At 39.7% G+C, this 144179-nt stretch overlaps 3 protein-coding genes and 2 long non-coding RNA genes across 7 annotated transcripts; all 5 read left to right on the top strand.

Moving 5' to 3' along the window:
- Nucleotides 1-8392: 8392 nt before the first annotated feature.
- Nucleotides 8393-31660, top strand: LOC110878056 (SAC3 family protein B). Of its 2 annotated transcripts, XM_035975663.1 has the most exons (20): nt 8393-10025; nt 11080-11166; nt 12115-16331; nt 17384-17470; nt 21850-22147; nt 22224-22322; nt 22422-22532; nt 22606-22659; nt 22739-22849; nt 23250-23438; nt 23624-23856; nt 27167-27267; nt 27371-27586; nt 28147-28374; nt 28445-28536; nt 28609-28702; nt 28884-28976; nt 29053-29750; nt 29833-29947; nt 30043-31660. In XM_035975663.1, exons 5-20 carry the CDS (start codon nt 22050-22052, stop codon nt 31537-31539), a joined length of 4029 nt encoding a protein of 1342 aa, XP_035831556.1. In that variant the 5' UTR covers nt 8393-10025; nt 11080-11166; nt 12115-16331; nt 17384-17470; nt 21850-22049; the 3' UTR covers nt 31540-31660. The 2 variants fall into 2 exon arrangements, with proteins under 2 accessions (XP_035831556.1, XP_021982008.1); XM_022126316.2 differs by lacking the exon at nt 12115-16331.
- A 1520-nt stretch (nt 31661-33180) lies between these two features.
- Nucleotides 33181-34124, top strand: LOC110874459. Its single transcript, XR_004863395.1, has 4 exons — nt 33181-33350; nt 33470-33645; nt 33729-33854; nt 34080-34124. It is a non-coding gene; the product is annotated as an uncharacterized LOC110874459 (long non-coding RNA).
- Nucleotides 34125-63513: 29389 nt separating this feature from the next.
- Nucleotides 63514-83704, top strand: LOC110878055. 2 transcript variants are annotated; one of them, XM_022126314.2, is made up of 18 exons: nt 63514-63884; nt 63977-64141; nt 64210-64413; nt 64477-64664; nt 64745-64805; nt 64881-64952; nt 65033-65110; nt 66777-66839; nt 67031-67114; nt 67222-67373; nt 73539-73578; nt 73713-73856; nt 73974-74309; nt 74407-74562; nt 74833-75490; nt 75657-75841; nt 83016-83184; nt 83312-83704. In XM_022126314.2, exons 1-18 carry the CDS (start codon nt 63588-63590, stop codon nt 83467-83469), a joined length of 3210 nt encoding a protein of 1069 aa, XP_021982006.1. In that variant the 5' UTR covers nt 63514-63587; the 3' UTR covers nt 83470-83704. The 2 variants fall into 2 exon arrangements, with proteins under 2 accessions (XP_021982006.1, XP_021982005.1); XM_022126313.2 differs by having other exon boundaries at nt 64878-64952.
- Nucleotides 83705-99393: 15689 nt separating this feature from the next.
- LOC110878054 (dihydrolipoyl dehydrogenase, mitochondrial) lies at nt 99394-101507 on the top strand. Its single transcript, XM_022126312.2, has 2 exons — nt 99394-99755; nt 100046-101507. Exons 1-2 carry the CDS (start codon nt 99513-99515, stop codon nt 101294-101296), a joined length of 1494 nt encoding a protein of 497 aa, XP_021982004.1. The 5' UTR covers nt 99394-99512; the 3' UTR covers nt 101297-101507.
- Nucleotides 101508-106595: 5088 nt separating this feature from the next.
- LOC110874458 lies at nt 106596-107890 on the top strand. Its single transcript, XR_002555968.2, has 2 exons — nt 106596-106897; nt 107446-107890. It is a non-coding gene; the product is annotated as an uncharacterized LOC110874458 (long non-coding RNA).
- Nucleotides 107891-144179: the final 36289 nt, after the last annotated feature.

The following is a 144179-nucleotide window of genomic DNA, read 5'->3' as shown; positions in this document are numbered from 1 at the left end:
TGCGATGTTGAACGATATTTGAATGATATTTGAACGCTATTTGAACGATATTTGAACGATGTTGAACGATGTTGAACGATGTTGAACGATATTGAACGATGTTGAACAATATTGAATGGCAAAGTAGTAACATGTATCATTTTATTCATGTTGGATATGAGCACATTTAAACATTTTATTCTACTATGCTATGTATCAAACTTGTATACTCGCCAACATTTTTGTTGATTGTACTTTAATACATGTTGCAGGTTGATAGATGAAGAACTCAAGAATCAAGTTAGGGTGGACTAGAAACTCACCTAGAACATAAACTATGGTTGAAAGATGATTTATGTTTTAATCATGTTGAGACAATGTATTGTTCTTTAGTTTTAATCAAATGATTTAATTTATATTGTCACAATTAGTGTTATGTTGTTTTGAGCAATTCGTCTCATCCCGATGTTTCCGCCATCGGTTGGGGTGTGACAGATTGGTATCAGAGCCATAACTATAGGGAATTAGGTAGGATTGCCTTACTTTTGCCTAGTCTATAGTAGGAGTACTCTGATACCAGATTGGTATCAGAGCCATAACTATAGGGAATTAGGAATGCCTTGCCTAGTCTATAGTTTAAGAGCTTATTCACTATGTGTTGCTTAAAACAACTTCATTTCTATCTTCTTTGCTTCCCTCTACTTTCTTGGACTCTTAATATACATGCCTTTCCTAAGGCTAACACAATACACTTGGAGGCTTTGAAGACACTCTTATAACACAATCTAAACGATTCATCATATAGGGGTGATTCCCACATTTGGTGATGACTTTCACTCAGCTATACTTTGTATTTTGCACGAAATCTACCCTCAAGTTAGGAGTGATATCCAAATCTTCAAGGGAGTTTTCCATTTCATACTCTAGTGGACCCTTATCTATTGATAAGTACCAACCATATTAGGGTACGATGTTGTCAAGTTAGAGGTGATACTCGCATCTTGTTAACTAGTCCCACTCTTCGATTTTCAATCTCGCCAAAGTTTCGATTTTCCCAATCGATTAAGGACGTGTAGTAACTGGAAGGACAAATATCGTTAGTCGCTTCTCGATGAGAGTATTTGTCTATTAGGCCAAAACACGTTTCCTTAATTCGAAAAGGACTTCGATTTACTTTGGAATAGTCTTATGTTACGTTCCGTGACAATCCAATTTTTATGTTAAATTTTTTTTATGCTATCTCAATTTTCATGTGTTTTACATTTGTACGATATATCATTTCAATCTAATACATGCATGCTAGTATGTTACACTGGATTCGTGATTACTGGGTTATTCTTATGTGATGAACTTGTCTTTTAACCCACACCTTAACATGTATAGCACTATGCGTAGTGCTATAGGAGTAGCGCCCGCCCGTATTCTAGTGGTCATGTTAAATTAACAACATTACACCCTCTTCGTTGCGACGATGTTGGGTAGTCAACTTTGCGGTACACGATGGGTTGACTTGTTTATTCACATGCCAGTGATACGTTAATCTTGTTAACTAAGTATGTCATGTCTTTTGTTCTAAATTTTTATGCTAATACTCATATTCCCAAAAATGGAAGCTTAACATCAAGATAGGAGTGATTTTCTTACCTTGACGATTAGCTCCGCTCACTTTTCAACTTCACCAATGAGCTAGGGGTGATTTCCTTACCTCAGAGGTTGTTACCAACTCTTCTTCTTTCTCAATGAAACTTTATATTTGAACGTTACTTTCATTTCAAGCTTGTAGACACGAATCGCACTATCTTCGCAATCTAAAACAATTAATAATATTCTCTCATGAACAAACTAAATCTATGATGCTTTCATTATCTATGTTACACTATGCGAAATTCATAATTATGATATGTGAAGCTAGTTGAACCTTTTACATGCAATGTGAAACTATCTGCTAAGTGAAACTATTTGAAACTATATGCTATGTGGCGCATTTATTAAACAAACTGATCAAGTCTCATCTATTCCCTCTTTTGAATCCTCACATGTCATCTTTTCAAAAGTCTTCCTTTTAGATTTCGAGGACGAAATCTCCTAAAGTAGGGGAGACTGTAACATCCGTCAAATTGGGTTTCTAAAATCTACGTGTTTTGAAATTCGAATCCTAACTTTGAAGCAAGAGAAATTTTTTTCGCGAAATGAATATCGTTGAAATATTTTTATCCTAATTTAATCGGTTAGTTATCTATTTATTCATCGAACTAATTAAACTAATATATTTCGAAACTAGTTAGTTAATAATTAAATTAATAGTTTGTAACATAAAGTTTGGTATAAGCTAGTTAACCAGGTTAAAGTTTCTAATTAATTTAAGTTGTAACCCCGTTAGCATCAGTTAGTATACACATGTAAGTTAAGGGGTTCAATTGTAATTATGGAAACTTTAATTTAAAAATAAAAGAATCAAAAAGGGAAACGCCAAGACTCGAACTCAGGTCCGTACTCCCACAAACGCGGACATTAACCACTCCACCACTCATCAACTTTGTTAATGAAACCTCTTTCCTTCGATAGATATTTCCTTTTTTTCGCGCTAATAACAGAATCAAGTTGCCGCCAAAACAATGTCAACTGTTTCCTTTTTTTGCTGTGATCGCTGATTTTCGGTGATTGATTCGATTAGCGCGTTTCCTTCTTTAACTCAATCACGAACCAAGATGAAATATTGGTTCACGTTCATCGATAATTACCATATTTCGTTTTCGGAAACTTCGAAATTTGCGACTTGAAATGTGTATATAAAGATGGCATCATCCATCTCGACACCCACACACACCTTTCATCACACACCCATTTACACCCTCTCCTTTCCTGCTAACTCACAACGTTCGTACTGCCGGAGAACCTGCAACTCACCGGAGAAGTTTAGTCGTCGCCGGTGATAGTCGGAGGTCTTGACGGCGGAAACTCGACTCGTCACGTCATCGCCACAGTCTCCTTCGAACTCCTTGCACGCCTGCTGAAGACCCTGCTGGAGTCGCACGGAGATCGACGGAAGCCGTATCGAGGTTGCCGGAGACATACGGAGTTCACGACAAGAACCACCTTTATCGCTCGGTATACGTTTCTTGCTCCATTCTTTTTTTTTCATTTAATCTCCGTTGTTCGCTCCTTTCACTCGACATAACATGATTCAATTAACAAAAGGTTATGATTTTATAACAAACATTCACATAATGTTTTTCTTTATAAAGAGGGAGATGATCTGGGTGTATATTTTTGAATAAAGAAGATGGCATAACAATTTGTTTTGGGTTTTATAAAAGTGTATGCATGATCTTTCTTTTTTTTTTAAATGAAAGAAAACAGGTTGCATATGATTTAATAATGATTTTTGGTTTGTTTTCAATAAACACTATTTTAGATAAATGGAAGGTACTTGTATATTTTCCTATTGTAATTAAACACTAATATATATTTACTTATAATTCCTTATAATTTTAAAGATAAAATCATTGTAAAGTATTTAATTAACTTGAAAACCTTAAACATTAGAAATCATATTTAACCTACAAATATTAACGGGATCGTTACGTGACATTTTAACATTCTAGGAATATCATTTAACTTATATTAATGAATCCGTTATTCTAAACATCTAGGATACTCGCTCTTGTTCATTATCTTGGATTGTTCCAATATTTACTCGTGCGTCATTACAAGAAATCGCAATGCAACCAATGTGAGTATACTCGATCCCATTTTCGTTTTAAACACATTTGGGTGCAACATGTATTCCATATTCAAATTACACAACACTTGAGTCTTGTTTTTAATCACACTCTATCCACATTTAAACATGAAACAATTTGATGCTTGTTAATGTCTTATGCTATGCAAGTTGAACGTGTTAATCTCAGTGCCCTTGAGTCTTGGGGTATTGCGATGTTGAACGATATTTGAACGATATTTGAACGCTATTTGAACGATATTTGAACGATGTTGAACGATGTTGAACGATGTTGAACGATATTGAACGATGTTGAACAATATTGAATGGCAAAGTAGTAACATGTATCATTTTATTCATGTTGGATATGAGCACATTTAAACATTTTATTCTACTATGCTATGTATCAAACTTGTATACTCGCCAACGTTTTTGTTGATTGTACTTTAATACATGTTGCAGGTTGATAGATGAAGAACTCAAGAATCAAGTTAGGGTGGACTAGAAACTCACCTAGAACATAAACTATGGTTGAAAGATGATTTATGTTTTAATCATGTTGAGACAATGTATTGTTCTTTAGTTTTAATAAAATGATTTAATCTATATTGTCACAATTAGTGTTATGTTGTTTTGAGCAATTCGTCTCATCCCGATGTTTCCGCCATCGGTTGGGGTGTGACACTTTATCATCAGATGATATGTAATCACTCCAGCTGAAATCTACCAAACATGCTCTCTTGGGATCTTCAATCTTCCTCCCATGAGCCGTCTGTGGTTCTTGAGATTGACCAACTTGTTGATATATAGCTTTGCGGTAGTAATCATCTTTCCCGAACGGATTCTGTGCACCACTAGCTTCTCTTCCTTTGCATTCCCGTTTGAAATGGCCTTTCTCCCTGCACCGAAAACAAGTAACTTTAGATTTATCAAAACCTAAAGTAGAAACATGAGCATCAAGAAAGTCATTTCTCCCGGTGATGGTTTTGAACTTCTCAGCACGTCGAAGAACACTTGCAAGACACCATTTGATATCCATGAGTTCCATTTCTTCGGCATCTATTTGATCGTAATCCTCTTTGGTGAGCATAGGATTTCCGATCCGACCAGCAACCAGACCTTCATAGGCTAACAGAACAGAACCCAGAAGTGCCGTGTGGTCTTTCGCAGTGTTTTCAGAGAAGCTTTGACCTTCTGGAAGGTTGAGAGCTATGTTGCATTGAATCACATATCCATTTCCTGTCTTTGTTCCCTGAGACTGAAAACTTGTCTTTGACTCTTTGGGATTGACACTCGGAAATGATGAGAACCCGCTGCTGCTGTTGTTCGAACCCTGATCAGCTTTTTCAGATGAATCTCCAGCACTGAACGCAGTTTGTATTTTCGGACTTTTCTCAGCTTCAGGAGCCGGAATACTACCTTTGTAGTACATTTTCACATCCTGTTGACCACTCGGACTGTTCATCCTAGCGATCTTCTGCTGTTCAAGATTCTGACTCTCGATCTTTTCGATAAACTGTCCAATTGTTAATCCTTCATAAACACCAGTATTCTTCAGAATCATCAAATACGTTCCCCATTCTTTCTGCGGTAACGCATCAGCCAGCTTGTCTACCCACTCATCTCTATCTTTCTTTATACTCAGCATCGACATGGATCGTACTAAGTGACAATATCGCTCAATAAGCTGCTTTGTGTCTTCTCCGGGTAAACTACTAAAAAGATTAAATTCTTTCTTTAGTAATGCTTTCTTGCTCTTGATCATGTTTTCACTGCCTTCAAACTTAATACGAAGAGCATCCCAAATAGACTTTGAAGTTTTATCATGCTGAAGCAGTATAAAGATGTCTTCTTTGATGGCTTGTTGAAGCAAACTAATCATCATCTTTTCAGCCCTGTACATAACACGTTCTTGATCCGTGAATTCTGATAATTCCTTTTCAACATGCATATCTGTACACGGTAACACATATTTCTTTAGTATACACTCCCACGATCTTAGATGGTTAGCTTGGACCCAGTTTTCAAAGCAATCTTTCCATCCATGATATTCTTCAATACTCATCAATTTTGGTGGTTTTTTAGTAGTTCCTGTCTCGTTATCTAAATTCATAGCTTGAACAACTGCAGCTGGACTCGATGGTGTTGCAAAAGCGTTGTAGAACTCGGTACTCATGTTTCACACAATGAACAATTTTCAAACGGAACACAATTTCAAACAATAGTTGGTTTCAAACGGTTGTGAACTTTTCAAACGACAGGAAGCTTTCAAACGACAGGAAGTATCTTCAAACGAACAGATATTGTTCAAACGATGGGATCACTTTTCAAACGAACTGTTGTGATTTCAAACGACAGATTCAAACGGAAGGTGCTTTCAAACGATTGGAACCAATTTCAAACGTTTGGTCAGCAATTTCAAACGATGGGAACAGTTTTCAAACGATCAGTTCAAACGATAGATCTTGTTTCAAACGACAGGAACTGATTTTCAAACGGAAGGTCTATGACGTCAGCAAATTGTCGAACATTTTCAAACGGACAGGCAATATTCTATCTACTTTACTTCGATTTTCAGTCTGAAACTTTCCAGGCTTTGTCAGGTATCAATTCCGAACACAATGTGAAGTTTTGAGCTGATTTTGACCGTAAAAAGTATCGGTTTTGAACAGAAGGTGTAGAAAATCAGATTTCCAAGCTGAAAATGGCAAGAACTCCTCGTCCTGAGCTCTGATACCAATTGTAGGATCGTTTTTGCGACCTGAATGAGTCGTTCTGAAGAGCTCTCGTACGTTTCAGAGGCGGAATACTAAGAAACGCACTTTAAAACAGCTTGAATACACTTTAATCTTCTTTTCTATTGATATAACAGTGATTACAGTCCAAAGAGATACCGGCAGCACCTCGGTATCAATTTTACCAAATGTTACAAATGAAACCGTTTGAATGGTATATATAGAAGTTCCTGACCGTTTGAAAGATGCTTCAAACAGCCACTAAACATTCAAACGAACACTCTCAAACGGTCACCACTCAAACGGATGGCTCCTCTTCAAACGGAAGGTATTCATTCAAACGGCCAGCCTTCAAATCTTGATTTCTTGTCCAATCTGGTCTGCAACGAACCCGAGACTCGACATAAGACGAAGACGACAGATGACTGCACCAACAGTTCTCACAGTTTTCATACTACTAGCGTTTTGGTGTTTGTAGTTTTTGGCGTTTTATATAATAATGTCTTTTATTTGTAGAGAATTAGATAACAAAACAACAGATAACTTCATAACAAAACAATATAAAATGAAAAAGAAAAAAAGATTAAAAATGGTAATCTAATTTCTCTTCCGAATCTTTACTGTCATCGGCTCTTTCTTCTTGAATTTGTGTTGGCGTTTTGAACCTTTTGAATACCTTAGCTAGGTGCCAACTTTCCTACATAAACCCCGTCTTTTTTAGACGAAGTTGCTTAGTGGCATCCTGTTTTTGGTGTGATATTCTTGTTTGGTGGCATGTCATTAAAGATCAACTCTTGCTTGATGCTATTTGTAATAATGGAGTCCAAAATAGCATTTTATCCCTGTGTTGATCCCTTTATTCCATGCCTATATTCATCAAGAACAAAGCTCACATGATGGCATATCACTGTTATCAGTCTCTTTTTCTTGAATATTTGTCCATCTCATTCAACAAAATATTATTGAGATAACCCTCTCAGAAGAAGAACCCATTCAGTGAAAGCTTTGCCATCTGTGATTTTTTTAACTAACATTTTTTGGCGTTTTAAAGTGAGTGGTTTCTAGAGGATATGGTGTTTTGTTTTCTGGGTGTTATCAATTTCATTGTGTATAGACCCCTCTTTTATAGGTGTTTTTTGGCGCGTAGTTTAGGCGGGACTTTTTTATTGTAATAAATGATAGTAATAAAGTAACTGTCTTTTCAGTTACTGTTTTTGTATTTACTGTGTTGATCAGCTTTTATCAGTTTTATAGGTGATAGATGTCCCATCTTCTAAGTTTGGCATTTTAATGGCGTTATGCAGACCAAGATGACAAAATACAATAACGGAGTAAATAAAATATTAAGCAGGAAAAATATTTTTTGTTATCTTTGGCGTTTTGTAAGGAATAACGATTTTTAGTATTTTTTGGCGTTTTGCTAATAAAGAGAGAGATATATCATTTACTTATCTTAAAAAAAAGAAGATTACACAGAAGAAAAAAAAAAGAGGAAAAAAATTAAAAGCCTTCGTCAGAAGGTACTTTATCCGAAAAGTATCCATCACTTGCGTCATCTTCTTCCTCCTCGGAGTCTTCATCTAGATCTTCATCCATGTCATTACCTTCACCTTCATCAGCTTCTTGTTCTGAAGATTCTGAAGCCTCCACTTGAACATGCCTTACATTAACTCCGATTTTGAGTCTATTTTCTGTTGGTACAAGTGGCGTTATGCAATTCTTCCATGAAACCAAGACGCTGCATTGTCATGATGTTTTCTAACCAGTAGACTTCCTGCTCTCCGCTGTATATGTAACGGTCACCATGTCTATTTCATCATCAAAACGCCATGATGTCATGACAGGGTCCGGCTTCACATCTGCTTTGATTGGTCCAAATTTCCTGGTTAATGCTTTCATAAGCATATGTGTTTCATGGCATTCGTTGTCTAGAGTGTGACAACCTGTAATTAACGGCCTTCTAATTTCGCGATTAACAAACGTTTAGGCTATAACCAATAATGTTTAAGACACGAATTAGCTTAATTAGGCTATTGGAATGCCTAGAAACGCTAGTCAGACGTCACAACGCGCATATGAGGATTTTCGGGGAAAACTGCATAACGTTAAACGATAACGAACTGATGCCGTACAAAATACTGACCACGCCGACAAATACAAATTTTATACGTATAATTTAAATCTATGGATTTCGTTTTGCTAAATTATCACGCTTTAAAATATCACAACACGCAAACGTGAACGAAAACGCGGAAACAGTAACGCACCGACAATCAACGACGAAACGGAAGCACCAGATTAGAATTTCGTCTCGATATTAAAATATATTGATATATTTAGCGTCGTTTTCAAATTTTATTAACCGTAGTCGAAACCGGATCCAAAAACGGATTAAAACAACCAACTCGGCACCTTACGCGCTTTTTACGCAACCAACGAGCGAACGTGTCCAACATTTATAATCGGCGCTATTTTACATACTTACGGACCTAATAGCATAACATACGATATTTTTAGAAGAACGGGTGCGAAAACAGGCTTCGGAGAATTATCGGGCCGTTCAAAAACACGCTAACGGGCCCTAGGCCCAATCCACTCCTTAACCCTAGGTATAAAAGTGTGACCACAACCTTATCTTCTCATTTGTGAAACCAGACAATTAAACACACGCACACCACTCCCTTTTCAGTTCCCTCTGCTCTGCATATCTTGGAGAAAACCCTAACACACCACACAAGCACACCCGTAACCCCTGCTCTTCCTCTCCCTCTCATCCACTCCGATGACCGGAGCGGTGCTAGTCGGCTTGCCGACGGCCGTCCGTGTCCCGACAAACCCACACCACACCTGTAATCTCGTTCTTCTTTCCGATGACACCCACACCCAATCGACTTCCATCTGGTACCCGCCACTCATACACACCTCAGATCTCGAGAGAGAGAAATCAAATAAGGAGAGTCGGCCGACCACAGGCGACCGCCCCCCCCCTCGGCGACGGCAGCGTCGCTAGCAGTGGCGGCGGCAGGAGTTGAAGCTCCGACAGCCATGTAATCGGGTAAGCGTTTTAGTACTCTTTTATCTCTTTCTAATTCTTTTAGATCCGAGTCACTCCGGCGAGATCGGTAGTGTTTCAGATGATGATGATGCTGATTAATGTTGAAGATGATGATGTTGCTGGTGATGACGGCGACAAGGGTGGCTCGGGAAAGTTTTGGGAGTTTCGGGTCGTGGATTCAAGATGTTCAATTCTGGTTACGGGTCAACAACGGGTCAAACTGGTCAAAGTCAGACAACTGGTCAGACGTGGTTCGGGTTCGGGTCAACTTTGGTGCAACACGGTTTAACACGGGTCGACTCAGTCTTGGTTCGGTCAACCCGGGTCAGACCCGGTCAACTCACTGAGTCAACTCGGGTCAACTCAGTCGGGTCTCGTTTCGGGTCAACGGTTCAAGTTTGGGTTCAGATTTTAGTTTTGAGATGTTCGGTTCAAACAGGTCACAGTCAACGGTTCGGGTCAGCAAATCAGTCAACACACGTAACTCGGTCAACTTTCAGTCAGTGCAGTCGACACCCGGTCAACTCTAGACCCGGTAAAGTTTTAAGCGTAGCGAGTAGTACATTAGATTTTATAGTTACGCGAACCGAGCTCGACCCGACTAACTAACGGTTTTACATTTAGCGATTTTGCTTCATATTTGACGTTTTGATTTATTTGACGTAAAATTTATATATAATGTTTGTTGAATTGTTGGATTTTGACAAAATATCGACACTTTAGTTGTCGGGTTATTCCAAAAACAGAGGAAACTCTGTCCGATTTTCGTAAAAACCCGAAACACAAAACATAATTATATTGTTAAACGTCACTTGTTGAAATCCGACTCTCTCTAATAGAATAAATAAAAAGACATTATATTTTTACGACGTTATGAGTTAACGAATATCCGATATTTCATTTAAGATAAATATGCTCATTTTTATCTATTTCAAAATGCCGGTAATTGGATATACTTTGAATAATTTCATATAAAATAAAAATGAAGTTCTATTCATTTCAAACGTCTCGAAACTCGGATATCTTTCATAAAATAATTATAAGTATTTATATGTTTATTTCGAACGCCTAAACGGCAAATGACTTCAACACATTATTATCTGCATCGCTTTGATAACAAATAAATGGAGCCGAGCCTAACAAGCAACAACTATATAATTATTTTGATAATTGTCCACGAGACATGACGATCATATACGTATACATTTGCGTTTACCTACATATATATATATATACATATACACATATGTCTACGTCTTATAAAACACTACGATGAGTCGTGGTATGATCCGTCAACGTATTTGACGACTAGTCGGGAAACGAATAAATACATTATACGAGTCTATAGCGTGTGTTATTTTTATTCGAATATTTGATTACATACACATACTACCTTTCGAGACGACTAGTATGATTCATAAATATATTTATATTTTCATATAAATATGTATCCCTAACCTCTCAAACACCAAGTATTCCTAAAGATAACACCACTTTCATGGAATCGTTTAGTTAACGATTCGGTAGAGCTCGGACACGTAGTTTAGCTACGTCGTTTTATTAGAAACTTATAATTATTCCTTGATTAGGAATGCTATAGTTGCACGCTAGAGAGTCACGTTCTTGGAATGACATCATGGAATCACTTTTAGCTAGCTTTGCACAAGGATGTCAAGGTGAGTTCATAACCCCCACTTTTTACTGTTTTACATTTTTATAAAATGTTTTTGGGGGTGGAAAGACATGCAAGTTTTGCAAAATCACACAAGGTTTCGATAAATGAATATTGCATATTTATAAACCATTTTGCGACATGATTTTAACAAACTCAAATGGTTTACGAAAAGATTATGCTAAACATACCGGTTTATAAAAACATTAGTGTTTTTCGAAACATGCATGAGTTTTAATAACACGAATGGCGTGGGCAAAGGCCCAAGGACATGGGTAGAGGCCCAAGGACATGAATAACTCTCACAATATACGTTAACTAGGGTATGGTTAAGCTAGGGAATGAACTGTTAGATCAGGTGAGCGAATAGTAATCTCTCTTAAGTGCCATTAATCTTGTATAAGACCGAGGGCAAAAGTGGTAGATCTATCGGGTGTAGCGAGCCCCACTCTTGGGTCCTTGTGTGGCCCATGTAGTGCTTTTGTTGTTCTAACCGGGTGGACCGGGGGAAATCCGCTAGGGTTGAGTGCTTCCTATGTCGCCACACATATTAAATATCCTTGCAAAACATTAATGATCTGTTCATAGACGCTTACATACCAGTTTTAATACTCAGATTTTCAAATGTTTTTAAGATTCATTTGAAGTAAACTCACAAATACATGGATTTACAAACTTTGGTAACGTTTTTCAAACTATACCTAAGTAAGAGGACACGCTGATCCTGCTTACAAAGGTACGTTTGGGCTCGGCCCATTCTCTCTCGTGCAATGCACAAAGACTCTCGTGGGCTAGACTCACAGTTTTAATATATCATGCCAAGAAAATGATTTTACTATATTTTCTCAGCAACTTTAAAACCGGTTATCAAAAAGATTTATTTTAAATCTTTTCAAAACAAACTATGAACTCGCTCAACTTTATGTTGACTTTTTCGCATGTTCTTTCTCAGGTTGCATTTTCAAAACTATGGAACGGTTGGAATAGGAGAACCCATGGGAATTCAAGTACTTAGCGGCGTTCATTTTCTAGAAGTCTTAGCTAATTGCTTCCGCTGTGCAATGAAGATACCGGTCCAGTCACGCCATGCTCTGATAATTTCGGGGTGTGACAGATTGGTATCAGAGCTATAGGTTTCAGCGAATTAGGTTTCTATAGAGATACCTAGGCTTTAACCTCACACTCCTCTGGGGACTTAGATATCAAGAATTGAACACGTACAGAACGCATAGGACTCGAATATGGGTTCCAACCGTTGCCGAAAACAATGAGTCAACAATTTTGGTGTTAAAATACAAGTGTTGTGTTTGATACATGTTATACGAAACAATTACACACAGAAAGCAAAACTTTGAGAGTTTTGGTAACACACATTTAGGACCTCTGGAAAACTTATGACGAAATTCATTAAAGGTCCTCACGTAGAAACTGTGATTATTAACTCGCACAAATGCCATTATATTATGTCGTCTATGCTACGTGGAATGCAACGCTATTGCGTAACTATACGTGAAACTTAAACTATACGTCAGCGGATGTCGAAGTACATCAGACACGTCTGTCGAGACAAGTCTTGGGGAAACCACAAATGGTCACGATAACAACGATGCTAATCCCGGCTACTGGAGAACTACCGACCGAAATGCGGCACTTTGCCACGTGATCCTGCAAACGACATGAATCTCGCTGAGGTACGTTAGAACAAGATTTCAAAACACTCGGTACTTAGTCTAAAGAGACTCACAGTTGTTGGCGCTGCAAAAGAAGTCACATGTCTTCGCATTCCCCCTACTTCATTCCTAGCGATTATGCTATGTACAACATTCCATGGTAATGTCACATAACAACCAATCATCACGTGAACTTCCAGGTAAAGTCCTTAAATTTCTTTTGTTGAAATTTCGACTTCTTGCATATAATGAGTAGATTTTTGCATTTCTACTCCCCCCCTAATGATCGTTGCACCACAAAGATTTTCTTTCATGATAACGAACACTTAATTGCTTCATTCTTGACAAATTCATATGTTACACATGCGTTGTTCGTTACGCATGTGGCTTCGCTCGAAATTGTTGCTTTATCAACGTTCAATATTGTTTCGCTATGTCGAATTTTACATTGTGATTTTGATGACCGTATTATTGCAAAACGTTGGCTCTTTGATATCGGGTCAACGAACTCGTTGAAACTCATTTCCTTTCAAGCTACATACATGGTTTTTTTTTCTTTCGTTGTAACCATGTCGAAATTTTCTTGTTGATACATGCATCCATTGTTGGATGGTGCTTAAACCAAGTTCAATTGATTAAACTTGCTCGTTATATATATTCGATTCAAGATTCCATATGATGAATTGAGGCCAACATATTCGAAATAATCCCAACGAGCACTTCATTTGCTTTGAACCATAACAGGATTGTTTGGTTTTCGACTTCATTGAATCGTTTCTTTGATCACGATCACCTTGTGGTGGCGTATTTCACAAGTTTGAAGCTTGCGCTAATCTCTTTGCTCACATCATACACGGATTTAATTATTTATTTGTTTATTGATATTAAATCCGCTTGTTCGACTTGTTGTATTAAATCAATCTTAATACAATCGTGTGTTAAGATAATGGTACACAAATTCATGTCATATTTCGGTGTACCTCTTAGCGGTTCTTTAATCATCGATCAAATATTTTGTGATATCTATTGCTCTTTCATTTTCGATCGGAAAACATTATTTATTTGTTTCATTATCAATTGAAAATCTCATGATGTTTGTTTGGAACAAACATTCAGATTTACTTCGTTGAACCTTTCATCTGATTTCAAACACAGGTGATACTTGTTCGATCACCGCTATTATTGAATTATTTTATTTACAACGACACCTTGTGGTGTCGGTGTAAACTTGTAGCTTGGGCTAATTATGATCGATCGTTTCATGCAAAACTACATATGTATTTCGTTTGACTAATCATTTAAATGGTCTTAATGCAATTATGTATTAAGACAATGATACACCAGGTTCGGTTCTATTTCATTTCGGTGTATCCTTGCAACACGTTGATTTTATTCATTTACTGGTTCAAGAGTTGATAAATCATTTTTATGATTCTACTTATTTGAGTTTGTTGAATTCGAGTTTCAATCATACAACAACCAACGCAAGATTCCGTTGGTAGTGAATTCTATTGTTTCAAAAATTTACTTGCACATTGCGAACGTTCATTTGGAATTCTATTGGTCGAAATTCCTCTTTTGTTGAATCCTCGTAAACTTAGTCACATTGGTGATAGTATCACTATGCTACTTTTGCTTGACATCGATTTCGGAAACAAACTCAGCTGAACCGTTGGGTTCTTATTGATGCAAAATGTCTTAACATTCGCATAACTTGAATGAGTCTTGATTCGATTACGGTCATTCACTTTGGTATTATTCGGACTTACCTAGGAACGACACAACTCTGAGGAGATAACATAAACTAAATTTCGAGGACGAAATTTCTGCAACAGGGGGAGAATGTGACAACCTGTAATTAACGGCCTTCTAATTTCGCGATTAACAAACGTTTAGGCTATAACCAATAATGTTTAAGACACGAATTAGCTTAATTAGGCTATTGGAATGCCTAGAAACGCTAGTCAGACGTCACAACGCGCATATGAGGATTTTCGGGGAAAACTGCATAACGTTAAACGATAACGAACTGATGCCGTACAAAATACTGACCACGCCGACAAATACAAATTTTATACGTATAATTTAAATCTATGGATTTCGTTTTGCTAAATTATCACGCTTTAAAATATCACAACACGCAAACGTGAACGAAAACGCGGAAACAGTAACGCACCGACAATCAACGACGAAACGGAAGCACCAGATTAGAATTTCGTCTCGATATTAAAATATATTGATATATTTAGCGTCGTTTTCAAATTTTATTAACCGTAGTCGAAACCGGATCCAAAAACGGATTAAAACAACCAACTCGGCACCTTACGCGCTTTTTACGCAACCAACGAGCGAACGTGTCCAACATTTATAATCGGCGCTATTTTACATACTTACGGACCTAATAGCATAACATACGATATTTTTAGAAGAACGGGTGCGAAAACAGGCTTCGGAGAATTATCGGGCCGTTCAAAAACACGCTAACGGGCCCTAGGCCCAATCCACTCCTTAACCCTAGGTATAAAAGTGTGACCACAACCTTATCTTCTCATTTGTGAAACCAGACAATTAAACACACGCACACCACTCCCTTTTCAGTTCCCTCTGCTCTGCATATCTTGGAGAAAACCCTAACACACCACACAAGCACACCCGTAACCCCTGCTCTTCCTCTCCCTCTCATCCACTCCGATGACCGGAGCGGTGCTAGTCGGCTTGCCGACGGCCGTCCGTGTCCCGACAAACCCACACCACACCTGTAATCTCGTTCTTCTTTCCGATGACACCCACACCCAATCGACTTCCATCTGGTACCCGCCACTCATACACACCTCAGATCTCGAGAGAGAGAAATCAAATAAGGAGAGTCGGCCGACCACAGGCGACCGCCCCCCCCCTCGGCGACGGCAGCGTCGCTAGCAGTGGCGGCGGCAGGAGTTGAAGCTCCGACAGCCATGTAATCGGGTAAGCGTTTTAGTACTCTTTTATCTCTTTCTAATTCTTTTAGATCCGAGTCACTCCGGCGAGATCGGTAGTGTTTCAGATGATGATGATGCTGATTAATGTTGAAGATGATGATGTTGCTGGTGATGACGGCGACAAGGGTGGCTCGGGAAAGTTTTGGGAGTTTCGGGTCGTGGATTCAAGATGTTCAATTCTGGTTACGGGTCAACAACGGGTCAAACTGGTCAAAGTCAGACAACTGGTCAGACGTGGTTCGGGTTCGGGTCAACTTTGGTGCAACACGGTTTAACACGGGTCGACTCAGTCTTGGTTCGGTCAACCCGGGTCAGACCCGGTCAACTCACTGAGTCAACTCGGGTCAACTCAGTCGGGTCTCGTTTCGGGTCAACGGTTCAAGTTTGGGTTCAGATTTTAGTTTTGAGATGTTCGGTTCAAACAGGTCACAGTCAACGGTTCGGGTCAGCAAATCAGTCAACACACGTAACTCGGTCAACTTTCAGTCAGTGCAGTCGACACCCGGTCAACTCTAGACCCGGTAAAGTTTTAAGCGTAGCGAGTAGTACATTAGATTTTATAGTTACGCGAACCGAGCTCGACCCGACTAACTAACGGTTTTACATTTAGCGATTTTGCTTCATATTTGACGTTTTGATTTATTTGACGTAAAATTTATATATAATGTTTGTTGAATTGTTGGATTTTGACAAAATATCGACACTTTAGTTGTCGGGTTATTCCAAAAACAGAGGAAACTCTGTCCGATTTTCGTAAAAACCCGAAACACAAAACATAATTATATTGTTAAACGTCACTTGTTGAAATCCGACTCTCTCTAATAGAATAAATAAAAAGACATTATATTTTTACGACGCTATGAGTTAACGAATATCCGATATTTCATTTAAGATAAATATGCTCATTTTTATCTATTTCAAAATGCCGGTAATTGGATATACTTTGAATAATTTCATATAAAATAAAAATGAAGTTCTATTCATTTCAAACGTCTCGAAACTCGGATATCTTTCATAAAATAATTATAAGTATTTATATGTTTATTTCGAACGCCTAAACGGCAAATGACTTCAACACATTATTATCTGCATCGCTTTGATAACAAATAAATGGAGCCGAGCCTAACAAGCAACAACTATATAATTATTTTGATAATTGTCCACGAGACATGACGATCATATACGTATACATTTGCGTTTACCTACATATATATATATACATATACACATATGTCTACGTCTTATAAAACACTACGATGAGTCGTGGTATGATCCGTCAACGTATTTGACGACTAGTCGGGAAACGAATAAATACATTATACGAGTCTATAGCGTGTGTTATTTTTATTCGAATATTTGATTACATACACATACTACCTTTCGAGACGACTAGTATGATTCATAAATATATTTATATTTTCATATAAATATGTATCCCTAACCTCTCAAACACCAAGTATTCCTAAAGATAACACCACTTTCATGGAATCGTTTAGTTAACGATTCGGTAGAGCTCGGACACGTAGTTTAGCTACGTCGTTTTATTAGAAACTTATAATTATTCCTTGATTAGGAATGCTATAGTTGCACGCTAGAGAGTCACGTTCTTGGAATGACATCATGGAATCACTTTTAGCTAGCTTTGCACAAGGATGTCAAGGTGAGTTCATAACCCCCACTTTTTACTGTTTTACATTTTTATAAAATGTTTTCGGGGGTGGAAAGACATGCAAGTTTTGCAAAATCACACAAGGTTTCGATAAATGAATATTGCATATTTATAAACCATTTTGCGACATGATTTTAACAAACTCAAATGGTTTACGAAAAGATTATGCTAAACATACCGGTTTATAAAAACATTAGTGTTTTTCGAAACATGCATGAGTTTTAATAACACGAATGGCGTGGGCAAAGGCCCAAGGACATGGGTAGAGGCCCAAGGACATGAATAACTCTCACAATATACGTTAACTAGGGTATGGTTAAGCTAGGGAATGAACTGTTAGATCAGGTGAGCGAATAGTAATCTCTCTTAAGTGCCATTAATCTTGTATAAGACCGAGGGCAAAAGTGGTAGATCTATCGGGTGTAGCGAGCCCCACTCTTGGGTCCTTGTGTGGCCCATGTAGTGCTTTTGTTGTTCTAACCGGGTGGACCGGGGGAAATCCGCTAGGGTTGAGTGCTTCCTATGTCGCCACACATATTAATGTCCTTGCAAAACATTAATGATCTGTTCATAGACGCTTACATACCAGTTTTAATACTCAGATTTTCAAATGTTTTTAAGATTCATTTGAAGTAAACTCACAAATACATGGATTTACAAACTTTGGTAACGTTTTTCAAACTATACCTAAGTAAGAGGACACGCTGATCCTGCTTACAAAGGTTCGTTTGGGCTCGGCCCATTCTCTCTCGTGCAATGCACAAAGACTCTCGTGGGCTAGACTCACAGTTTTCATATATCATGCCAAGAAAATGATTTTACTATATTTTCTCAGCAACTTTAAAACCGGTTATCAAAAAGATTTATTTTAAATCTTTTCAAAACAAACTATGAACTCGCTCAACTTTATGTTGACTTTTTCGCATGTTCTTTCTCAGGTTGCATTTTCAAAACTATGGAACAGTTGGAATAGGAGAACCCATGGGAATTCAAGTACTTAGCGGCGTTCATTTTCTAGAAGTCTTAGCTAATTGCTTCCGCTGTGCAATGAAGATACCGGTCCAGTCACGCCATGCTCTGATAATTTCGGGGTGTGACATAGAGCGATGCCAAGGGATAAGATTCCCCTCTGTATCTCTTCTTCCATCTTCAGAATTGCCCTGACCGTCTTAACATACACACTCTTTCTGTTGTCAAAACGGAGGACGAATCGCCTGATTGCCAGAGTGTATCTCCACGAAACGATTGTTGCCATTTTTGGTATTTTGGTTAAGTTGACGTTTTTGGTTAAAGATGTTTTTTGTAGAAATGGATAGATTGAAGTGATTATGGAAGCTATGTTTTACCTCGTTTATATAATGATGTTTTTGGCGCGTAATCTAGGAGGGAATTTCTTCTAATAAATGTTAATAACTAAAATTCAGTTACTGTGTTGTTTCATCTTCCTGTAATATCCAACGTGTTTTATGACTAATTTTTGGCGTTTTGTTTTTAATGGCGTTTTTTTAAAGGCGTTTTTTTTAATGGCGTGTTATCATTTGATGGCGTTTTGAATATGAGCGGTAAAAGACCCTTTTACCCTTAATGAAACGCGTCCCACATAATAAAATTGATGTTATTTATGAAAACGCCACCGCGCAATCTAGTCCATGGATTGTTTTGATCGGACGACCCATAAGCGTTCTCACCGTTCTCACATTTTTCACCGTTTTCTCTAAATCCTGACCCTATATATATATACATACATACAATTGTGAAATAGTTATATATATAACGATCGAACAAACAAACTACCAACACTAGAAAAACACAAAGTTGTTCCAACCATGACAAGTGAAAACATAATAAGAATTCAAGATGAACAACTTGTACGAGGTCCCACAAGACCTAAGTGTCTAATAAAGTTAGTACACATGTAGGTTACTCATGCGTACGGACGCTAAAATTTCAGTAGTACGATACATGGAATGCAAACCTGTGAGTTCATGTCCCTCCTTTCAATGATTTCAATGTTTTTTAAAACAATCGAGGGGAAATACATGTCATAACAAACGGTATGTTATGACATGTACTTATTTGGGATTGTTTTTAATAGATTCACCGGGGTAACCCTTTACCCAAAAAAAAACAAACGGTATGTTAGTTATGGGTTTAGATGATAACATGATCAATGTGCGTAAGTAGGATGATGACAGTAGTAACCATTAATCACTTAGTGACCCATGTGCAAAAGATGTAGATCTATAGAGCTTGAGACGCGCCCCACTCCTGGTTGGTACCTTAGGAGTGCTTTTGTGATCCCAATGATGTCAAAGTTGTCTCGGTTTGGTTACTTACTTATGGCACATACCATGATTACATTATCGGATTACAAACATGATTTCATTACTGGGATACAAATATGATTTCATTACTGGATTACAAACATGATTTCATTACAAGATTTCAAATATGAGATTTCATACGATAACAATAACTTCATGAACTTGCTTAAGTTTTGTTGACTTTTTAAAATTACATGTATTTCAGGACACAAGGACTTGAGCCGGTGATAGACCACGGGAAATGGGAATGACATGACAACGAATGCCTTTGGAGGATTTCTCTTACATATCCCAACCTCGTATGGGTATATTGGGGACAAAACCTCAACATTCTTTTATGATGAAAACAATCTTTTGTTCGAAGTGTAATGTAACTCAATATCTATATTTTGGATAACATTTGTTGTAACGCCCAGCGTCCCTAAACTCTAGGCGCTTGGCAGGATTAGTCCCTGAACTTTCATCTAATGACAATTTTAGTCCCTGTAATTATGTGATGTTGATACTTTGACACTTTTGGCTATGAATCTTATTGAGACTTGATACTTGATGCTTGAATCTTGATTTTTGATACTTAAACTATGAGACTTGACACTTAATCTAGATACTTGATTCTTAATGCTTAACTCTAGACACTTGATTCTTAATGCTATGAAAACTAGATTCCTTATGTTGATTCTTGACACTTGATAATTGGAAATCTAGACTCTTGATTCTTGATACTTGATACTTGAGAAACTGTGATTCTTGATTCTTGATACTTATTTGGTGCTTGACTCTTTAGACTCGTGAAACTTGATTCTTGGTTGAACGAGAGACTAGAGTCTTGTCACTGGCGGAATCTCTGAAACTTGGAAACTTTTGTGTTTATGATGTAATCTAGTAATGTGATACCTTTACCAAACTATACGCAAAGCAACGCTTAATCTAACTTGCGAAACGAATCAAAGACGGGAACGCGGAAAGGATGGGATTGACGAGTGGCAATCCGATCGGATGACCATCCGATCGGATAACCACCGATCAGATGACCACCCGATCGGATGGCCACTCGATCGACCTGCCATCCAACCCGAGTGCACCGCCTTAGCCTTTCCTCTCACACTATAAATGTCACACCCTGGTTTTGTGGAAGCGTGGGTTTATTTGGTGTGACTTCTTAATACCATAGCTTAATTACAACAAAGCTATATGTAAGTAAAACCATGATGATCATCCATTACTTCAAGTTTTAAAAATAAAATACGACAACATTGTTTTAAGAGTTGACACATGCAGTGGAATTACAACACAACATAATAAAAACATTGTTCACAAGACACAACCATAAAACACGAAATAAACACAATTTAAGACTTGTGACTCGTCCAGGCAAAAGTCACAATCCATAAACTTGGATGACATCACTTCTCCTACGCAGCATGAAGACATAGCATACCTTGCCAGATCCCTAATTCCCTGAAATACATGTAATTTGAAAAATCAACAAAAGTTGAGCGAGTTCATGTAAAAGTGAGTACGTAAAAACCTTTGTAACATGTTTGTATGTATGAAAATCCCTGGTATGTAGCAAATAAGGAAAAAAGAGATCACCATTGGGTTGCAAAGCCAATGATATGCGTGAAGTGCTGTAGGAAGACTCAAACCTAGCAAATTTTTGCGTCGGGCTCAAAGTCACCCCAAGGTCCGTACAGTGGGCCTGGAGTTGGGCTCGCTACACCCAGATAGATCTACCGCTAATGACTAAATCGAAGGAGTGGCAAGATGTGTTAGTGGGTGTTGAAATGAGAAAAAGAAAAGTAAAATGGGGAGTGGCTGAGGAGGTCGGAGAAGCGATGGATCTGGGAATGGGGAAACAGGCGAGGTGATATATATTATATTTAATAATTAATTGTGGGGCCCAATTGATATTTTAAATGATTAATTAGTTTTTCTACATTTTAATAAAAACTAGGGGTAATTTTGTCATTTTACATAGATTTGACGGAGAAAACTAACGAACATCCAGTATAGGGACTATTCGAATAACAAACTGTCAAATTACAGGAAACAGCGATGTAATTTTCAAAAGTTAAGTAATATAGGTGGTGCGGTAACATACCAACAGATTCCAACTATTAAGCATTATCGATGTAAATCAATATAACATGAAGAAAGAGTCGGGGGACATTGGCTCCGGCAGAAAGAAAGAACCCTAAAATAGAGAATTCGGTTGGATTTGAAGAAGAGATTGTGAATCTGATAAAATGTGGGCTGGCGGATTTGACAAGAGCTCAGGTCCTGGTTCGAGACAACAAACACCTCCTGCCTTTCCATCACCATCACCATCATCGTCCTCCTCCTGGTATACTAACCCTAACGTTACATCTTCTTTTTGTTTATCTTTTTTTCATCTCCTCTACTCTACTCTACTCTACTAGGTTTACTACTATTCCATCATCGCGTAATCCCAATACCCAAGCTCAAGTCTCTACTTACAAAGATGTTCTGCAAAACTCAACAAGCCTTGTCGGGGGGAGGCAAGTTACCCTTTATTATTATTGTTATTCCTTCAATCCAATGCCATACGACGAATATGATATGAAGAATCTCATCTCCTCTCCTCTCCTCTCCTGTAGGTTTAATGGTAATGACTTTCCTCCTGTCCAAGATTTGAAAAGAACAAGATCACCACCTGCTGCTGCTGCTGCTGCTGCTGCTGCTTCTTTCAAAAATACCTCTGTGGGGAGGTAGGTAACTTACTTACTTTTGTTATTGGGAGGGAGGGAGGTATATTGAGTTATGCTTTTCACATACTTGCAGCCACCCTATTCCTCCTCGGATAAACAAATCTCTTCATACAACGGAAACTCAAAGGTAAATTATTCAACCTCGAATCTCATCATATACATACATGCATACATATATATTTCAAACATTTTTCCATCTGTCCCAGATTAACCACCAGTCATGTTTGGACTCCACCATATACTGATCTTGATAAACCTGCTTCAACTGAATTACCTGTTCCAAAACGCACCAGGCCAACCATGAACAGCTCTCTAACGTATGATCCTTTTCCTTCTGTTTTCTTATGCATGCTGTCTTTCATAAACCTGCAACCAATCCAAGTGAATCAAAACGGGCAAGGATACCCTTTCTTGGTCTTGGTTTGCGGATGGTGATACCGAAAGAGGTCGTGGGCATATGGGTCAAAACAGCTCTTTTTTGGGTACTGGTCTGGCTGGGTTGACCGTAACATTTTTTTATATACCTATTAGCGTATCAAGTACATTGTTGTAGTCTTTTAGTATTTTATATATCAGCCTGACCCGTCTTGTTTTTCTATATTTTCGTTTGGTGAATGATAAAAGTGTGTTATTTTAACTCCATTTCTTTCCTAATTCCTATCATCATGCAATGCAGTGCATGTTTTTGAACTTCTTTTTTTCTATTTTGTTGTGTAGGCCCTCTGTATCTCCTCCCAAATTGAGCACAAGACCTGATAGTCATGTTTGGACTCCACCATATGCCGATCTTGATAAGCCTGCAACCAATCCAATCGAATTACCTGTTCCAAAACGTACTAGGTTGCCCTTTTCAACTGATCATGGGTTGCGGGGAAACAGCTCTCTACATGATGATGATGCTGAAAGGTATGATGCTATTGACGAGAGGTGGTGGGCTCCAAATAGCTAGTTTTTTGGTGCAAGTCGGGCTGGGGTGACTTTATAACTTTTTTCTCCATGTTTTATACAAACAGTTAGTGTGTGGTGTAAGGTTACAAATTAGTAAATATAATGTTTGAATGAACTGACTCATTACTAATAATCAACAACAGAGAATTGCAAGCTAAAGCAAAGCGATTGGCCCGTTTTAGAGATGAACTTAGCCAACCTGAGCCAAGCGACGGAAACCAAAAGCCACAGGCACAGCAAGCTGAATTTTTGGGTATTGACAAAAGAGCTTCAGATACGGAAACAGGACATTTACGTAATAGCAACTTACAAACCGATGGTGAAGATCAAGATTCATCAGCAGCTATCATTGGATTTTGTCCAGATATGTGTCCAGGTATTATTTCATGTCTTCTTGTTAAGGCTACAATTGTTTTAATTTTTCAAGCTCCAGCTAGTGGACTGGACACATCTTGCATGCCTAATATATTTTATGACGATAACATATAGCTATTTCATTTTTAAGTCGTAAAGGTTAGATAAAGGGGACACATATTTAACGCATGGTGTAAGTGCCACATTGGCTGTCTATATTATCTGCACGTTGATCCTTTGATTGTTTCTTTTTCCAATTAGTCAATTAATAGAGCACAAATGAACTACGCATTTAAACATACAATGATGATACAGGCATATGCACAAATGAAGATATATGAGCCTGTTGACCTGTTGTTAAGTTAACCATGAATGTAAATACATCACTTATATAACATTCGAAAGTCACATGCGATCATGACTATTCTGTTTTTTTCCGGTACTCTAGGGTAAATTTGAAGAGATAGATTTTTATTATTTGATTAATAAGATTGCCGTTTAAGAAATAAAGCAGCAAAAAGCATATCATGATCCCGAACTAGCATACATTAGTTGTTCAAGATATAATAATTAATTAATATATTACAAGTTAAAATAGAATCCGGAGGTATATTGGGCATACACATTACTTTAATTTGTCACTTGGTAACGGTGATTTTGGGTACATCTGCATAGTTATCATTTTTAGTTGCAACCCGTGGACGTAGGTCATATCGACCGAACCACGTAAATATATGTGTTCCATTTTCTTTCGTTTATTGTTCTTGAGTGTTTAGTGTGTGCATGTGAGCATCAGTTCCAGCCCAGCAACCAAGAACAACCGCTGGTTCTGTTCTGATCGGCCAGAACTGCTTTCTAGTTGCTAGTCAACAACAGCAGAAGCTGTGCTTGTAATCTGTTTCTGATCAAATTGTAGCCGTGATACCCTAACGCTAGATGTCTCAGAGCGTGTTCCTCTGTTCATGCTTACACTTAGTAAGGGCAGCGTGAGGGACGGGCGTACATGAGGCGGATGTCAAACTTGCTTGAGGCCCCCCTCTATTTTTGGTTATACCCATAGTTATCAAAAGCGGCCTAGGCGTGCGCCTAGGCGCCAACAAAACGCCTCTTGGCATTCCAGGCGCACTCTGGCCAAATACTGGTCGGATTCTGCAAATTCCGGCCGAATTTTGGTTTGAACAGCTTTGAACATCTAAAATTGGTCTGAAACATTCAAAAGGGGGGCTGAATTCTGAAACTGGCCTGAAATAGCCTAAATTGCAGTTGCCGGAGTTGCAGGTTCTGAGTGAGGGAGAAGGGAGAGGAGAAGAAAGAAAATGAAAAGGGTAATGATAAGGGTAAACTTTAAAATCTAAATTAGGTAAGTCCCGCATTTGTGTATCAGTATTACAGTCCCAGCTTTTGTGCAGTCAAAACATGACTAGTCACTGCATGGTGCAGTTCGCTTTTTAACTTTTATATTTTTTGGTTTAAAATTTTTATTTTTAAGTATCTTTTCTTTTGGTTTTTTATTGATTCTGTTAAATGAACTTTGTTTTTCATTCTGACCTTGGTTTTAAAAAGCGAGAGGCGCACAAAAGCGACGAGGTCTAAAACCGAGGCGCGAAGCGCAAAGCGCAAAAACGGTGAGCTTTTCGTACCCGAGGCGCAAAGTGATTATATAATTTTTTATATATATCCCATAGGTTTTTAGAATCACTTGTCCAAAATATAGCTATAAATAGGGAGTACATGCACTAATCAGCCTTTGTCTTAATTGCTTATTGTTATGTGCCTTATGTCCAAGGTTTGACGCAAAACTACTATCGAGCCGGGGGTCTCACCGGAAGCAGCCTCTCTACTCCTACAGGGTAGAGGTAAGGCCATAGTTATTAAAGGCGTTAGGCACACTCAAGGCGCATAGGTCTCGCCTGGGGCCTAGCCGCAGGGCGCAAAAAAAGTGTGGGCCTGAGAAAAAAAAAAAGCGCACAACAAAAAAACTTGAAACATTTTTATATAATAGAAAATTAATACGATTCTTCAAATAAAATAAAACTAAAGTTATCATATAACATTTTATATCGTCTATTTAGTACCAAAAGTTATAAATGCTAGTTTATTGGTGTAGAAAAATAGTTTTCGTTAGATAAAATAGAAATCTAGCTGGAATCTTCCAGAATTTAGAGAATTTGGCTGGAAACTCTCCAGAATCTAGGAATCTCGCTGGAATATGCGCATGAACCATCACCTGGAAAATTAAAGCGCAATTGCCTTGACTTAAGGCGCAATTGCCTCGCCTTGCTAGGAAATTGGGCCTAGGCGCAAGAGGCGATGGCTTTTAACAACTATGGGTAAGGCTGTCTACATCTTACCCTCCTCAGAGGCTCAGACCCTACCTTAGCTTTGTTATTAGTTGGATTTACTGAGTATGATGATGATATGATTTTACCTACAAGTACAAGCCAAAAACCCTATTGTACAACAGTTTGATGCTTAAAAGCAGCATAAAAACACCTTATGTACATGAGGCGCGCCTCAGACCCGAAAACCCCCCAAAATTAGCGTTTTTTTGGGGCTTTTTGTAAAAAGCGCACCTCAGGCTACCTAAGGCGCCAAGGCTGCGTCTTGATGCGCCTCGCGCCTAGGCGCGCCTCAGGCGCGCTTTTTAAAACCCAGATTCTGACTTGTTTTATATTCTCTTTTTTTTTTTTACAGTTGTTTACTACTGTCATGTTTTTAATTTTTAATTGGTTATACATTAATCTTGTTTTGTTGTAGATAAGAGTTCTTGGTTAGAATCTGTACTTTATACAACGTAAAACGTGTCTAAACCCCTAAAAATGTTATGTAATAGCTTTTATTTTATTTTATTTGAAGAATAGTATTATTTTTCTAAACCATAATATATTTTTTTAATTTTTTTTTCATTTAAGTGCACTTTTTTTCTCGGGCCCTCACTTTTTTGCGCTTTGCGCCTAGGCCCCAGGCGAGGCCTATGCGCCTTTGATAACTATGGTTATATTATACCTAATATTCAGCGGTCAATACCAGCCATATAAACAGTGACAGCTCATGCTGAATTATGAAATGATACTCTTTTCAGAAGCTTTTTTCACGTTAAAAAAAGCTTATATGCTTTACTGTCAAAGGTTTACGTTTATCCCTTTTCATTTCAGACACCGAATAATAATAACACAAAAGTATGAAGTAGGTTCTGTAGTTCACTTCAGGTTTATTTATTTGTTAGACAAATGCACTTAAAATATTAGGGTCCTGGTAACTAGTCTTAATGTATTGCAAGCAGCTTACTATGAATGATCTTTAACAACCTTACAATTTCTTTTTGGTTTCAGAGCAAGAAAGAGCAGAACGGGAGAGGAAAGGAGATCTGGATCAATATGAACGTTTGGGTGGGGATAGGAACCACACTACTAAATCTCTTGCAGTTAAAAAGGTAACAAATATTTTCTTGTGCTTCTAACTTTTCTTATAAACCATTAGTTATCAATATTATTACAATAGGCGCATTGAGTTCCTTCCATTTATGTTGTTTTCAGTACACTAGGACTGCTGAGAGGGAAGCTGCACTGATACGACCGATGGAAATCTTGCAAAAGACTATGGATTATCTTTTAGACTTGCTGGAACAAGCGTATGATGATAAATTGCTTGGTTTATACAACTTTTTGTGGGACAGGATGAGGGCCATCAGGATGGACCTCAGGATGCAGCATATCTTTAATCTAGGAGCTATAACTATGCTGGAGCAGATGGTATGCTCTTGTCTTCTAATCTTTCTTTTGTTATTCCGTTCATTTTTATACAATATTATTTAACATATCCTGGTCCGGCAATGAGAAGTGAAAGCAAACCGGCCAACTCAACCTCATTCTGTCATTCATCAAAACCAACCACCAACAGTAATCTGCCATAAGTTGATATATCCCAGCTCTTCCCGAGCAAGCTACAAATAACCCTTATAATATGGGTTACGGAGACAAAGAACACACATCCATATCATGATCTCTATGCATGCACCCTAGCTAAAGTCCGAACTATGATATCGACAAAAAACTCACTAACCAAAACTGCATGTCTTAAGGGATTTTGAAGCATTAGAAACCGTGGCCCTATATAAGCCCGGGACGAGGGGATCGAAATTTTAAAGAGAAGTTGTTTTGGGCAAACCCAATCTGTACAAAAGTTATACAGTCTGACTGAAGTGCACATTTTGCCGCCTTTGTGTTGCCCATTTCTATTACTTTTTTACGTTTTGCTTTTGGTGATGTAGATTGCTGTTTGTCAATAATTTACGCTATGTTCTGAATGTCAGATACGGCTTCATATTATCGCAATGCATGAATTATGTGAATATACGAAAGGAGAAGGTTTTTCAGAGGGATTTGATGCGCACCTTAACATAGAACAGATGAACAAAACATCTGTTGAGTTATTCCAGTTGTACGATGATCACAGGAAGAATGGAACAGAGGTGCCTACAGAAAGAGAATTTAGAGGCTATTATGCACTTCTCAAATTGGATAAACATCCAGGCTACAAAGTAAGCTATAGGTTGTACTACTTTGTCTTTTAGCATGTGGCTGGTCTTTTGATAGTGGAAATCATGGTAGGTTGAACCCTCAGAGCTCTCACTCGATCTTGCCAAGATGACACCTGGGATACGACAAGCTGGAGAAGTTCTGTTTGCTCGGAATGTAGCTAGGTCCGTTTGTCTAATATCTCGTAATGTTCTTTGAAGACATCTGTCTCATTCATTATCTTTTTCTTGTTTCAGAGCCTGCAGAAGTGGTAATTTTATAGCATTCTTTCGTTTGGCTAGAAAGGCTAGCTATCTTCAAGCATGCTTAATGCATGCTCACTTTGGCAAGGTCTAGTCTTTTTCTTTCTTCAGATGTTAAATCTTTTTTTGAGTAAAATATTTTAGCAGGCTGTTTGCATTAGTAATTAAGGGGTGGAAATGGTGTCAGGTTAGCGGGTTGAATCTGTACTCCATATATCTAGACGAGTCAAATAAGTTGACTCATCATCTGTGAACATTTATTTTACCAGTTACGGACTCAGGCGCTTGCTGCTCTACACAGTGGGCTGCAAAATAACCAAGGAATTCCAGTTACCCAGGTTGCCAAGTGGCTTGGAATGGAGGTAATATTTCTAAACTGATTTATTTATTATTCACTTGTAGACAGTTAATGGGCTTATGTTGTTTTTATTAATTTAGGAGGAAAACATGGAAGACCTTTTGGAATATCATGGATTCTCTATAAAGGAATTTGAGGAGCCATATATGGTAAAGGAAGGCCCATTTCTTAATGGGGACGGTGACTATCCTTTGAAGTGCTCAAAACTTGTTCATCTCAAGAGATCTACAACTATTGTTGACGACGTTTTATCTCCTTGTTTCATGGAATCTTCGCCTCCAAAAGGGCTCCCGACTGACAATATGCAACAAGAATCACCCGTTGCTCAAACTCACACTTTTACCAATGCCATTGTGGCAGATGATGGAGGTATTAAAAATGACATACGACTGCAGCCAATGTTCACTACTCCAGCTCAAGTAGTAGCTGCTGACAGTTTGAGTGAAGATCACCCTCACTTGGAACTTGCTAGTCCTTCACCTCGGGATATCTTCAAAACTAATAATTCCTTTCATTCTCCCAAACCTGTCTCTCCGAAACCAAGTTATGATAAACCTTTTAGGAACTCTCTTGAGAAGCATGGCCAATCAACCATTTTTGCAAAGAATGTATTTGTAGAAACAGTGCCTGTTGAACAAGACCCAGTTATTAACCACAGCTTTATTTCTGTTGAGGACCTCGAACCTGAAAATGTGATTCAACAAGTGGCAAATGAAATTGAAATTGATACCTCTGTAGATGAACAAGTTGCTGAGGCAAAACTTAAGCTGATATTGAGGTACTAGTGTACGTACGTACACACACTACTAATCTAAAAATATTTTCATATTATAATATCTACTTCTACTCTTTTGATTTAGGCTCTGGAGACGGCGTGCTCTTATAAAAAAGGATTTACGTAATAAAAAACAACTTGCAGCAAATGCTGCATTAAATTCCCTTTCATTGGGCCCTCCAGTGTGCCACTTCAAAGAGGTACGCTTGTTTTTTCACCATCTGTACTGAATTTTCATCCTACATATGTTTTCATGGGTTATGAACTTATGATAATGCTTCCTGTATGTGTGAAGAAATTACAAGTTGCTGGTGACTTTGACTTTGACCGTGTAATGTGTGAGAGATATGAGAAACAAGAACAACTGCAGTCAAGACTTAATGTTTCTAATGTAGTAGCTGCTATACTCGGTGCACGTAACCAATATCCTAATTGCATTTGCTGGAAATTGTTATTTTTTTCTTTGCACTCCGGGATCAAAGCATCCAATCTGGATCCAGCCTCGTGGTTGCGCCATAAGCTTATGCCTGAAAATATCAGCAAAAATGATGACGAGTTAGTAGCATCTTCGCCTGGCCTGTCAATATGGAAGAAATGGGATTATGCTAGTGATTTGACATGTTATTTTTCGGTGGTTAGAAACATACAATCTGATGATCTAGTTGAAGAAACAGTTTTGGGTGCAAGTGCAGTCATGCTCGTAGCATCTGAATATATCTCATGGGAGGCCCAAAAGATTCGGCTTCATAACCTTGTATCTCTAATTCCTTATGCGTCTTGTTTGCCACTTCTGATCTTAAGTGGTTCCAGCCCGTCAACGACAGTCGAAAATTTGGGCCTTAATCAAGTTGATAGATCAAAAATCTGCTCCTTTTCTGTTCTTCCGATAGACGGTGATGAGAATTTAAGGAAGGCACTGGAGTGGCTGGCAAGTGAGAGCCCCGTACAACCCGTTGTTCACTGTGTAAAAACACGCGATTTGGTTATGAACCACTTACAATTTGATGCTCATAAAAGAAGCCCAGAACATTGCATTTCAGCCATTAATGATGCTTTGGATGAATCCATCAAAGAAATTTGTGATGCTGCAAAGTCAAATCCTGCCAGCTGGCCCTGCCCCGAGATCTCGTTGCTCGATTTCCAACCCTATCTGCCTAGTGTAGGATGGAGTTCTGCTTCAAGAATCGAGCCTCTTATTCAAGCTTTAAAAAACTGCAAATTACCAAATAACATATCTTGGTGCTCTCTGACTGGGATTGATATCCAAAATCAGAAAACACAACTGGAGTACTTGCTGGTGACCTACCTGCGTCCTTTAATGGGATTACCCTTGGCCCAAAAGGAAGCATCTACTTTGATACAAAATTGCGTGGGACTCGAGCTGCATGGTTCAACGTATTACCTAGTTCCAAAGTGGAACATCATTTTCGGGCGTATCTTCAATTGGCAGTTGACAAGCCTACCTAATGCGACAGCGTATGTGTTGGAGCGACAACATATGTCTTCACAACGTTTTGAAGATGAATCTTGTTATCTGAAATCTCCATCTCTAGATGATATGATGCAAGTTGTCACAAGGCCGGGTTTGGAATCAGAATTTAAGGATTTGGAAGCAGCGGTTTGTGATCCTCCCGTTGAAATGGTGATGGATGTAGATGCTTCAGTGATGTATGTGGAAGAAGAAGATGATGATGATGATAGCAAGGTGAATGAGAGGAGTTTAAGCAGGTTGCTGGAGCAGTGTAACATTGTGCAGGATATAATAGACAAGAAGTTATCCGTATACTTCTGATATACTACTGATGCATGCATGCAGTGTAGTTAGTTATTTTGGTTTCTTTCTAAAACAAGTAATGGGGATCAGTGTTATTATAAAATCATAGATAGAAGAAGATATAATTTCACAAGTAAAATAGTTTGGGATACAAAATGACAATCTTACAAAGCTTAAAAAACTTGTGACGAATAAAGAAAACGTGAGTACGTGACTGAATCGGCGAACAAACAATAAAACAGAGATATGTCATCATGGAACAAAATAAACAAATGATACAAACCAAATAAAACATTAAACCACTCTTATGACACAAAAATATTTGTTGACCTTTAACTAACGTAGGTGTGCTGCACACTCGCATAATATACAGCATATCAAGTAAAGGTGCACAAAAAAAAAAAAAAAAAATCGAACGGAATGGTTTTTAACCATAAGTGAAGCCAATATAACAACCGGTTTCTATTTTTTCATAGTTACCGGTTTTTTAAATGTATTTTTTACGTGTCCAAGAACCAATTAACCAATTTCACTCCGTTGGGCTTCAAAACTAGTCGTTTATCTGTATTTCATACCGTCTAAACATGTTTTTTGGACCATTTTGCATTCATATGTTAGTGCAAATAGGTATTGGGTGTATTGGTCCGACACAACACTTTTCTAGCTCTCGAAAGTCAAAAGAGCTCAAAATATGCAAAAAAGAAAAAGCGCTCATAAATTGGCAACTCTCAAACCGCTCAAAATCTAGCATGGCTACCTCAAGTACTCAGAGTTCATTTGAAGTTCGTGCTTCCTCGAGTGAATTACCTGTGGTGAGGATTGTATAAACAACCAAGAACCCAAAAGATTTTTTCCAAAAGTGAAATGTCCAACGGTGGTCAGAGCTCGATGCATGAATTTTGGTTCATTTCTCATCGCCCAATTAAATTCCACTTTGAAAATTGCATTTGGAAAAACATTGCTAGGTGGTGGAAACCAATCCGGCTCATGGTCAATCACAAATATCAAGCGAAGGAGGTGTTTGGAATTTCGATGATATAACAACCCTCAAAAACGACTTAAAACATCCCGTAATCGAAAAACCGAGTCTGCGTGTCATTATTTTAAGCTTAAACCGTAAAACCAAACCGGAATCAAACCACTTGTAATGGTTTTGGTTTGGTTCGCTACCAATTTTCAACAGTTTGGTTTTGGTTTGCAATGATAAGAAACCGTTACCGACGGTTTGGTTCGCGGTTTGAGCCAAAAACCGTCAAAACCGGACCATGAACACCCTTACCAAATTTGATCACATGTTTGTCTCTGGTGTTGTTAATTTCATGATGATATTATTTTAGTTATTCAATGTTGTGGAACTTCAGCACTTTGTTGTTTTGGAACATGTTGACCCACGCTACAAATTGTTAACTGGTCTTATGTGTATATGTTCGGCTTCTTCGGTTTGGGCTGAATAGAACCAAAATGATTATAATATACATGCATGACCGAGGATTGTACCAACTAATTGTTTGTGAGACTATCACGCTTGATTCAGGCCATAAACAGTTGGATCAAAGGAACAAGGTGAAGTTCAAGATCACGAGCCTCAAGGTGAACGAAGGAAAATACTTTGTGCTTGAACTGGTAATAATAATAGTTGGATCAGTTGTTTAGTTGTTTATCTGCAGGTGATCTTCAGTATACATGTAGGTGGTCAACACTTGGATCATAATTTGATTCGGGCCATAAACAGTTGGGTCAATTGTTTATCTACAGGTGATCCAGAGTTTGTTGTTATAGACGATGTTACTTCAGATGTGCTTACAACATTCATTAAGAAAGAAAAAAAGGTGAGACAATTGACGCAAGTGTTTGTCGGACTTTATTTTTTCTTAAAAGGTTTTGGTTTCAGTTTGATTTGGTTCTTTTAAACTTTTTCATCAGTTCAAACCGAGCCTATCTTTGATAGGTTTCTGAGTCTTGCGGGAGAAGCGTCCGATCAGGACCCCTTCAGACGTTTGTTTCATTTGTTGATGAAAAAGAAGAGACAATAACATCCCGTTCAAAGAGAAAATATTCAGAAGGAAGCTCTTACAGGACAAATGTAGATAATGCATCAATTCAGAGCTACAAATGCAACAATCGGTAAGATCTAACATATTCCAACCTGTTTCTTCCGGTTTTACAACCCAAACCAGTTGACTGATACTCGATTCTCGCTATTCTAGAGGTTGTAACCTATGGTGAATTTAACCGGTTCTGGAAATGGAATCGTTAATTACTCCGGCGATGGTATGCCTTTTCTATCTCTTGAAAAAGAGGCCACGAGTTTCTTTTGCATACCAGTTCATAAAGTAAGAACAACATTCTATCCTTATCCCGTTATAATTTTAATTTTAGTTTTGAGTTAGCCTAAGAGAAATTTGAGATTTCATTAAAACTTGCACCGTTTAACATGCTATTGCACTGTATAAATTTTACGAATAAACTCAAAGGTTTTCTTTGTAGATTCTTGATAATATTTGTATATTACTAATTTGGAACATTCTTAGACTGTATGTTGTGCTATGTTTATTAAGGGTTGTACACTTTGTTGATGAATTGGGATGTTGACCGAAAGCTATTCTCACCGACTCTTGATGATTGCTTCAGGTATGAAATTTATATGATGCAATTAACACATTTCCAATTAAGATCGATTATAGACTATACAACCTAATTGAAGCATAAATCGTAACAGGCCAACAACTAAACAGAGGTAGCGATTGATTATGTTTTTTTTCCTTCAGATTATGTTGATATGACTTAAGTACTCATATATAGTGTTCCGATCTTAGTGAATGGACTTAAAAAGATCTAAGATGGATCAAATGTCAAGAATTTTAGAATAAGATCCATAGTATTTAGAGAAAATGGGATCTTTATGTAGTTATGGACGAGGCAAAAGCGTACATTAGTGCATATTGTTATTTGTTTTGAAAATTGTTTATGCTATTCGATACACTTAGGGATGAGCAAATGGTATCGGGGTACTTGTACCGAATTTCCTGAACCGACATAATTTTCGGTAACGACATTTAGCGTTTTCAGTATCGGTATAGTACGGTACCTTCAAATACTGGTTTGTACCGGTACCGAACCGCACTCTACCGAGTAGTTTCGATACGAGTTCTGGTACCTTTTTTTTGGATTTTAGGTACCTGTTGATACCGAGCTCATCCCTAGGATATAGAGGCCCAGGTTTAAACAAATTCAGGAAATCATTTTGTTAGCCTTTGTTTAAGACACATTTGAACTTTTAAATGATAAGTATTAAGGTTCGAAGTATATAAGATGGATATAGAGGCTTAGGATATACACATAATTTAATCTATCATTTTGATTGAGTCAATTGTATGTAGCCTTATTAAGGGTTAAAATACGAGATGGAGGCAAACTATTAATACTTGACAACGACGACAAACCTACGAATGAAACAACTAATGTTGTTTATAAAGAAATTTTCAATGCGATATGATTTTTTTTTGTATTAATGTATTTCAATTATTTGGTGTAATTTCTATCATTTCCGTTAATGTTTCAACTTAAATATAATTAAAACTAGGTTATCACCCGGAACTGCTTTACGGGTAGTTTAATTTTATTACTTAATAAACATGTATATTCATAATTAATCACATAATAGAAAAAACACATAAATAATGACAAAACAAAGATTGAAACATAATATGAAATAAATATACATCCATTATTAGATGCATGCTTTCTATGTACCCATCATTATCCCACTCATCCCAAACACTGAAATCAACATTCCTACCCGATGATTTGTTGACAGAGACGGCATTCCCACCATTTGAATTCAAAACTTTTGATTCTTGACAAAACCCGTCACCTTAGATTTTTTTTTTTTTTGGCCAGTCATCACTCTTACGGGGAGTACGACCTTCTTTGGCATACTCTTCAAGTCTTCAACCTTTTGTGAAGCCAGCGCCATGATGCCTCTCAGAATTCCCCATGTCCCAGTGGCGGATCTAGAAACGAAACTAAGCCGTAACGTTTTATAAATAAGCCGTAACGAAATCGAAAAAACGTAAAATTGTTCCAAAATTTACACTAATTTTTCCAAATTTTTCCGCGCCAAGCTGTAGCGGAGGTTGCCCCCCGGTTAGCCTTATGTCCGCCACTGCCATGTCCTTTGTTTGATTTCAGAGGTTTTTGCAGTCACAACATTGACCGTTTCATTGACGTTGTAGTCATAGCTCCCGTCTCTCACCTATTTATAAGGAGAACTAAACATTATGATACTAATGCATTCAAAGAAACAAAGAGTTGTGTGTATCAAAAAAGATAGGGTACCATTCTTATATCAAAGGGGGTGTAAACGAGCCGAGCGGCTCGCGAGCTACTCGGGATCGGCTCGAGAAAAAGCTCGAAACGAGCCGAGCCTTATCGAGCCCGAGCCGAGCTTGATCCTCAAAACAAAGCTCGTTTGTTTATCGAGCCCGGGCTCGAGCCTCACATGTAAAGCTCGTTAGGCTCGTCGAGCCTTATCGAGCCTTCATGTAAACAAGCCGACTCGAGCCGAGCTTATTTAAACTTGTTTACAAGCCGACCTCGAACCTAAAAATAAGGTTATTTAGTAAACGAGCCCGAGCCCGAGTTTTGCTTATCGAGCTCGCGAGCCTAAAAAGTCTATTATTTATATTATTTTTATTTAATATACTAATTAATAGATAATAAACGAGTCGAGATTGAGCTTGATAAAATACAAATGAGCCGAGCTCGTGCCCGAGCTCGAGGGTTGTGGGGTAGAAAGCGTGTTTGCCCTGGGAGAGGGACTTTTAAACATACTTTCATATGAAAGGTGTACTTCATGTTGTGGTGTCCTTGTGCTTACAACATGATCCTTTTGTGAGGATACATGAGGAGTTTGGATGGGTTGAGATCTTTCCAACAACTGTGAGGAAGTAGCAACAGTGCTTTCAAGTGACATTTGTGTTGTCACTGCATTAACCTCTGGGATCTCATCTTCCAGAGGAACCTTTTTATTTTGTTTGGTTTTGGTGGGCTTTTTGGATGTGACAGCTTTCTTTTTGCGTTTTCCTGGTGTGTGTTTCACAACACCGGTTGTGGTGTCATGATCACCAGGAGCAGTTCGATTAACAACAGAAGTTTGAGCAACTGATGCGGACGCATCTAAAACAGGCTCATCCCCCTTTGTTTCAGTTGTTGAAACTTTTGACTCTTTATCCATAAGTTTAGTAAAAGTTTTACTTGAAGACTATTTATTTGAAAAGCTACACCTTGTTCAAAATCTGGTTGTGACACTTGTTTTCGTAGGTAGTAGCTTAGAAGTCTTGGATACAACAGAAAAGCATTACTACGAACACCTTTTTTCAATTTTTTCACATTATTCAACAAATCAGAAAACAATGCTTGTGATAAATTGTAATCAGATTTTGTTAAAATAGCATAATCCAAATACTAAATGTTCAAAGGTATCTCATTAAATGCGGTGGTCTTGGATGAGAGACAAGTTAAAAAAGTATGAAACAAAAATTTCATTGGCAGAGGGAAGTTTGGTTTGTAGATAGTAACTTCCTTTAATTGTGCATCATACCCTCTTTCAATGAACTTTGTATTAAGTTCAAGTTTTTCAAAGTTGTTCTTACCTCCCAAGTCGTCCAATGCAAATGTAGTGGAAATTGTAAAGGGAGAAATTCGTACCACACTTTCCCCAACCTTAGATGTGATGGCAACTGGATTATTATCTTCAGACTCTATTTCAACATTAAACCAAAATTGTCGGAGTGTTTCTGTATGAACCGGAGCATCAGCAGTAAGAATTGATTTGTATTTTGATGACGTTAAAATGTCAATTATTGAGTGATAGCTGGTATTTTTGTTGGTTTTCTCGAAGATGGGGAGGTAGTTGTGAGGGTTTTTGATGTTCAGAGACATGATCGGAGAAGAAGGTGATTTGGGGACGAAACAGGGTTTAAGTTGGAGTGTTTTTAATATGTTGGAAACTGTTTTTGAGAATTTTGAATTCGAGACGGCAGTGATAGAACCTCGATTTAGGGATGAAACATCTTTTATATAGAGAGCATAAGTGAATGCTGACATGGCAGTAGTTACAAATATTTGATGGCTAAGATCTGTCCACGTCAGAACCTCCCTTGCGACAACCGATGACAGTTGTTTGGAAACCTCTGTTGGTCGTTGGGAACAGTGTGAGTCAAACAGTCGTTAGATAAACAGAAGTTATGAGAACAGATGATAACTTTCAGCAGTTGTTTTATTTTTAGCTAACATCTGTCCACGTCAGAACCTCTATTGTCATAATGGATGACAGTCAGCAGTATAGTAAATCAACAGTCATTAGGATAAACAGAAATTATGACAACAGACGGTACCCTAGCAGTGGATGCATCATTAGGATAAACAGAAATTATGACAACAGACGGTACCCTAGCAGTGGATGTATTTTTAGGCAAGCAGAAGTTTCAAAAACAGCTGTTTTCAATCGATGTAACTCAACAGTCGTAAGTCTAAAATCTGCTATTAGCCCAACCATTGTTAGTATCAAATCCTCTGTTAAGCATTTTAAGCTTGAATATCATCTGTTGTTCGTTAACATCTGTTGACCCATAGCAGACCTTTGCATCTTCAGCCATTTATTCATTAGCAGACGCTCTCTTTTGTCATACTTTAGCTACAACACACCATTTATAACAGCAAAATATACCGTAAATTCTTCCAAAAAACTGTTACTGATAAACAAAATTATATAAAAATACTTATAGCAGACGTTATATAATAATACTTATTCATCATTAGCCCAACCACTGTTAGTATCAAATCCTCTGTTAAGCATTTTAAGATTGAATATCATTTGTTGTTTGTTAACATCTGTTAACTCATAGCAGACCTTTGCATCTTCAGACATTTATTCATCAGCAGATGCTCTCTTTTGTCAGACTTTAGCTACAACACACCTTTTATAACACCAAAATATACGATAAATTCTTCCAAAAAACTGTTATTGATAAACAAAATTATATAATAATACTTAGGAATGACTGAAATAATTAAAATGAAGATGCGACAACAAATATTAATAGTATTAAAATTTATTCATTTAGTCAACAGTCGTTAGCATACACAGTTGTTTCATAAGAAGGTTCGAATATATGACAACAACAGCAGATGTTCTCTTTTACCAAACTTTAACTATAACAGACCTTTTACAACTCCAAATATTGACTCTCTGTAATTTGCAGGAGCACAGATTCTTCAAAAAACTGTTATCGATGATCAAATTCTAAACATTTGTTTTATCTTTGCACTCATCTGTTCACCATCAAACCAACCCTTGATACTATTAAACCTCTGTTGACAAAATTTTGAAATTCAAAGAACAAAAGCAGATTATCACAATTACTAATAACCTCTTCATTTACCATGTAGACGCGTTTTTAAACTCTATAAAAGACCGATGATTACTTTTGATTCAAAACATCAACAAATTGTCCTACAAATCATTTTCTGTCAAAAATTGTTCCAAATCAGAAAAACAACAAAAAATCTACATGGCAAACTTCAGCTTCTACCACTGGTCAGACACCAACGATGTTAAAACACAATTCTCGATGTGGTCACTCAAAGAACAAAGAACAAACGAAGAACTAAACAGGAAAGTCAACATAATCAATGACACTAATTACAAAAAAACCTGGAACAACATGGCATTGCTCGATGAAGTCCTCTACTCTCCTCCATCAGAGTTCCAGAAGAATGCAGAAGAGTTTCTGACACAACTTCTAAAACAGGATCAGAAAATCTGCAACATGCTAACAGACCTAAAATTCAAAAGAGAGCATGAAATCATGTGACAACCCGTACTCTCGTTGACAAGAGAAGGGTATTTTTGTAATATTTGTAATTTGTGGATATTAGTATAATTAATACTATTAATTGCAAAATAATAAACCGCAACGAGAGTTTTCGACATTTACGCATCTAGTTAATTGTAATCGGGCCTGTTTGTTAAGCTAGACACTACTTAATCCATACACTTGGGCTAGGCCCAAGCCCACTCCCTAATTAACCTAAAAACCCTACACTATTTAAACATCCTAAACCCCCCCCCTTCCCCTCTCATTTTTCTTTCTCTAAGAACCAAAACCCTACAAACTTTGGGCAGCCGCACACACACTCGAGACCACACCCCTCCTTCTCGGTTGATCAGACCTCCGGCAACCGGAGCCGTTTTCCGGCGACTCCACCAGCCATTTCATCCTCCTTTGACAACCACTCACACCCGCACGTTCTCTCATCCCTCTGTTACACACACCCCTCTTCATCTTTCAAATAAATCCGGCAACGAGGGAGCTCCGGCCGACGTTTCGAAGGCCGTCGTTCCTACAGTAAAACCATTAAGCACCTATGTTCGTATACACATCTGATTCAAGAGAGAGACGGCGAGTGCCGCCGTTCATGACGGTGGAGGCGGTGAACGGAGATAGTGTGGGTAAATGAAACGGGACGGTGACAAACAACGGCAACCGATGGCTGTGAAACGGTGGTCATCAGCTCCAGCTCAGATTTGATGCTCGGGTCTCAATATTTCAGTCACGGTTAGTAAAATATATTGTCTTTGAACAACTGTGGTTGCTATGAATCTTGGCTATGTGTATTAGAGGCTGTTTAAAAAGAATGTAAATGTCGGGTGTGTGATACTACCTTTGATGTTTATTGTGGTTTTGGTTAGAGCTATAGGTGGTAAACTGCATTGGTAAACATGAGGTTCAAAAGTATGTTAGGATGTTTAGCACCAACTGTTGGTAAAATGATTTAAGAATGTCTAAATAATGTGGCTGAGTAAGTATGAATTCGGGATTTATATGATGTTTATGGTATTAACCTAAGCTTAACTGATTGTTTTACAAGTACATGAGGTCCAAAGGTGCTCAAAACTGTTATGATTATATTTAGGTGTGTGTCTGTTAAGGAATTGGTTTTATATTGGGATGTGTTAACTATTGAAGTGTAATATGTTAGAGGATTTTGTGAACCTTGGTTATACACACATAAATATAGCCACATTTCAACTGCTGGTATTTTGGTATACAAGATGTTCCTCGCTACGATTAATATGCAACTTGTTTTGGTAATTGTGACAACTCGAATTTCCAAGATTCTATTCCGCATTTATTGCACGTTCATGTATTGACTAATCGTTTATTTGCACAATTGATTGCTATGGAATTATATATGTTTTGATTGTTTGATTGTGCATAGTTGTTTGTTAATTGTGAAATTGGTAAATATATGAACTTGGTGGTGAAACTAGGAAATGGTTATGAGATGGTGTGCATGTGTAAAATATAATACTTAGGGACGTAGAGGGTAATTAGTGAAATCCTAGATACTTAACCCTAATTCCTTTTCACTAATCATTTGCACACAAAACCAAAACACGTACTTGCAATTCTCTAATCCTCTAGCAATCATCATCACCACCATCATTGGCACAAGGCATTCATCACTTTCGATTTCTCTATTTCTCTAGAATCATTCAAGGTAATTGCTTATTGATTATTGTTTATTGATTTCCTGATTGTATCAATTCTTGGTGATTAGAATGCTTGCAAACCCTAGTTTTGAGTTGATGGTTCTGTACTTCAATTTGATTATGATTATTGTGATTATGATGATGCACTAATTGTATAATTGATCCTCTTGATGATATTGATGCATGATATGAAGAAATAATGATTGTTGTGTTGATTCTGCATTGAGAAAATGTATAATTAGGGTTTTTCATTCGTATGAAAAACAAGAAACGTAACTGATTTGATGCTTCTGATTCTGTTTGGAATTCACGCATTTTGTTAGTCAGAGTATTGAAGTTTGGATTGTTAATGTCTGAGTTTTACAACCCTATGAATGGTCCGAGGTTTAAGTTAATGCTTGTCTGAGTTTTAAACATGCATAGTCCGACTTCTTTAACACACATGAATGTCCGAGTTTTGGGTAAATTATGAAGTCCGACCTTTATGATATGATATATCATGTTCGAATGTTTGTAAAGACTTTTAGTTGTCCGACTTTAGTTGATGTAAGCTTGGGTCCGAGTATAAAGGACTAGGGTCCGACTTTTGTGACCAAGGCTCTATGTCCGACTTTTATAGTTACAAAAGGGGAGAGCCCGAAGTTTTGATATGATCCGAGTTTGTGAAAGGGTATAGGGTCTGAGTTTTTAACCCCTCCCCATGTCCGAAGTTTTTATGAAAACCTCAAAGGGTCCGAGGTATATATATAAGCACACATGTCCGAGTTTTATTAACAAAAACATAAAGGTCCGAGTTTAATACCCTCCCCCCCCCCCCCTTTTGTTGATTATGTCCGAGTTTGTGAGGGAAAACTCTTTCCCTGGTCCGACTTTTATGAAAGGAAACACCCCCATATGGTCCGAATTTTTGTAAGGTTTCCCCTTATCCGACCTTTGATTAAGTTGTGACGTCCGACCTTCATGTATAACAAACATAATCTGATTCTTACATGTATAATAAATATAGTCCATAGTGCGATCTTTATTGATTATCATGATGGTCCGACTTTGTGTGTAATGCGATGTCAGAATATTGTATTGGTGTCGTGATGTCCGAACATTATGCATGCCATACCCCTTTGGTCAGAAGTTTGTATGTTTTTATATGATGTCTGAGTTAATGAATGTACACAAGACTCGACTCCCAATATTGAACTGTCTGGGTTTTGATTGAATATATGATCTGAAGTATAGTGTTGATACATGCCCTGAATTTAGATGATACTTGAAGAGACAGAATGAATTAGGATGCCAAGATCAGAATCCTGTATGATTATATGTGATTTTATGATAATGTACATTACTGGGTGAGGTTGTATGCATGAACAATCTGTATTATAGCATTCTGTATACGATAGTCGCACTGAACACGATTGCTTGGATATCAAAGACTTGTAAACCCTAATTGTCTACAAACACTTACATCGAGTTATGTGCAATGTATCCTAGGTCGTGTGTAACGGACTTAGACATTTAAGTAACCCCAGAAGCAATAACATACCGAGCAAACCAAGGTGAGTTCACACCCTTACTAAGGCATGGGATTCCCAGGGCACGGGAATTGGGATTGAAGGATTGAGATTGAATAGAACTGTACTTACACTATTACTAGACTACCATACCATCGTCCTCGGTTGTGCAGGACACATACGTGCATTCTACGTGCACATATACTTACTACTATCCTCGGTTGTGAAGGATACTTATACATATTACTATCCTCGGATGTGAAGGATACCTATACTTAATTACTATCCTCGGATGTGAAGGATACTCACGTAAGACCTACGTGAACTTATACTTACTACTGTTCTCGGATTGTGAAGAACACATATGGTTACGAATAGTCTAGTGGTTATACAACATGGGAAGCCCCCACCAATAGAACGTACTAACGGCCCAGTAGAGCCACCTGTTACAAACGAACTTACTATTACGTATTTACTTTCTGTGAACTCGCTCAACTAGTTGTTGATCCTCTGTTACATGCCTTGCAGGTCGCTAGGTATATGGAGCTTGCACAGGGAGGAGCAGGTCGTTGTGGGCTTGGATCGTGATTATCCTGTTAAACACTTTTGATAATTGATACTCGTTTACGATGGGTTATATTTATACGCTTCCGCTAAACAAAGATAACTTTCTTATGATTTGAAACACCTTTCATATGGATTTGGTTTGGTTTAAATGACAACTACTTTTATTATTTGTATTGTTCTGTATGATTGGTGGCTTGATCCTGGTCAGTCACGCTCCCAAGCGGTGATACTCCGCAGGTGGATTTTGGGGGTGTGACAGATTGGTATCAGAGCCATTGGTTATAGAGAACTTGGTTTTAATATGGGGAAAACGTTTTTATTAAAACCAGACTATAACCAGAACAGTGCTCTCAACGATCCACAACGACGCTTCACTCCACGTGCAAGACTCACATCCTAGGTAATAAGGTTTATGTTTATTGCCTACATGCTAGAATTTGCATAGAACTTTGCTCGTAGTATGCTTACATTACTTTGCTCACTACTTGTTATTGCTTGAGAACACTTACGTGCTTATACTCTTCTGTCATCGCACTATTCGCGAACCTTTCTCACTTATGTTGCCTTTGATGTGAAGATCAATGGCCGGACGAATCAACATGACTCAAGCCCAGCTAGAGGCTCTTGTTCAAGCTCAAGTTGCTGCGGCACTTGCAGCTGCTCAAGCAGGTAGTATACCCTGCAGTATAGACACACACTAGGATCTTTAGATCCTACATTAATTCTCGTATTTAACTTTGCCCTATTCGTACGCAATAGGTCAACACGCGCAGCAGCCTGTCTGCACTTTCAAGAATTTCATGGATTGTCGCCCTAGCACGTTCAGCGGCACCGAAGGAGCGGTTGGACTCCTCCACTGGTTTGAAAAGCTCGAGTCTGTGTTCGAGATGTGTGAATGCCCTGAGGCTCGCAGGGTTAAGTATGCCACTGGTACTTTGGAAGGGATCGCGTTAACTTGGTGGAACGCGCAAGTGCAGATCCTAGGGTTGGCAGCTGCTAACGCCACCCCTTGGAATGACTTCAAGGAACTGATTAAACGTGAGTACTGTACTCGGGAAGACATCCACAAGCTGGAGGATGAGTTTTATCATTTGAAGATGACTGGGTCAGAAATCGAGGCTTATACCAAGAGGTCAAACGAGTTGGCTGTGTTGTGTCCAACCATGGTGGACCCTCCATACAAGCGTATTGAGTTGTATCTCAAGGGTTTGGCGCCAGAAATCCAGAGCCACGTAACATCGGCTAATCTTGACAACATTCAGGCTATTCAGCGCCTCGCTCACCGCATCACAGATCAGGCAGTGGATCAGAACAGACTGCCAAAGCGTATCAGCGCTACTGCTACCGCTACTGCTTCTACTACACTTGCTACTCCCAGTGAGAACAAGAGAAAATGGGATGGGGATTCTAGCAAGGGATCAGCTTCAGTGCAGTCACAAGCTCAGCAACGAAAGACAGACAGTTACCAGAGTCCCAGCCAGCACTCCTCAGGCAGCCACAGACAGGGAGGATATCGAGGAAACCTCCCGAAGTGTAACACCTGCAACAAACACCACAGTGACCAGTGTAATAAGGGTCACTGTCAAAGATGCCTCAAGATGGGTCATGAGGCCAAAGATTGTAGAAGCCCTCGGCCTGCGAACCAGAATCAGCAGCAGCCCCAAGCACAGCAGAATCAGCAGCAGGGCAACAAAGGGTGTTTTCATTGCGGTGCAGAGGGTCACTTTAAAAGGCACTGCCCTCAGCTGAACAGGAACCAGAACAACAACAACCATAACAACAATCAGGGAAATGGCAACAACAACAACAACAACGGAGGGAACAACAATGGCAATGAAGCAAGGGGTCGTGTGTTTGTGTTGGGGTAGGGTGATGCCAGAAATGATCCCAACGTCGTTATGGGTAAGTTTCTTCTCGACGACATTTATGTTACTGTTTTATTTGATTCGGGTGCGGATACGAGTTATATGTCTTTAAAAATGAGTAAATTGTTAAAACGTGCGCCAACACCCCTAAACACCAAACATGTCGTAGAACTAGCAAACGGTAAAAGTGTAGAGGCCACACAGATAGTTAAGGGTTGTAGCATTGTCTTAGCTGGTCAGACCTTCTCCATCGACCTTATTCCTATAGTTCTGGGTAGTTTCGACATCGTCATCGGCATGGATTGGTTATCTAAGCAGCAGGCAGAGATTCTATGTAAGGAGAAGATCATTCGTATTCCTCGTTCGGGTAAGGAACCTCTTGAAGTTCAAGGCGACAAGAGTGGTGCCGTGGTTGGTATCATCTCTTTCATGAAGGCTCAGAAATGTTTACGAAAGGGTCATACTGCTATCTTGGCACTGGTTACTGATGCAGCTTCGAAAGAGAAAAGAATAGAGGATATTCCAGTTGTACGAGAATTTCCTCAAGTGTTTCCAGAAGATTTACCTGGCCTACCGCCTCATCGTCAGGTCGAATTTCAAGTCGAGCTAGCTCCAGGAGCAGCACCTATAGCTCGCGCACCGTATCGTTTAGCTCCAACCGAACTGGAAGAACTGTCAAAGCAACTACAAGAGCTCTTGGATAAAGGCTTCATTCGTCCAAGCTCTTCGCCTTGGGGAGCTCCAGTACTATTCGTGAAAAAGAAGGATGGCACTTTCAGAATGTGCATTGATTATCGCGAACTGAACAAGGTCACGGTGAAGAACCGCTATCCTCTTCCTCGCATTGACGACTTATTCGACCAGTTGCAAGGGTCGAGTTACTACTCCAAGATTGATCTAAGGTCAGGATACCATCAGCTGAGAGTCCGGGATGAGGACGTCTCCAAGACAGCATTCAGAACTCGCTACGGCCATTACGAGTTTCTGGTCATGCCATTCGGGCTTACAAATGCGCCTGCGGTCTTCATGGATCTTATGAACAGGGTGTGCAAACCTTATCTTGACAAGTTCGTCATTGTCTTCATCGACGACATTCTGATCTACTCCAAGAGTCAGGAGGAACACGAGCAGCACTTACGTCTTATCCTGGAACTTCTTCGAAAGGAGCAACTGTACGCAAAGTTTTCAAAATGCGACTTCTGGCTTCGTGAAGTCCACTTCTTAGGCCATGTGGTGAACAGGGATGGGATCCATGTCGATCCATCCAAGGTAGATTCGATCAGGAACTGGCCTGCACCGCGTACACCAACAGAAATACGCCAATTCTTGGGTTTGGCGGGGTATTCAGGCGATTCATCAAAGACTTCTCCAAGATCGCACAACCGCTCACGATGTTGACACAGAAAGGTGTCACCTACCGTTGGGGAGATTCCCAGGAAAACGCTTTTCAGTACTTAAAGGATAGGCTTTGCAGCGCACCTATTCTCTCATTGCCAGAGGGCACGGATGACTTTGTAGTGTATTGTGACGCGTCAATACAGGGCCTGGGTTGTGTATTGATGCAGCGGGATAAAGTTATTGCCTACGCCTCTCGTCAACTCAAGGTTCATGAACGGAACTACACGACGCACGATTTAGAGCTGGGAGCTGTTGTTTTTGCGCTTAAGATATGGCGACACTACCTGTACGGTACCAAGTGCACAATTTACACCGATCACAGGAGTCTCGAGCATATCTTCAAGCAGAAGGAATTGAATATGCGTCAACGACGATGGGTCGAACTGCTTAATGATTACGAATGCGCTATCAAGTATCATCCAGGCAAGGCCAACGTTGTGGCCGACGCCCTTAGTCGGAAAGACACCTTACCTAAGCGCGTGCGAGCGCTACAGCTTACTATTCAGTCCAGTCTTCCTGCACAGATACGAGCTGCTCAGATAGAAGCTTTAAAACCAGAGAATGTCATGGCTGAAGCCTTACGCGGCTCAAGGCAACGCATGGAACAAAAGGAAGACGGTGCCTACTATGTAACGGGGCGTATTTGGGTCCCACTCTATGGCGGTCTACGAGAGCTTGTGATGGACGAAGCGCACAAGTCCCGCTACTCGGTACACCCAGGGTCGGATAAAATGTACCACGATATCAAAACAACATACTGGTGGCCAAGTATGAAAGCCCACATCGCCACCTATGTTGGCAAGTGCTTGACCTGTGCGAGAGTCAAGGTTGAATATCAGAAACCCGCAGGTCTACTGCAACAACCCAGGATACCACAGTGGAAATGGGAAGAAATTTCCATGGATTTCGTTACGGGCTTACCTAGATCCCAGCGTGGGAATGATACCATATGGGTGATCGTGGATCGACTCACCAAGTCTGCACACTTCCTGGCTATTAAGGAAACGGATAAGTTCTCCACCCTCGCAGACATTTACCTTAAAGAAGTTGTTTCAAGGCACGGGGTGCCCACCTCCATCATCTCGGATAGGGATGCACGATTCACGTCAGAGCTATGGCAAGCGATGCACAAAGCGTTTGGCTCTCGTTTAGACATGAGCACAACATATCACCCTCAGACGGATGGGCAGTCTGAGCGCACGATTCAAACTCTAGAAGACATGCTTTGAGCGTGTGTTATCGATTTCGGCAACGGCTGGGAAAAGCATCTCCCGTTAGTGGAGTTTTCGTATAATAACAGTTACCACACCAGCATTCAAGCCGCTCCATTCGAGGCATTGTACGGACGTAAATGCCGGTCACCTCTCTGTTGGGCAGAGGTGGGGGATAGTCAGATTACGGGTCCAGAGATTGTAGTGGACGCCACAGAAAAGATTGCACAGATACGACAACGCATGGCGGCAGCACGCAACCGTCAGAAAGCCTACGCGGATAAGCGTAAGAGGCCATTGGAATTTCAGGTCGGGGACCGGGTTTTACTTAAAGTCTCACCCTGGAAGGGTGTGGTTCGATTTGGTAAACGAGGCAAACTCAATCCACGGTATGTTGGACCGTTCGAAATCACTGAAAGAATAGGCCCAGTAGCCTACAGACTGAACCTACCAGCTGAACTCGGTGCAGTTCACAACGTATTTCACGTGTCGAATCTGAAGAAGTGCCTGTCAGATGAGACCCTCATAGTTCCTTTTAAGGAACTCACTATCGACAAGCGGTTGCAGTTCGTCAAGGAACCAGTTGAAATCACGGACCGAGATGTTAAGGTCCTCAAACACAAGAGAATCCCTCTTGTTCGAGTTCGTTGGAACTCCCGACGTGGCCCAGAGTACACCTGGGAACGCGAAGACCAAATGAAAGAAAAGTACCCCCAGTTATTCGAAAACCGTGCAACCACTACTGAGACTGAAGCTACTACTACTGAATTTCTGGACGAAATTCCAAATCAACGGGGGGATGATGTGACACCCCAGGAAAACCAGTGAACAATACAGCTTACCTAGCTTCCTCAGTGAGTGCGTACCAAATTTCGGGACGAAATTTCTTTTAAGTTGGGGATAATGTGACAACTCGAATTTCCAAGATTCTATTCCGCATTTATTGCACGTTCATGTATTGACTAGTCGTTTATTTGCACAATTGATTGCCATGGAATTATATATGTTTTGATTGTTTGATTGTGCATAGTTGTTTGTTAATTGTGAAATTGGTAAATATATGAACTTGGTGGTGAAACTAGGAAATGGTTATGAGATGGTGTGCATGTGTAAAATATAATACTTAGGGAGGTAGAGGGTAATTAGTGAAATCCTAGATACTTAACCCTAATTCCTTTTCACTAATCATTTGCACACAAAACCAAAACACGTACTTGCAATTCTCTAATCCTCTAGCAATCATCATCACCACCATCATTGGCACAAGGCATTCATCACTTTCGATTTCTCTATTTCTCTAGAATCATTCAAGGTAATTGCTTATTGATTATTGTTTATTGATTTCCTGATTGTATCAATTCTTGGTGATTAGAATGCTTGCAAACCCTAGTTTTGAGTTGATGGTTCTGTACTTTAATTTGATTATGATTATTGTGATTATGATGATGCACTAATTGTATAATTGATCCTCTTGATGATATTGATGCATGATATGAAGAAATAATGATTGTTGTGTTGATTCTGCATTGAGAAAATGTATAATTAGGGTTTTTCATTCGTATGAAAAACAAGAAACGTAACTGATTTGATGCTTCTGATTCTGTTTGGAATTCACGCATTTTGTTAGTCAGAGTATTGAAGTTTGGATTGTTAATGTCTGAGTTTTACAACCCTATGAATGGTCCGAGGTTTAAGTTAATGCTTGTCTGAGTTTTAAACATGCATAGTCCGACTTCTTTAACACACATGAATGTCCGAGTTTTGGGTAAATTATGAAGTCCGACCTTTATGATATGATATATCATGTTCGAATGTTTGTAAAGACTTTTAGTTGTCCGACTTTAGTTGATGTAAGCTTGGGTCCGAGTATAAAGGACTAGGGTCCGACTTTTGTGACCAAGGCTCTATGTCCGACTTTTATAGTTACAAAAGGGGAGAGCCCGAAGTTTTGATATGATCCGAGTTTGTGAAAGGGTATAGGGTCTGAGTTTTTAACCCCTCCCCATGTCCGAAGTTTTTATGAAAACCTCAAAGGGTCCGAGGTATATATATAAGCACACATGTCCGAGTTTTATTAACAAAAACATAAAGGTCCGAGTTTAATACCCTCCCCCCCCCCTTTTGTTGATTATGTTCGAGTTTGTGAGGGAAAACTCTTTCCCTGGTCCGACTTTTATGAAAGGAAACACCCCCATATGGTCCGAATTTTTGTAAGGTTTCCCCTTATCCGACCTTTGATTAAGTTGTGACGTCCGACCTTCATGTATAACAAACATAATCTGATTCTTACATGTATAATAAATATAGTCCATAGTGCGATCTTTATTGATTATCATGATGGTCCGACTTTGTGTGTAATGCGATGTCAGAATATTGTATTGGTGTCGTGATGTCCGAACATTATGCATGCCATACCCCTTTGGTCAGAAGTTTGTATGTTTTTATATGATGTCTGAGTTAATGAATGTACACAAGACTCGACTCCCAATATTGAACTGTCTGGGTTTTGATTGAATATATGATCTGAAGTATAGTGTTGATACATGCCCTGAATTTAGATGATACTTGAAGAGACAGAATGAATTAGGATGCCAAGATCAGAATCCTGTATGATTATATGTGATTTTATGATAATGTACATTACTGGGTGAGGTTGTATGCATGAACAATCTGTATTATAGCATTCTGTATACGATAGTCGCACTGAACACGATTGCTTGGATATCAAAGACTTGTAAACCCTAATTGTCTACAAACACTTACATCGAGTTATGTGCAATGTATCCTAGGTCGTGTGTAACGGACTTAGACATTTAAGTAACCCCAGAAGCAATAACATACCGAGCAAACCAAGGTGAGTTCACACCCTTACTAAGGCATGGGATTCCCAGGGCACGGGAATTGGGATTGAAGGATTGAGATTGAATAGAACTGTACTTACACTATTACTAGACTACCATACCATCGTCCTCGGTTGTGCAGGACACATACGTGCATTCTACGTGCACATATACTTACTACTATCCTCGGTTGTGAAGGATACTTATACATATTACTATCCTCGGATGTGAAGGATACCTATACTTAATTACTATCCTCGGATGTGAAGGATACTCACGTAAGACCTACGTGAACTTATACTTACTACTGTTCTCGGATTGTGAAGAACACATATGGTTACGAATAGTCTAGTGGTTATACAACATGGGAAGCCCCCACCAATAGAACGTACTAACGGCCCAGTAGAGCCACCTGTTACAAACGAACTTACTATTACGTATTTACTTTCTGTGAACTCGCTCAACTAGTTGTTGATCCTCTGTTACATGCCTTGCAGGTCGCTAGGTATATGGAGCTTGCACAGGGAGGAGCAGGTCGTTGTGGGCTTGGATCGTGATTATCCTGTTAAACACTTTTGATAATTAATACTCGTTTACGATGGGTTATATTTATACGCTTCCGCTAAACAAAGATAACTTTCTTATGATTTGAAACACCTTTCATATGGATTTGGTTTGGTTTAAATGACAACTACTTTTATTATTTGTATTGTTCTGTATGATTGGTGGCTTGATCCTGGTCAGTCACGCTCCCAAGCGGTGATACTCTGCAGGTGGATTTTGGGGGTGTGACAGTAATAATATATGATACGAAATGTTGACTGCTCATATGAGAAATGTTGAATGAATATGAATGTGAAAACCCTAGATGATGAACAGTTTGAATGATGCCAAAAATATTTGAAATGTATGCATTTGATCTGAGTTGGTAAGTGTACGAAATGGGGAACATGTTTGTGAAACCTGATTGGCTAGTACATACTTATGAAATTTGATTGGCTAGTATTATTCTGAGGAATTCTGGAAGCATCTACACAGCTGCGAGTCAAGACCTTATGGTTGCGATTCGAGACCTTTGATTGGCAACTCGAAACCAGACATCATGCTCCAGGAGTCGAGACCAGCCTGGTTGCGGCTCGAGATCTCATGATCTCGACTCAAGCCCGACTCGAGACTGGACAGGTTGCGACTCGAGATGTCCTGATCTTGACTCGATACCAGACTCGAGATCTCAGTGGTTGCGACTCATAACCGCACTACTCGAGACCTCCCAGAACCCAGTGGTTGCGACTCGAGACCTCATAGTCTCGAGTCGAGACTATCCGGTTTCGACTGGACTACTTAAATTCATTATTGGGCCGCACTATGTGATGTTACGTTTTGGGCTATGTGCTACTGTTGTTGATTAACTGCTACTGCTTGACTGTTCACATGCTAAGAGAGGCCCAAAAACATATATGCTGATATGATACTTATTACTGTTGCCATTGCTGTACATTGTACAAAGTGTGTGTATTATATGAAATGTGGATTTACGTGCTACGTGTTAGATACGTGTAATTTCTACGAGACGTTACTTGCACACGAACCTAATGAATATGTATAACCATAATAGGGTATGGTTGACCAACCTAACACAAGTAAATTGTCTGCCGAGCAAACCAAGGTGAGTTCACACACTAAAAGCATGCGTCCCAGGGTGGGACACGGACAACTGCTATATTTGGGAAAACTTACTTTCGAACTATTATTTCCGGGGGAAAAACAAATGGGTACTTTTATACTACTATCTCCGGGGGAGATACGCTTGGATGTTATTTACACGGGCAAACTGCCATATTTGGAAAAATGACTTTCGAACTATTATTTCCGGGGAAAATACGATTGGGTACTTTTAAATTACTATCTCCGGGGGAGATACGTTTGGATATTATTTATAAATCACAACTAGCAAAACTAAACGAAACTCTATCACACTAAGTCCCTGCTTACAGTACCGATTAATCGCCGGGGGCGAACGGGTTATTAGTTGATAGCGCTATTAGGTTTGACAACCTCACACCGTGACCGGGGGGATCGGGCGTGAACTAGTAGACCTTGCAACTTGGTCAATGATGATAGACATTGACTCGGGGCACAACAACTTTACGTCAACAGTTTCGGTATCGCCAGTTTAGTAAGCTTACAGATGGGGTAGCTCCCCATAACGTGATTATAAATGGTGTATCTAAACAACTTACGTTTTCAAAAATTAAAACTGGACAACTCGTGAACTCGCCAACTTTATGTTGACACTCTACTGCATGCTTTGCAGGTTGCTCGAAACAGTTTAGGACGGACATTGCAATCGGCTGGAGTGCGTGGTTTGTAAGTTGCACAATTAATAAACTTGTGGTTTTAAATTACGATATGCTCTCCTTTCCTTTCCGCTGCAAACTTAAACTATGTTTTGAAAAAATTTAAATTGGTCGCTAATTATACCCTTATTTGGGACAACAACTAATCTGTTCAAAATAATTCGTGGCTAAGATCCTGGTCAGTCACGCCTCCAAGCGGTGGTACTCCGCATGTGGATTTTGGGGGTGTGACAGATTGGTATCAGAGCCATTGGTTATAGTGAACTAGGTTTAAGATATAAAAATATTTTTAAGATGAAAAATGTTTTTATATGGAAACCAGACTATAACCGTTCCTTAATGAAAACCACAACGACACCACACTCCGGATTGCGAGGTTCGTCAGATTCAGGTACTCACATGGTAATTATAGTCCTCGGCATTTACTTGTGCACACATATATGTGTAAATGTGTATGTATATATGTAGCATATGTGCATAAATACGTAGCTATATAGTTAGTATTCAATAATGCAAATCATACGAAAACTACGCAACCCTGATGTGCGCCAAGCGGGAGTGGAATCTCCTAACCTTGATTTGAAATCACGACACGTTGAGGGCAAGGAACCAGTTATCCCTAACTCTCTCGCCCACGCATTTTCTTTCCGATTTCCATTCTGGGCTAGAACAAACCGACGCGATGAACCTCTAGGAGCCCGCCGTGGATCCTAGAAAGAAGTTTCGAGAGCAAAGCGACACAGGATAGCAAATCCTAAATCACGCGTTATTGGGGAAACAAACTGCTACGGCGCAGTAGCACAACTATTTGGCTTCATGTGTGGGGCAACTAGCCAAGATTAGTGGGATGGACAACTTCATTCACACCCTTGTATTCGCGTACTTCTTCTCCCGACTTGAGTGTTGAGACGCGTTCCCTCGTCCGACCGATAACATGGATTCCTAAGGCACTTTAGTACGCCTACACTTTACAGATTTCTGTTTGCACGTCTCAAACACAAGAAGCATGCGCGATGTATGCTTCTCATTGTAGGCCAACGATCGTATCGGCGCTTCCATCAATCACGAAACTAGTTCCCCAAATTCCTCGATTACGTGGTGAAACCTTATTCCAGTTCAACCTTATACCTCAGCACGCCCCAAAACCCCACAGGTTTATATCTTTCTTACAAATCGGCATAGCTGGGGGCGTGACACGACGAAGAGATAAACTAGCCAACCCATCGACGAGCACGGTGGCCTAGATGCTTACCTTATCCTTCATTTTCCAAGAGCCGCTATTCTTTGACGACTTTTCTGATCATGTGAATCCTTTCACAGCTTTCGTACGAACCAGCAATTATTGTTTGGGGCGGTATCCTCACTTCTAGCGTTTCTTTATCGCGCCATCCACGTTTCTTCACATAGAAGCCTTGACCAGATCTCTCCTCGACTTAGTAAATTCAACAAACTCAACCTATAGTCGGCAAACTTTCCAGCCCTTGAAATCCAGCAATGTGTTACTTCAATCATACTTCCTCAAAAACCTGTTTCCCGAAGTTTCGCATCGAAACCCCTCGACGACGCAAGCGCTACTTTGAACTCAATCACACGACTTAGAACAACACACTCAAGCTCGATTTCCTGGTGATTTGAGAGATCACATCCTGCCAGACGTCTTAGTAGCCCCTAAAACCTACAGACCCGCACGGTGACCATCCCTCTCTAGCTGCTTCTTACTACGCTAACCACATTGACGTAACACTCCATATCGGCAAGCGACGTTCTTTATTCTAACCACATGCAACTTGTGGACGACGAGCTACCTCATCAACGTCAGATAAATCCTTATTGATCCCAAAGACTATGTGTTTGCCCCAAATTGAACGCATTGATGCGACTGCCCTTCTTGCACAATTTCTTGCTACCCGCGTGATGCTTCACAAATTCCATGAATTCCTATCCTATCCTATTCTGCACAAACCTCCGTTTGGACGAATCACTTTCTTCGAACGTTACTCGTTGGAGCAACGAGCCAAGGATGCCCCGGAGGCAAGGATATATCAAGCACGGTCCTTCGAACTTGATACGATCAACACCCAGTCGCAACTTCATATTTGTCCCACTTTGTCAAAATTTGACGCCTGACCCCTTCGACGACATCTGAACCTACTCCGAGAACCAGTAGGGGATCTGAACGACTCTCACGCTTAACCCTAGAATCTCTACGACACAAACCGCTTTACGCTAAGTTTTCAACGCTCGACTTTTGGCGTCGCAAGGCCCGCTTTTCTCGATCGCTTGCGTTTCTCATCAACTCAAAGTTCCCGAAAGGGGGCTACTCTACACACGGTTCAGGATTGGGAGCCGTAGTCCTTGTGCTCAAAATGAGGAGACATTACTCGTACGATACCAACTACACGATTTACACCGATCATGAGAGTCTCCAGCACAGTCCTTGAACACGCGACAGCACCGACGGGGTCGAACTCCTAAACAATCACGAATGCACGATCAGGCATCATCCGGACTGGGCCAACAAGAGACTAAACCTAAGTAGGTAGGTGCGTTACAGTTTACCATTCCTTCGAACCTCCTGATCAAACCTGAAACGCTCCAGTAGAAACTCTGCAAGCAGAAAATTCTTTGGCTGAGACCATGCGGGGCATGGAAAAGCCGCTCGAACCCAAAGGAAATTGCGCTCACTACTTTATGGAATGTATCTGGGTTCCATCTTACGGGAATCTTCGAGAACTTGTGATGGGCGAAGCACACAAGTCCATATGATACATCCCGACGCGGACAAGATGCATCACGACCTCAAGGCCCAATTGGGGGATCATAAATCGTTTGACCAAGATTGCGCACTTCCTTGTGAATAAGGGGAACGGCAGGTTTTGAAACTTGCAGCTGTCTACTTGTAAGAAGCAATTGCTAGGCATGGGGTGCCAACTTCTATTATCTTGGATCGAGACCCACGTTTTGCCTCCGAGTTATGGCAGGCTATGCACAAATCCTTTGGCTCACAGTTAGGCATGAGCATCGTTGCTCACCCGAATACGAATGGTCAAACAAACCGTTATTCCCGGGGGGGATACCTTTAAACTACCGTTCCTGGGAGGAATGCCTTTAAGACTGCTATTCCCGCGAGGAATACCTATCCATTTTTGGGTAATATTCGATGTCAGTTGATAGACTCGACACTACCACCTTATTGCGGAACCAGTTGAGACCATGACCTTCGAGTGTAACAAGGTGTCAATGGACCGAGTTCGTTGGAACTCGCGCCATGGCCCAGAGTATACCTGGGAACGAGAAAACCAGCAGATGCGCACGTATCCCAAGTTGTCTACAAACATTACTTTCAGCACTGAAGTTATAACTGAAATTTCGGGAAGAAATTTCGAGCCAACAAGGGGATGATGTGACACCCCACGAAAACTTTTAAACACACTAGCTTGCCAGTGGCTGCGTGCTAAATTTCGGGACGAAATTTCCTGAACTTGGGGATAATGTGACACTTCGGGTTTTCCTGTACGTTACTTGGATGTTATAATTAAATTTGTGGAAATTCTATGCTATGTGAAATACATACGAACACTGTGTATCTTGGGCTACATGATCTTATGCGCTATGTGACCTTATGTGCTATGTGGCTTGCGTGTTCGTTCTCGGAAATTTTGTGAAACTGCTTGTATCTATGTATAGTAATGGAATCTATGTATACATATAAAGCGCATCTTGTAACCTTTGCCTAAATTTCGAGGACGAAATTGCAGTAACATGGGGAGAATGTGACAACCCGTACTCTCGTTGACAAGAGAAGGGTATTTTTGTAATATTTGTAATTTGTGGATATTAGTATAATTAATATTATTAATTGCAAAATAATAAACCGCAACGAGAGTTTTCGACATTTACGCATCTAGTTAATTGTAATCGGGCCTGGTTGTTAAGCTAGACACTACTTAATCCATACACTTGGGCTAGGCCCAAGCCCACTCCCTAATTAACCTAAAAACCCTACACTATTTAAACATCCTAAACCCCCCCTTCCCCTCTCATTTTTCTTTCTCTAACAACCAAAACCCTACAAACTTTGGGCAGCCGCACACACACTCGAGACCACACCCCTCCTTCTCGGTTGATCAGACCTCCGGCGACCGGAGCCGTTTTCCGGCGACTCCACCGGCCATTTCATCCTCCTTTGACAACCACTCACACCCGCACGTTCTCTCCTCCCTCTGTTACACACGCCCCTCTTCATCTCTCAAATAAATCCGGCAACGAGGGAGCTCCGGCCGACGTTTCGAAGGCCGTCGTTCCTACAGTAAAACCATTAAGCACCTATGTTCCTGTACACATCTGATTCAAGAGAGAGACGGCGAGTGCCGCCGTTCATGACGGTGGAGGCGGTGAACGGAGATGGTGTGGGTAAATGAAACGGGACGGTGACAAACAACGGCAACCGACGGCTGTGAAACGGTGGTCATCAGCTTCAGCTCAGATTTGATGCTCGGGTCTCAATATTTCAGTCACGGTTAGTAAAATATATTGTCTTTGAACAACTGTGGTTGCTATGAATCTTGGCTATGTGTATTAGAGGCTGTTTAAAAAGAATGTAAATGTCGGGTGTGTGATACTACCTTTGATGTTTATTGTGGTTTTGGTTAGAGCTATAGGTGGTAAACTGCATTGGTAAACATGAGGTTCAAAAGTATGTTAGGATGTTTAGCACCAACTGTTGGTAAAATGATTTAAGAACGTCTAAATAATGTGGCTGAGTAAGTATGAATTCGGGATTTATATGATGTTTATGGTATTACCCTAAGCTTAACTGATTGTTTTACAAGTACATGAGGTCCGAAGGTGCTCAAAACTGTTATGATTATATTTAGGTGTGTGTCTGTTAAGGAATTGGTTTTATATTGGGATGTGTTAACTATTGAAGTGTAATATGTTAGAGGATTTTGTGAACCTTGGTTATACACACATAAATATAGCCACATTTCAACTGCTGGTATTTTGGTATACAAGATGTTCCTCGCTACGATTAATATGCAACTTGTTTTGGTAATAATATATGATACGAAATGTTGACTGCTCATATGAGAAATGTTGAATGAATATGAATGTGAAAACCCTATATGATGAACAGTTTGAATGATGCCAAAAATATTTGAAATGTATGCATTTGATCTGAGTTGGTAAGTGTACGAAATGGGGAACATGTTTGTGAAACCTGATTGGCTAGTACATACTTATGAAATTTGATTGGCTAGTACTATTCTGAGGAATTCTGGAAGCATCTACACAGCTGCGAGTCGAGACCTTATGGTTGCGATTCGAGACCTTTGATTGGCAACTCGAAACCAGACATCATGCTCCAGGAGTCGAGACCAGCCTGGTTGCGGCTCGAGATCTCATGATCTCGACTCAAGCCCGACTCGAGACTGGACAGGTTGCGACTCGAGATGTCCTGATCTTGACTCGATACCAGACTCGAGATCTCAGTGGTTGCGACTCATAACCGCACTACTCGAGACCTCCCAGAACCCAGTGGTTGCGACTCGAGACCTCATAGTCTCGAGTCGAGACTATCCGGTTTCGACTGGACTACTTAAATTCATTATTGGGCCGCACTATGTGATGTTACGTTTTGGGCTATGTGCTACTGTTGTTGATTAACTGCTACTGCTTGACTGTTCACATGCTAAGAGAGGCCCAAAAACATATATGCTGATATGATACTTATTACTGTTGCCATTGCTGTACATTGTACAAAGTGTGTGTATTATATGAAATGTGGATTTACGTGCTACGTGTTAGATACGTGTAATTTCTACGAGACGTTACTTGCACACGAACCTAATGAATATGTATAACCATAATAGGGTATGGTTGACCAACCTAACACAAGTAAATTGTCTGCCGAGCAAACCAAGGTGAGTTCACACACTAAAAGCATGCGTCCCAGGGTGGGACACGGACAACTGCTATATTTGGGAAAACTTACTTTCGAACTATTATTTCCGGGGGAAAAACAAATGGGTACTTTTATACTACTATCTCCGGGGGAGATACGCTTGGATGTTATTTACACGGGCAAACTGCCATATTTGGAAAAATGACTTTCGAACTATTATTTCCGGGGAAAATACGATTGGGTACTTTTAAATTACTATCTCCGGGGGAGATACGTTTGGATATTATTTATAAATCACAACTAGCAAAACTAAACGAAACTCTATCACACTAAGTCCCTGCTTACAGTACCGATTAATCGCCGGGGGCGAACGGGTTATTAGTTGATAGCGCTATTAGGTTTGACAACCTCACACCGTGACCGGGGGGATCGGGCGTGAACTAGTAGACCTTGCAACTTGGTCAATGATGATAGACATTGGCTCGGGGCACAACAACTTTACGTCAACAGTTTCGGTGTCGCCAGTTTAGTAAGCTTACAGATGGGGTAGCTCCCCATAACGTGATTATAAATGGTATATCTAAACAACTTACGTTTTCGAAAATTAAAATTGGACAACTCGTGAACTCGCCAACTTTATGTTGACACCCTACTGCATGCTTTGCAGGTTGCTCGAAACAGTTTAGGACGGACATTGCAATCGGCTGGAGTGCGTGGTTTGTAAGTTGCACAATTAATAAACTTGTGGTTTTAAATTACAATATGCTCTCCTTTCCTTTCCGCTGCAAACTTAAACTATGTTTTGAAAAAATTTAAATTGGTCGCTAATTATACCCTTATTTGGGACAATAACTAATCTGTTCAAAATAATTCGTGGCTAAGATCCTGGTCAGTCACGCCTCCAAGCGGTGGTACTCCGCATGTGGATTTTGGGGGTGTGACAAATCACATGGAGAAATGCCAGAGTCTACGAAATCCTAGCAAGTGTTAACTCTAGCGTGTAATACTTTATAAATATTTCATTAAATTTCTATTTTTCTTTGTAGTAGTTCATTTTAATAATATAAACATGCATCTTAACATATTCTAAAATGTAAGTGTCAATAAAAACTCTCAACATCATCAACAATTAATCAAAATAAGAAACAAACCTAAATTGCAAAGGTCTCCTCTCAACTGTTGTAGCACATCTGACTTTTCACGATATTGCACGAATCTATACTTTCTATAAAAGGAGAAAATCTTACTGACGCAAGAAAACCTGACTTTCGATTTAACAAAAATCGAACAATGCAACTCTCCCATCAAAGAAGGTAGCACATGCAACTTTTCACGATGTTGCAACAATGATACTGCAACATCGATATTGAAAGGTTGATGTGTGATGGGAATCTTCATTGAAACGACGATGTTGGAACAATGATACTGAAACGATAACATGTAAACAGAATCAACAAACATTCGAACAAAGAAGTGTAATCGGATATTAGCGGCTGAATCACGAGAAAGATGCATTTGAGAGAGAGAGAGAGAGATACGCTCACAGATATGAGCGAGAGAGATTTGAATGTGGAGCCAAATAATTATATCTTATTTATAGGATTAGAATATATGGTTTGAATTTTGAATGTGCAGCCAGAATTTTGAATATGGACAGATGTTTATTGGGAACAAATGTTTGATTATAAAATGTTGAAGGCAGATGTTTAGACAAAATTTTAATGATATTTTATATTAGGCTTTATGTGGGTAGACCTTTTTTTTGGGTAAAGGGTTACCCCGATGATTCTATTAAAATGCAACCGCAAATAAGTACAAGTAGTGAGGATGAGTTCCACACTAGTTCATATACAGGACATGCCCCATATATGTAAAACAAAACAAAAACCAAAAACCAAAGACCTAAAACACCCCATAACCTAGTCTACTATACATCATGACACGACATCTAGTAGACAAAAATGCAAAACCATAAAACATAATCCTCAGCCACCATCATCGAAAATAAAGAAGCCACAAAACAGCAGCCCCTTCAGACGAAAAGCAGACAGCCTATCCATTAGAGAACTTGGTAGAAGAGGTGCTTGCCCCTGCTTTCGAAGAAGAAGGATGAGTACCCGATGTCATAAATGCACTAGTTTCATTATATACTTCTTCAACCTCCTCCTCATCCGATTCCTGCCTGTTACTCGACGGTTTCTTCTCCACGCGACCCACAGTGGTACCTCCCTGTTTGCCAGTATCATCCCTTAGAACGTCAAACGGGTTAGATGTTGAAACCTGATTCTGCATCGGGCTCTTTAAGGGCGATTTTGGTTTAGGGTTAACAACTGGCCTGTAAACTACCTTAGGCTTCTGATTTTTCATGTGGATGCCTTGGTTGTTCACTTTCTTCTTCTTGCCCCCTACAACCTGAAATTCATCATTATGCTTTTCAGCATCCCCACTAGAAGATACCTGAATGTTCTTCGGGCACAAGCTGTCATCATGACCAAACACACAACAAGAGGAGCATCTAAGAGGCTCCCAATCATAATCAATCTTGACTTCCACCTTTGAATACCCACTACCATCCATAGATGGGATAGCCACAGTAACACTCTTTTTTAACTCAGCCCCCGCTTGCACTTCAATAAGAGCTCTAGCATAGCTGCTTCTTCCCCAAGATTCCGCACACATTGTGGCAGTATACGAATCTAACATTATAGGCACCCCAATCTTAGATGCAAGTAGACTGAGCCCATCCTCAGTAAATGCCGCTAACGGGACATCATGCATCTTGACCCAAACTGGGATAGCTTTTAAATCCTCTTTTTCCAACTTGATAGAGGCCGACCACTCTTTCAAAATTATTGGAACATTTCTTATCATCCACGGTCCATCCTCTAACATTTGATCCATCCCTTCTTTCGTTTTGAACTTAAAGAAGAAAAACCCGTGAGCATTCATCATCATTCTTGACAACCCATATTTCGTCCAATTATTCTTTGCAAAGAAATCAACCACAGGAAATGCCAGCCGTTTACCCAGAAAATAACCATACAAAGTATTCGCATACCTGTCAGTGACTTGTTTAACTGAAGACATTGGAATGACAACATCAGCTCCGTCAACAGCCTCAATCGATTCCATCACCCTAAAGTTCACCTTAACTTTCTCAGTATTATCCTTCACAACATTCGCAAAGGATAGATGTTCCACGGATCCAGAACCTGTTTGTTTCCTTTTATCAGCCGAGAAAGATGCTCCAAAAAGGTCTGATTTTGGCGTATATTTGCTAGGATAATCCCAAAAATTATCTGACTTTTCAACATCCCGTTTTTCTAACCGAACCGGAACTGTGACCTTGGTGAGCTCATCGATGATGTTTGTAGCCTTAGGGTCACTTTGTGTTGTAATCGGTACACCATGCTTTGGCTGCAAAGTGTTCCCATCTACATCAAGAAAACGAGCAGCAATTTCTTCAAACGTTAAAGACGGCTTCCCACGAATAGGCTGTTGGTTTCCACCAGAGGTGTTAGAATCATCCATTCCCATATTAACAAACCCTAGCAGCCGTCAATTGAAAGGATATGACGGCTGACCTGTTACAAACCCTAGAAGCCGTCAAGATGAGGATGACAAACCCTAGAAGCCGTCAAGATGAGGATCGTTCAGCAACTTAAAGCAATCAAATCGGATAACAGGATGACCGATTATAATGATTCTGCCAAAAAAAACCTGGTCGGCAACAATGGAACAAGACAGCCGAAACCCTAGAGAGTATAAACGCCGTCGCTATCCCAAGAACAATCAAAAAAACGTAAACTGAAGAAAACAAAATCCTAGAACCCGAAGTGAATCTGATTTCAATTGATTATAGCCTAAAGAACCGATTAACAATTCCTTAGACGCTAATCAAGATCAATCGGGACCAATGGATTGAAAATTCGTCTAGGGTTTCAAGAAGTCTCCAAAATCGCCCAGAGCCTCCATATCCTCGCTATGTGGGTAGACCTTTGGAATTTGAATGTGGGCCAGTTTTGAATTTTAAAGTCTTTTAATATTAGGCTTTATGATGTAATAATGACATAAGAAAAACATTGTTGGTCTGCTGACACATCAGCTTTTCTTATATCATTGTTATTGTTATTGAGATTTCTTCTTTTATATAGAAAGTATAAATAAATATTTACGTTAACAATGTTAAAGTAGTTTTTTTTTATTAGCCACACATAACACAACAAGGTACTTACACGACTAGTTTAAATTACCAAAATCCTAAATTTACATGTAGATAGGGGTGCAAACGAGCCGAGCCGAGCCCGAGCTCGGCCAGGCTCGAGCTCGAGCTCGATTAACTTATGAGAGCTCGGCTCGTTTGTATTTTATCAAGCTCGAGCTCGGCTCGGGCTCGGCTCGTTTATTATCTATTAATTAGTATATTAAATAAAAATAATATAAATAATATACTTTTTAGGCTTGCGAGCTCGATAAGTAAAGCTCGGGCTCGGGCTTGTTTACTAAATAAGCTTATTTTTAGGTTCGAGGTCGGCTTGTAAACAAGTTTAAATAAGCTCGGCTCGTTTACACTAAGGCTCGATAAGGCTCGACGAGCCTAACGAGCTTCACATGTGAGGCTCGTGCTCGGGCTCGATAAACAAACGAGCTTTGTTTTAAGGCTTAAGCTCGGCTCGAGCTCGATAAGGCTCGGCTCGTTTCGAGCTTTTTCTCGAGCCGATCTCAAGTAGCTCGCGAGCCACTCGGCTTGTTTGCACCCCTAATTTAGATCTGAGGTGAGCGGGATATTGTATAGTATAAAGGTTGGTTCCCGCCATTGTGTTTGGCGGCAGAATCGGAAGAGCTAGGGTTCAGACATGGAAATGGAAGTAGGCGTGCTTCTGAACAACACCCTGAGCGCCGATAGTGAAGTTCGGCGTTCTGCCACACAAGCTCTGGAGGACCTCTGCTCCAGAGCCGATTTCCCCTTCACTCTAATCTCCATCGCAATTGAGAATCAAGGTCAAAGTATAGCTATAGCACTAGCTGCTGCAACCTACCTCAAGAACTTCACAAGGCGGACTCCAATTGCCTCCAAGGACTTTAGAGACGTTCTCGTGCGCTCTTTGCTCCAAGCACAGCCTCCGGCACTCTTGAAACTCTTAGTTGAAGCCGTATGTTGATAATTACTTTACTTACTTGCTTGCTTGCTTGTGCTATTATTATTATTATTATTACTTTTTATATTTAACTCATGCTGCTGCAGTTTCGTCCTATTGTTGATGCTGAGTTTGTGAAGCATAATTCGTGGCCTCAATTGGTACCTGAGCTCAGATTGGTAATTCAAGATAGTGACCTCGTCGTCAATAACTCCAGATGGAAGACCGTCAATGCTCTTACACTTGTCCAGTCACTTGTCAGGCCATTTCAGGTAACTAATGAGCAGAGCTATTGTTATTATCTAGGGTACTGTACTAATCATGTGTTTAATTATGCCAGTACTTTTTGAATCCCAAATTAGCAAAGGAGCCCGTTCCACCTCAACTTGAGCTAATCACACAAGAAATTCTGGTACCTGTCGTTTCTTTACTTCATCAGTTTGTTCAACACCTTTGTATTCAACATAAACCTGCTGCTGCTGCTGCTGCTGATCTGGAAGTGGAGAAGAGCCTTGTTATAATCACCAAGTGCATCTATTATGCTGTAAGTATAATAGATAAGTATAACCAACAAACACAAGCTAATGCTATATCTATTATTTTGTAGGTGAGATCGCATATGCCATCTACATTGGTTTCTCTGCTTCCATCCCTTTGCCATGATTTAATTCACATCCTCCACTCCTTAGAGTTTCAAGATGGTCCCTCGTCATACACTCTGAGGTTCAAGACTGGGAAGAGAAGTTTGCTCATTTTCTGTGCCCTTATCACCCGACATAGGAAATTTTCTGACAAGTAATGCTTTAACATTCATTAATCAACTTTGATAAACTCTTACATCTGATCTACTCATTTTGTTCTATCTCATCTTGCAGACTCATGCCAGACATCATTAATTCAGTTGTCAAACTACTCAATCATAAAATTGACTTCAGTGTAAGTTTTTGAAACAACTAATAATAATAGTTTATTTGTTCCTCTATATGATTTGATATGTGTTGTGTACAGAAGCTGGATAATTTGTCAGAGAGGGTTGTGTCTTTAGCTTTTGATGTTATATCTCGACTCCTTGAAACAGGCCCAGTGAGTTTTGTTTGCTACATCAGTCGGTTAGATTTGCTGCTTGTTTCTTTCTTATCTTTTTGACCTATGTCTGAAAACAGGGATGGAGACTTGTTTCACCACACTTTTCGTCTTTGCTAGAGTCTGCAATATTTCCAGCAATAGTAATGAATGAAAAGGTTTGCTATACATAATCTGAATACCTGGGGAATCCAGAACATGGTTATTGATTCAAATGATGCTTCTTATTAGAGCTGGCAAACGGGTCGGGTTGGGTCGGGTCGGGTCGGGTCATGGGTCAAAACGGGTTCGGGTCAAAATGGGTTCGGGTCAATTAAAAAAGGGGTTGTTTTGGTTCGGGTCAAAACGGGTTCGGATCGAAACGGGTTCGGGTCAGAACGGGTTTCGGGTCGGAACGGGTTTCGGGTCGGGTTGGTTTAAAATGTTTTTTTTAAGAGATTGTATATCAAGGGGCAATTTTGTTCGTTTTTTAAAGAGATTATACATCAAGGGGCAATTTTGTTCGGTTCGAAACGATACTGGTCGAAACGGTACGGGTCAAAACGGTTTGCGTCGAAACGGCACGCGTCGAAACGGTTCGCGTCGAAACGGCACGCGTCGAAACGGCACGCGTCGAAACGGCTCGCGTCGAAACGGTTCGCGTCAAAACGGTTCGCGTCGAAACGGTTCGGTTCAAAACGGTACTGGTTGAAACGCTACGGGTCGAAACGGTTCGATTCAAAACGATATTGCTCGAAACGGTACGGGTTGAAACGATACTGCTTAAACCCACATCCCACGTGGACAATCACAACCCAACCCACGTCCCCATACCCATGCTTTTAGCCTAAGCCATGGTGAAAATTATGACAAATTACATAAAAGTAACTGTAACGTATTAATCGTTGCATAATAATTATTGTGAGTTGAAAACTACAAAAGAACGAATAAGACAATGTGTGTACGTATTTGATTTTATATTTTTGCCTTTGTGCATGTGCAGACTAAACATATCGTTTTCTATATAAACATTCGGTTCCTACTTTTTTTTGAAGATGGTTCAATTCTAAAAAGTTCTGGTCGAAACGGTTCGATTCGAAACGGTACTGGGCGAAACGATACGGGTCAAACTGTTCGCGTAGAAACAGTTCGCGTCGAAAGGGTACGCGTCGAAACGGTACGGGTCGAAGCAGTTCGCATCGAAACGATTCGCGTGGAAACGGTACGCGTTATAACGGTACGGGTCGAAACGGTACGAAACTTGTCCCGACCCGAAACTCGTCTCGTGCGGAAAATCGTGTCGGCCCAAAACCCGTTGCGATCCGAAACCGTCCCGTGCAGAAACCCGTGTGGGCCCGAAACCCGACCCGAACCGACCCCGTTCCGATCCAAAACCTGCGTCGTGCCGAAACCCGTCTCGGCCCGAAACTCAATTTGAATTGAACCCGTTCCGATCCAAAACCCGTTTCGTTTCGTTTCGTTCCGTAAACCGTCTCGTGCGAATACTTGTGCCGGCTCGAAACCCATTCCGATCCGAAACCCGCCCTTGTTCTTTAAGACACTAACCCACATCGACCCATTTCTTTAATGTTGTCGACCCGCTTTGACCCGAAAATAACAAGATGGAATTTCAAGTGACCTATTGTGACCCATTTAGTTAAAATATCTTACCCAAACCAACCCATATAATTTTAAAAGCAACCCAAAATGACCCACTTGAAAGACTTTGGGTCAAGATTGCCTCCTCTACAGTTCTTATTATAACTGTCTTTGTATTAATCGCATTAAAGAAGAGTAGTGTCTACATGGAAGTATTTTTCTTCACCGCGGAACATTTTCTTGTAGGATGTTACAGAGTGGGAAGAAGATTCAGATGAGTACATAAGAAAGAACCTCCCTTCTGAACTTGTATGTATTTGTTTATTTCTGCAACTTATTTTGGTAGATGGTTTCTTTTAGCCGTGTGAAGTTTTTTTTTTCTTTTTTCTTTGGTAGACATTAGCTAGGTTCAAAACATAGTTATTGTTTATTTTTTTTTTTTAACATTACGTATATGTTAAAAAGGATGATATATTAAAATAAAAGATTTTGTGTGACAGGAAGAAATTTCGGGATGGAGAGACGACTTATTCACGCCAAGAAAAAGTGCATTGAACTTACTTGGTGTTATTTCAATATCCAAGGTCATATTAGTATTATTAATATTGTTGTTGTTTCTGATACTTTACATTTACTACTACTATTTTTTTCTCCACTTCCAATAATGAAATGTTTGAACTGATGTTTGCAGGGGCCTCCTGTTGTGGGTTCAGTGACATCAAAGCGTAAAAAAGGTGAAAAGAGCAAACAAAAAGGTCGCAGCTGTATGGGGGAGTTGTTGGTGCTCCCGTATTTGTCCAAGTTCCCTATTCCCAACAATGTAACCAACAAGACTATAAATGAGTGAGTTCAGAAATCTTTTTCCAGTTTTAGCCTAAATTTATATAAACAATCTTGTGCCAGTTTTAGCCTAAATTTATATAAGCAATCTTTTGCCAGTTTTAGACTATTTCATCGCTATCGCTACGTAGCATATAGGTAGTCTGTCGCTATTGACCGCTATTCGCTATCGATAACTATGGGCCCAACTTTGCCACATCTTCTAGTTTAGGACCTGGCCTACATGTTCTTTGCCTTCAACAAACCCAAATGAGTGAATCTTGCATGGTGAGTAAATTGACTGACGACCACAACAATTTCTTTTGTCATCCTTATTGTTTCTTGTTGATCTTTAGTTGTTGCTTTGTAGATTAGTTAGCAATTAACTTACTATGTTTTCACAGACCCATAGTGCAAGTGTTCTTGTAAGATAAAGGTAAACCGTACATGGATCAATAGCTGTATGTTTTCATGATGAATTATATAGGGTTTTGAGATCTTCATCGTATATGATAGAGAAAGTGCAAAAATAAAATACCCATACAATTCCAAATAACAATCAATCAGTTCTACACATCACATTCCAGTTTACAGTTCTTGTGAAATATTTTGGAAGTGATTCAATATCATCACCAACTTTAGAGAATGCACCTATCTCTGTATAAAAAACAACTGTTTAACTATTGTGCAACTTATACTTATCCCAGTTGGTATTAATGCTTTTTCAGTAGAAACAACTAGTGCAGAAAGAACAATTTCAGCAATGACTTACCTATGTGAAGTAAAAGTTGGTCAATAATACATATTGGTGATAAACTGTTATAATGATTGCTTCTTCACTTGTATAAATAAAGATAATGAGAAGCCGGGCACAATTCTTTGTTGAAAGGAAATTCTATGGTTTTATTTTGTTGCTTCAGGGGATATTGTCTACTTTGTCTCTCTCTCTCTCTCTCTCTCTCTCTCTCTCGCTCAAGCATCCAGCTCTTCTGTTTTTTTTTTTTTTTACAAGATCTCATTGTTATGATGTTATCAACTAAATTTAGTATGGACTGGACAGATTGTTCATTATTTAAGGAGTTAATTGCTCGGTTGGTCCGTTTGCTTTGCAGATCCTCAACGTTTAATAAATGCACAATTGATCAGTTTTAAACATTGAGGATCAAACGTGTAAGATCTGCAAAGCACAGGGGCCGAACGTGCAATGAACTCTTTCTTAGCCAGCCGATTATTATCATTATTTTAGGAATAGATTGTTATGATTAGTTAGAGATAATCTTTTGTATTATTTGTATATATCCTTTCCTTATTATTGGTTGTATGACTCCCTATATATAGGGCTCTTGTTTATCAATAATATTCATTCACTTTATCAACCATATTTGCTGTTATGGTATCAGAGCCATAACCGGCTTCTGATTGCCTTTTGCCCTTCGTTTTTTTTTTTTTCCGTCCAACAACCCTAACCGGACTCGTTCGGTCTCGTTTTACCCTTCGTTTTTTCCGTCCAACAACCCTAACCGGACTCGTTCGGTCTCGTCACCATGCCGCCAAAAGAAGACACTGCTGATTCATCAACCAAACCCAACTCCCTCCACCCCGCATACTCTGTATCGAACATTCAATCCAAGATCCGTACTTTGGACGGATCGAAGGTTACTTATACTGCCTGGGTCAAACTGTTTCGCCTTCATGCCGTCGCATATAAGGTGTCAAACCACATCGATGATTCAGCCGCTCCAGCCACTACATCACCCGAATATGATGAATGGAAGGAACTGGATGCCTTGGTTCTTCAGTGGATCTACAGCACCGTTTCGGATGATCTTCTGAAACGGCTCATGGATACAACTGTAGCCAAAGCAGCATGGACGAAGCTCGAAAAGATTTTTTTGAGCAACAAAAAGGCTCGCGCTGCGGCGCTCGAGACGAAGTTTTGCAATCTTACTCTCACAGCTTGCTCCTCGGTTGACGACTATTGTCAACAGCTGTCTGATTTAGCAAGCCAATTGGCCGACGTTGATCAGCCTGTCACCGAATCCAGACTTGTTCTTCAGCTGGTTCGCGGACTTCCAGCCGAGTATAACACTACTGCATCCCTGATTAATCAGCAGGGCGTTGATTGGGACCAGGCCATCGTCATGCTTAATGACGAAGTCATCCGTATCGAGGCTCAAAAGGGTGCATCGCACACTGTCCTAGCTGCTACTACAGCGCCAACTTCAACTAATCAGCACTCTTCCAATAGCAACCAGCCCTCTGAAGCCTCGTATTCGTCCACAAATCGCCGCGGCAGCAGAGGCAGGGGCGGGGCTTCAAACCGCCGAGGCAGGGGCAGGGGTCGGTCGCAGCAATCCCCATGGTCCGCTTATCCAGGTCAGCCGCAGCAGCCTTCTTTTCCGGCGTGGGCTTGGTGGACACCTCCACCTTGCCCCTACCCGACCCAACAGTCGTGGCCCAGCAACAAGCAACCAGATCAGTCTTCGGCCCAGCAGGCCCAGTTTACCGGGTTCACTCCGGCTGCGGGTTATGCCGCGGCCCAGTTTGCTCCACCCGGGTTCTCGCAGCCCGCCTACAATCCCCTCTGCCCAACTGATTTGAGTGCTGCCATGGCAAATATGCAGGTTAATGGTTCGAACTTCGCTTGGAACTCCGATGTTATGGATACAGGAGCCGAGTCACACGTCACTAAAGAGCAAGGTAAAATCATAATCCCTGATTCTTCTCCTATTTGTCGTAATATTTTGGTCGGTAATGGCATGTATTTACCAATTAAAGGATCAGGTACGGGTTTTCACCCTTTACCAAACCGAACCTACATACTCCCAAACGTCCTTTATAGCCCTCAAATAATTAAAAATCTTATTTCCGTTAGACGTTTTACTCGTGATAATCAAGTGTCTGTCGAATTTGACCCGTTTGGTTTTTCTTTGAAGGACCTCAAAACTAAGAAGACACTATCTCGCCACAATAGTACCGGGACTCTTTACACGTTCACGCCGCCTCAACTGCCGCCTCAAGCCACCTTTATTGCTTCCCACCATCTACCTTGGCATGATCGTTTAGGACATCCCGGGGCGCAAGTTCTAGATATTTTAAATCGTAATTTTAATTTTCAATGTAATAAGGACAAAAGTCACAATCTTTGCAATTCTTGTCAACTTTCGAATAGTAAAAGATTACCGTTTTATTCGTCTAATACATTTACTTTTGCTCCTTTTGATATTATTCATTGCGATTTATGGACTTCGCCAATCACGAGTAAAACAGGATATAAATATTACATGGTGCTAATTGACAATTTCTCACACTTCGTGTGGGTTTACCCCCTAAAATATAAATCCGAAACCTTTCCAACTTTTGCCAAATTCCATCAATTAATTCTTACCCAATTTAACCGAAAAATAAAAACCTTTCAATGTGACTTAGGGGGTGAATTTGACAATTTAGCATTTAAAACTTTTGCCCAACAAAATGGTTTGCTCTTTCGGTTTTCTTGTCCTCAAACATCCTCTCAAAATGGAAGGGCCGAGCGTATGATTCGCCGCTTGAACGATATTATTCGGGCTCTCTTAATTCATGCGAATCTACCTCCTTCGTTTTGGGTTGAAGCCCTACACACTGCCACTTACCTTCACAATATCTTACCAACCAAACGCCTAAATTTTTACACACCTACCTTTGCCCTTTACCTTCGTCACCCTGATTACGAACACTTACGAGTGTTCGGATGTGCGTGTTACCCTAACACATCCGCTACCCAGCCTCACAAACTTCACCATCGATCCATGCGTTGTATCTTCCTCGGGTATCCACCCGACTTCCGTGGCTACCGTTGCTTGGACCCTACCACAGGCAAGGTACATATTTCCCGTCATGTAACTTTTGATGAGTCCGTGTTCCCGTTTACACGTCCTACTCATCCTCTCACCTACGATTTTTTGGACGACACTACCCCACCGGGCTTTTCTTTTCATCGGCCTGTTACCCAACCCATTTCTCAGCCCGTTAACCAGCCCGTTAACCAGCCCGTAACCAGCCCCGTAAACCAGCCCGTTAACCAGCCCACATCACCACCGGTTCCGACCCCGTACCAGTTTACCTACTCCCGTCGTCACCGTACCAACATTCAAACCAACACCGGCCCATCTAACCCCTCCGTTGCCATCCCAAACCAGCCCACAACCGGCCCATCTAACCCCACACCCACACCAACCCAAACCCAGCCGATTACCAACCAACATCCTATGACAACTCGTTCCAAATCAAGGTCAAACCCTTCGGCCATACACAATACCGTTAACCTTTCACCGGTTCCTACCTCGTATTCCAAAGCCCTAACTGATCCTAATTGGTTGCATGCTATGCAGACTGAGTTTACGGCATTACAGGATAATGAAACATGGGAGCTTGTTCCCCGCCCACTTGACCGTCCCGTCATTCGTTGCATGTGGTTATTTCGGCATAAATTTAAATCGGACGGGTCATTGGAGCGTTATAAGGCTAGGTTGGTGGTTAACGGTAATTCCCAAACAGTTGGTATTGATTGTGATGAGACATTTAGTCCTGTGGTCAAACCGGCCACCATTCGCACCGTTTTGTCTCTCGCAGTATCTCGGGCTTGGTCTATTCATCAACTTGATGTTAAGAATGCTTTTTTACATGGGGAACTACACGAGACGGTATTTATGCATCAACCGCCGGGTTTTTATGATGCACGATTTCCTCATCATGTTTGTCGATTGAAGAAATCGCTATATGGGCTTAAACAGGCACCACGGGCTTGGTACACCCGGTTTGCTAATTTTATCACCTCCAAAGGGTTCCGCAGCAGCACGTGTGATCAGTCCTTATTTGTTTATCAACAGGGCTCGTCTAATATTGCGTATTTATTGTTATATGTGGACGATATAGTTCTCACCGCTTCTAATGACCGTCTCTTAAACAACATTATTAGCACACTCTCTCGAGAGTTTGCAATGACTGATCTGGGCAGGTTACATCATTTTTTGGGGATAAAAGTTAGTCAGCAAAAGAATGGTATTTTCTTATCGCAAGCTCAATATGCAAAGGACATCATCGCTCGTGCTTCGATGTCCTCATGTAAACCGTGCTCTACACCGGTTGATCTTTCATCTAAGTTGAGTGCTACCGATGGGGCTCTATTCTCGGATCCAACGCTCTATCGGAGTTTGGCGGGTGCACTGCAATATTTGACTTTTACTCGTCCCGATTTGTCTTATGCAGTTCAACAGGTGTGTCTCTTCATGCATGAGCCTCGAGATCCTCACTTTGCGTTTATGAAACGTATCATCCGTTATCTGCAAGGTACAATTGACTATGGCATACGGATTGTCCGATCAGCATCCTCTGATTTGGTGGCTTATTCTGATGCTGATTGGGGAGGCTGCCCAGATTCGAGACGCTCCACATCGGGTTATTGTGTTTTCCTAGGTGACAACCTCATCTCATGGTCCGCTAAACGGCAGCCTACTGTATCTCGATCCAGTGCGGAAGCTGAATATAGGGGGGTTGCGAATGCAGTCGCTGAAACGACATGGATTCGAAATTTGCTATTCGAACTTCACACCCCTTTAACACGTGCATCAGTGGTGTTTTGTGACAATGTCTCAGCGGTCTATTTGTCCAATAATCCGGTTCAACATCAACGGACAAAACACATCGAGATTGACATTCATTTCGTACGCGAGAAAGTTCGTCTTGGGCACATTAAAGTTCTTCATGTCCCATCCTCCATGCAGTACGCGGATATATTTACTAAGGGATTATCTCGTGAACTATTCCAATCGTTTCGGTCCAGCTTGAGCGTTTGTCCTCCGCCCGCTCAAACTGAGGGGGTGTCTTAGCCAGCCGATTATTATCATTATTTTAGGAATAGATTGTTATGATTAGTTAGAGATAATCTTTTGTATTATTTGTATATATCCTTTCCTTATTATTGGTTGTATGACTCCCTATATATAGGGCTCTTGTTTATCAATAATATTCATTCACTTTATCAACCATATTTGCTGTTACTCTTTATTAAGTCTTACTGAAAGATAGTCATGTACCCTCTTCCATCACGGACCTGATGATGCACTATGCACACAACCACATGCAGCCATACATACCTTTTATATATTATTACTACTTTCGTTAACATTGTTATCATATCGTTTTTGACAGTTATTATGGCGTTCTGATGGCATATGGAAGCCTCGTTGATGTAAGGATATCCCAGTCCAAACTATTAGTATATATATTTTACTTAAGAGAACTAATTGGTAGGTATCACAAAGACATTGTCTTTTTGTGACACCAAAACCCTTGAAATTTCAATGCTAATATTTTTACTCTCAGTTTCTGACAGAGCAGAGACCTACATATACATGTATGCTAATTCGGTCGCGGGTCCTACCTTTATACGATGAATCTTGTTGTCATCCTTATTTGGTTGCGTCTGCCAACTGGATACTCGGAGAGCTTGTTTCCTGTATACCTCAAGTGAGGAGCATATATATTTTCTGTTTCATACGGGGTTTTTGTAGTGTAGACATATTGATGATGTTATATATATATATATATATATATATATATATATATATATATATATATTTTCAGGAGATGAGCTCTGATGTGTATTCATCCTTGTTAAAAGCCTTGGTAATGGAAGACACAGATATTTCATGGTACCCCGTACGAGTATCTGCAGCTGGTGCAATTGCTCAACTTGCGGAGAATGAATTCTCTCCACCCGAGTGGTTACCAGTTCTACAAATTGTAGTTGATAGAATTACAGGAGACATTGAGGAAGAAGAAATGTCCATTATGTTTGAGCTTCTTAAAACATTGGTTGAGGCTGGAGCTGATGTTGCTCCTCATATCCCACATATTATATCCCTGTTGGCTCAACATGTTATAAAAGATATCCCTCTTGTTCCTGAGCCATGGCCCCAAGTAAGTTAGTTGGCTGTTATACATTTACACCATCCTTGTGGAATTTTATAGTCAACTGGGAACTGATTTTGGTTTCATTATATTATTATTATTATAGGTGGTTGAGCGAGGTTTTGCAACATTATCATTTATGGCTCAGTATTGGGAAGGTTCTTTGCCTGATGATGTTGTGGTTGCTACTGGGCGATCCACCATTGCCAAAGCTTTTACAGATCTCTTGCAAGTGGCTTGGCGCACATCTCCCGCTAAAAATGTCCGTTATAAATACATTTTCAATTAATAGTATTAAGGTTGGCAATATGGGAGGGTTTAAAAGAGTTGATCCAAATACTTTTTCTAAAGTTTTTTGATACATAATCTGTATCTGTATGTAAATATAATCACTAAGTTTTAATACATAAGCTTTTTTTAGTATCAACTATCTGACCCTTTATAGATGAAACGCAACCAGTGTTGCTCCCGTTCTATACATAATATTTTTTCACTATAATCGTCATCTGACTTGCATGCAATGTGATGTCAGAAAAGTGAGGTTCCAGAAGCTCCCCCTTCATGCTGCATAGATGATTCATCAACATTACTAACATTCATCATGTCTGATGTTAATGAAAATGATACTGCTCAGAAGCTAATCCTCTCAAAACTCTTACTAGTCTGGGCCGGTCTGATCTCAAACTGGGATGGCTGGGAGGAGGAAGAGGATTCATCTATATTCAGTTGCATCAAAGAAGCTGCTTATCTGCACAGGAAAGTGTCTTTAATAAACTTCATTCACGGGTCAACAAGTCAACATTCTATTCTTGAAGGAATTTGTGGGTTTGTCAGCAACGCCTTTTCACATTATCCCTCTGTGATCTATAGAGCCTCGTCTTCTGTTCACATACTTGTAAATCTTTTGACTTGCTCACCTGAAGACCAACATATAATGCATGCAGTAACTGCATCTTTCGTCCGGGCTGCATTTTCTTGTTTCAAAGAGAACCAATTAAAACATTCTCCTATTTGGAAGCCATTGCTGCTTGCTATATGTTCATGTTATTTATGCTATCCTGAAATTGTTGAGACTACATTGGAGGAGGTTCAACATGACGGCTTAATAGCCTGGGCGAATGCTCTTTTCTCCATTTGTTCAACTAAGTTTGAACATGGACTATCAACTGAGTCTGAAATGAAGTTAACTGGTAAGCTTTTCTTATTTTATTTTCTCATGTAAAACTTAGAAGTGGTAATCTTAATTTATTTACACGCACACTCACGCCGCTTCTAGTATTGTTACAATAGTTGTTTTGCTGTTGTCCTGTCCAAACTAATATTTACGTTTATGCTATACTATGACAAACTTACCAGTAATGACAGTAGCAAAATTATTGCCGGCTCTGCATATGAGGAACCAAATCAGAGAGGGGTTGTTGGGGGAGTGCTTGGCTGCTACGATGGAAGTCTCTGTGCGGTTGAAACAAGTACTAGAAGAGGGTCAAGAAAATGATGATGAGAATGCCAGCGATGAAGACAATGACCAAGAAGATGATGAGGTTTGACTTCATTTATCTCTCACAGAACATCATATAATTTACTTTCACTTTCTCACCAGATCATGTATTGTTGTATCATCGTATGATAATTGTTCTATGGCCATCGTTAGACATGTCAAGCTTAGATGGCTGGGTCTGGCAGGTTAGGTGACCCGTGAAAACTTCTTATCTAATAGACTAGATATATTTTAGAGATAAATATGTTATTTGAGTGAATTGCAAGTTTTGTTCTTGGTGATGAACGATTTGAAGGAATGGGGAAGAATTAGGGTTTGGGGTTATTTAAATTGGGGGTAAATGCTCAGGGTGCACATTAAATGACACAACTACCCCTCACATGACATGCACGTGATCAACTTTAACTGGGAAAATACACTGGGTTAGGCCCAAAGGGTAAAACGTGTTTGATTTTAAACATAAAGGACAAAACTCGTCAAGTTTAAACATAGAGGACACCGCCTGCAAAGTGGCCTAAAGATAAAGGACAAAACTTGCAATTCACTCTATGTTATTTAGAGATAAATATTGTAATTGATTTAGTGTAAATCTCTTCCTAAAACTATGGAGAGAGTTGTATTATCTATAGAGATTTGATGAACGCAATGAAATGAAGAAACATTACATTCTTTCATGGTATCACGAGACTGATCCTCGACCTTCCTCCACACTTCCGTCGGCAATAACTTTTTCACCGGTTTTCTGCATATCCGATCTCTCTGCCTTCTTAAACAATCTCTATGGCTTCCCCTTTCCCTCTCCACCCCGCTGTCAGCGTCTCTAATATTTGTCAGCTCATCCCTAGCACCCTAGATATCGAATCCGGCCACTACACCTCTTGGTCGGAACTATTCACATCAATGTCCGCTTACTGTCAAGCTATGAAAGAGATCTACGATCAACTTACAAACGTCGCCTCGGCTATCACTGATGAACAGTTGGTTTTGCAAATGCTCACGGGACTCACCGAGCAGTACGAAAGTGTCGCCCTTATTATTCAGCAAACAAAGCCCCTTTTCCAGAGCTAAAACGTGAAATATGTTATTGTAATGATTGATTGAATATCACGTAGGGATGAGCAAAATGGACCCGGTACCGGTACCGAACTGGTACCGGTACCGATTTTACCGAACCGGGTACCTTTTCGGTACCGACTTTTAACATTTTCGGTACCGTACCGGTACCGGTACCGAACCGAGTATAACCCACTTTTGAGGATTTTCGGTACCGGTTCTTTCTGTACCGGTTCGGTACCGGACGGTACCGAGCTCATCCCTAATATCACGTACATAGAATCCCTATATATAAACTAGAATATTGCAATTGACTACCCTTTAGTTATAATAGATGATCTAATATTCCCCCGCAAGCCAAGGGCGGGGAACGACCTGAAGCTTGGATCTCAAAAACAGAAACCGTTGTGATGAGAGAGGCTTTGTGAAGATGTCAACGATTTGATCATTTGTGCTGATAAATTGAACCTTTAGTTTTCCTTGTGCTACCTTTTCCTGAACAAAGTGAAAGTCGACTTCAACATGCTTAGTTCGAGCATGAAACACCGGATTAGCAGACAAGTACGTGGCACCAAGGTTATCACACCATAGAGTGGGTGAGCTTTTGCTTTTAACACCGAGCTCATGGAGAAGGGCTTCCAACCAGGCTAATCCTCCCTGTGGACCGGCGATCATCAGAACAGCCGACCCAATCAGCATCCGAATACGCTTCAAGAGAAGGAATGACGTTTTGCCAATGAACATCAGTGAAAGCATGCAAGGTAGCGCCAGAATCATGACGTATAAAGAGACCATAATCAGAAGTGCTCTTTAAATAATGCATAATCCGTTTCACAGCAGCCCAATGGTTCTTAGTTGGGGCATGCATATGTTGACAAACCTTATTGACAGCAAATGTGATGTCCGGTCTTGAGAGAGTAACATATTGGAGTGCACCAACTAGTTGTCAATATTTAGAGGGATCAGCAAGCAGTGAGCTGTCCTTAAGAGCCAATAGTTGAGATGTGCTCATAGGAGAGCTCACGGATTTGCACTCCGAGAGACCAAATTTCTGAAGAAGTTCCGGAATGTATTTACGTTGGAAAAGCAAAATGTTTTTACCATGAGGAACAACTTCAATCCCAAGAAAATAGTTTAACATACTGAGATCTTTGACAACAAAAGTGGAACTGAGCTGATGAATAATCTTGGTGATGGCAGTATCATTATTTCCTGTTACAATAATGTCGTCAACTTAAACAAGAACATAGACAAGATCACCACCATACTGTAGAATAAACAAGGATGGATCTGTTTTGGAGCCATGGAAACCAAGTGGCTGAAGTGTGGTGGATAAACGATGAAACCAAGCTCTTGGGGCTTGTTTGAGCCCATACAATGACTTGTGTAGAAGATACAAAGCCTTGGGCCGGATCTACAAAGCCTAGTGGCTGGCGAAGATACACTGTTTCTTGTAGATCACCGTGCAAAACGGCGTTTTGGACATCTAACTGTCGAAGACTCGAAGGGACCATTTGTTGGCGACAACCAATGACTGTACAACACAAATAGTAGTTGATTTGATTACGGGCTAAAAGTTTCATGATAATCGATACCCGACTGCTGCCGAAAGCCCTTGGCAACAAGACGAGCCTTATAGTGAATTATCTTGCCTTGTGGATTCTTCTTGAGCCTGTAAACCCACTTACAATCAATAATATTAGTGTTAATGACATAGGGTACTAACGACCAAGTGCCGTTCTTAACAAGTGCATCAAACTTCTTAGACATGGCTTGACGCCACTCGGGAATTTTGTTAGCGACGGTAAATGAGACAGGTTCGGTGGATGTGCTAGGAGAGACGAAAGCATGATAGGCAGATGGGTCATAAGAAGTTGTACGTTTTGGATTTGGAGATAAGTTGGCTGGCCGCGAGCGGTAAAGTGGTGGGGTGGCGGAGTAGGAACTGTTGAGCGTGGTGAGGGTGGCGGGGTAGGTGGTAGGGGTGGTTGGGTAGGTGGTGGGGGTGACGGATTAGGGTTAGATGGTGTATGAGTTGTTGGAGGGGTTGAAGGTGGAATGGCAGGTGGTGATGATGGAGGGGTAGGTTCTGTAGGAATGGACGAAGGAAATGAGGTTGGAAAGGAAGATATGTAAGGTTCGGAGGGATCGATAGAGGGGACTGGAGTAGGTGACTGAAATGGGAAAAACTCTTCATTAAACCGGACATGGCGAGCGATGTAGACTCTCGGTAGCCAAGTCCAAACAACGATAACCGTGATGAAGTGGACTATAGTCAAGGAAGACATACGGGGTGGACCGAAAATCCATTTTGTGTCGATTGTAGGGACAAAGATACGGGAAGCATTGGCACCCGAAAACACGAAAAAATTGATAATCAGGGCGTCTTTTGAAAACATGTTCAAATGGTGTTTCGTTGGAAGAGACATGGGAAGGTAAGCGATTGATAAGATATACAACCGTTTCAAAGGCAAAGTGCCAAAAGCGTTGTGGAAGGTTGGCTGGGGAAGAAGAGTAAGTCCTGTCTCCACAGCATGACGATGTCGACGCTCGACAACAACCGAATACCCAAAGAAAGGAATAATCTGGTTTACGGTTAAATAGATGTTCAAAGGGAGAAATATGTGAGTTGGAATGAGAAGGCATCCGATTAATTAAATAAACTGCGGTGCCAAAGGCAAAGTCCCAAAATTTTTGTGGAACATGAGATTGGGCAAGTAAAGTGAGTCCTGTTTCAACAACATGACGGTGACGCCGCTTAACGACACCATTTTGTTCGCTTGTGTGTGGATAGGACGGTTGACGTATGGTGCCAAGTTCCAAAAAGAAGGGAGAGTTTGCAAAACTCGCCTCCCCAGTTTGTCTAGACTGATTTAAGTTTTGTTTTAAATTGGCGTTCGGCCATTGTTATGAACTGTTTAAAGGTATCAAACACATCAGATTTAAGTTTTAACGGGAAAAACCACATGAATTTGATATAATGATCCACACATAACAGAAAATAATTGTGACCATCATAGGAAGAAACAGATGCAGGTCCCCATACATCACAAATAACCAAATCCAAAATATGTGAACTGTGATAATCAGATAAAGGTAAAGATAGTTTGGAAGATTTTCCCACACAACAAGAGTCACAAACAGAACTACAAGGTTTATCAGAAACAGGTAAACAATACTTGGAAAACATAGTATTTAAAAGTTAATACGAGGGTGTCAAGTCTTTAATGCCAAGTCTTGGAGGAAGCACGGGCAGTGGAGTAAAGCAACTTTGGGAACATCTTGAATCCGTGGAAGACAAAATGTATAGAGACCATCATTGCTGGGACTCGTGAGGAGGGTAGTGCGTGTAAACTTGTCCTTCACAGAAAAGAAATCAGTGTGAAATTCAAAGAACACATTATTATCACGACATAATTGTTGAACGGAAAGGAGATTTTGTTTAATTTGTGGAACGTGAAGAATATTTTTGAGTGTGAAAGGTTTTATTTGGTGAATAATAACGAGTTGAACCAATATTAAGAATAGGAAGAGGCATACCATCACAAACATGAAGATTATCCCTACCTAGATATGGCTTAGAATAGTCAAAGCTAGAAAGATCAGAAGCAACATGGTTAGTAGCACCTGTGTCCGGACGGTAAGATGAGGAAGCTTGAGAGCGAACATCTGAGAAGTTTGCTGACGGTGACTGTCCCCGAGTTGTTGCATGGCCCTTGTTTGGACAGTGAGAAGGGATGTGACCAATGCCACACCGATTACAAGTCCCATAAACCATAGTTTGTGTAGAAGCCCATGAAAAAAGGTTGCGGTTCTGGTTCTGGTTGTAGGATGGGCTTCAGGTCTAGTTGTAGGAGCCCCGACCACGTCTATTGTTTTTACCTTGACTACTGTTTTGACCCCGGTTATGACCAAGTCAATTGGTGTAGTAGGCTTGGGCTGAAAGCAGGAGGAAATTGGCGAGCAACAATGTTACCTTTGAGAGTATGATATTCATCTCGTATGCCAGCAATAATTAACATAACGAGATCTTTATCTTTGACAGGTTCACCAATATTGGCCAGGGCATCAGCATACTCTTGTGCTCGTTCATGATAAGATGACGGTGATTCATCACTTTTCATTGCAATCTTCAAAAGCTGTTGTTTGAGAGTAAATTCACGTGAGACAGTGTTTGGAGCATATGCTCGTTCAAGGTTGGCTGCTGAATTTGATATCATGACACGGTTGGCTGCTGAATTTGATATGAAAGATCTCGGTCTGCTAAGCCATTTTTAGGCATTTCTGTCACCTGCCAAAACAATCGCATGTTCTTATCTCAACAATCTTATGCAAAGGATACCATTGGATGGGCCGGTATGCATTCTTGCAAATATGTCGCTACCCCAGTGGATACTAAGTCCAACCTAAGCGCGACCGCGAGTCCCATCTTTGACGACCCCACACTCTACCGCAGTCTTGCTGGTGCTCTCCAGTACCTTACTTTCATGAGACCCGACTTTAGTTATGCTGTTCAGCAGGTTTGCATGCACATGCACGCTCCTCACATAGATCATTGGAATGCGTTAAAGTGTATTATTAGATACATTTAGGGCACAACTTCTCTTGGATTGACCCTAGGCCCCTTCACAGATTTATCTCTGCGTGCCTACACTGATGCTGATTGGGCTGGCTACCCTGATACCCGTCGCTCAACTTCTGGTTATTGTGTGTATTTGGGCTCTAGTTTATTGTCTTGGTCGTCAAAACGGCAGCTGCTTGTCTCTCGATCCAGCGCTGAAGCTGAATATCGAGGTGTGGCGAATGGGTTGCTGAACTCATAGTTATTAAAGGCGCTAGGCGCACTCAAGGCACAAAGCACAAAAAAAAAGCAAGGGCCTGAGAAAAATAAAGCGCATAATGAAAAAAAAATTAAAAGTATATTATGTATTAGAAAAAGAATACTATTCTTTAAATAAAATAAACAAAATCTATTATATAACACTTTATATCATTTATTTAGTACCAGAAGTTCTAAAATATTAGTGTATTAGTGTAGAAAAGTAGTTTTCCGTGGATAAAAGTACGGATCTAGCTAGAATCTTGCCGAAATTTAGAAAATTTGGCCGGAAACTCTCCGGAATCTAGGAATCTCGCCGGAATGTGCACCTGAACCATCACCTGGAGAATTAAAGCGCAATTTCCTCGACTTAAGGCGCAACTGTCTCGCCTCGCCTGAAAAATGGGCCTAGGCGCAAGAGGAGATGGCTTTTAACAACTATGGCTGAATTGTGCTGGCTGCGCAATCTTCTTCTCGAGTTACATCGTCCGCTAACACAGGCCAGTCTAGTCTATTGTGACAACATTAGTGCGGTATACCTATTTGGTAATCCAGTTCAGCACCAACGCACGAGGCACATTGAGCTCGATATTCATTTCGTTGGTGACTTGGTACAATGCACTGCCATACGTGTCTTACATGTTCCCTCCTGTTATCAGATAGCGGATATCTTTACCAAAGGTCTACCACGGGTACTATTTGATGATTTCAGATCTAGTCTCAGCATTCGGCCTCCTCTCGCTTTGACTGCGGGGGTGTAATAGACTAGATATATTTTAGAGATAAATATGTTATATTTAGAAATAAATATTGTAATTGATTTAGTGTAAATCTCTTCCTAAAACTATGGAGAGAATTGTATTATATATAGGGATTTGATGAAGGCAATGAAATGAAGAAACATTACGTTCTTTCATTATCCACTGTTTATTCTACAAGTAATGAATGAATGCGTTAGTTATGATAATAAAGACAGTGTTATCACAATGATAATTAGAATATATCCATTTAGGAGGTTGCATGCAATAGTATTAGATTAGAGTTTTGATGATTTCCAACCCATTCCTCATTTGACTTTTTTATTGAACCATTTGAGATATAAGACATCCCAAATTGACCAACTCAAAACTAAATGATTGAAAATACCACCTCTACCTATTGTTCATGACCAGTTAACGAAATTCCAAAAAGCGTGGTATCACCAACTCACCATCAGGAAATGTTGATATAGTTTTGGTAGAGTGTAAAGCGTAGATGCTTTGCAATAATAGTCTAATATTTGTGTGTTGTAGAAGGGAAGAACTTTTATTATACCCTCCATTCACTCATTCTTTCTCTTTATTAGGACTCGGACGATGATGATGACGATAATGATGATGACGACGATGATGATATACATGAAGAAACCGAAGAAGAATTTTTGGAAAGATGTGCACAAGCAGCTATTGACTTGGAAAATGGGACTGGTGTGGAAGAAGTGGATGAGGAAGACCAAGAGCAAGAAATAGAATTAGGTAGTCACTGAAACCACCTTTTGAACTGCTTTATAAAAAGAGAAGCTATAACATTGTTGGCTTCCTCGTTGCACTTGTTTCCAAACTCTAAGTTGTACTTTTGGCTTATAATGAAATATTTGTGCAGGAGAGTTGGATGAAATTGATGCGCTAAACATCGTGCAGTTGTTGATAGAAAAGCATCACCAAATACTTTTACAAGGACCAAAGATGCCACAACTTGTTTCGAGCTTTGTAGATGCCTTTCCTGAAAGTGCCATCTTCTTCAAGCAGTATCCGCTATAGGATTGTCTACTATGGATCTTGGTTTCTTATACCATTTTTGTGTTTAAAGTGAAAAAAAAAAAAAGACTTGTTTTTGAAGTTGGTGCGTGTGTGTTATTTTTTAGTTTTATTTTTATTTTTTATGTTGGAATATGATGCTTGTCTTTCATATTTGCTCTTATCTTCCTCTGTTTCTTTTGACCTCCTCATGATACACAAATCTTATAGGTTTATTAAGAGTGCTTGATGAATGATATATTAAGATTATCGAAAGTAGTTGATAGAATTTTCTGTAAATTTCCTTTCCTATGATGTCAACATTTCACTATTACACTTACAAAAGAATATAAATAGAGGATCTTTTATCATGTTTATTTTTAGGAAGGTATTTTAAACCATGATCCTCTTTCATCATTTTAAAGTTTTGTTTTCGGTAAAGGTTTAGGCTATATGCTACTTGTCATGTTCTTTCTTTTCTAAATTTAATTAAGTGTTAATACTGCTTTGAGCATCTATAATGTCTTTTTTGAATTTTCAAATGGTCTTTTACCAAATGTAAGACCAAGAGTATTAGCACGTGGTGGATCTATCGTCTATTACGGATAAAACAAAGAGATAAATGGAGTTTAAAAATTATAAAAATGGTATTTCTCTCAAAAGAAATGATTATTAAAATAAGAGTAAATTACAAGTTTTGTCATTTATGTTTGTCCCAAATTTCAGGCGCTGTCCTTTACCTTTAAAATTGATGAGTTTTGTCCTTAACGTTTCAAAATCCTGCACGTTATGTCCTTTAGGGCAAACCCAGTTAATTTTTTTTTGTTAAATCTGGTCACATAGACCCCACATGAGGGCAAATTTGTCATTTACCCTTTCAATAAAAGTATTAGATATCTATTTATAAGCTTTATTCTCAGTCACTCTCCTTCACCTCTCTCTATATCATTCTCTCTCTAAAAACACCACCTGCCACCATCTACCACCCACAAACACCGCCTTGTACCACCGCTTTCTACCACCCACCCTCACTAACCTACCCTCTGACCCAGAACCGCCGCCACATCCAGACATCGCTGCCACATCCAGTCACCATCGCCATATCCAACAACCACCGCCACATCCAGACGCCACCACCACATCCAGACACCGCCGCCACATCCAGACACCGCAGATCTAGATCTGACCCGATCCACCTCCCACAACCACTTTTATCGACCCAGATCTTCGTTTGTTCAGAGATTTGGTGATTTTTTGTTTGTTCAGAGATTTGGGATTTTTTGTTTGTTCAGAGATTTGGGGATTTCTTGTTTGTTCAGATGATCGGATCATTCTTTGTGATGGATGTGATCAAGTGTATCATATCTACTGTGAAAAATGTGACAGGGAATTGTAGAGAATAAAAATGGTGAGAAGGATGTATGAGAGTATGCAAAAGAAGGTGAAAGTAGAAGATGAATCTGACTTGGGATTGAATTCAGGTTTGTACACCTTTTTCTTTTGACTGTTTTTGCTTTTTTTTTTTTTTTGGTAAAGTGAAGCCAAAAACATTTGGATTTTTGGACATATCTGTAAACCTCTTCTGGTGATACTAATGCCTTCATTTATACACACTGGGTTATGATTTTTGTGGCTACACAACTTATTTTTACTTTGTAACGCTGCCACACTGGAATTTGTATATGGAACTTGAAGCTTCAATTATGGATATGAGAATTGCTATTGTGGTTATGGTGGGTCAGGCGATGGTGGAGATAGTGGGTGGTCAATGGCAGGTGAGGGTGGGAAGTGAGGGTGGGAGGTGGTGGTGGTCGGCGGCAGGTGAGGGTGGGACGTGGTGGCGGCAGGTGACGGCAAGTGGTGGGTCTTCAACTTTTGAAGATGGTGGGGTATTTATTTGAAGTTAATTACATAAATTTCCCTAAAAACAAAATTACAAAAATGCCCTCATGTGCCTTGCACATGATCAGATTTAACAAAAAAAAAAAAAAAAAAAAAAAATAACTGGGTTTGCCCTAAAGGACATAACGTGCAAAATTTTGAAACATTAAGGACAAAACTTATCAATTTTAAAGGTAAAGGACAGCGCCTGAAATTTGGGAAAAACATAAAGGACAAAACTTGTAATTTACTCTTAAAATAATAACAATAATTGGTAATGATATGAATACATAAATATATTCTTTCAGTAAAAATGATATTTTTAGAAAGAGAAGTATAAACGGTAAAAATGAAGGTGTATTTAGCTACACTCTTATTAAACAAGTGAATATTTTATTTCTCTCATAAGAAATGATTATTAAAATAATAACAGTAATTGGTAATGATATGAATACAAAAATATATTCTTGCAAGGGGAGTAGAACATGCAAAAGTGAAAATATGTATTTGTATGGGTGAGAACGGTGGTGACAACCCGAGAATCCAAGATCCTTGTCTATACTTCTTTTGTTTGCAATCTTGTTTTAACACTTTGTTTTGTATTATGACATGTGTAGTTTGTGTGATTGATTAATGTTGCATGTGGGATAGATGATTACTGTATTGATTGTGTGGTTATATTGTGCATACAAAGATAGTCATTCGTCGACATCAAACTCGACGAAACACATAGGTCTTTCGTCACCCACAAGCTCGACGAAATATATTATTCGTCGATGGGGGTTTTTCGCCATAAGGGCTTTCGGCCCATGAAGTTGCGGCCCAACACGTTACGCTTAAAACATAAACTCTGACATAATAACAGTCAGTTGAAAACCAAAAACCCTAGACCTTTCTTTCTCTCCCTCTGGTGTGATGGTAACGGTGAAACCCGGAGCTTTTCTTGTTCAAACAATCTAACCAATCCGGAACCTTGGTTAGTATCTTGTTCTTATTCATTAGATCTATAGCCGATACGTGGATTTGTATTGTAATGATTTTGTATGAATACGTTGGATCTTGTGTGCGTAATGTTCATCGTTCATTAACTGTATTACGTAGTTAGGGTAGTTTGATGGAGTCTTGAAGGTTCTTGTATGTCCTCATGATTACTGTTTGATTAGAATGATAAGCAGGTATTAATCGAATGACTGTTATGTTAATAATGATCATATGAGTATGTGAATCGTTAAGGCCCATGTTGCACGTTGATGATAATTGGGAACTGGATGATTGATCGATGATCATGATGTAACTGTTGATGATGATTAGGGTTCTAGAACATGTAGAATTGTAACCGATTAGATTTGTAACTGTTTTGCTCGACGAAACATATGGTTCTTTCGTCACACCTCATATCGACGAAACATGGGTTGTTCGTCGACAAGCAATCCGACGAAACATAGGGTCCTTCATCGACAAGCATCTCGACGAAACATATGGGTTTTTCGTCACACCTCACCTCGACGAAAGATGATCTTTCGTCACAAAGGGTGTTTCGTCGTGATAGTCACTGAATTGAACAGTAGGCGCCTGAGATGTAAATGATGATAGATACTTGTGTGTGTACACGATCCATGTTACATGTCAATGATAGTAAGAAACTTGGTTCGATTAGTTGGTATAACAAACCCACCTGTTATGTTATGTGTTACTTGTGACAATCACATGAGATGTGAACTTGCATTAGAAAGGTGTATTGGCTACCTGATATACTGTGATCTTGTGAGAGATGCAATCTGTGTGAAAATAATGACTTGTTTAATTGTGAAACTGATTTCATTGGTAACCACGGTAGGGTTGGTTGATTAACTTGGGAAACGGATAACTTAACAAACCGAGCAAACCAAGGTGAGTTCACTGCTCTTTTTCCAAGCATGCGTCCCGGGGAGGGACGTCTGGTAATCGTTCCGGGGAGGAACGTCGGGTTATTGGGATGTTGGTTATTACACTCATTTCTATCATTAAGTCCCATCATATACCGATTGGTTGCCGGGGAGGCAACGAGGTTATTAGTTGATAGCGCTATTAGGTTTGGCACCCTCACACCGTACCGGGGAGGACGGTCGTGAACTAATTACCTTAACCACTTGACCAATGTATGATAGAGCATTGGGGTTTGGGCAAATAATCTGGAGCCATCTGCGGTAATCGAGTTAACAACAACATCAAATCATTGAAATGTTTTATACTCATATCTGGTAACTAAAACGTGTTAAAAAACTTTGAACTCACCAGCGTCGTCTGACACACTTGTCTGCATGCTTGCAGGTCGTTAGATTCTTGGTTATGGACTCGCTATCTGGGAGTGCTGGAGTGGTCATGGGTCGAGACTCTTGGATACTTGTTTCGTTGGTTTTGAACACTTGTTTTGAAACTGTTGATTAACAATTTACATTATGCTTCCGCTGAACGTTTACTTTGGTTTTAACTTATGACTTGGAATTATAATATGAAATAAATGGAATGTTTTATTTAAATATTTATTGTAGTTCAATGTGATTAGTGGCTGGATCCTGGTACGTCACACGCCTAGCGGGGGTTCCCGCGTGTGGTATTTTGGGGGCGTGACACTGTGATTGTGCCATGATGGTTGCAATTAAGGTATCACCCCAGGTTCTTAAAAACCTTTGTTCAGACAAATGCATCATAGCATTTGCAAACATCAAGGAGGTGAATGAAAACCTTAGAGATAGATTGTTAAGTGATGAAGTACAATTTGAAAAATCTTTAAAATAATTGAAAATCAAATTGTCTGAAAAAGAAAATGAGATTTGCAGCCTCAAACATGAGCATAGCATAACCAAGGACCAACTCCAGACCGTGATAGAAAAATATCAAACCTGTAAAAAGGAGTTGGAATCCACCCAAATCACTTGTGAAAAATGGGTGGAATCCTGCAAAGGTTATGAAATTATGCTTGAAAACAGATTGAAAGCAATGTAAAATTTGGCATAGGGTTTAGGAAAAATGACCAAGTTGAAAACACTGCTGCAAATCAATCTAATTCTGTTGAAATCATACCCACCAACAAGGATGGTCAAGAAGTTAAAATAACTGATAAACTTGACAACAAAATCACTCTGGAAAGATCAGTGGGGTCCTCAACTTTTGAGGAGATTGAGAAATACCAATTCAAACCCACTTGGTCTGATGAGTGTGACATCCTTGAAAATTTTAAACCCATGGACTTCACAATTGTAGATGGTGTCAAAGCTCCTAAGGCCAAGGTAATTCCTCTTAAGGACATCCCAACAATGGTTCAAAACTCTGTTGCAAAGGAGTCTGAAAAGAAGAAAAGAAGAGAAAAGATTAAAAACTTGTTTTGTGACTTTTGTGAAAAGAAAAATCATTTGACCAAAGATTGTTTTCATTTACAAGCTTATGACCTTAACAAAACAAGTACCATTGTGCCTTCAAAGAGCTGCAGCATCTGTGGTAAATCAAACCATCTCACTTAGGAGTGTGTGTACCTAAAATCCTTTAAGGTCAAAAAGGAAGAGTATACCTCAAAAACACTCATGAGTTCATCAAAACCACAAGTCAAGAAACAACCACCATTTGTGCCTGTCCAAACAGCTGTTACAAAACAGCTGAACCAAAACTCTGTTAAAAGAGAGGTTCAACTGACTGATGCACCCCTGCTAACCAATACCAAAGAGGTAAAGGTCAACCTCCATACCCAAGGGTCCCACATGTTTATGAGGTTTACAAAAAACCTTCTAAACCAAAAGTGAACAGGCATCCCTTCGGTTATCAACAGTTGATGGGAAATGACCCCCAACAATGGTTAGAGAAAAATGTTTCAAAAACTGCCCTTACCCCTGAGCTAACCACTGTCCATCCTCCTGAACTTAACATAGAAACTATTAAGACCCCATCCAAAACCTTATTGGCTTTGGAGACCCTCCTGAACTAATTATTTACTTGATGTGCAGGGAGCTTCTGCATGCTTAGATAGTCTTTGGTATGTAGATAGTGGAGGCTCCAGGCACATGACTGGATGTAGAGCCCTACTCAAAGAATTCAAAACTCATGGAGGGGGTGATATATCTTTTGGTAATAATAGTAAAGGAAAGGTGATGGGTTCTAGTACAGTACAGTCTGGAAATGTTAAGTTTGAAAATGTCAATCTGATTGACAATCTAAAATTCAACCTCCTTAGTGTCTCACAAATGAGTGACAAAGGTTATGGCTCATTTTTTTACTAAGGAGTGTTGTAGGATTGTTGGACCAGAAATGGTCAAAAAGATTGAAGAAATAATAAAAACTGGAAAAACTCAACTTGTTGCTCAAAGGAATAGCAATGTTTATGTAGTTGATTTGTCAAAAGAGAGCCCCAAAACTGATGCTTGTCTGTTCTCAGAACTGATGCTTGTCTGTTCTCAGCTGCCTATAACAAAGAGACAGAACTTTGGCACAGGAGATTGGGGCATACAAATCTCAAGACAATCACTGCTTTGTCAAAACAGGGTCTTGTAAGAGGTCTTCTTCAAAAACTGTTCACCTTTCCAGAGCATTGTGTTTCTTGTTTAAAAGGAAAACAACATAAAAGTTCATTTAAGTCCATTGAAGAGTCCAAAACAACCAAGTGCTTGCAAATGCTGCACATGGATCTGTTTGGCCAGTAAAAGTCATGAGTCTTATGTAACGCCCCAAAAACCGGTTATCAATTAAAATAAATGAAAATGAACAAAAAGTAACCTAGTTAATGGGTTATGATAAGAAATAAGTTAAAAATTTGAATTAATGCTTAAATTAAATACTTATCAATTTAGAAGGGGGTTAATGTGTAAGATTTTAATAATTAGGGTTTCATAGTGGTAAACCCACAAACACACTCCTGTGTGCGTACCTGGGAGCGAACGAACAGAAGAAACAAGGGTGAAAACCCTTGTTCATGCTAATCTACTCAATTAATCAAGAAATTCAAGTCTAAATCAGTTGCATGTCTCAAGATTATCGATTATCTATGCATACATGGTGAAGTGGTAAGTTTAATTTTTGAAAAGATGAATTCTAGAGTAAGGGTTTAAACCCAAATTCGATTTCTTGTATCTATTGTGGGAAATCTGAGTTAGAAATGCTTCCTAGGACAAGAATCATGTGTGATTTTAGGTTGCATGAAAGAATGTAGTGAAAACCCACTATGTGAAGTTTGTGTTATGAATATGAAGATTATAGGAGTGATGAATATATGTAATTTGGCAAGTAATTCAGTTTGTAGTATCCGAATGCTAGATAAATTGATATTGATTAAAGGAATTGTAAGAATTAGATTGAGTAATGATGACATATATAGGATGAATTAGCAAATCGTGCTTTGGATGCTTGTACACTATGCCTTGTAGATGGTACGCACGCAATGTGTTCGATGAAATGCCTAAGTGAGTTTAGTTATGGTTTTTACATGAATACTTGTTAAGTCGATGTAACTTCTTTATGATAATGGCGTATGTGATTACTAGACACCATAATGAACTATAAGGAATGTAAAAGTAATGTTTTTGAAAGCTAAAGTATGGTTTGTGTTAATTTGATGATTTGAGGAGAAACCCGTTAGTTAGGGTGAAGATGATGACTAGAATCCCCACCTATGTTAAAGTCTTGTTGAAAAATTGATATATTATGTGGGTGTGATGAAATATTGTTAGATGAATTAGGAGAAATATGATGATGTTATGTTTAATGTTCATTTGGAATGATATATGATGATTAGTAGTAGGATTTGATGGGTTACGTATAAGTTTAGAAGATTTATGTATGAATTAGTTGTACGTTATGCTTAAAAGGTGGTACACATACCAAGCGTATGATAAGATATATATAGTGTCGTCCGTATAGTCGATTATGATGTTACGGGTATATAATGATAAGTCGATAGTTAAGTATGGTTAATAGTTGACTCTTGAAAGTCAACTAAGTATAAGAAACATGATTTGACTCGTTGTCGTAAATGTAGGTTGATGGGAAGTCGTATGGTACATGTTATAGCAATCCGTGTTAAATGTAATGACATGATGAGTTACATGAGTTTAAACGTATACGGATATGATTATATGAGTTATGTTTGTTAGAAATGATTAATGAAGGTTAAGTGTGAAATATGTGATTGATATGATTGTTATCATGTACGAATGCATATGCTAATAGGAGTGTGATCTTGATGAAAAGAGAGTATAGGAATCATGTCAAGACGGACTCAAGCATGAAAGGATAACGGGTCAAGAAAAGGCGAGGAATCGGATACGAGCACGGACGCATAAGGTAAGTGATTCCGTAATCACTTCTTAGTTGTTCATGTAATGTTATATGCAATTTAATTATATGTGATAATTGAGGTGAAATAGGAATGAATTTTATGATGTCAATGAAGTATTAAACGGATCTTAGTTTTGATCCGAGCAAGGTAGGTGTGACTAAGAAATTGTAGCTAAGTAGTGGAATTGGTTTCTTATGTAAGGAAATCCTTTGTTATTAAGGATAGAGCATAGTTGACTAAAATACCCTTGATAGGTATATCGGGCAAACGACCTTAGAAGTCGTTTGGAAACAAGCTATTCGATTAGAGTGATGCTTTGGACAAGTATGAAAGCGAAGTATAGGGTTTTGTATGTCATGGTTCATTTAATGCGCAAATACCCATAACGGGTCAACAATAAGCTTTTGAGCGAAAATGGGTTAAGAGGATGCAAGACGTCCGATAATTTAATCTTTTATGTTAGGTGCCAATGAAATTATTAAAGATCATATGAGATTGAGGTCAAATAAACAGATTATGATGTTAAATGCACGAACGGGTCAAATAGTTAGAAAATGGTAATATGTCAAATGCACGTAAGTTAAGAATTTCCTTAATCCGGAGGTAGGATTTTAAGTTAATATGATAGAATGTGAATTTACAAGCATGTAGGAAGAAACGGTAGGTTAAACGGGTAAACGGTTCAAAAGTTATGCGCGTTTTAGTGCGTACGGACGACGAAACGGAACTGCAGAAAAACTGCAATTTCTAGAGGGCGTCGCCGACGGGTATGGGGGCGTCGCCGACGGGCTCCAGAAAGTGAATTTTTGTGCTGACGGGTTAATTACCTGCCTACGGGTTTTTGGGCTACGGGTGAATGCAAGGCCCGTCGCCGACGGCCCTAGGGGCGTCGGCGACGGCCTCCCCAAGTCCCAAAAGCTAAATTCTGGTTATTTAAGTTGATTTATGTGTCGTAGGCTTCGGTTTGTTATCCGTGGACTACGACGGACTTTCCAAACATGATTTTTACGTTCCTTAGATGTTTATGGGCTCTAAACTTAAGTCTAAGACCCATGTAAACATTGTATGATTACGTAAAGATGTAGAAAAGGTATGTTCGTATGTAGTTGTGTATGTATGTATGTGTAAAGACATGTATGAGTGTATGCACGTAAGTAGGGTTGTAGGAAAGGTATGTATGTATGCAGATGTGTATGTATGTTGTATGTAAGTACGTATGTATGCATGAGCTGATATGTTAGAATTTTAACGTTACTAATTATTCGTTTGAGGTCGGTATGTAATGCAGGAATGAGTACCTCGGATTCTTATGAAATTTAAGCCGAATCCGGAACAAGAGAAGGAGAATGGTTATTCGAATGGATCAAGTTACATTATCGAACGTTATTCAATCCTTAATTAATTGAGATTAATGTTATATGATGTTGTCATTGACTAATGGCTAAGTTGTATGTGATGCCCACAGGTACTACACGGACTTCTTCTGCTGCTAAGAAAGTGAAGCGGACGTAGATCGAGTCAAGAGCAAGGATTGTACGGATAGATCGATCACATAGTTGAAGTATATAATGTCTAGAAATCTAAATTTTAGTACGAATGTTGTGAACCCTTTTATAGAACGTTTAACATTTTTAGAATTTAGAACCTTCGTGAAAGTCATGTCGTTAATAAGGAAAGAAATTTTAAAGCTCTTTTTCCGCTGCGTCTTTTCAGTTAAAGCGTGTTTAGGGCGTAACAAGTTGGTATCAGAGCCCTGGTTTGAGAGAATCAAGTAAAAGGAGGCAAATGCTTGAACTCAAACCGGTGTGCTCTCGTGACCAAGAACCCGTACAATCCAAGACTCGATCGAGGCCTAAAGGCAAAAGCAAATGTAAGTATGTGTTAGGTTATGTATTTGAAGGGAACTAATAGTATGTTATGTGCAAGGTAAGCTTAAGAATTGGGAGAGGATGATCCGTGAATGCAAAATAGGATGAACGCTAAGGCGGGCAAAGGTGCAAATAGGCAAATTAACCCCAGGTACACACTACTAATATGCATGAGTACTGATGTCGAAAGAAAGGGAAAGGGTCTCCTTGGGAGAGTAATTATTAAACGAAAGACAATGATGTGGTCTTGGGGGAGTTTTAGAAATATGCACGAAACTGAAACCCATTTCTCGGGCATAAGGCGATGATTACATGAAGGCACGAAACTAGTGTGTGAATTGCGCACCTGGCCAGTACGCAAGAAGCATATGACGTTCGTGAGACCGTGGCAATTATTGCAGGTATGTCCGGTAGAACTGGGTAGCAGGTGGGCGCTATGTTGAAGCGAATGCGAAATAGCAAACCATTGCGGATTTGGTTATGCTAACGAAGGTTATGAAAAGTTATGCGAGTCGACCGGTTCTAGCAAACAAGTCAAATAAGAATAAGCTACCATCTGTTTTGAACGAGTGATTTTGAATGCTCTAATGAATGCTAGAAGCTTAATCCGTTATACGGATTGAAAGAAGAAGTTATGTTAAAAGCGACAAACCCAATTATTTGGGTAGTGGAATGTGTATGCTTAACTCTCGTTGAGAGTGTTTATGCCAAACCCAATTATTTGGGTAGTGGAATGTGTATGCTTAACTCTCGTTGAGAGTGTTTATGCCAAACCCAATTATTTGGGTAGTGGAATGTGTATGCTTAACTCTCGTTGAGAGTGTTTATGCCAAACCCAATCATTTGGGTAGTGGAATGTGTATGCTTAACTCTCGTTGAGAGTGTTTATGCCAAACCCAATTATTTGGGTAGTCGAATGTGTATGCTTAACTCTCTTTGAGAGTGTTTACGCCGAACCCAATTACTTGGGTAGTCGAATGTGTAAGAAAGAAGAAAGCTCATATGTGGATGGAATTAAAATGATGTGATTATGATTCGACAACTGAGATGACTAACTTTAAAATCTTGTTGCTGAAGGCAGGTAAAACTTTAAGTTTTTGTTAAAACACATGTAAGGAAGAAAAGGTACGAAAGATATGTTTGAAGCCGTTAGATGGATTCAAACATAGAAGGAATGAAGGGTATGGATGTTACATTTAAATCCGTGGGACGGATTTAAAACATGTACCTCGATACGTATATATATATAAATAACAAGAATGATATATTAAGAAATGGCCATGTATTGACCTGTTATGAATAGGACTAACACACTAATGTCTTAAGAAGGAATTGATAAAGTATTGATGTATAAACGAGGTCATGTGATAAACATCATGTTTAAATAAAATCGAATGAAGTGTGTAAACCCCTAATTTTATAATGAGATTGGCAGAAATCAGGATGCAATGAATCTACCGAGGACGGTGAAAGAATGCTCATGAATGAAAGCTCATGATACCAGATGGAAAAGATCAACCCTGTTAAGATACGGATTCGTGAAGGAGCGAGTCAACTCGGGTTGTTACACGTTGGTCGGTGCCAAATTAGCAAGGTTAGTAAATGGTTTAACTTATGGATGCTAAATAGAAAGTTACATATTGAATGATGTTTCTATGTGAACTGGTGGTACTGAAATAAATTAGTACCACCAATAGTATACATTGGAATAAATTCCAATGAACGAATCGCTAGTGATGATGTATGCTAGAAACTGGCGTTATAAACTGAAAACGACACTAATAAGAGCCCTGAATCAGATTCTGACTTATAGGTGATTATGAAAGAAATTTATTTGATTTAAGATCGAGGGACAATGCGTACAAATACGTTTATGCATGAATAAAAAAAAAAAACTTGTGCTAAGATCCTGAATGCGTCGATATTGTATTAAGCATCGTGAATGAATAGATGAAAAGGTAAGAGTAGAAGTGGTCTAGTTGGAATGAGAAAGGTTTCGGGGACGAAGCCTCCTTTAAGGGGGGTAGACTTGTAACGCCCCAAAAACCGGTTATCAATTAAAATAAATGAAAATGAACAAAAAGTAACCTAGTTAATGGGTTATGATAAGAAATAAGTTAAAAATTTGAATTAATGCTTAAATTAAATACTTATCAATTTAGAAGGGGGTTAATGTGTAAGATTTTAATAATTAGGGTTTCATAGTGGTAAACCCACAAACACACTCCTGTGTGCGTACCTGGGAGCGAACGAACAGAAGAAACAAGGGTGAAAACCCTTGTTCATGCTAATCTACTCAATTAATCAAGAAATTCAAGTCTAAATCAGTTGCATGTCTCAAGATTATCGATTATCTATGCATACATGGTGAAGTGGTAAGTTTAATTTTTGAAAAGATGAATTCTAGAGTAAGGGTTTAAACCCAAATTCGATTTCTTGTATCTATTGTGGGAAATCTGAGTTAGAAATGCTTCCTAGGACAAGAATCATGTGTGATTTTAGGTTGCATGAAAGAATGTAGTGAAAACCCACTATGTGAAGTTTGTGTTATGAATATGAAGATTATAGGAGTGATGAATATATGTAATTTGGCAAGTAATTCAGTTTGTAGTATCCGAATGCTAGATAAATTGATATTGATTAAAGGAATTGTAAGAATTAGATTGAGTAATGATGACATATATAGGATGAATTAGCAAATCGTGCTTTGGATGCTTGTACACTATGCCTTGTAGATGGTACGCACGCAATGTGTTCGATGAAATGCCTAAGTGAGTTTAGTTATGGTTTTTACATGAATACTTGTTAAGTCGATGTAACTTCTTTATGATAATGGCGTATGTGATTACTAGACACCATAATGAACTATAAGGAATGTAAAAGTAATGTTTTTGAAAGCTAAAGTATGGTTTGTGTTAATTTGATGATTTGAGGAGAAACCCGTTAGTTAGGGTGAAGATGATGACTAGAATCCCCACCTATGTTAAAGTCTTGTTGAAAAATTGATATATTATGTGGGTGTGATGAAATATTGTTAGATGAATTAGGAGAAATATGATGATGTTATGTTTAATGTTCATTTGGAATGATATATGATGATTAGTAGTAGGATTTGATGGGTTACGTATAAGTTTAGAAGATTTATGTATGAATTAGTTGTACGTTATGCTTAAAAGGTGGTACACATACCAAGCGTATGATAAGATATATATAGTGTCGTCCGTATAGTCGATTATGATGTTACGGGTATATAATGATAAGTCGATAGTTAAGTATGGTTAATAGTTGACTCTTGAAAGTCAACTAAGTATAAGAAACATGATTTGACTCGTTGTCGTAAATGTAGGTTGATGGGAAGTCGTATGGTACATGTTATAGCAATCCGTGTTAAATGTAATGACATGATGAGTTACATGAGTTTAAACGTATACGGATATGATTATATGAGTTATGTTTGTTAGAAATGATTAATGAAGGTTAAGTGTGAAATATGTGATTGATATGATTGTTATCATGTACGAATGCATATGCTAATAGGAGTGTGATCTTGATGAAAAGAGAGTATAGGAATCATGTCAAGACGGACTCAAGCATGAAAGGATAACGGGTCAAGAAAAGGCGAGGAATCGGATACGAGCACGGACGCATAAGGTAAGTGATTCCGTAATCACTTCTTAGTTGTTCATGTAATGTTATATGCAATTTAATTATATGTGATAATTGAGGTGAAATAGGAATGAATTTTATGATGTCAATGAAGTATTAAACGGATCTTAGTTTTGATCCGAGCAAGGTAGGTGTGACTAAGAAATTGTAGCTAAGTAGTGGAATTGGTTTCTTATGTAAGGAAATCCTTTGTTATTAAGGATAGAGCATAGTTGACTAAAATACCCTTGATAGGTATATCGGGCAAACGACCTTAGAAGTCGTTTGGAAACAAGCTATTCGATTAGAGTGATGCTTTGGACAAGTATGAAAGCGAAGTATAGGGTTTTGTATGTCATGGTTCATTTAATGCGCAAATACCCATAACGGGTCAACAATAAGCTTTTGAGCGAAAATGGGTTAAGAGGATGCAAGACGTCCGATAATTTAATCTTTTATGTTAGGTGCCAATGAAATTATTAAAGATCATATGAGATTGAGGTCAAATAAACAGATTATGATGTTAAATGCACGAACGGGTCAAATAGTTAGAAAATGGTAATATGTCAAATGCACGTAAGTTAAGAATTTCCTTAATCCGGAGGTAGGATTTTAAGTTAATATGATAGAATGTGAATTTACAAGCATGTAGGAAGAAACGGTAGGTTAAACGGGTAAACGGTTCAAAAGTTATGCGCGTTTTAGTGCGTACGGACGACGAAACGGAACTGCAGAAAAACTGCAATTTCTAGAGGGCGTCGCCGACGGGTATGGGGGCGTCGCCGACGGGCTCCAGAAAGTGAATTTTTGTGCTGACGGGTTAATTACCTGCCTACGGGTTTTTGGGCTACGGGTGAATGCAAGGCCCGTCGCCGACGGCCCTAGGGGCGTCGGCGACGGCCTCCCCAAGTCCCAAAAGCTAAATTCTGGTTATTTAAGTTGATTTATGTGTCGTAGGCTTCGGTTTGTTATCCGTGGACTACGACGGACTTTCCAAACATGATTTTTACGTTCCTTAGATGTTTATGGGCTCTAAACTTAAGTCTAAGACCCATGTAAACATTGTATGATTACGTAAAGATGTAGAAAAGGTATGTTCGTATGTAGTTGTGTATGTATGTATGTGTAAAGACATGTATGAGTGTATGCACGTAAGTAGGGTTGTAGGAAAGGTATGTATGTATGCAGATGTGTATGTATGTTGTATGTAAGTACGTATGTATGCATGAGCTGATATGTTAGAATTTTAACGTTACTAATTATTCGTTTGAGGTCGGTATGTAATGCAGGAATGAGTACCTCGGATTCTTATGAAATTTAAGCCGAATCCGGAACAAGAGAAGGAGAATGGTTATTCGAATGGATCAAGTTACATTATCGAACGTTATTCAATCCTTAATTAATTGAGATTAATGTTATATGATGTTGTCATTGACTAATGGCTAAGTTGTATGTGATGCCCACAGGTACTACACGGACTTCTTCTGCTGCTAAGGAAGTGAAGCGGACGTAGATCGAGTCAAGAGCAAGGATTGTACGGATAGATCGGTCACATAGTTGAAGTATATAATGTCTAGAAATCTAAATTTTAGTACGAATGTTGTGAACCCTTTTATAGAACGTTTAACATTTTTAGAATTTAGAACCTTCGTGAAAGTCATGTCGTTAATAAGGAAAGAAATTTTAAAGCTCTTTTTCCGCTGCGTCTTTTCAGTTAAAGCGTGTTTAGGGCGTAACATCTTAAAAAGAAAAGATATTGTTTGGTAATTGTAGATGACTTTTCTAGGTCTACATGGAGTTCTTTCTTACATTCTAAAGATTAGACTGCAGACATTCTGCAAGACTTTGTCAAACAGGTTGAAAAGCAGTTTGACTTGCCAGTAAAAGTCTTTAGGAGTGACAATGGCCCAGAATTCAGAACTAGAGAGTTGGATGAGTTTTGTGTGTCAACGTCTTGGTATAAATTTTGTTAAAAACAGAGTCGTTTAATAGAGTATCTTTTGGTATCATGATACAGTCCGATATATGTTTTTATAGTTTTTACGTGTTAGATATTTTCATAGGCATGTATCTATGAAGTGTGGCTACTTAGGTTATAGCCTAGTGATAAGAACCGAAGTTGAAATCTCGAGTATGATGTAATTTTAAAAGTAGTATTCGGCAAGTATGTAACCTAAGCCTTAAAAAAAAAAAAAAAAAAAAAAAAAAGCCAAAATCTATGAAGTGTGAGGAATCTCACTAGTTACTGATGGCGTGGCACGCCAAAAAGTCAAAATTGGCAGAGACAAACATATATTGATTGTATAGAGAGGAGAGGGTTCACTCCACGCTTGTTTATTGGGGAAAGAAGGAAAAGAAAAACAGTTGAGAATATGGCGATGGCAAATTTGGCAAGACGGAAGGTGTTGAAGAGCGGCGTGATATTTAGGTATTCATTATGTAGAGGGTTGGCGTCGTCGGGATCTGAGGAAAACGATGTGGTTGTTATCGGCGGCGGTCCCGGAGGGTACGTGGCGGCGATTAAGGCTGCTCAGTTAGGGCTGAAAACTACTTGTATTGAGAAGCGTGGTACGCTCGGTGGAACTTGCCTCAACGTTGGCTGTATTCCTTCCAAGGTATTATTCTTCAGATCTCAGGAATTCAATTCTTCAATTCAAACCAATAAATCCTTATGTTATCTTGTATGTATGTATGTATGTATTTATTTTACCCATTAAAAAGAAGAGCTTATTAGCTAGCTTAGCTAGCTAGCTGCCTGCTGCTGCTTTTGTTATCTTGTATGTATGTATTTTTATTTAATTTTTAAAGGGAAGAGAGCCAGCCAGAATGTGTTCTCTTTTGTTTGTTGTTGAACGAACGTGTTCTCTGATTCTTCTTCTATCTTGATGTGATGGTTTCTTTCCAGGCTCTTCTTCATTCCTCTCATATGTACCATGAGGCGAAAACTAGCTTTGCTAAGCATGGTGTTACCTTCGATAATGTTAAGGTTGATCTTGCTGAAATGATGGGTCAAAAAGATAAAGCCGTATCCACTCTCACAAAAGGCATCGAAGGCCTTTTTAAAAAAAACAAAGTCACCTATCTCAAGGGCCACGGGAAGTTCATCTCCCCTTCTCAGGTTTCTGTTGACACCGTTGATGGTGGGACTGCTGTTGTCAACGGCAAGAACATCATAATTGCCACCGGCTCTGACGTCAAGGGATTACCCGGGATCACCATCGATGAAAAGAGGATCGTATCATCCACTGGAGCTTTAGCTTTGACAGAAATCCCCAAGAGGCTCATCGTCATTGGGGCTGGCTACATAGGCTTGGAGATGGGCTCTGTCTGGGCCCGTCTCGGCTCAGAGGTCACCGTTGTGGAATTTGCACCAGACATCGTCCCCACAATGGACGGTGAGATCCGTAAGCAATTTCAACGCTCCCTCGAGAAACAAAAAATGAAGTTCATGCTCAAAACTAAAGTGGTAGCGGTCGACACTTCTAGTGACGTTATCAAACTGACCATCGAACCATCAGCTGGTGGTGATCAGTCTGTACTAGAGGCTGATATTGTTCTTGTTTCCGCGGGTAGAAGCCCGTTCACATCTGGACTTGGTTTGGAGAACATCGGTGTTGAAACTGACAAAATCGGCCGAATCCCTGTAGATTCAAGATTCTCGACGAATGTAAAGGGCGTTTTTGCCATTGGTGATGTGATTCCAGGGCCTATGTTGGCTCACAAAGCTGAAGAAGATGGAATTGCTTGTGTGGAATTCATTGCAGGAAAGGAAGGGCACGTAGACTATGACAAGGTACCGGGTGTTGTTTACACGCATCCGGAGGTGGCATCTGTAGGAAAAACAGAGGAGCAGGTTAAGGAACTTGGAATCGCATACACTGTAGGGAAATTTCCTATGCTGGGAAACAGCAGAGCAAAGTCGATCGATGATGCTGAAGGGATGGTGAAGATAATAGCTGAGAAAGAGACGGATAAGGTGTTAGGTGTTCACATCATGTGCTCAAATGCTGGAGAACTGATCCATGAGGCTAGCTTGGCTTTAACATATGAGGCTTCAAGTGAGGACATTGCACGCACCTGCCATGCTCATCCTACATTGAGCGAGGCTGTCAAGGAGGCTGCCATGGCCGCTTACGACAAGCCTATTCACATATAGGCTCAAGCCATCCACTTTTATTTGAAGAATAAATAATATGAGCATGGATGGAATAATAATTCTTTTGTTATTGGGTGTTATATCTACGGCTCATCAACTATTTTGCGCTAGATGTCTAGTGCTATAGGTGTGTGTATTTCTTCATCTGCCAATTTTGTTTCATTGGTCGTGTCCTTTTCTTTTAACAAAAATACATACATGTTCTAAAAAATCCTCTTGATTACTACTAAAACAAAGTCGCCGAAAAGAAAACAAACTATAAGCGTTCTTCAGATTATTGCTACTTTAGTGTTATATTCGTTTAACTGTCACCAAAGAAGATATTTATACACACGTTTGTTGAAACCTATTCAGATTTTCTTAGAGCAACTAAAAAATTTTATTTTGCCTGTTCAATGTGGAAAATTTTAATTTGCCTTTTAAAAAACCATTAGAAGTTGCTTCGGAGGCTGATAAATAAATTATAAGTTAAGGTCTCAGATAGTGTTTGGAGTATGATCTAACTATTGACTCGATGAAAAGCAACTCACCTCTTTCCTAAGCAAGATAAGTTGGAAAAGATGAACTTTGTTCTCTAAACAAGTAAATGAAATGCAGCTAAAATCTGATAAACTTGCTTCTAGGACTTTGAATGTGGCTCACAAGGCAAAAGGATTTCACATCTGTTCAAACGTTAAATAGGAGAGAGTATAAAACTTTTCTTGGTCAACCCAGATCATCCATCTCCCAAGCCAAGGCCAACGTGGTTTTTGATGAGAAGAAACCAAAAACTTTTTTAAAGGCGAAACATACATAGTATTAATTTATAGATACAACAACAATTATGTAAGAAAATCATACATATTATGAGACTGCTTTTATTTATAATCCACAAAACTTGTTTCTAAAATGTCAGTTTTACAATAGGGAACAAAATGGAAATCTAAATGGACGATTTAAGTGATCATTTTACAGAAAATCATAAGAGGTGCCTACTGGTCTAAAGAAGTGGCACTTTTGTCCAAACGTTTATCATCGATCAACAAGGCTAGGGTGTATAGATATGGTATGCTCAAGTAACTGACATAAGACAATACTATCACCCAAGTTGATCTTTCATTGTTACACAACAAATAACTTTATACTCCTACAATAATAGTCATTATTTTTGGTATAATAATAGTTATCATTTACAAAATTTAACAATTAAAGTAAACGTTATTTGAAATAAACGACTATTTATTTAATTGAGTAAATTGCAATTTTGGTCCTTGTGGTAAGATTCAAATTGCAATATTTTACAAAAATGAAAAGTATTGCCAAAAACACTCTTATGGTTTCTAATCCTTGAAATTTCAATCCAATTACTTAATTCCATCCATTTTTTCATGGTTATTTTAGTCTTTTTGCTTAATGTACATTTTTCAATAAAATATAATTACACTCTTACACAAAAAGCAACTTAGGTTTCCTTCACACACCATCGCATCACTTCGGGATAAAGGCATAGATGAAGGCACCATTTCATTCAAAATAATGTTCCACCGTTTCCCACAGTTAATTCCACCGCTTGAAATCAAATTTTTAGAATTACATACCATATTATATTTTAGGATTATATACCATATTATATATTATACAATGACACATCCACCGGTTCAATTGAAATGAAAACTCAAATTTAGATCCATATAAACAGAGGTTTATATCATAAAAAAACAGATTTTTGTTTGTTCGTCTCTCTGGAAATTAACCCATATATCTTCCCTCTGTTTAGATCTCTAACAAAAGATCCGTTCGATGCGTGTATTCAATCTAAAAAAATGTATATTCAATCTCCAAAACAAATCGATTTGCTGCAAAGACAAAATATCATAAGCAACATAACCTTTCTCTTATCGTCTTCTTTAATTCCATCTATATTCCTGTTTCATAGATACAAGTTCCGGCCACCATCAAAACGCTTCATCATTCAATAACCACCATCACATCGCTTCATCATACAATAACCGATATACAAAAATTCGGAGTCGACAACATTCATATTCATCCACGCTCTGTTTCCTCACGAAGGCGATTCGAATCATCGTTCAATAATCGCTTTTTTCAAAACGCGATTCGATTCAGATTTGCGAGGTTATATGATAAAGATTCCTCATTCTTTATTTAACAATTAATTTCAGGATACGTATACATATGCAAGCGTTCACGTAACATAAAAATATGAAAACTCAAATTCGCTTCACAATTAATAATCGCCTTTATCAAAAGGCAATTCGATTCAAATTCGTGAGGTGTGGAATGACAGTTTCGAAGAAGAATTCGCGTTGATCCTACAAATCGTTGATCATGAAAATCTGATAAAACCTTACGATTTTGTTATGAAAAATGTCGCTTTTGTCAAAAGGCGATTTGATTCAAATTTGCCATGTGTGGAATGGCAATTCGAAGAAGAATTCGCGTTGATTTGAGAAATCTTTGATGATTTTTTATTCTCACTGCAATGGATATTGAATTTTCTGGGGTTGTTCTTCGTCCAGTTGGTAATTTTATAAACAGTAACGACTATCATTACCAGACGCGCTGAAGGATAACTTTGATGTGCTCAAATTTACCGACGTTTGGAACTGATAATTTTCGTATCTGGCCATTCAATTTCCGTGTATTTAATGTGAATGCTGCTGTTTATGCAAATGATTCCATTGAACTTTTGAAACATATCAGGATTTGTTATTAAGAAAAACAATGAAAACCAAATCAATGCGCGTAGATTTGGTGAAATTGTTGATATCTTCATAGATTGTGTTGAATGATAGTGTGTACTTGGTTGCATTTCACAATGGGTATACTCTACGTGACACAATCTGGATTTTTAAGTTTGATTAATATGTATTTTCCTATCATTATATTAAACATTTGATGAACTTTCCCAACCCTACTCGAAGTTGGGCCTTTGATATAGCTTTCATTACTTTTAAAACATTAATAATAGGAAGTTACTAAATGGAAATCTGCAGAATTTATGATATTATAGTTAAATTTGAAGTTGTGACTAATATGTGGATGGCAGTTTATTTTTTTTCTAATTTTTTGTTGTGTACCACTGCTATAAATAATATAAATTGTATAATTTATATACGTTGTAGATAGTAAGACATGTATAGTTATTTTAAATAAATAATAATGGCATTTTACACATAATTATATAAATAGACAACTTGAAAAAGATTATTAATCCTTATATGTAACTCTGTATGGGAGGAAGAATTTTTGTTAGCAATAAGAACTTTAGTTTAGTTTTTTAATCTTAAAAAATATTATTTGTTAGTGAATAATGACTTATTTAGTGGCTTATTAGTTAAACCTTATAAAACATTAGTATATACAAATGATGTAGTGTCGTGGTGTAGGCTAGGTAGGAGTAGAGAAAATTGAAATAAAATATTTTGCTTAAACAAAATTTTTTGCATAGCATGTTGTGATATTAAAGACTTTAATAATCAACATCCCGCCGCAATACGCGGGGAACATCAACTTGTTAAACAACATAACTAAATGGGAAATAAAACAAGTATATTATCCCATAACCCCATATTAGAAGACCGCTTTTATAAAATACGTATATACATAACACATTTTCATATTGTAGAACTGACATTTGCATTTGATTGAATTCCAATCCCGTATGATGTTACCTACACATAATACGGAAAAGGGTTAATATCATTGCTCTAAAAGTAAAACTATTTAAACATATAACCAAACTGTTATCTAAGTCTCTCATTTGAGTTCTCTAATATTATTTTTTTGAACGACAAGTTACATTTCATTCATCACCAACGATTTACAATGAATCACTAGCAAGCTGCTAGTTAGAGAAAGCATCACCAAAATTATTTCCTCTTACAGTAAACATTTCTTATCTTTTAATGTAATTGTTGATTAAAGTTGTGTTTTTGTCTAGCTTTTGGCTAGATGGGTTTGTATGTTTCTACCCTATATGATTCATAAATGGCAAGCTCCTTTTGTTCAAAATAATAATAACTCTTATCTAAACAACCACCACCACAATAATCAACAACAACAACAACAACAACCGTGACCATCAGCCTCTCTCTCTCCCTCTCCCTCTCTCTCTCTCACCCCAAATCTTGAACCCCCAAAATTTCTCAACGGCAACTACAAGGATGAATAGCACAAAACGGTGGCATATTTAAGGTGTCAGATGATGATGGCCAGCGAACTGATGATGGCAACGAAGTTCAGGTCCTCTCTCTCGTTCAGATCTGGCAAACTGATTGTGGCGAGTTGGCGACGTTAATGTGGGAGCTAATCATCCCCTTACAAACCCTATATCGCCCGGATATTTCCATTCTGTTCGCCGGATTTCGTCAATGGATTTAATTTACTAGAAGTGGTGGGTGATGTGATTGTTATGGCTGATGTGGTTGTGGGGAGAGAGAGAGTGATTATTCTTTATATTTATTTACTAGAATTATCACGTGCCGCAATGCTGTGAGGAATTCATTAGTTATATATCATGTTAGATGAAAGACAAATGTTTCCCACATGACCAGTTATTTTTTTCTCGGTTTTACATATAGGCTTGTGGTCATGTGAGATACATTTGCTTTTCATCTAACATGATATATAACTAATGAATCCCCCGCCGCATTGCGGCGGATGGTAATTCTAGTAAGTGCTCTTAAAAGACAAAGTGAGTGGAACCTCCCATCATACTTTTACCATGTAATTTTATCCTCTTAATTTTGGTAGCTTCAAAGTTTTATAAAATGGCAAATTTAGTCCCTAAACTACTACATTTTATAAATAGTTTGCTTTTAAGACCCCAAAGATTAAAAACATATCAAGTTATCAACATTGATAGTTCGGCTAATGAAAATTGTTACCTTACTTGGGAAGACTTGGGTAAGCCAAAAGACAGCAGAAAAAGAACTTCAATGAATGATTGTATGTTGTAATTTTCATGTAGGTAGATGTGTATATATGTAGGTAGATGTGTATATATAGTTGTGAATCTGATTACAATTATCTTTAAATTAGATTATAATTTTGTTAGATTGGTGATAAACCCAAATAATTTGTTATCTTTAAGTTAGATTATAATTACCTAAATAATACTTAATGAATAAATATTTAGTGTAGAAAAATAAATAGTTTTCTATTTTTTCTCCACAATTGATTTTTGAAACTACGTGAACCATTTAAAAAAAAAAAAAATTAAATCCAAATATTCATTAAATCTAGACACCAAGTTCTATTTTGTAAGTATCAATAAAAAAAAATAATCAACTTATTAAAAACATAGGTAATATGTATTGGGGATTAGGCACAAACTCAAATTCCTAAGGCTATAGGGTGTGTAGGTCATGGTTGGGTCATAATTTGCCACATAGGCCCATTATTCATGCCCTATACCACCCCCTGTGATTCCCGTGGATTAAACCATGACAACCACGTCCCCCTTTTTCCATTATTCACGCAAACCCTAACCTAACATCAAGAAGAACGATAGTAGCATCAAATTCTCTTCCTTTGTTTGTGATAATCAAGTTGCACAAGAGAAGAATAGGAGATATTTTGTTATATCTCAATCCACAGGTACTTGTTTTGCTTTGATCTATGAATTTTTAGTTCACAATCCTAATAATAATCAAGCTGCAAGCATCAAAGAATGATATGTATTTTTGAACAATCGCATGAATTTTTAATTCACAATCCTAGTAATAATCAAGTTGCAATCGAAGAATGATACGTATTCTCACAGCAGCAAAATTTTCTTTTAATTTGTTTAACTGATCTATGATTATGATATGTATCTTTAATTCACAGCAGCAAATATTTCTTTTAATTTGTTTAATTCAACCTCTAAAGATTATTTTTTGTTTGGATTGATTGGTTTAAGTTTCTTTGATCATAATTACGAAACTTCATATAAAATCAAAGAACCTCGAATATATTACGATTATATTACGACCGAATAAATTCAAAAGCCATTAGTTTAAAAGGTTATATTTGAAGTTCTTTGATTATATTAGACTTTGATCATATTGATTTTGATTGAGGTTCGTTTGTTTATGATTTATGAAATTCTGTTTATGTGCGTTGCCATATTAATATTAATAACGAACCCGAGTTTGACGATGAAGTGACGGAGATTCCGGAATTGAAGCGCCCAAATGGTAGAGACAAAGCAAAAAAGGAGGCCGTGGCCAAAAAGAAAGAGGCGTCGACAAAAATTGAAACTCCGAGTGAAACGGAGGTGGATAAGTTGATGAGCAAGCTCACCGAATTTAACGAAATACAAGCGGCGAGACTTAAGTTGAAAGAAAAAGAAATGCAAGAAGCGGCCGATCGTGAAGACTTTAAGCTAATGGCGACAGGCATCAACTCGCGCCGGGAAAAAGATAAAGCAGTGTTGCAAAAAATGAAGGCGAAAATTGCTCAAAAATGGTGTCTTTAAATTATGTCGTTATCATTTTTTATATTTTCTTGTTTTCGTCTTTAGTTTATGTCGCTATCATCTTAATTTATAATATGAAGTCTGTGTTTTTTTGGCTGATTGTTTACTTTGATAATTGATATTAGTTTTTAGCTTTTGTTATTGTTGATTTGATTTTCCTTTGTGTACAATATAATGTGTGTATATAGGGTAGGGAAGTGAGAGACCAGAGAATCAATCTTTGGACTTTGAGTTCATGCAAGCAACTTAACAGTTTTGCCATGGTTTCGCAATCATTTGTTTGAGGGTTCTCTACTTTCCATCTGTAGTTGGTATTAATTTTGTATATACAGTGTGTTTGTTGGCCTGTGATTAATGATTGATTTGTACCAATATATCTTTGGAATGTGAGTTCTTGCCAGTCTTGGTTCAAAAAAGCATGAGCAGCTCCAAGGCGTTTTGGCCCCAAAATTGAGGGCTAAGGCGTGTGTTTATGTGCAATTAAATTAGCATTATTTACAACCAAAAGCTGCATCTCTTCTGATATGTTTTACATATAACCTATCTAGAAAGGGTCTGCATCCCTTGCCCCTTGGGTTGTTTTTATGTATAAACCTCCTGTAATAACAGAGTGGAATTTAATATTGAAAGGGAACACATAACCACAAATTGCAGATAGATAGATTAAAATAAACTCAGCTTTGATTAAGATTCGTTTGTTTATGATGTATGCTATTCTGTTCAAGTGTGTGTCATTAAGCTATAGTTAATATCAATTTATGCTATTATCTTTATATTTCACACAAAAAAGGGGGTGGATGGTGGTTTGGGTCATGACCACACCGGATAGTGGTTTTGGATGGTGGATTAGAGGGCAATGACATGGCGCTGACATGGAGGGTCATGGTGGGCATGAGGGTCATGACCACACCATATAGCCTAATAGATACCATCTGGGATCGAGAAATTGATGCCGCTTTTCCGATAACCATTCATCTGGTCGTGAACTTCTACCAACTGTTGGGGAAATTTCAGAAACCGGACGATCAGAGAGGCGTGTAATCACTCTCAGATCAAATTATTTCGGTGGTTCACCCGAATAATTCAATCGGATACAACTCTGATTTTGAGAAAAATTGAACCAGGGTATGTTTTTTGCGTGAATTGTATGAACCAGAAGAGAGTGATAAAAAGAAACTGTCTACGAATTTGGTTTTGGGGTTGTAACTGCCGTTAGGCAGTTACCTCTATCTTTCAGACAAAAATTGCCCAAAAACTACAGTTTTTTTTATCATTTCGAAAACGTGATAAATTCCAGAAAATAAATTTTTCTGATACAGTTTCATTAAGGCAATTTAATGAAAATAAAAATTTTGACCCCAGCCAGGGGCTCTGCCCCTTGGACCTCGCCAGGGGCTGCCGCCCCTTGGACCCTGCTCCCAGGGGCGCTGCCGCCCGACCCCCGCCAAGGGGGCGCTGCCCCCTTGGAACCCCCGTACACTTCGAATTATAATAACTCAAACAAGCGTGCACTCCCGCACCTCCTAACTTGCTTGATGTGTATTATTATTCGCTTTGATCACCAAGTCAATCCCGATTACACTAAAATATCTAACATTCCTCCCATATTTTAGCGTAATCCTTGATTAACTTAAACAAATTCACAACAATCAAACTTATGCATAAATGAAATATCGCGACGATTGAATTTCATATTAGTATATTACACATTCCAAATATTCGAATATAGGGGTGTCGCTTGTGACAACCCGCATAATTACAGGTACTGTACAAATTAATTAACCCTAATTATGTGCTTAATAACTGTGCTTGATTACATCTGACGCTTTAAAACTGCTTACTGACTCACATTACATACATACATGTGCATTCTTTACATACAGTCACTCCAATTATTGCATACAGACTCTTAGTGACAGACCTGATGCACAAAGCACAGTTAGCACAATGAGCAGATAAATCCGACGCATGCTGACAATGCCAACACTTAGACAGATACTATTTTTAGGCCAGTATGGGCTAGAGATAAAACACTACACCAGTATGGAGTGTAGGGAAGTGAGGACCATAAGACTATGTCACTAGGTGATAGTTTGAGTGCTGAAAAATGCCTAAAACGCAATTTAATTACAGAATTCCGCATTTTAGTAACAAAGCAGCTTTTAACACACTCATATTATACAGAGTATTGACTAAATGGTCCTGGACACTTTCCTAAGTGTTGGAATTAATTTCGTTACAAAAAGATGCACAAAAGACGCTATACGGGACAATTAAACGCTTTAACGGAACGATGCGAAACCGAACAACCAGACATTACACGAGACATGAAAATATTGTCAGAAATATTATTTTATCATTTTAAATTATTTATGGTCACCAAAAATCCCTATACACCATGTTAATATGACATACACCCACTATACTTGAAAATACCCTTAACCTTCTAACTTATTACCTACTAATTACCAAAAATTTACATTTTACCCCCCTCCCAAACTGATTTTTCTGCCATGATTAGTAAATATATTTTGTTTAGATTTTTGATATTGCAATCTTAACTCTTATTGGCCAAGAGTTAGGCAATGATGACCTTAGGGTTGGAGGATGCATGTTTCCAAGAAGATCATCATCATTACAAAGATTACACCCTACCTCCTCCCTCCTCCCTCTTATTTTCGGCACACACCCCCCCTCTCTCCATAACCGATTCCATCACCACCATCCTTCACATCCTCCATTTTCTTCACAAAAAGCTCTCTTTCAAGCTTGAGGTTCCTCCATAGAAGTGCAAGATTGAAGGGTTCTCGAGGAAGCTTGATTCAAGCCTTTGTCACCAACATTTCACCATCATCTTGTCCTAAGATTACTACCCTAGCCTTGTGCTAGTAGTAAGTCCCTTCATACCCTTGTTCCACCTTGTTCTTGTTATGATTTGTTTGAATGTTCATGACACACAAAAGCTAAAACACTAAAATGTTGGACTTAACTTTCTGCATAAAAACCATATATAAAAAGGTTGTGTGGAGTTGAAACCTGGATGGTTTAGGGTTGGTTAAAGCATGATTGAAGTTTTAACATTTGTTCATCAATAAACCATGGTCAGGATCCTTGTTTACGCGTTTTTAGTCACTTCTACAATGTAAACAGCTTGCTGAGTTGGATTTCCAGCCAACTTCAACAGGCTGTAACGGGACCATTTTAAATCGAAAAACCAATTTTCTGAAGCCTAAAATGTGTATTTTGGAATAAGTAAACAAATGGCACTGAAATCGTAATTTTTCGAGACCGTTTACTATTTTTAAAAGACTATTTTTGGACAACAGCTCAAGCTGCATTCTTACAGCAGAAAAAGTGTGTTGTTTTCGAAGTCATAACCTGAAACCTGAGTGAAACCGACTCATGGAATTTTAAAGTAGATGGACACCGTTGTCAGGACGACCCTCCAACTGGAATTTCGTCAAACGGACTTACGGTTAATTTTTAGTGAATATTTCCGTAAACTGCAATCAGAAAGTAACAAATCTGATTGCAGTCGAGAAAATGATTTTCTATAAAATATGGGTAATGAACTGGACTTTGATATTTTTACACAATAAATTTTGGAACATATGTGATATTCTGTAAAAATTTGGTAATTTTTAGAAAAGGTTAACTATTTTATAAAAATCCTCGAAAACAGTCCGGTTTTGAGTAACGAAGCTGAAATAAAATAACATTTTGTGTGTCAATATGTCGGTTTGGTTATTGAAAAATGAACTATTGGATATAGGTAAAAGAAAGTGATATGCTATTTAAGCATGGACACCTCTATTTACAGAGGAGACTCTGCCGAAATTTTCCGAAAATCCGAACACTTAGTAAAATATTCGAGAAAAATAGATACGAAATAGTTGTCTAACTATTTTCTAAGAACGATAGTTAAGTTAAAATAATTATTATTGTTTTAACAAAATAATACCTAAGTAACGCAAATCAAAACACTAAACTCTAAGCCAAGGCACGGCCCGTTCGTCTAATAGACATTAGTACGTTGTAGGTTGTCGTGTAGCGGAAAGAGTTAAGATTCGAGTCAAGACGCACTACGGTGAGTTCATGACCCCCTATTCCTTTACTGTTTTCGGTTTTATACTTCGGGGGTGGAATACATGTTTACAAATTATTTCAGACATTTTATACATGGTATTGTTAGCTTAAGGAGGGTTTTTATTACGCGATCAAGTGAGTGGTGGGCATGACACTTAAGGCCATTAATCCTCATCGTAGGACCATGGGACATGAGTGATAGATCTATTTGGGTGTAGCGAGCCCACACCCATGAGGCCGGGGGCCCATAGTGGTGACTATGTCTTCATACCGGAGACAAATTTGCTAGGTTTGAGTCTTCCTGCATCATTCACATATACTATTGGATTTGAAACCCAATGGTGATCAGTTTTCCTTATTGCTACATACCAGGGACTATTTTACTTACAGACATATTAAAACGGTTTATATACACAAGACTTACACATGAACTCGCTCAACTTTTTGTTGACTTTTTTAAACTACATGTATTTCAGGGAATTAATTTGGATCTGGCAAGTGATGCATGATTAGCTGCGTACTAAATAAGGATGTCATCCGGAGTCGTAGGTTTGGGAAGTGTAACTCTTTCCTGGACGAGTTGCATGTCTCAAATCCTTGTGTCGTTGGTAGCATTTCGTCGGGTCTTATGAATTTTTTTTTTAAACAAGTCATGTTTTGTAACGCTTTTTGTGGTTGATGTGTTAAGACAATTGTTGTTATGCATGTTTCTAAACTATTTTAATGGATGAACATCACGTATTTTTATCATATAGCATGTTGTGATTGTTGCTATGGTATTAAGAGTCACACCAAATAAACCCACGCTTCCGCAAAAGCCAGGGTGTGACAGCTTGGTATCAGAGCCTCGATCATAGCGAACTAGGATTCCTTCTCGAGTCTAGACTATGATCACTAGGGCTCTCACGAAAATGTTTTCAAACGTTTTTACATTTGCATACACTAAAAGTCCAGATCCAGGGCACAAAGATTTTTACAAACAAAAGGGCACAAATACACTTTTCAAAATTTTCGTATCAGTCCTAGAGACTGAGGGAGTTCAGTCTTAGAGACTGAGGGAGGTTCCAGTCTTAGAGACTGAGGGGATCAATCTTAGAGATTGGGGAAGTCTAGCCTTAGAGGCTGGGGGAAATTTGAGTCTTAGAGACTGGGAGGTTGGTCTTAGAGGCCAGGGAGTAGTCTGAGAGACTAGGGAATTCAGTCGTAGAGATTGGGTGGGTTAGCTTGGAAAGACTAGGATGCATACATGACTTCATTATTATTTGTTTACATGCTTGCCTGATTTGTGTGCATATGTTGTGGTTATGTTACAGACACCATGGCATCATCTGGTAGTGGAGTATCCAACGCGAGTGACCCGATGCCTTTTACTTCTGATGACGAGATGGCCACTGATTCGGGAGTCTACACCTCAGACACCACGAGCACCGATGAAGACGACTTTCAGCCTTTTGCCCTACCGATCTTCGGAGATGATGTACCCTTAGCTGACGGCCCACCAGGAGAGGACCTACCCCTTGTTCCAATCCCTGCCCCTCTCCCCTTCGCTGCAGTTCCCTTTGAGGAACAACCTATCGACGCGTTACCCGATGGTGACATCGACCTACTCATCGAGGGTCCCCCGGAGGGAGACCAGGATGGTGGGGCCCCGGTGGAGGACGGTGTTCCGCATGTTGATATCCCAGTTGTTGATCCTATTGTTCCCATGGTCGAGCTTCCTGATATGGAGGTTCAGTCTGATTCGTCCGCTTCAGGTTCCTTTGAGTCGATAGCTTCTCATATCCCACCGTTGGGACTCGGTTACATTCCTCGCATGGACGTTGATGAGGAGATGGAGTTGGAGCAGCCTGCTGAGGCTCCTGTTCATCCAGATGATCCGATTCCTGCCATGCTTGCTGATTATCAGCCCGCTCCAGTCATTTCCGAGCCCGTTCTTGCCATTGACCCTGTTACTGTCACTGATACACCCGTTGTTGCACCACCAGCCGTTGAGATACCAGATGTAGCACCCATACCCGATCCCATGGCTATTTTTGATGACCTTGCACCGTTCGCTACCCACCTTGACCCGAGGTACGCCCACTCCAGCAATGGGTGGATTGAGGAGGATGACTACCCTCCGTACGTAGTCCTAGTCACTCCCCCTCCCGCACCCATCGCTGTACAACTCGATGCTCCCTTGTTTCCTCCGTCCACCTCTGGAACCTATGGTACTGACCTTCCTATCACTTTCCTTCAGGACATTCCTCCACCCCAACCTGGGGAGGGATCGTCGAGTCAGCCCTTCGGCCACACCCCATTCATGCCAGAGGATAGCCAGTTCTTACCGCAGGTCCCTTATCCAGATTTTGTTCCACAAGTGTCATTTTCTGCACCTTTCGTGACCCAGTTTCCCCATATCACTTCACAGTTTGCATTTACCCCACACTTTACACTTCCGGTTTCAGCCCCGATGGGTGAACCATCCCCATGGTCAGCACCCCATGTCATGCCTGTATCCGACCCTTATCATCCCTTCCATGACGGATACTCTGTAGAGGACACGCTCACGTCACTGCAGTTACAGCGGGACGCCTTGAGACGATGTGTCCAGCGGTTGGAGAGAGCTCCACATCCTCACTGTCCCTGTCAGACTCAGTTTTCAGCATCGCACACTTCCTTTCCATCGTCTCAGGATTCAGACGTTCATTTCCTCCCTCTCGATCGACAGGTTGCTTTCGTGTTGCGCTTTGCCTATGCACTTAAGGAGGATTTGGTGCAGTTGCGCCGATTGATTTTCTCTCGTTTTCCACCTCCTCCTCCACCGTCAGCTTAGGGATATACTCGGGGCAACAGGGATTTCAGATCATCTACAGACCGGCTACTTTTAGTGGGAAGACAGCGCTAGAGCCATGACTATGAAGACCTTTTTGAGACCACGATTTTGGTTTTTGATTTATTGTACTCAGACAAGGGTGATGTAGCCCTTAGTATATTTTGACATGTGGTGAAATTGTGAAACTGTATTGGTGGTTTGTTTATGAAACTTAAATCGCAAGTCTTTTAAATCCATGCATTGTTGATTATTTGTTATGATTATGACATGAGATGTTATGTGAATGATGAATGTTTCTACGTATACGTATGATTATCATACTTACTATGACCTGACCAATATGGAACATCCTCTAGAAAATGCCTCCACGACGCGACACATGCATGCCGACTAACCAGGCAGAACTGCAAGGAATTATCGCTGCCGCAATTGCACAATATGCTGCTTCTCAAGGAGACTCAAGCGGAAACATTTCAAACAACAACAACAACCCTCCGAATGGTAATGATCAGTCACAGGAGACACATTACACTATATTAGGATGATTTTTGTGCGACTGCTAATGATTCCTATAAATGACATTGCTTGTACAGGGTGTACTTTCAAGCAATTCTTAGATTGCAAGCCGCAAAACTTTGATGGCACTGGAGGTGCCGTGGCTTTCACTCGTTGGACTGAAAAGACGGAGACGACAATAAGAATGAGCAAATGTGCACCGGGACAACAAGTCACATACATCACTGGGCTCTTTACTGATGGTGCCCTATCATGGTGGAATCTTCAAGTTCAAACACTAGGAGAGGCTGCAGCATACGCCATGACTTGGGGCTGAATTGAAAGAGCTGATGCGCAAGAAGTATTGCTCCAGAGCTGAGATCCAGAGATTGGAAACCGAATTTTGGAACCTAAGGATGGAAGGACCAAAAATTGCTGAGTATGTTCAATGGTTTCATGATCTGTCCCATGTAGTGCCGTACATGGTCACGCCCGAATTCAAGCGCGTGGAACGTTTCATCTGGGGGTTACCACCTCAGATCATGAGTATGGTCACAACATCGAAACCAGCAACCATTACTGAAGCCATCGATTTGAGCATCTCGCTGACTGAAGAAGCCATCAGGCTAAACAAGTTTTCAAAGGATGATCAGAAAAAGAAAGAGACTCATGTGGAGTCGTCGGGGGAAAACAAACGGAAATTTTCCAACTTCAAGCAAGGAACTAGCAGTGATAGCAAGAGAAGTGAATCAAACACACCGGCCAGGGCCAAGACTGGTGATGAAAACAGGGGAAAAGGTTACATGGGCACTTTGCCCAAGTGTGGTACATGTCAGTTCCATCATCCCGGCCCGTGCTGACTCAGGAAATGCGAATCTTGCGGGAAGACGGGCCATTCGAAGGAGACGTGTTGGGCTGGATCAGGCCAAGGTGGTCAAAGGGGTTACAATAACAACAACCGTGGTAATGGAAACAGGCCGCAAGGAAATAATGGGGGAAACGGAAATCATGGGAATGCCCCGAATCAAGCTGGTAACCGGGGAACTAACGGAAATCGAAACGGAAATGGTAATGGGAATGGCCGAGGGCCAGGATGCTTCAACTGCGGGGACGTTGGGCACTTCAAAAGGGAATGCCCAAAGCAAAATCAAGCGCAAGGCCGAGTTTTTAACATTGGTGCGAGGGAAGCGCGCCAAGATCCGAATGTTGTCACTGGAACGTTCCCTATAAATCAACGCTATGCGTCTGTTCTTTTTGATACTGGTGCCGATTATAGTTTTGTATCGTTAGACTTTAAGAATATGCTTGGATTGGCCACTAGTAAGTTAAACGTTCCGTACTCTATTGATTTGGCAAATGGGAAACTAGTGGAAACGGGTGAAGTCATCCGGGGATGCATGATAGAACCAGGAGGTCACGAATTTACGCTAGACCTACTGCCAGTCGAGTTGGGAAGCTTCGACGTGGTAATGGGGATGGATTGGCTGTCTAGCAACAAAGTCGAAGTGGTTTGTCACGAGAAGACCATCCGCATCCCAATGGCCGATGGGGAGACGATTGTAGTTCATGGAGAAAAGCGCGATACGCCATTGAGGATCATTAGCTGCTTGAAAGCTAGGAAGTGTTTGAGGAAAGGATGTGTTGCCTTTTTGGCACACATCGTGGATAAGGAAGCCGCTGAGCCCAAGATCGAAGACATTCCTGTCGTGAAGGAATATCCTGAAGTCTTTCCAGAAGACTTACCAGGATTGCCGCCTCCAAGACAAGTCGAGTTTCACATTGACTTAGTTCCAGGCGCCGCGCCTGTGGCTAAGGCACCCTATCGACTTGCACCTTCAGAGATGCAAGAGCTGTCAACGCAACTCCAGGAGCTGTTAGATAAAGGATTCATCAGACCAAGCTTCTCACCTTGGGGAGCTCCAGTTTTGTTCGTTAAGAAGAAGGATGGTAGCTTTCGTATGTGTATAGACTACCGCGAGCTCAACAAGTTGACTGTCAAGAATAGATATCCCTTGCCAAGGATCAATGACATGTTCGATCAACTACAAGGTTCGAGTTTCTACTCAAAGATCGATCTAAGATCAGGTTATCACCAGTTGAGAATACAAGAGGAAAGTATTCCCAAAACTGCTTTTAGAACTCGATATGGACATTACGAGTTTCTGGTTATGCCATTTGCGTTAACAAACGCTCCAGCAGTTTTCATGGATTTGATGAACCGAGTCTGCAAGCCGTACCTCGACAAGTTTGTAATCGTATTCATCGATGATATTTTGATCTACTCGAAGACGAAGGAAGAACACGAGCAACACTTGAGAGCTATCCTAGAGCTGCTTAAGAAGGAGAAGTTGTACGCTAAGTTCTCGAAATGTGAGTTTTGGTTACGCGAAGTCCAGTTTCTTGGACATGTAGTCAATGGAAATGGAATCCATGTGGATCCCATCAAGATCGAGGCGATCAAGAGCTGGGAGACTCCGAAAACGCCAACCGAGATTCGGCAATTCTTAGGTTTGGCTGGGTATTATCGCAGATTCATTGAGGATTTTTCTAAAATCGCTCAACCTCTGACCACACTCACACAAAAGGACAAGAAGTTTGATTGGAGCGATAAGCAAGAAGAAGCGTTTCAGTTGTTGAAAAACAAGCTTTGTGACGCACCGATTTTAGCTCTACCCGAAGGCACGGACGACTTCGTGGTGTATTGTGACGCCTCGCGTCAGGGTTTAGGCTGCGTGTTGATGCAGCGACAGAAGGTCATAGCCTATTCCTCACGCCAGCTGAAAGTACATGAGAAGAACTACACCACGCATGACTTGGAGTTAGGCGCCGTAGTGTTCGCATTGAAGATCTGGCGACACTATTTGTATGGAACAAGATGTACAATCTTCACTGATCATAAGAGTTTACAGCACATTTTTGATCAAAAGGAACTTAACATGAGACAGAGATGCTGGGTTGAGCTGTTGAACTACTACGACTGTGAAATCAAGTATCACCCAGGAAAGGCGAATGTATAAGTCGAAAAGAGAGGATTAAGCCCATAAGGGTTAGGGCTTTAGAAATGATTGTTCAGACGGACCGCTCGTTGCGCATTCGTGCCGCGCAGAGAGAGGCCTTGAAAGAAAGGAATATTGAGGATGAGTATCTCCGTGGGATGGAGAAACAGTTAGTGCCAAACAAGGAAGGAACATTGTGTTTCATGAATCGAATTTGGGTTCCTTTGTTTGGAGGATCGAGGAAGGTTATATTCGATGAGGCTCACAAGTCACGATACTCGATACTTCCAGGAGCGTATAAAATGTACGAAGATCTTAAGGATTTCTATTGGTGGCCTAGGATGAAAGGCGATGTCGTAGTATATGTTGGCAAATGTTTAACTTGCGCCAAGGTTAAAGCCGAGTACCAGAAGCCTTCAGGTCTCCTGCAACAACCTGTAATACCCCAATGGAAATGGGAACAGATTTCCATGGACTTCATAACGAAATTGACAAAGACGCCCAAGGGCCATGATACAATTTGGGTAATTGTAGACCGACTGACAAAATCTGCGCACTTCCTGCCAATTAAGGAGAAGGACAACACGAGTAAACTTGCTGAAATATACATGAGGGAGATTGTTGCACGTCATGGAGTGCCTCTCTCGATTATCTCTGATAGAGATGGACGCTTCGTATCAAGGATTTGGCAGTCCTTCCAAGAAGCATTTGGTTCTCAATTGAACCTGAGTACAGCATTTCACCCACAAACGGATGGCCAGAGTGAAAGAACAATTCAAACATTGGAAGATATGCTGAGAGAATGTGTAATGGACCTGGGTGGTAGCTGGGACAAACACTTACCCTTGGTCGAATTTTCGTACAACAACAGCTACCACACCAGCATTGGAGCAGCACCGTTTGAAGCTCTTTATGGACGCAAGTGTCGATCACCGCTATGCTGGGCTGATGCAGGTGATAGACAGCTGGTTGGCCACGAAGTGGTTCAAGAAACAACAGACAAGATCTTTCAAATTCGAAAACGCATCGAGGCAGCTCGCGACAGACAGAAAGGCTACGCAAACCAAAGGAGGAAACCTTTGGAATTTCAAGTTGGGGATATGGTTTTGTTAAAAGTTTCACCCTGGAAGGGTGTGGCACGCTTTAGAAAGCGTGGGAAGCTGAACCCCCGTTACATTGGTCCTTTCAGAATCCTGCAAAGGATTGGGCTTGTAGCATACAAATTGCACTTACCTGCTGAACTTAATGGCGTTCACGATACATTCCATGTATCGAACCTGAAGAAGAGCCCAACTCAAGAGACAGTTGTCATTCCTGCTGACGAGGTTCATATCGATGACACACTCCACTTTGTTGAGGAACCGGTTGAGGTTTCGGATTGGAAGGTTAACAAAACACGCCGGAGTAGTGTCAAACTCGTCAAAGTTCGATGGAATGCGCGACACGGCCCAGAATTCACGTGGGAACGTGAGGATCGCATGAAGGCCAAGTACCCACATTTATTCCCCAAGACCCTGCAACTAGAAGTAGAACTTAAAATTTCGGGACGAAATTTTCTTAACGGGGGGAGAATGTGACAACCCGCATAATTACAGGTACTGTACAAATTAATTAACCCTAATTATGTGCTTAATAACTGTGCTTGATTACATCTGACGCTTTAAAACTGCTTACTTACTCACATTACATACATACATGTGCATTCTTTACATACAATCACTCCAATTATTTCATACAGACTCTTAGTGACATACCTGATGCACAAAGCACAGTTAGCACAATGAGCAGATAAATCCGACGCATGCTGACAATGCCAACACTTAGACAGATACTATTTTTAGGCCAGTATGGGCCAGAGATAAAACACTACACCAGTATGGAGTGTAGGGAAGTGAGGACCATAAGACTATGTCACTAGGTGATAGTTTGAGTGCCGGAAAGTGCCTAAAACGCAATTTAATTACAGAATTCCGCATTTTAGTAACAAAGCAGCTTTTAACACACTCATATTATACAGAGTATTGACTAAATGGTCATGGACACTTTCCTAAGTGTTGGAATTAATTTCGTTACAAAAAGATGCACAAAAGACGCTATACGGGACAATTAAACGCTTTAACGGAACGATGCGAAACCGAACAACCAGACATTACCCGAGACATGAAAATATTGTCAGAAATATTATTTTATCATTTTAAATTATTTATGGTCACCAAAAATCCCTACACACCATGTTAATATGACATACACCCACTATACTTGAAAATACCCTTAACCTTCTAACTTATTACCTACTAATTACCAAAAATTTACATTTTACCCCCCCCAACCGATTTTTCTGCCATGATTAGTAAATATATTTTGTTTAGATTTTTGATATTGCAATCTTAACTCTTATTGGCCAAGAGTTAGGCAATGATGACCTTATGGTTGGAGGATGCATGTTTCCAAGAAGATCATCATCATTACAAAGATTACACCCAACCTCCTCCCTCCTCTCTCTTATTTTCGGCACACACACCCCCCTCTCTCCATATCCGATTCCATCACCACCATCCTTCACATCCTCCATTTTCTTCACAAAAAGCTCTCTTTCAAGCTTGAGGTTCCTCCATAGAAGTGCAAGATTGAAGGGTTCTCGAGGAAGCTTGATTCAAGCCTTTGTCACCAACATTTCACCATCATCTTGTCCTAAGATTACTACCCTAGCCTTGTGCTAGTAGTAAGTCCCTTCATACCCTTGTTCCACCTTGTTCTTGTTATGATTTGTTTGAATGTTCATGACACACAAAAGCTAAAACACTAAAATGTTAGACTTAACTTTCTGCATAAAAACCATATATAAAAAGGTTGTGTGGAGTTGAAACCTGGATGGTTTAGGGTTGGTTAAAGCATGATTGAAGTTTTAACATTTGTTCATCAATAAACCATGGTTAGGATCCTTGTTTACGCGTTTTTAGTCACTTCTACAATGTAAACAGCTTGCTGAGTTGGATTTCCAGCCAACTTCAACAGGCTGTAACGGGACCATTTTAAATCGAAAAACCGATTTTCTGAAGCCTAAAATGTGTATTTTGGAATAACTAAACAAATGGAACTGGAATCGTAATTTTTTGAGACCGTTTACTATTTTTAAAAGACTATTTTTGGACAGCAGCTCAAGCTGCATTCTTACTGCAGAAAAAGTATGTTGTTTTCGAAGTCATAACCTGAAACCTGAGTGAAACTGACCCATGGAATTTTTACAGTAGATGGACACCGTTGTCAGGACGACCCTCCAACTGGAATTTCGTCAAACGGACTTACGGTTAATTTTTAGTGAATATTTCTGTAAACTGCAATCAGAAAGTAACAAATCTGATTGCAGTCGAGAAAATGATTTTCTATAAAATATGGGTAACGAACTGGACTTTGATATTTTTACACAATAAATTGTGGAACATATATGATATTCTGTAAAAATTTGGTAATTTTTAGAAAAGGTTAACTATTTTATAAAAATCCTCGAAAACAGTTCGGTTTTGAGTAACGAAGCTGAAATAAAGTAAGTAACGTTTTGTTTGTCGATATGTCGGTTTGGTTATTGAAAAATGAACTATTGGATATAGGTAAAAGAAAATGATATGCTATTTAAGCATGGACACCTCTATTTACAGAGGAGATTCTGCCGAAATTTTCCGAAAATCCGAACACTTAGTAAAATATTCGAGAAAAATAGATACGAAATAGTTGTATAACTATTTTTCTAAGAACGATAGTTAAGTTAAAATAATTATTATTGTTTTAACAAAATAATACCTAAGTAACGCAAATCAAAACACTAAACTCTAAGCCAAGGCACGGCCCGTTCGTCTAATAGACATTAGTACGTTGTAGGTTGTCGTGTAGCGGAAAGAGTTAAGATTCGAGTCAAGACGCACTACGGTGAGTTCATGACCCCCTATTCCTTTACTGTTTTCGGTTTTATACTTCGAGGGTGGAATACATGTTTACAAATTATTTCAGACATTTTATACATGGTATTGTTAGCTTAAGGAGGGTTTTTATTACGCGATCAAGTGAGTGGTGGGCATGACACTTAAGGCCATTAATCCTCATCGTAGGACCACGGGACATGAGTGATAGATCTATTTGGGTGTAGCGAGCCCACACCCACGAGGCCGGGGGCCCATAGACTACCGCGAGCTCAACAAGTTGACTGTCAAGAATAGATATCCCTTGCCAAGGATCAATGACATGTTCGATCAACTACAAGGTTCGAGTTTCTACTCAAAGATCGATCTAAGATCAGGTTATCACCAGTTGAGAATACAAGAGGAAAGTATTCCCAAAACTGCTTTTAGAACTCGATATGGACATTACGAGTTTCTGGTTATGCCATTTGCGTTAACAAACGCTCCAGCAGTTTTCATGGATTTGATGAACCGAGTCTGCAAGCCGTACCTCGACAAGTTTGTAATCGTATTCATCGATGATATTTTGATCTACTCGAAGACGAAGGAAGAACACGAGCAACACTTGAGAGCTATCCTAGAGCTGCTTAAGAAGGAGAAGTTGTACGCTAAGTTCTCGAAATGTGAGTTTTGGTTACGCGAAGTCCAGTTTCTTGGACATGTAGTCAATGGAAATGGAATCCATGTGGATCCCATCAAGATCGAGGCGATCAAGAGCTGGGAGACTCCGAAAACGCCAACCGAGATTCGGCAATTCTTAGGTTTGGCTGGGTATTATCGCAGATTCATTGAGGATTTTTCTAAAATCGCTCAACCTCTGACCACACTCACACAAAAGGACAAGAAGTTTGATTGGAGCGATAAGCAAGAAGAAGCGTTTCAGTTGTTGAAAAACAAGCTTTGTGACGCACCGATTTTAGCTCTACCCGAAGGCACGGACGACTTCGTGGTGTATTGTGACGCCTCGCGTCAGGGTTTAGGCTGCGTGTTGATGCAGCGACAGAAGGTCATAGCCTATTCCTCACGCCAGCTGAAAGTACATGAGAAGAACTACACCACGCATGACTTGGAGTTAGGCGCCGTAGTGTTCGCATTGAAGATCTGGCGACACTATTTGTATGGAACAAGATGTACAATCTTCACTGATCATAAGAGTTTACAGCACATTTTTGATCAAAAGGAACTTAACATGAGACAGAGATGCTGGGTTGAGCTGTTGAACTACTACGACTGTGAAATCAAGTATCACCCAGGAAAGGCGAATGTATAAGTCGAAAAGAGAGGATTAAGCCCATAAGGGTTAGGGCTTTAGAAATGATTGTTCAGACGGACCGCTCGTTGCGCATTCGTGCCGCGCAGAGAGAGGCCTTGAAAGAAAGGAATATTGAGGATGAGTATCTCCGTGGGATGGAGAAACAGTTAGTGCCAAACAAGGAAGGAACATTGTGTTTCATGAATCGAATTTGGGTTCCTTTGTTTGGAGGATTGAGGAAGGTTATATTCGATGAGGCTCACAAGTCACGATACTCGATACTTCCAGGAGCGTATAAAATGTACGAAGATCTTAAGGATTTCTATTGGTGGCCTAGGATGAAAGGCGATGTCGTAGTATATGTTGGCAAATGTTTAACTTGCGCCAAGGTTAAAGCCGAGTACCAGAAGCCTTCAGGTCTCCTGCAACAACCTGTAATACCCCAATGGAAATGGGAACAGATTTCCATGGACTTCATAACGAAATTGACAAAGACGCCCAAGGGCCATGATACAATTTGGGTAATTGTAGACCGACTGACAAAATCTGCGCACTTCCTGCCAATTAAGGAGAAGGACAACACGAGTAAACTTGCTGAAATATACATGAGGGAGATTGTTGCACGTCATGGAGTGCCTCTCTCGATTATCTCTGATAGAGATGGACGCTTCGTATCAAGGATTTGGCAGTCCTTCCAAGAAGCATTTGGTTCTCAATTGAACCTGAGTACAGCATTTCACCCACAAACGGATGGCCAGAGTGAAAGAACAATTCAAACATTGGAAGATATGCTGAGAGAATGTGTAATGGACCTGGGTGGTAGCTGGGACAAACACTTACCCTTGGTCGAATTTTCGTACAACAACAGCTACCACACCAGCATTGGAGCAGCACCGTTTGAAGCTCTTTATGGACGCAAGTGTCGATCACCGCTATGCTGGGCTGATGCAGGTGATAGACAGCTGGTTGGCCACGAAGTGGTTCAAGAAACAACAGACAAGATCTTTCAAATTCGAAAACGCATCGAGGCAGCTCGCGACAGACAGAAAGGCTACGCAAACCAAAGGAGGAAACCTTTGGAATTTCAAGTTGGGGATATGGTTTTGTTAAAAGTTTCACCCTGGAAGGGTGTGGCACGCTTTAGAAAGCGTGGGAAGCTGAACCCCCGTTACATTGGTCCTTTCAGAATCCTGCAAAGGATTGGGCTTGTAGCATACAAATTGCACTTACCTGCTGAACTTAATGGCGTTCACGATACATTCCATGTATCGAACCTGAAGAAGAGCCCAACTCAAGAGACAGTTGTCATTCCTGCTGACGAGGTTCATATCGATGACACACTCCACTTTGTTGAGGAACCGGTTGAGGTTTCGGATTGGAAGGTTAACAAAACACGCCGGAGTAGTGTCAAACTCGTCAAAGTTCGATGGAATGCGCGACACGGCCCAGAATTCACGTGGGAACGTGAGGATCGCATGAAGGCCAAGTACCCACATTTATTCCCCAAGACCCTGCAACTAGAAGTAGAACTTAAAATTTCGGGACGAAATTTTCTTAACGGGGGGAGAATGTGACAACCCGCATAATTACAGGTACTGTACAAATTAATTAACCCTAATTATGTGCTTAATAACTGTGCTTGATTACATCTGACGCTTTAAAACTGCTTACTTACTCACATTACATACATACATGTGCATTCTTTACATACAATCACTCCAATTATTTCATACAGACTCTTAGTGACATACCTGATGCACAAAGCACAGTTAGCACAATGAGCAGATAAATCCGACGCATGCTGACAATGCCAACACTTAGACAGATACTATTTTTAGGCCAGTATGGGCCAGAGATAAAACACTACACCAGTATGGAGTGTAGGGAAGTGAGGACCATAAGACTATGTCACTAGGTGATAGTTTGAGTGCCGGAAAGTGCCTAAAACGCAATTTAATTACAGAATTCCGCATTTTAGTAACAAAGCAGCTTTTAACACACTCATATTATACAGAGTATTGACTAAATGGTCATGGACACTTTCCTAAGTGTTGGAATTAATTTCGTTACAAAAAGATGCACAAAAGACGCTATACGGGACAATTAAACGCTTTAACGGAACGATGCGAAACCGAACAACCAGACATTACCCGAGACATGAAAATATTGTCAGAAATATTATTTTATCATTTTAAATTATTTATGGTCACCAAAAATCCCTACACACCATGTTAATATGACATACACCCACTATACTTGAAAATACCCTTAACCTTCTAACTTATTACCTACTAATTACCAAAAATTTACATTTTACCCCCCCCCAACCGATTTTTCTGCCATGATTAGTAAATATATTTTGTTTAGATTTTTGATATTGCAATCTTAACTCTTATTGGCCAAGAGTTAGGCAATGATGACCTTATGGTTGGAGGATGCATGTTTCCAAGAAGATCATCATCATTACAAAGATTACACCCAACCTCCTCCCTCCTCTCTCTTATTTTCGGCACACACACCCCCCCTCTCTCCATATCCGATTCCATCACCACCATCCTTCACATCCTCCATTTTCTTCACAAAAAGCTCTCTTTCAAGCTTGAGGTTCCTCCATAGAAGTGCAAGATTGAAGGGTTCTCGAGGAAGCTTGATTCAAGCCTTTGTCACCAACATTTCACCATCATCTTGTCCTAAGATTACTACCCTAGCCTTGTGCTAGTAGTAAGTCCCTTCATACCCTTGTTCCACCTTGTTCTTGTTATGATTTGTTTGAATGTTCATGACACACAAAAGCTAAAACACTAAAATGTTAGACTTAACTTTCTGCATAAAAACCATATATAAAAAGGTTGTGTGGAGTTGAAACCTGGATGGTTTAGGGTTGGTTAAAGCATGATTGAAGTTTTAACATTTGTTCATCAATAAACCATGGTTAGGATCCTTGTTTACGCGTTTTTAGTCACTTCTACAATGTAAACAGCTTGCTGAGTTGGATTTCCAGCCAACTTCAACAGGCTGTAACGGGACCATTTTAAATCGAAAAACCGATTTTCTGAAGCCTAAAATGTGTATTTTGGAATAACTAAACAAATGGAACTGGAATCGTAATTTTTTGAGACCGTTTACTATTTTTAAAAGACTATTTTTGGACAGCAGCTCAAGCTGCATTCTTACTGCAGAAAAAGTATGTTGTTTTCGAAGTCATAAGCTGAAACCTGAGTGAAACTGACCCATGGAATTTTTACAGTAGATGGACACCGTTGTCAGGACGACCCTCCAACTGGAATTTCGTCAAACGGACTTACGGTTAATTTTTAGTGAATATTTCTGTAAACTGCAATCAGAAAGTAACAAATCTGATTGCAGTCGAGAAAATGATTTTCTATAAAATATGGGTAACGAACTGGACTTTGATATTTTTACACAATAAATTGTGGAACATATATGATATTCTGTAAAAATTTGGTAATTTTTAGAAAAGGTTAACTATTTTATAAAAATCCTCGAAAACAGTTCGGTTTTGAGTAACGAAGCTGAAATAAAGTAAGTAACGTTTTGTTTGTCGATATGTCGGTTTGGTTATTGAAAAATGAACTATTGGATATAGGTAAAAGAAAATGATATGCTATTTAAGCATGGACACCTCTATTTACAGAGGAGATTCTGCCGAAATTTTCCGAAAATCCGAACACTTAGTAAAATATTCGAGAAAAATAGATACGAAATAGTTGTATAACTATTTTTCTAAGAACGATAGTTAAGTTAAAATAATTATTATTGTTTTAACAAAATAATACCTAAGTAACGCAAATCAAAACACTAAACTCTAAGCCAAGGCACGGCCCGTTCGTCTAATAGACATTAGTACGTTGTAGGTTGTCGTGTAGCGGAAAGAGTTAAGATTCGAGTCAAGACGCACTACGGTGAGTTCATGACCCCCTATTCCTTTACTGTTTTCGGTTTTATACTTCGAGGGTGGAATACATGTTTACAAATTATTTCAGACATTTTATACATGGTATTGTTAGCTTAAGGAGGGTTTTTATTACGCGATCAAGTGAGTGGTGGGCATGACACTTAAGGCCATTAATCCTCATCGTAGGACCACGGGACATGAGTGATAGATCTATTTGGGTGTAGCGAGCCCACACCCACGAGGCCGGGGGCCCATAGTGATGACTATGTCTTCATACCGGAGACAAATTTGCTAGATTTGAGTCTTCCTGCATCATTCACATATACTATTGGATTTGCAACCCAATGGTGATCATTTTTCCTTATTGCTACATACCAGGGACTATTTTACTTACAGACATATTAAAACGGTTTATATACACAAGACTTACACATGAACTCGCTCAACTTTTTGTTGACTTTTTAAACTACATGTATTTCAGGGAATTAATTTGGATCTGGCAAGTGATGCATGATTAGCTGCGTACTAAATAAGGATGTCATCCGGAGTCGTAGGTTTGGGAAGTGTAACTCTTTCCTGGACGAGTTGCATGTCTCAAATCCTTGTGTCGTTGGTAGCATTTCGTCGAGTCTTAAGAATTTTTTTTAAACAAGTCATGTTTTGTAACGCTTTTTGTGGTTGATGTGTTAAGACAATTGTTGTTATGCATGTTTCTAAACTATTTTAATGGATGAACATCACGTATTTTTATCATATAGCATGTTGTGATTGTTGCTATGGTATTAAGAGTCACACCAAATAAACCCACGCTTCCGCAAAAGCCAGGGTGTGACATCGCTAAGGATTGAACCCTTTCTATTCAGTGAATACATGAAGATAATATACACACAAGTTTACATATCTAATGTTCTTTCTTGACACTATTTTTACTAGCCTGTGTCCCATCCTTCAATGAACATATCAAAGCCAAGTCCTAGCTTCTTGAAGCGGCTAAACTTCATGCTCATATAGGTAGCTCTTTATTCTTGCACCTGCATATGCAATTTTTCAAAGAACTATTAAGAAGAAAACCTTCAACCTCCTTTAACTTGCAGGTCTGAACACATACCTTGGGATGATGCTACTAATGTGTTCCAATTTCTAGATGTTAAGCTTTCCACATTGAATTCAGCACCTAACGTCATATTAGGTGGGAATTGGGTATCTTAACACGAGAAATCTCATGTGGACTTTAATCCCATCCCTACAGCCGCCTTGTGCACAAGATCTCTACATAACTCTTTGGTTAAGTGGTCGGCTAAATTCTGTTGAGTTCTCACAAACTCCACCGATATCACCCCTTGCGTGATGAGCTCACGAATCATGCTGTGTCTAATACCTAAGTGTCTAGACTTCCCATTATACACTTAGCTATATGCCTTAGCCAAGGTAGCAGCACTATCACATCTAATAGATATTGGTTATATAGGTTTAGGCCACAATGGAATCTCATAAATCAAGTTTCTTAGCCACTCAGCTTCTTTGCCAGCTGCGGCTAATGCTACAAACTCAGACTCCATTGTTGAATCAGTTATGAAAGTCCGTTTCTTAGATGCCCAAGATATGGCACCTCCTCAAAGCAGAAAAGTCCATCCACTCGTGGAAGAATGATCTTCCTTGTTTTTAATCCAGCTTGCATCCGAATAACCTTCTAAAACCGAAGGAAATCCAGTATAGGTCAAACCATATTTCATGGTTCCTTTCAAGTACCTAAATACTCGATTCATTGCTTGCCAATGACTTGCACCTGGATTGCTAGTATACCTACTAAGCTTTCCAACAGCATAAGCTATATCCAGTCTAGTGCTAATCATGGCATACATGAGGGATCCAATGGCCCTTGAATATTCAAGTTGGCTAACAGCTACACCTTCATTAGGTGAGAGCTTAAAAGCAGGATCCATTGGAGTGCTAACCGAAGAACTATCATGAAAATTGAACTTTTTCAATATCTTCTCAATATAATGAGATTGAGATATAGATATGCCATTGTTCTCCCGTTTGATCCTTATACCAAGGATCACTTCCGCCTCCCCCAAGTCTTTCATATCAAAACAAGACGACAAAAATTTCTTTGTTTCATCAACTTGATCCTGGTCAGTACCGAAGATCAACATGTCATCTACATATAGACAAATTATGACTCGTTTCCTAGAATCATCAAATTTGCTATATACACACTTGTCTGCTTGGTTTAATACAAAACCATTAGACAAAACCACTTCATCAAACTTTTGATGCCACTGTTTTGGTGCTTGATTTAAGCCATATAATGACTTAACTAGCGTACACACCTTATGCTCATTACCAGGCATAACAAAACCCTCTGGTTGTTTCATATATATCTCCTCATCCAAATCACCATTCAGGAAAGCAGTTTTCACATCCATTTGGTGAATTACAAGATTGTGTATTGCAGCCAAGGCAACCAACAATCTAATAGTGGTTATTCTTGCTACAGGAGCATATGTATCAAAGTAGTCAATTCCTTCCTTTTGTCTAAAGCCTTGGATAACCAATCGGGCTTTAAACTTTTCAATTGAACCATCTACTTTCATCTTCTTCTTGAAGATCCATTTACAACCAAGTGGTTTACACCCAGGGGGTAGATCAGACAGTTTCCAAGTGTTATTCTGCATAATAGAGTCCATCTCATCATTTATAGCTTCTTTCCAGAAAGCTACATCTCGAGATGCCATGGCTTCACTATAGGTTTTAGGATCTTCCTCAATATTGAAGCAATATTGATATTGAATTTTAATTTCATCTCTAGATCCTTCAACCAAATATAGCTGAAAATCATCACCAAATGATTTAGCTTTTCTTGCTCTACCACTCCTCCTAAGTTCCGGAGGAGTATCAATCACTTGATCAGCCACGTGAGAGTTACTAGAGCTTGGAACCATGTCTCTAGGCCTAGGCATTGAAGGGAATCTATTCTCATCATACTCTGCAGTTCTTGCCTCAATAACCGTATGCACTGACACGTAGTCATTTGGTTCTATAACATAGAACCTGTGAGCAAATGAATGCTCCGCATACCCAATGAAAATGCAGTCTATACCTCTTTCCCCTATGTTCCTTATTTTAGGATCAGTGAGCCTCACCACGGCTCTACAACCCCAAACTCTCAGCTTATGCAGCTCAGGTGGTTTTTTATACCAAAGCTCAAAAGGGGTGGTCTTGTTCCTTTTATTTGGAACCCTATTTAGCAAATAGCAGGCTGTCAACATAGCTGTGACAACTCGAAATTCCAAGATTCTATTTCGCATTTATTGCACGTTCATGTATTGAATAGTCGTTTATTTGCACAATTGATTGCCATGGAATTATATATGTTTTAATTGTGTGAATGTGCATGATTGTTTGTAAATTATGAAATTAGTAAATATATGAACATGGTGGTGGAATTGTGAAATAATTAGGGGATGGTGTACTTGTGTAAAATATAGAAATTCAGGGTGTATAGTGTAATTAGTGAAAATAAACCATACTTAACCCTAATCTCAATTTCACTAATCACTTTTCACAAAAAAACCAAAGTACGTACATTCGTTTTCTCTAGCAATCATCATCACCATCATCATTGGCAAGATAATCATCACTCTTGATTCCTCTTCCTCTAGAATCATTCAAGGTAATTGTGTAATCATTGTTGATTGTATCAATTCTTGATTATGTGTTTCATAAAAACCCTAATTCTTTATGTGATAGTTCTGAGCTTTGATTGATTCCTGTTTATTCTGATTTATTATGAAATGATTTTGGTTGTATGTTTAATCGACTGCCTAATGCCAATCCGTTTGATATAATGAGCATGTAAATCGTTGAATTGATTTCTGTTGTGAATGTATGAAGTAGGGTTGATCGTATGAACATCAGAACGTAACTGCTTTGATCTTATTGATTATGTGAAATGTTTGGAATGCACGCATATTGATTGTCTGAGTTTATGCTTAAACATGTCCGAGGTTATGTGTATCATGTGGTCCGAGTTTATTGATGAATCCATGTCTGAGTATAAACTTGTTCACTAGTCCGAGCTTCTTGATATTTTTGTGTTACCCGAGTTTTGTTGAGGAAAGCTTAGGTCCGACTTTAAGGAACATACGTTTGGCCCGAGTTTGTGGTTGTGGGTAGATGCCCGAGTTTAGGTAGTTCATTGTCTGAGTTTCTAAATCATGTTAGGTCCGAGTTTGGATATCAAGAGGAGTCCGACTTTGTGTTGTAGTGGACCGAGTTTATAACAAAACACAAGGTCCGAGTTATAACCAAACACAAGTGGACCGAGTTTAATGCTAGTCATGGTCCGACTTTCAACCCTCATACCCCCCCCCCCCGAGTTTAACTTTGGTCCGAGTTTAATGCCATAAGGCCTTGGTCCGAGTTTTAACTCCCCAAACCCCCTAGGGTCGACTTTTTAAGTGTGTAACCTTGTATCCGACCTTTTAATGTTAAAATAACTCTGTGAATGTACATATGCAACCCTGTCAGGTTGGGAACTCTGTTTTGTATGATGGTTCTGGTGTAACTCTGTTAAGCATGAAACCCTAATGGGTTGTGAATGTGTTAACTTGCTAACTCTGCTGATTTGTCACTTCCGTTACGTATGTTAACTCTGTCAAGTACAAGATGAACAACCATGATAGTGCGAACTATAATTGACACATATGTGAAACATGAACTGCACGACTTGGTTTATCTGCTTACGTGATACATGATAATGGCTTAAGTACATGTTATGACATAGATTGTATGCGTATTAACACGAGCATGAACTGATTTATTACACGTGCACACAATAGGACTTGACTGATTACTTGTGAGTGCAAAACCTAGCATACCGAGCAAACCAAGGTGAGTTCACACCCTTACTAAGGCATGGGATTCCCAAGGGCTTGGGAATGGGATTAAAGGAATGATATTGATTAGATTCGTGTACGCACTGTTACTAGACTACCATACCACTGTCCTCGGTTGTGCAGGACACATACTTATACTATTCACTGTCCTCGGTTGTGCAGGACACATACTTACAACCTACGTAGACTTATACTTACTACTATCCTCGGTTGTGAAGGATACTTATACTTACTACTATCCTCGGGTGTGAAGGATACCTATACTTATTACTATCCTCGGATGTGAAGGATACTTATACTTATTACTATCCTCGGATGTGAAGGATACTTATGCTTATTACTATCCTCGGTTGTGAAGGATACTTAGGGTTACGAGTAGTCTAGTGGTTATACAACATGGGAAGCCCCCACCAATAGAACGTACTAACGGCCCAGTAGAGCCACCTGTTACAAACGAACTTACTATTACGCATTTACTTTCTGTGAACTCGCTCAACTAGTTGATGACCCTCTGTTACATGCATTGCAGGTCGTTAGGTATATGGAGCTTGCACACGGAGGAGCTGGTCGTTGTGGGGCTTGGATCGTGATTATCTTGTTAAACACTTTTGATATTTGATACTTATTTACTATGGGATTTACAATAATACGCTTCCGCTAAACAATGATAACTTTCTTATGGTTTGGAACACCTTTCATATGGAATTAGTTTGGTTTAAACATCAATTACTTTTATTATATGTATTGTTCTGTATGATTGGTGGCTTGATCCCGGTCAGTCACGCTCCCAAGCGATGATACTCCGCGGGTGGATTTTGGGGGTGTGACAGATTGGTATCAGAGCCATTGGTTATAGAGAACTTGGTTTTAATATGGGAAAACGTTTTTATTAAAACCAGACTATAACCAGAACAATGCTCTCAACGATCCACAACGACGCTTCGCTCCACGTGCAAGACTCGACATCCTAGGTAATAAGGTTTATGTTTATTACCTGCTTGCTAGAATTGCATAGAACTTTGCTCGTAGTATGCTTACATTACTTTGCTCACAACTTGTTATTGCTTGAGAACACATACGTGCCTACACTCTTCTGTCATCGCACTATTCGCGAACTTTTCTCACTTATGTTGCCTTTGATGTGAAGATCAATGGCCGGACGAATCAACATGACTCAAGCCCAGCTAGAGGCTCTTGTTCAGGCTCAAGTTGCTGCGGCACTTGCAGCTGCTCAAGCAGGTAGTATACCCTGCAGTATAGACACATTAGGATCTTTAGATCCTACATTAATTCTCGTATTTAACTTTGTCCTATTCGTACACAATAGGTCAACCCGCTCAGCAACAACCCGTGTGTACCTTCAAGAATTTCATGGATTGTCGTCCTAGCACGTTCAGTGGCACGGAGGGAGCAGTTGGACTCCTCCACTGGTTTGAAAAGCTCGAGTCGGTTTTTGAGATGTGTGAATGCCCTGAGGCTCGCAGGGTGAAGTACGCCACTGGCACACTTGAAGGGATTGCGCTCACTTGGTGGAACGCACAAGTGCAGATCTTAGGGTTGGCAGCTGCTAACGCCACACCCTGGAATGATTTCAAGGAGCTGATCAAGAGGGAATACTGCACTAGAGAAGACATTCATAAGCTGGAAGACGAGCTGTATCATTTGAAAATGGTTGGGTCAGAGATCGAAGCCTATACTAAACGGTCGAATGAACTGGCTGTGCTATGCCCAACTATGGTGGACCCTCCATACAAGCGCATCGAGTTGTACCTCAAGGGATTAGCACCAGAGATTCAGAGCCATGTGACATCGGCTAATCTTGACAACCTTCAGGCTATTCAGCGCCTCGCTCACCGCATCACAGATCAGGAAGTGGATCAAAACAGACTACCAAAGCGTATCAGTGCTATTGCTACCGCTACTGCTTCTACTACACTTGCTACTCCCAGTGAAAGTAAGAGAAATTGGGATGGGGATTCTAGCAAGGGGTCAGCTTCAGTGCAGTCACAAGCTCAGCAACGAAAGACAGACAGTTACCAGAGTCCCAGTCAGCACTCCTCAAGCAGCCACAGGCAGGGAGGGTATCGAGGAAACCTCCCGAAGTGTAACACCTGCAACAAACATCACAGTGGCCAGTGTAATAAGGGTCGTTGTCAAAGATGCCTCAAGATGGGTCACGAGGCCAAAGATTGTAGAAGCCCTCGACCTGCGAACCAGAATCAGCAGCAGCCCCAAGCACAGCAGAATCAGCAGCAGGGCAACAAAGGATGTTTTCATTGTGGTGCAGAGGGTCACTTCAAAAGGCACTGCCCCCAGCTAAACAGGAACCAGAACAACAACCATAACAACAATCAGGGTAACGGCAACAACAACAATGGTGGGAACAACAATGGCAATGAAGCTCGTGGTCGTGCTTTTGTGTTGGGTCGAGGAGATGCAGTGAATGATCCCAATGTGGTTATGGGTAAGTTCCTTCTCGACGATATTTATGTTACTGTCTTATTTGATTCGGGTGCTGATACAAGTTATATGTCCTTGAAAATGAGTAAATTGTTAAAACGTACACCAACACCCCTAAACACCAAACACGTCGTAGAACTAGCCAATGGTAAAAGTGTAGAAGCCGCACATGTAGTCAAGGGGTGTAGTATTGTTCTAGCGGGTCAGACTTTCTCGATTGATCTTATACCCATAGTTTTGGGAAGTTTCGACGTTGTCATCGGTATGGATTGGTTATCCCAACATCACGCGGAGATCTTATGCAAGGAAAAAGTTATTCGTATTCCTCGCTCTAGTCAAGAACCTCTCGAAGTTCAAGGCGACAAGAGTGGTGCTGTGGTTGGCATCATCTCTTACTTGAAGGCGCAAAAATGTTTACGTAAAGGGCACACAGCCATTCTGGCTCTTGTTACTGATGCATCAGCAAAGGAAAAGAAGCTGGAGGATATTCCAGTTGTACGTGACTTCCCTCAGGTGTTTCCTGAAGATTTACCCGGTTTACCGCCTCATCGTCAAGTCGAGTTTCAGATTGAGTTGGCTCCTGGAGCAGCACCTATAGCCCGCGCACCGTATCGTTTAGCTCCAACCGAACTAGAAGAACTGTCGAAGCAGCTACAAGAGCTCTTGGAAAAGGGCTTTATTCGTCCGAGCTCTTCGCCTTGGGGAGCTCCAGTGTTATTTGTGAAGAAGAAAGACGGTACGTTCAGAATGTGCATCGAGTACCGTGAACTCAATAAGGTGACGGTGAAGAACCGTTATCCTCTTCCGCGCATAGATGACTTATTCGACCAGTTGCAAGGGTCGTGTTATTACTCCAAGATAGACTTGAGGTCAGGTTATCATCAGCTGAGAGTCCAGGATGAGGACGTCTCCAAAACGGCATTCAGAACTCGCTACGGCCATTACGAGTTTCTGGTTATGCCATTCGGGCTTACGAACGCGCCTGCAGTCTTCATGGATCTTATGAACAGGGTGTGTAAACCCTATCTAGACAGGTTCGTTATCGTTTTCATCGACGACATTTTGATTTACTCCAAGAGTCAGGAGGAGCATGAGCAGCACTTACGTCTTATCTTGGAGCTTCTTCGAAAGGAGCAACTGTACGCAAAGTTTTCAAAATGCGATTTCTGGCTTCGTGAAGTCCACTTCTTAGGCCATGTGGTGAACAAGGATGGGATTCATGTCGATCCATCCAAGGTAGATTCGATCAGGAATTGGCCAGCACCGCGTACACCGACTGAAATACGCCAGTTTTTGGGTTTGGCGGGTTACTACAGACGATTCATCAAAGACTTCTCCAAGATCGCGCAGCCGCTTACTATGCTGACACAGAAAGGTGTCGTTTACAGATTGGGCAATACGCAGGAAACTGCTTTTCAGTACCTGAAGGATAGGCTTTGCAGCGCACCTATTCTCTCATTGCCAGAGGGCACAGATGACTTCGTGGTTTATTGTGACGCATCGATACAGGGGCTTGGTTGCGTATTGATGCAGTGTGATAAAGTTATTGCCTACGCCTCTCGTCAACTCAAGGTTCATGAACGTAACTACACGACACACGATTTAGAGCTAGGAGCTGTCGTTTTCGCGCTTAAGATATGGCGACACTACCTGTACGGTACCAGGTGCACGATTTACACCGATCACAGGAGTCTCGAGCATATTCTTAAGCAAAAGGATTTGAATATGCGTCAACGGAGATGGATTGAACTTCTGAACGACTACGAATGCGCCATCAAGTATCATCCAGGCAAGGCCAATGTTGTGGCCGACGCCCTCAGTCGGAAAGACACACTACCTAAGCGCGTGCGAGCGCTACAGCTTACTATTCAGTCCAGTCTTCCTGCACAGATACGAGCTGCTCAGATAGAAGCACTGAAACCCGAAAACGTCATGGCTGAAGCCTTACGCGGTTCAAGACAGCGAATGGAACAAAAGGAAGACGGCGCCTACTATGTAACGGGGCGTATTTGGGTCCCACTTTATGGCGGTTTACGCGAACTTGTGATGGATGAAGCGCACAAGTCTCGCTACTCGGTACATCCAGGGTCGGACAAAATGTACCACGATATTAGAACAACGTATTGGTGGCCAAACATGAAAGCTCTTATCGCAACTTACGTCGGCAAGTGTTTGACTTGTGCAAGGGTTAAAGTCGAGTATCAGAAACCATCAGGCCTACTTCAGCAACCGGAAATACCACAATGGAAATGGGAGCAAATTTCCATGGATTTTGTTACTGGCCTTCCTAGATCCCAGCGCGGGAATGACACTATCTGGGTGATCGTTGATCGACTCACAAAGTCTGCTCACTTCTAGGCTATCAAAGAAACGGATAAGTTTTCTACCTTAGCAGACATTTACTTGAAAGAAGTCGTTTCGAGGCACGGAGTGCCAACCTCTATCATTTCGGATCGGGATGCACGATTCACGTCAGAGCTATGGCAAACGATGCACAAAGCGTTTGGCTCTCGTTAGACATGAGCACAACATATCATCCTCAGACGGATGGGCAGTCTGAGCGAACGATCCAGACTCTTGAAGACATGCTTCGGGCATGTGTTATTGATTTCGGCAACGGCTGGGAAAAGCATCTTCCTTTGGTGGAATTTTCGTATAATAACAGTTATCATACCAGCATACAAGCCGCTCCATTCGAGGCATTGTACGGACGTAAATGTCGGTCACCTCTCTGTTGGGCAGAGGTGGGGGACAGCCAGATTACGGGTCCAGAAATTGTAGTGGACGCCACAGAAAAGATTGCACAAATACGACAACGCATGGCGGCAGCACGCGACCGTCAGAAAGCCTACGCGGACAAGCGTAGCAAGCCTTTGGAATTTCAGGTCGGGGACCGGGTTTTATTAAAAGTCTCACCCTGGAAGGGTGTGGTTCGATTTGGTAAACGAGGCAAACTCAATCCGCGGTGTGTTGGACCGTTCGAAATCACTGAAAGAATAGGCCCAGTAGCCTACAGACTGAATCTACCAGCTGAACTCGGTGCAGTTCACAATGTATTTCACGTGTCGAATCTGAAGAAGTGCCTGTCAGATGAGACCCTCATAGTTCCATTTAAGGAACTCACTATCGATGAGCGGTTGCAGTTCGTCGAGGAACCAGTTGAAATCACGGACCAGGATGTTAAGGTCCTCAAACACAAGAGAATCCCTCTTGTTCGAGTTCGTTGGAACTCCAGACGTGGCCCAGAGTACACCTGGGAACGCGAAGACCAAATGAAAGAAAAGTACCCCCAGTTATTCGGAACCAATACAACCACTACTGAGGCTGAAGCTACTACTACTGAATTTCGGGACGAAATTCCAAATCAACAGGGGGATGATGTGACACCCCAGGAAAACCAGTGAGCACTACAGCTTACCTAGCTTCCTCAGGGAGTGCGTACCAAATTTCGGGACGAAATTTCTTTTAAGTTGGGGATAATGTGACAACTCGAAATTCCAAGATTCTATTTCGCATTTATTGCACGTTCATGTATTGACTAGTCGTTTATTTGCACAATTGATTGCCATGGAATTATATATGTTTTAATTGTGTGAATGTGCATGATTGTTTGTAAATTGTGAAATTAGTAAATATATGAACATGGTGGTGGAATTGTGAAATAATTAGGGGATGGTGTACTTGTGTAAAATATAGAAATTCAGGGTGTATAGTGTAATTAGTGAAAATAAACCATACTTAACCCTAATCTCAATTTCACTAATCACTTTTCACAAAAAAACCAAAGTACGTACATTCGTTTTCTCTAGCAATCATCATCACCATCATCATTGGCAAGATAATCATCACTCTTGATTCCTCTTCCTCTAGAATCATTCAAGGTAATTGTGTAATCATTGTTGATTGTATCAATTCTTGATTATGTGTTTCATAAAAACCCTAATTCTTTATGTGATAGTTCTGAGCTTTGATTGATTCCTGTTTATTCTGATTTATTATGAAATGATTTTGGTTGTATGTTTAATCGACTGCCTAATGCCAATCCGTTTGATATGATGAGCATGTAAATCGTTGAATTGATTTATGTTGTGAATGTATGAAGTAGGGTTGATCGTATGAACATCAGAACGTAACTGCTTTGATCTTATTGATTATGTGAAATGTTTGGAATGCACGCATATTGATTGTCTGAGTTTATGCTTAAACATGTCCGAGGTTATGTGTATCATGTGGTCCGAGTTTATTGATGAATCCATGTCTGAGTATAAACTTGTTCACTAGTCCGAGCTTCTTGATATTTTTGTGTTACCCGAGTTTTGTTGAGGAAAGCTTAGGTCCGACTTTAAGGAACATACGTTTGGCCCGAGTTTGTGGTTGTGGGTAGATGCCCGAGTTTAGGTAGTTCATTGTCTGAGTTTCTAAATCATGTTAGGTCCGAGTTTGGATATCAAGAGGAGTCCGACTTTGTGTTGTAGTGGACCGAGTTTATAACAAAACACAAGGTCCGAGTTATAACCAAACACAAGTGGACCGAGTTTAATGCTAGTCATGGTCCGACTTTCAACCCTCATACCCCCCCGAGTTTAACTTTGGTCCGAGTTTAATGCCATAAGGCCTTGGTCCGAGTTTTAACTCCCCAAACCCCCTAGGGTCGACTTTTTAAGTGTGTAACCTTGTATCCGACCTTTTAATGTTAAAATAACTCTGTGAATGTACATATGCAACCCTGTCAGGTTGGGAACTCTGTTTTGTATGATGGTTCTGGTGTAACTCTGTTAAGCATGAAACCCTAATGGGTTGTGAATGTGTTAACTTGCTAACTCTGCTGATTTGTCACTTCCGTTACGTATGTTAACTCTGTCAAGTACAAGATGAACAACCATGATAGTGCGAACTATAATTGACACATATGTGAAACATGAACTGCACGACTTGGTTTATCTGCTTACGTGATACATGATAATGGCTTAAGTACATGTTATGACATAGATTGTATGCGTATTAACACGAGCATGAACTGATTTATTACACGTGCACACAATAGGACTTGACTGATTACTTGTGAGTGCAAAACCTAGCATACCGAGCAAACCAAGGTGAGTTCACACCCTTACTAAGGCATGGGATTCCCAAGGGCTTGGGAATGGGATTAAAGGAATGATATTGATTAGATTCGTGTACGCACTGTTACTAGACTACCATACCACTGTCCTCGGTTGTGCAGGACACATACTTATACTATTCACTGTCCTCGGTTGTGCAGGACACATACTTACAACCTACGTAGACTTATACTTACTACTATCCTCGGTTGTGAAGGATACTTATACTTACTACTATCCTCGGGTGTGAAGGATACCTATACTTATTACTATCCTCGGATGTGAAGGATACTTATACTTATTACTATCCTCGGATGTGAAGGATACTTATGCTTATTACTATCCTCGGTTGTGAAGGATACTTAGGGTTACGAGTAGTCTAGTGGTTATACAACATGGGAAGCCCCCACCAATAGAACGTACTAACGGCCCAGTAGAGCCACCTGTTACAAACGAACTTACTATTACGCATTTACTTTCTGTGAACTCGCTCAACTAGTTGTTGACCCTCTGTTACATGCCTTGCAGGTCGTTAGGTATATGGAGCTTGCACACGGAGGAGCTGGTCGTTGTGGGGCTTGGATCGTGATTATCTTGTTAAACACTTTTGATATTTGATACTTATTTACTATGGGATTTACAATAATACGCTTCCGCTAAACAATGATAACTTTCTTATGGTTTGGAACACCTTTCATATGGAATTAGTTTGGTTTAAACGTCAATTACTTTTATTATATGTATTGTTCTGTATGATTGGTGGCTTGATCCCGGTCAGTCACGCTCCCAAGCGGTGATACTCCGCGGGTGGATTTTGGGGGTGTGACAATAGCCTCACCCCAAAAGCCCTCACTTAGGCCCGAATAGGACAACATGGTATTGACCATTTCCTTTAAAGTCCTATTTTTCCTTTCCGCCACACCATTTTGTTCCGGTGTGTAAGGAGCTGTGGTATGGTGTATTATTCCAGTAGATTGGAAATACACCAGATCAAAATACTCACCACCTCTGTCCGTATGTAGGGTTTTAATCAACCCACTCCGATGAAGCTCTACTTCTTGCATTACTAGTTGAAGGTACATCATTAACATTACTAGTTGAAGCAACACAAATAGATTCATTCATACACGAGACATCAACATTCAACATAAACATACCATTGCATAGATAACCAAAACCAACAAAGGTACCATGTCTTGACAAGATATACTTGTCACTTTCCAAGACTTGTTTGTACCCACAATTATTCAACACAATGCCACTTAACAGATTCTTTCGAATCCCGGGCGCATACAAAACATTGTTCAAAAGTAAAGTTTTTCCAGAAGTAAACACAAGATTCACAGTTCCTATTCCCTTGATTGGTTCAGTTGCAACGTTCCCCATCTTTATGATAGACCCGTCTTCGATTGGTTGAAAGTCTTTAAACCAACGAAGATCCTTGCATACATGACTTGTTGCACCCGAATCAACCCACCAAGCAATGTCATCATCCTGCACATAAAATGCCTCAGAAATTAGTGACACATAATTCTGAACCGAATTATTAAATTGTACTAAATTCTGACCTTGCTTGCCCGGGTCCTTGGACCCGCTAGAACCAGCCTCTTGGTTGTCCTTTGAACCAGACTTCTTGTTTTTCTTCATCAACTTACAGTCCTTCTTAAAGTGACCAACCTTACCACATTTCCAGCAAGGGTAATTCGGCTTTTTGTTTGAACCCGAATTGTTGTTTCCTTGAAACTTGCGTTTCCCTTTGAACTTACTGTTTCCTTTGGACGATTCACCCATTTCAACCATGTTCACAGAACTTGATCCAACCCGTTTCTTATCATCATTGACCAACACATTTTCCTGTGCTCTCAAGCCTTCTTCAATTCTGAAGTGGCTTCCAAGTTTAACCAAAGTTAACTCTCCTTTTTGATGTTTCAGATTATGTTTAACATCTCTCCAGGAAGGAGGTAACTTGTCAGTGATACTCGAAACAGAGATGGATTCATCCATCTTCATATCATGTTGGGCAAACTGCCCCATAATTCGTAGCAATTCATGATATTGTTCCATCACAGGCCGTTCATCAACCATTCTGTAATTATTGAAATTACTGACAAGAAACTTCTTACTAGAAGAATCTTCTGCCATGTATTTGGCTTCCAACGTGTCCCACAGTAACTTTGCAGTTTCAACATTTTGATAAACATCAAATAAGGGATCAGACATACCGTTCAGGATGTGGCCAAGACAGATATAATTGTCATTCTCCCACTTCGACCTCTTCCTGATTTGCTCCAGATTTCCCTCCTCCTGTATCTCCGGGATTGGAGTAACCACCATAGCCACACACGACCAATAAAAAACTTCAAATCTATAGCCGACAAAATGGATCTTACCACACAAAAAATCTCTGGCAAAGCTACGACTAATAACCATCCATCAACACTAACGATGATGTTCGACGGCCGGTGGGCGTCTCCACCGCCGGTAGCCGCCGTCTCCGTCTCCGATTAACCACCATAGCCACACACGACCAATAAAAAAACTTCAAATCTATAGCCGACAAAATGGATCTAACCACACAAAACATCTCCGGCATTGGATTGGATTTTTATGAATGGAAGGAATGATGGTTTGATGTGTGTAAATGATAAGTGGACTTTTTGAATGACGGAAACTTGAAATCTCCGGCATTGGATTGGATTTTATGAATGGAAGGAATGATGGATTTGAAGAGAATGGTGGTGAAGGGTTAGGGTTTGATGTGTGTAAATGATAAGGGGCCTTTTTGAATGACCCGACTGGATTTTTTATTTATCAAAATTGACGGGAAAAGTTGGTTGATCATGAAAAATAAAGGGGAAATAGGCTAAGGGAGTGACACGTAGAAGAAGAGGATTTTTGTTTATTATAGTAGGAAGATTTATTATTTTCTTTTATATTTTTATTTATTGTTTAATAAAAGTATTAAAGGTTGTTTAGTCTTTTTACAATAACCTTAGGTTAAATTATTCTATGAAGATTCCTAATTGTAAGAAGTGTAAGAAGTATTTATAGAGTGACAAATGTCCAATAACTTAAAACCTAAACCCACTACACCACCAACCGAAACCTAAACACCCTCCCCCCACCACCACCTAAAAACCTAAACCCCCCACCCTGACCAAAAAACCTAACCCCCCCCACACACCCCTCACCAAAAAAAATTGGGTGGGTGATGGGGGGGGGGTAGGTTTTTGGGTTGTGGTGGGTGTTTAAGTGTTTTTTTTTCTTTTTTTTTGTAGTTTGTTTTCTTTAGAAGCCTTTAAGGAGCCTTTGTATTTGATCCTAATCCTTATTATTGTTATTATGTTATAAACCAGACATTTTAGGCCCAACCTATTACTTATGGGCTTTAGGGTTTATAGTTATGTTTATCTATATATTGTAATGTTGAATAGAATGAAGAGAAGATAATTCAGTTTATCTCTATTTCTCTTTGGTTTTTATCACGTTATCTGCACGAGGCTCCAACCAACCGAGACTTATCGGAAATCTGAAATCAATCACAAAGAATTTTGTAGCCGTTTCCCGTTGCCGGCCACAACACATATTCATCAGACTCTGTTTCTGTTTTGTGATTCCAAACATTTTCGATTCATCAAATCCGGGTACACTATCTATTTTTCTCCAATTGTTTCTTTTGAACTTTAGAACAAATTAGGACTGCCCTATTGTTGTGTATTAGGACAGAAACGAAATCAATAATCACGAAATCGAAAATATCAATGAATCGTAACAACTCGAAAAACTCTAAACTGAGATAAGGTTGTGCCATTAATATACAATATAGTCTAAGATGTGATGTGGTCGGAAGATAAAACAAACCTGGAATGAATCAAAGCATCACCACCGACAACGGATTGTATTGAGATCGTTGTATCGATGAAGCATATAAGAGAATGCACCGTTTGAGGAATTTGATATGGGGTTTTGCGTTCGTTCAAAAAAAAAAAAAAAAACGCATGTAGGGTTGTATTAAGAACATGACGATTGGAATTTTACATAGAGGCCCCTCTACTCTCTTTCAAGTTGCAATACAACCACAAAGTTAATTTGTACCATATTTACGTAAAGGTCCTTCCAATATCTATCATAACATAATATGTTCCCACACTTCTCTGAGAACATGATTTTTTTTTAATACACTAGCTCCTTACATTCCTATCATGAGTCACTAGCTCTCGTAGTTAAATTAGTAGATGCTTAATTAATTTTAGTTAGTTCCCAAGCTTGTCGAGACGTTAAGTGTACCTTAGGCGGAAATTTTGGGCGTTACAAGTCTACCCCCTTAAAAGAGGATTCGTCCTCGAATCCCGTTGGTAAATATGTTGATCTCAAAGTATAGTAACTCTAGATATACAACTTCTAAAATATTCAATAGAATCTCTATTGTTTTCTTTTCCCTCAT

The sequence above is a fragment of the Helianthus annuus genome, chromosome 7 (genome assembly GCF_002127325.2).
Source record: "Helianthus annuus cultivar XRQ/B chromosome 7, HanXRQr2.0-SUNRISE, whole genome shotgun sequence".
NCBI classification, from domain to species: Eukaryota; Viridiplantae; Streptophyta; class Magnoliopsida; order Asterales; family Asteraceae; genus Helianthus; species Helianthus annuus.
Note: the sequence above shows the minus strand (reverse complement) of the source record. Positions and strands in the feature narration are given on the sequence as shown.

Excerpts from the sequence above, each read along its gene's own strand:
- LOC110878056 (XM_022126316.2), top strand. The coding sequence starts at position 22,050 with ATGTGGGCTGGCGGATTTGACAAGAGCTCAGGTCCTGGTTCGAGACAA. Across the intron at positions 22,533-22,605 it reads AAAAATACCTCTGTGGGGAG|CCACCCTATTCCTCCTCGGA; the intron begins GTAGGTAACTTA and ends ACATACTTGCAG. Across the intron at positions 23,857-27,166 it reads TTGTCCAGATATGTGTCCAG|AGCAAGAAAGAGCAGAACGG; the intron begins GTATTATTTCAT and ends TTTTGGTTTCAG.
- LOC110878055 (XM_022126313.2), top strand. The coding sequence starts at position 63,588 with ATGGAAATGGAAGTAGGCGTGCTTCTGAACAACACCCTGAGCGCCGAT. Across the intron at positions 64,414-64,476 it reads CCAAGTGCATCTATTATGCT|GTGAGATCGCATATGCCATC; the intron begins GTAAGTATAATA and ends ATTATTTTGTAG. Across the intron at positions 67,374-73,538 it reads ACCAACAAGACTATAAATGA|TTATTATGGCGTTCTGATGG; the intron begins GTGAGTTCAGAA and ends CGTTTTTGACAG.
- LOC110878054 (XM_022126312.2), top strand. The coding sequence starts at position 99,513 with ATGGCGATGGCAAATTTGGCAAGACGGAAGGTGTTGAAGAGCGGCGTG. Across the intron at positions 99,756-100,045 it reads TTGGCTGTATTCCTTCCAAG|GCTCTTCTTCATTCCTCTCA; the intron begins GTATTATTCTTC and ends GTTTCTTTCCAG.